The sequence below is a fragment of the Ixodes scapularis genome, unplaced genomic scaffold, assembly GCF_016920785.2.
Source record: "Ixodes scapularis isolate PalLabHiFi unplaced genomic scaffold, ASM1692078v2 PGA_scaffold0__279_contigs__length_252992795, whole genome shotgun sequence".
Lineage (NCBI taxonomy): Eukaryota > Metazoa > Arthropoda > Arachnida > Ixodida > Ixodidae > Ixodes > Ixodes scapularis.
The window spans coordinates 40,298,708-40,442,475 of record NW_024609835.1 but is presented as its reverse complement, the minus strand read 5'-3'; the positions used below and the strand labels follow the sequence as shown (position 1 = coordinate 40,442,475).

The 143,768-nt window shown below is 46.3% G+C and overlaps 3 protein-coding genes across 5 annotated transcripts; 1 reads left to right on the top strand and 2 right to left on the bottom strand.

The window, feature by feature from the left end:
- Positions 1-32,297: 32,297 nt before the first annotated feature.
- Positions 32,298-42,307, bottom strand: LOC8024030 (coatomer subunit zeta-1). Its single transcript, XM_040208875.2, has 7 exons — positions 42,261-42,307; positions 41,587-41,655; positions 41,152-41,233; positions 40,471-40,562; positions 34,896-35,029; positions 33,373-33,463; positions 32,298-32,410 (listed from the first exon to the last, which is right to left on the bottom strand). Exons 1-7 carry the CDS (start codon positions 42,276-42,278, stop codon positions 32,363-32,365), a joined length of 534 nt encoding a protein of 177 aa, XP_040064809.1. The 5' UTR covers positions 42,279-42,307; the 3' UTR covers positions 32,298-32,362.
- Positions 42,308-42,664: 357 nt separating this feature from the next.
- On the top strand, positions 42,665-92,133 carry LOC120838809 (SWI/SNF complex subunit SMARCC2). Of its 3 annotated transcripts, none has more exons than XM_040208878.3 (25): positions 42,665-42,798; positions 43,424-43,543; positions 44,956-45,041; positions 47,794-47,917; positions 49,061-49,184; positions 50,888-50,957; positions 51,055-51,130; positions 54,679-54,762; positions 54,847-54,888; positions 55,528-55,622; positions 59,457-59,584; positions 62,295-62,386; positions 62,693-62,835; positions 62,955-63,026; positions 63,187-63,300; positions 63,640-63,796; positions 66,097-66,457; positions 69,232-69,354; positions 70,211-70,369; positions 71,073-71,191; positions 73,712-73,936; positions 75,626-75,760; positions 80,010-80,475; positions 87,936-88,103; positions 91,527-92,133. In XM_040208878.3, the coding sequence occupies exons 1-25, from the start codon at positions 42,682-42,684 to the stop codon at positions 91,625-91,627; spliced, it is 3,501 nt and encodes a 1,166-aa protein (XP_040064812.1). In that variant the 5' UTR covers positions 42,665-42,681; the 3' UTR covers positions 91,628-92,133. The 3 variants fall into 3 exon arrangements, with proteins under 3 accessions (XP_040064812.1, XP_040356389.1, XP_040064813.1); XM_040208879.3 differs by having other exon boundaries at positions 42,671-42,798; positions 87,939-88,103; XM_040500455.1 differs by lacking the exons at positions 87,936-88,103; positions 91,527-92,133 and adding an exon at positions 84,449-85,461.
- Positions 92,134-116,038: 23,905 nt separating this feature from the next.
- LOC115315261 lies at positions 116,039-120,968 on the bottom strand. Its single transcript, XM_029974495.4, has 5 exons — positions 120,706-120,968; positions 120,380-120,591; positions 119,292-119,451; positions 118,740-118,867; positions 116,039-116,434 (listed from the first exon to the last, which is right to left on the bottom strand). The coding sequence occupies exons 1-5, from the start codon at positions 120,779-120,781 to the stop codon at positions 116,414-116,416; spliced, it is 597 nt and encodes a 198-aa protein (XP_029830355.2). The 5' UTR covers positions 120,782-120,968; the 3' UTR covers positions 116,039-116,413.
- Between the last annotated feature and the right edge of the window lie 22,800 nt (positions 120,969-143,768).

Sequence of the window (143,768 nt, the reverse complement as noted above, 5' to 3'; positions counted from 1 at the left end):
GGAAGCTATGAACACGCCACGAGACCGGCGAAACTTGCTTTCGACGAGTTGTGCCTTTTTCCTGCGGCACTGCACTTTCGTAAAAATTTCTACGTGTTCTCAAAGGCAAGTATCACGGCTCACACAGGATCTAAAAGAACGTTTTCGGCGAATGACGACGAACGAGTAAGAAACTTGTCTGCACGCCACCGCCAGCCTCAGCAACGTTCGCATAAACGCGATTTTTCTGCATGCAAGATGGCCGTCCGGTGGCCGCACTCGCGCTGCAGCGACCAAGCGGGGATGCGCGATCCAGCAAATTGTCATAGCGATCAGGGCCTTTGGCATGCAGCGCCGAAGTCAAGCGGTGAGATGGAGCAGGTTCTTCGGCGCTCCACTAGATGGTGCTGGGCATTTCGCATATGGTCTCATCTTTCGGCCAAAGCTATGCCTGAATCTCAAACAAAACGAAGGAGCAGTTTCTTGTAGAACTGGCGACGCCCAAAACTGGGGACACAAAGAGACAGCTTCCGTAATCCCTCACTGACTCACCGCCAACTGATTCGTTCACAGCGCGACACGTCTAGCACGCACAAGCAGCGATTGGAATTTTTTCCTTTGTTTAACAGAGAATTGAAAAGCGCTTAACAAATCCGTTTTTAAAAACACAATTTTAATACGCAAAATGCTCATTCGCGGGGTGCCCCGGTGTTTTCACGTCACGTTAACCCGCCATTTTGTTCTTATACGCCAGCATCGACGTTGGTCAGCATGACAGCTAAAAACAAATGCTTCGATCCGAGGATACGCTTTTTTAGTGCACTTCGCAGTTGAGGGTGTCACGTACATCCTTGTAATGCTCGCATTCGGCGCACTCCAGACAGCGCATAAAATCAGAGTGGTGGACGAAATTACGTCCCTGTAGCCATCCCATATCCTATATTAGCAAAATGCGAACAAGGACTGACTGCCGCCGTGTTTGTGGGGGCGCGTCATCCAGGGGAAGTCTATCCGAGTGCCGAGAGCGGGCGCATGAGCGGATCGGGCCGACGCGTATTTCACTCCCGTGACTGCGCCAACTGGCGAACCGGAGTTCGGGCCGCAGCTGGTTGCATCTGGGCTACGCAGTTACCCTGCGCAGCTCTATGACGCGCGTCTGAGTTTCCAGACACGCTTACAGTAAAAGCAACAAACAAAAACAAGAAAGAAGAGAAAACTAAATACACAACAAAGAAAGTAAGAAAAGAGAGAAAAAAAAAAAGAATAAGGCAAAATTGGGATAATTAGTGAGCCCTGAAGTGTTGCGCATGACCCGCGAGAACTGTTTTATTGGCCAATTAGAGGTTTCCGCTTGAAGAACAGTGCGCTTCGTTGTGCCTGTCTGAGGCTGACCTGCTGGGTAGTTTCCTTGCGGTCGTGTCGATAGCTCTACGAGAGATGCGTGAAGCCGCGAGAAATTTCAATCGAGCTTTTAGGTGTTGGTGAACACCTACTTCTCGTAAAACGTCTCTCTGTCTGTGCGCAATTGTTCGCGATTTCACGATGCTCTTCTAGCGCTAGAGGTCTTATTTTCGTTCTTCCCATAACTTTTTTTTTAGAGCGCAGCTCTTAGGCGCCCGTTTCCGGCTTCAGCGGCGTCTGCGTCGCCGTCGGCGTCGCCGTCGGCGTAACCGCGCGGTGCATTATGGGTAAATTTCCCCGCTAAATCTAGCGGAAACATTATCCCGCTACTAGCGGAAAATTTCCCCGCTAAATCTAGCGGAAAAATTTCCCCCTACATCTAGCGGAAAAAATTTCCCCGCTAAATCTAGCGGAAAAATTTCCCCCCTAAATCTAGCGGAAAAATTTCTCCACTAAATATAGCGGAAAATTTCCCCGCTAAATTTAGCGAAAAAATTTCCCCGCTAAATCTAGCGGAAATATTTGTCTGGGGGTCACGTGACCCCCACGTGATTTTGGGGAGGGGGTCACGTGACCTCAGGGGCGGTCACGTGACCTTTGTGGCCTTGGCTCCTCCTCCTCAAGAGCTGCGCTCTAATTCGGCGTTACAGGGAGTTGTAAACGGCTTTCATTTTTTTGATTTCTTACCTTTTTCAATTTTCTGTTTTATTTCGTTGTTGTTGCTATAATACTGTTGGTCTCTTACGGGACAGTAACAGCCGTGGCACGGAGGGCGTACCGGCCGCGCTAGTCCGGAAAAAAAACAAAGAAAATCTAGAAAAATAAGTATACGAAAGAGTCAGACCAAGAGGACGGACAGTCTGACTCTTTCGTATATTTTTGAATTTATTACCAACGTGCTCAATCCAAGTTTAGAAAAATACTGCAGCTTTCCCATCGTCATGAGGCGAGCTATTCTAACCAACAACTGTTCCGAGGAAAGAGAGAGAACTTGAATGCACCATTTTGGTAACTAAATGTTCCTGCGAGAAATGGTACAAAAACGTAATATAATTATTTCAATCTATTGAGAGCTCTGCAATAAGATTACATAAGAGAGCGATTTATTTTTTTTCTTTGTAAGGTGTATTTTATGCCTGCACAAATAAAATGTTTTGTTAGGGGCACATCCTATACCCATGGACTTGTACGGGACTATCTGCGACTAATCAAATTACTTGTAATCGACAACATATTAGGGTAATTTTGTAATCCTTTGATTACATTTATTAGAAATTCATCATAAGAGCAGTCTTATTAATCTTGGAAATACTCAAATTAATTTTAACCATCACTAAGTTTTTCTCCCTTTCTAATGGCGCCCTTCGTTTGTACAGGTTTCCTATCAAGGTCTCTTCGAGGGTGATTTCAGATAAGATCGACCAAAGGGTGGCTGGTCGACATTTTTAAATCAACTGATGTTTTTATATGACATTGTCTAGTGTCTGGTATAAACGAATCCACACTTAGTTTTGACCAGAAAAAAAATTTTGAGACAAGAAAAATCGTAAGGCAGGGAGAGGTGGACAGTTGCAATAACGTGCACTGATGGAGGGGGCAAGTTTGAAAGTGAATAATTAAAACAATAAAATTAGGAGAATTTTAAAACTTTTTACAAACAAACTATGGGTACAATTTGCTTCTAATATAAAGTAATAATATTTATTAAAAATTTATTTAGTTTTCTAAAAATTGCCAAACATGCCTGCTCGAACGACAAATGGCAAACTTTGGAAATCTGTATCTCATGAAATAATTTAATCATTATTACATAACTTGCAGACATTATTTTACTAATATATGGCTATTATTGAAAAAATAAATAAGGTATCTGAGTGACACAATAGTTACAATATATTTAGGCAATCATGGGAAAAAAATCAAACAAAGTAAAATTCCAATGCGAATAAACAAAAAACACCACCTTCGATTTTTTTAAAATTTGGGTACCCTGTTATACTCTATTTCGGCATTCATTTCTATTAAAAACATGTTGCATCATTGCACTGTAAAGAAGAAACAACTCCCCAAAGTAGGGTCCTTTTTTCAAAGCCTACACTTAGCAGTGTCCTATACAAGAAGTGACTCTGAGTTCCAGTTTCATGAAACTTGCACAAATCTTCTATATACATTTATTCAGATGAGGTCATTGATAAAAAGAGCGATCGGTCACACAGTAAAAAGGAGGAGAAACTATATACAGCATTTTACATAAGCGTACAAAATGGTATCATATTAGAGACTAATGATTTGAGAAAAGATGATGCAGTGTGAAGTTGTACCTTCCGGTATATTTTACATCTAGAGTAAAATAAATAACTTTACTTCCACACACAAAAACAAAGATATAATAGTAAGATATTTAGGTTGGCTGTGTATTTACGATTACAAACAATTTCAGGTGACGGATGCCATAGTGCCTAACTGGAGCAGCTTCGATGCTCTCGGTGTATGAATGAATCGTGGCAAGCCGATATATTTTATCCTGCTCGAGGATAACATTTTGGGATTTTTTTTATTGTGATCAGATAAAAATTATTAGTAACCACCAACAAAAACAGTAGGTTAAATACCCCGTGAAGAAAAATGTGATAAATAAGATGTCCCTGCATTCAAAATGAGCAGTCCTTGGGAAATCAAATTCGGCACTTTACGCTAAGGTTTTCCTCGCTGTACCCATTTAATAAAGTTGCTTCCAAGCAGATCCGACTGTCCGTGCTACATATACGTCACAGGTCCCTTCTGTTGATGACTTGCTGAGCCGCCACGCGTGCCAAGACTGAATGCCAGGGAAGGCGCGCACCGTCAGCCACTCTTCTTTTTTTTGTTCACGATACCGAACAACCTTATTTTCGTCCAGTTTCTTTGATAGAACGCTCACCATTGTCCTGGCCGTCTGAATTGCGCTTACTGAACGTTCTCTCAGGTTGTTCAGCGTGGCCTGGTGCTTCACGAGTCCGCCAACTCCGTCACATGCATTTTTCCCATGTCCAGATGCAGAAAATAACCACTGGGCTTGTGGGCAATCGTCCTTTGCAAATTGGTGAAGCTGGTAGCGATTCTTGAAATGACTGGCGGCGCCGTCACTTACGTACGTCACGTACGAGTATACCGCAACGTTGTCTTCAACCCACTCCTTCACTTTTTCTAGAGCCAAGCAAGCGTGAGCGGCGTCGTGACACAGGTCCTCACTGATGATGGCAAAGCTGTTTGTAGATTTTCTTGTCGTCACTACACATGTAAACATCGAAACTTGTTTTTTTTCCCAGTGATATTGCCGCGCGCAAGGCTGAGAAAGCAACGCTCGGTCACGGCCCTCCAGAAAGTTCCCGTTTATTCATGTACCGCACGTAACTTCTCTCATTTATCCCTGCTTTTGTTTTCTAGAAAGTGCGTGTTCATTCTCGCCCCGATCACGCGACGCTCGAACCGCTTTCGCCGAATCTTCGAGATAGCGGCGCACTCTAGATAAGAGGCCGCCCGCGACCTTGTCGAGTCAGTCTCGCCCTAGCGCTCGATTCCGCTGACACGCCGACTTCGACGCCCGCGACGCTCTGCTTTCTTCTGTTTCCTTCTTTATTTGTTTGGCACAAGTTCGCCACATTAAACGTTTATTTCTTTCTGTTTATTTCCTGTTTTTTTGTTTGGTCACCACCCGTGACATTTTGGTGGAGGTGCGGGGTACCGCATGCCCCTGCCGCGTACCCCTCCGAAGGCCCGCAGTGCAAGTCCGACGCCTAGCCCTCGAAGAACCGACGAAAGCACTTCCGAGATCCAGTTCAGTCGTCGCACCCAAGGTCTACACCCGGAATTCGGACCTCTACCGCCCAAGACTAACCAGCCAACGAGGCCAACAATGGACAGCCAGTCGTCCCAGAACCCGTCCACCGCCAGCGTCGTATACCTGCCCGTCGCCCCACGCAACCCGACGCCGTTCCATGGTGAGGCCCATGAGGATGTGGAGGATTGGCTACAGCATTACGAACAAGTGGCCCGCCATAACCAGTGGACACCAGAGCAGTGCCTTCAGAACGTCTACTTCGCTCTGGAAGGCACGGCGCGCACCTGGTTCGAGAACCACGAAGCGTCGATTTCTACGTGGGAAGAGCTCCAGGCCGAGCTGCGACGCACCTTTGCCAACCAGCAGCGACGACAGCGTGCCGAAGAACTCCTCCAAGCAAGACATCAAGGGCCAAACGAGAGCGTCACAAGCTTCGTCGAAGACGTTCTCCGCCTCATGAACCGCGCCGACCCAAACGCTCCCGAAGAGAAAACGTTGCGGGTCCTAATGCGCGGTGTCAAAGAAAACATCTTCGGGGGCCTCGTGCGGAGCCCGCCTACGACTGTCCAGGGTTTCATTACTGAGGCCACCAACATCGAACGTGCCCTTCACGCACGGGCCTCACACTACCAGAGACTTCCCGGCTTCGCTGCCCTCTCGCCGTCCAGCTGCAGCATCCCGGACATCCGCGACATCATCCGCGACGTCGTCCGGGAAGAACTCAGGAAGTTGCTGCCTGCTGCCAACCAGCCGGCTTCGCTGTCGATAGCCGAAGTGGTGCGCGAAGAAGTTCAGCGCGCAATTCAACCGGAGACTCCTGCCAGCGTGGCCGCAGCCGATGAGCCGACGCTGAGCTACGCCGCCATGGCCCGACGACCGCCGCAAGCTTCCCGCCAAGCCACGGCGCCAGCCCGAAGAGACGCCCCAACGCCGCAGTACCCCCGACGGCCGGAAGATCAGGCGCACGTTCCCCCAGAGCGACCTGCGCCGAGGAAGACAGACGTCTGGAGGACGGCCGACCGACGCCCGCTGTGTTACCACTGCGGGGAAGCTGACCATGTGTACCGCCGATGCCCATACCGACGACTCGGGCTGCGCGGATTCCATCCAAGCGACCCGCGCCCCCGGTATGGTGAACGCCCTCGGGAGATCGACGAGTACCTGCGACGACCCCAGTCCCCCGAGCCTGCGTCACGCCGAGAGTTCCGGTCGCCGTCACCACGACGTCCAGCTTCGCCGATGCACCGACCCCGACGTGAAAGCCTGTCACCCCTCGCTCCACGCCGGGGAAACTAGGCGCGGCAACCCCTGGAGGTGGAGTTGCCGAAGACGACCGACGCCAAGATCCTCCACGAACGTCGGAGGGCCCCCACTCGAACGCTACCGGAGACCGAAACGACGCTCCTGAAACGGTGTCCAACAACCTAAACGTCATCATCGACGGCCACGACGCATCGGCACTCGTGGACACCGGAGCAGACTACTCAGTTTTGAGTGGGAGGCTCTCCCGCCGCCTTCGAAAAGTCACGACGCCGTGGGATGGACCTCAAATACGAACCGCCGGTGGGCACCTCATCACACCAGTCGGGCGATGCACCGCTCGCGTCGAGATCCACGGTGAGACGTGCCCTGTAAAGTTCGTCGTTCTGCAAGACTGTTCGAGGGACGTCATCCTCGGAATGGACTTCCTCTGCGAGTATGGCGCCGTCATCGACCTCGGAGCAAACCGGTTGACGCTGCGAAAGCCTGTTTCACCACCGGAGGAACCCAAAGCGACGTCATCTGCGGTCCGAGTCCTCGCCAGCCACGTGAACTTACCGCCGCGGTCGAGTGTTTTCGTACCCGTCGGGATCACCGAAGATTTCTGCGGCGAAGTTCTGCTCGAAGGAAGCCTCCAGTTGCTTCTGGGAAGAGGAATAGGCGTCGCAAGAGGAGTTGCTGAACTTCAGGATGGCCGCACTGTGGTCCTCGTCACGAACTTCCGAAATGAAGCGCAACACCTCACAAAAGGTGCAGCCGTGGGCCAGGTCGAGGAACTCCAAAACTCCGCCGCTGTCGCCGCCATTACTGACGAATTCTCGCCACCTCAGCAAGACAGTGCGTCGCCAGCGCAGCTCGACATTGACCCTAAACTCCCGGGCCCGAAACGACGACAGTTGATTAACCTTCTCGCCGAATACCGCGACTGCTTTGCCACGTCGTCGAAGGTGCGCCAAACCACCGTTGCGAAGCACCGCATCGTTACCGAGGACGACGCGCGCCCGGTGCATCGATCGCCATACAGAGTCTCCGTTAAAGAAAGGCAGGCGATCCAGGAGCAAGTTCAAGAAATGCTGAACGACGACATAATTCAACCTTCAAGCAGTCCTTGGGCCTCTCCAGTCGTACTGGTTAAGAAGAAAGACGGGACGCTTAGGTTCTGTGTAGACTACCGGCAGCTGAACACGGTGACGAAGAAAGACGTCTACCCACTCCCCCGCATCGACGACACTCTAGACCGGCTGCGCCACTCTCGATATTTCTCATCGATGGACCTGAAGAGCGGCTACTGGCAGATCGAAGTCGACGAAAGGGACCGAGAAAAGACAGCCTTCGTCACGCCGGATGGACTGTACGAGTTCAAAGTGATGCCCTTCGGACTGTGCACGGCGCCAGCAACTTTCCAACGTGTCATGGACACCGTACTGGCAGGACTAAAGTGGCAGAGCTGTCTCGTCTACCTCGACGACGTCGTCGTGTTTTCCAGCGACTTCGACGAGCACTTGCGACGACTCCGAGCAGTTCTCCAAGCCATACGGACCGCCGGACTCACCCTGAAGCCGTCAAAGTGTCGGTTCGCTTATGACGAACTGAAGTTCCTCGGCCACGTGGTTAGTAACGAAGGTGTCCGCCCAGACCCCGAGAAGACTCGTGCCGTCGCAGCATTTCCAGCGCCAAGAGACAAGAAGGCCGTCCGAAGGTTCCTTGGGCTATGTGCCTACTATCGGCGCTTCGTTCGAGATTTCGCAAGAATTTCCGCACCGCTCGCACACCTCACGAAGGACGCCGAGAAGTTCGAATGGGCCGATGAACAGCAGCAGGCATTTGACGAGCTGAAGCGACGACTACAGACTCCTCCTGTTCTTGGACATTTCGACCAGGATGCGGAAACCGAGATTCACACGGACGCAAGTAACGCAGGGCTTGGCGCGGTTTTGGTTCAAGTACAAGAAGGCACCGAGCGAGTCATCGCCTACGCAAGTCGGACATTGACCAAGGCGGAGAGAAATTACTCCACGACTGAGAAAGAATGCCTTGCGGTCGTCTGGGCAATCACGAAGTTTCGTCCGTACTTATACGGGAGCCCGTTCCGGGTAGTCACGGACCACCACTCGCTCTGCTGGCTTGCGAACCTCAAGGACCCGTCAGGACGCCTCGCGCGGTGGAGTCTCCGACTACAAGAGTTCAACATGACCGTCGTCTACAAGTCAGGCCGCAAGCACAGCGACGCCGACTGCCTGTCCAGAGCTCCCGTCGCAACACCTTCCGGCAGCAGCGACGACGATGACGACGAGTGTTTTCTGGGCGCAGTGAACATCGACGACATGGCCCGGCGTCAACGAGACGATCCTGAGCTGCGCGCACTAATAGAGCACCTGGAAGGGCGCGGGAGTGCGATGCCACGTGTTTTTTCACGAGCGCTGCCGACCTTCGCCATTAGACAAGGTGTACTCTACAAAGAGAACTTCGGGAACAACAACTCGCCATGGCTGCTGGTAATCCCGACCGACCTTCGGGAGGAGATCTTTCAAGCCTGCCACGACGACCCGACGTCCGGACACCTTGGTTACAGCCGGACCCTGGCACGTATTCGTGAAAAGTATTACTGGCCCAAGCTCCCCAAAACCGTCCACCTGTACACGCGATCATGTCATGAATGCCAGCGACGTAAGAAACCTCCGACGAGGCCGGCCGGACTCTTGCAGTCAATTCCTCCGCCAACAGCACCCTTCCAGCAGATCGGAATGGATCTACTTGGCCCTTTTCCGCCGTCGACGTCGGGAAATCGCTGGATCATCGTCGCCACAGATTATCTCACGCGGTATGCCGAAACGAAAGCCCTTCCTTCCGGAACTGCTGTGGAAGTTGCCAAGTTTTTCATTGAATCCATCGTCCTCCGGCACGGCGCTCCCGAAGTCCTGATCTCAGACCGTGGATCATCATTCATGGCCCAGCTGACGCAAGAAGTCCTTCGTCTCAGCCACACCAGCCATCGCCGCACCACTGCGTACCACCCGCAGACCAACGGGCTGACGGAGCGACTCAACAAGACAATCGCCGATATGATCTCTATGTACGTCGACGTAGAGCACAAGACGTGGGACGAGGTGCTGCCCTACGTCACGTTCGCCTACAATACGGCGGTTCAAGAGACCACTGGATTCACCCCTTTCCAGCTGGTACATGGTCGGAAGGTAACGACCATGCTGGACGCCATGCTGCCCCATGAGCCATCTGACAACGAGAGCGACGACGCCCAGGCGGTTGCTCAACGCGCCGAAGAAGTTCGCCAGCTCGCCCGACTCCTGATTCAAGACCAGCAACGCGTCGACGCCGGCCGCTACAACCTTCGTCGCAGGGACGTCCACTTCCAGCCCGGAGATAGGGTATGGGTATGGACGCCCATCCGTCGCCGCGGCCTCAGTGAGAAACTGCTGAAACGGTACTTTGGACCATACAAGGTACTTCGTCGCCTCGGCGAACTGAACTACGAGGTGATGCCCGACGGAACACGAACATCGTCACGCCGCCCACCACGACCTGAGGTCGTCCACGTCGTGCGCCTGAAGCCGTACTACGCTCGATAGGACTGTGGACCTTTTGTGCTCCAAAAGACTCTTTAGTTTATCGTTCTTTTTTATTTTGATTTGTTTTACACTGCATCGGGGCGATGCACTTTTAAAGGGGGGAGTAATGCCGCGCGCAAGGCTGAGAAAGCAACGCTCGGTCACGGCCCTCCAGAAAGTTCCCGTTTATTCATGTACCGCACGTAACTTCTCTCATTTATCCCTGCTTTTGTTTTCTAGAAAGTGCGTGTTCATTCTCGCCCCGATCACGCGACGCTCGAACCGCTTTCGCCGAATCTTCGAGATAGCGGCGCACTCTAGATAAGAGGCCGCCCGCGACCTTGTCGAGTCAGTCTCGCCCTAGCGCTCGATTCCGCTGACACGCCGACTTCGACGCCCGCGACGCTCTGCTTTCTTCTGTTTCCTTCTTTATTTGTTTGGCACAAGTTCGCCACATTAAACGTTTATTTCTTTCTGTTTATTTCCTGTTTTTTTGTTTGGTCACCACCCGTGACAATATGCTTGCACTTCGTCAGGAAGCACGATGGTCCAGTTTTCAGCAAAGTCAAAATGAAAGACAATGCTCCCGCGTTGCATGCACTGTTTTTCATCGTAGATCGCTTTACCTTGCGTTTGCCGGATATGGTTGTGAAGTACCCAAATTCCAACCGTCACTTGGATGACTTTTAGGAAAGTCTCAGGTTCCAAAGTTTTTTTCACAAGGTCGCCGGACTCCCATGTTGCAAGCACAATCTCTTCATCCTCCGGGATATCAAGTTCCTGGAGTGTAAGAAACTGGCCTTTTGGGCAGTGATCACAGTCTCCTTGAAGGCACAGTTCTGTTGCTGGGTCGCACAGAAATGCCGAGTTCATTTCACCAGTGTTGAATGTTGAGCCTGTAACGTTCACTAGAGCGGCAATACAAAGATAATAATTGGCGCAGCGCACACAAACGCACACTTCCTGGTGTGGAATACATTGGACCCATCTAGGGCGCAACGAATAAAATTTCGTTAGCCCAACGCCGGAATCGGGATGCTTGTCTTTGTATATACGGAAGGCCTCTCGTATTGAGCGTGTCATGAAGCGCTTTGGCACGAACGTTTTCTCTCCGTTGAGCATGACAGAGATGACGTCCTTCTGGTTGGGACTTTGGCGCGAACATTGTAGCTCGTCTTTCGTGAAGTACTCTAGGGCAGCAGAGAGGTTCTCAGGGCTCACCTTGCACCTCGTGTAAGGATCCGGCTCATACCACACGCCATGCTTTTCCTTGAGTTTTCGGGATTTACTGATGAGGTACATTGAGGCCTGTGGAATCATCTTTTTAACCTCATTCTTCGTCAGTGTTGACGGCAGCAGTGTAAGCAGTTGACAACGTTCCCGGAGAGAGGTGGCGGTTTCAAAGGCCTGCCGAAAGTTGTCCACCCACTCAGTGCATGTGGAGCATGTTGGTTCGGACGACCCCGATGATGCGTCCCTGTCGTACGCAATACGTAGCCTTGAGCGTATATTCTTGACAGAAACCTGCTCCAGTTCTGTCTGCTTTCTCTTGACATAGGCAGGCCTGTCCCGACTTCTTACGACGCTTGGTTGTCTCAGCGGCGACACATCTGTAGGTAGTATGCTGCGATTTAGATCTTCAATTGCTTCTTCAGCTGGCACAAGTATGTCAGGGCACTGCTCTGAGCTTCGCATCGAGATCTCCTTAGTGATGTGCATGAAGCAATGGTAGCACAGGTAGTCCGTCGCACTCACTTTGGTGGAACAGTCAGGCGGAAGAATTTGCTTCAACGAGTTTAGGTCCAACTCGCCAACACTTCGAAAATTCCGCTGCTTTGGTATAGTCTTTTTGTGTTTGCAAAAGTAATCTGCACAAAACACTCGTTCGGAGCTCCAGGACGTCTTCATAATGTATACATAAATAATAGAAATTAAACCCCAACTGATGGCATATAATTGCCAAGTGAAAGAACTACGGGGTGCACAAGTGACAAGTCCGAGGCTGAGGAGCTCACTCACTGCAAACGTACATTTGAAAAGAGAGGTCACAACTGAGGCTGTCGGCAAAGCTTGATCCACGTCAAAGGAAGAAAGAGGGAAAGTCTCCAGACAAAAAATTGTGGTCAGCAGCCTTCGAAAAAGACTTTCCGGAATCGCACTGTCGTCCCTCCACGCGCTGATATGAAAGCACCCGAGCTTCTACCACGTGGTTCATGACACAGCCTGAGCCATGTCGGCGACCGGTTCGCGAGGGGTTGGCGGTGGGGTTACGTTGATGGTCACTCGGATTAGCCCTTGCTGTACTGAGCTACCGCCTGCAGTGCCTTATCGCCGGCTGGTGTCAACAACGAGAACACACACACCCTGTCTACACCAAAACTACAAGCGTTCACCGCACACGCGTCGCCGCCGCTTTTAAGCTTTTGTGAAATTGCTTTCTTTTGCCGCGGAGAACCGCCTTATCTTAACTACGCGCCTGAAATCCTTCCAGGCGGGCGTACACAATATCAAGCGTTTCGAGAAATGCCCGTGGAGTAGAACTATGGGAAAATTCGGAGCCCGCGATGTCGATATCGTCGCCGTTGTGTTAGTACGCCGTCGCGTACTGCAGTCCCCGTTGGGGGAGGGGGGGGGGGGGGGGGGCGGTCTTACTACGATAACATGGCGACAGCGTTTACACTCTATGTATTTACGCGAGGCTCGGGTATTTGGGGATAATGCTGCCGGTTGGTGTGCCCCTTTGTGCCTGATATTATCGCCCGTGACGCCAGCGAGTGAGATGGCGACAGGCATGACTGCTCAGTAAACAGGCGTCGGCGGCCATGTTTTGCTGGTTGAAGCGAACCCCCTTGTCCTTGACAGCGAGTGGGGAAATGCGAAAAAAAGGTTGTATCGGCCGTTTTGCCAGAACTAGCGACGAGTGTCGTCTGCGGTTTCCGGCAACTATTTTGCCATAATCGTGAGCTTAGCGAGGAAATGATTTTTGCTAGCCACAGAACACTACCACGCAGAAAGGGAATGCTTGAACATGTTTTTGTTCTGGATATACGTCAGGGATATATATGAGAGAGAGAGAGAGAAAGATGAAGGTAGAGCGGAAGAGGGAATAGCATATAGTGTCGCAGGGGAATAAAGTAAACAAAGTTCCTGGTGGCCGATGGCTGCATGATCTTTTCTCGGATCACTAGTCCGTAATATGATACCTCTTTGTACACAGTAGTTTCTCCTTAATTTAAGTGTGTGAACGATTTCTTTAGTTATCATTGGCCTCATCTGAATAAAAATATATAAAAGATGTGTGTTGGTTTCATGAAACTGGAACTCCGAGTCAGTTCTTGTATAAAACACTGCTAAGTGTAGGCTTTGAAAAAGGACCCTACTTTGGGGAGTTGTATCTTCTTTCTCAATAAAATGATGCAGCATGTTTTAATGGAAATGAATGCCGAAATAGAGTATAACAGGTTACCTAAATTTAAAAAAAATCGAGGGTGGTGTTTTTTTTTTTTATTCGCATCGGAATTTTTCTTTGTTTGATTTTTTTTTTTCATGTTTGACTAAATATATCCTAACTATTATATCACACAGATACCTTAGTTATTTTTTAAATATTAGCTATATATTAGTAGAATAATATCTGCAAATTATATCATAATGATTAAATTATTTCATGAGATACAGACCTCCAAAGTTTGCCATTTGTCGTTCGAGCAGGCATGTTTGTCAATTTTTAGAAAAATAAATAAATTTTAAATAAATATGATTACTTTATATTACAAGCAAGCTATACCCATAGTTTGCGCCTAAAACGTATTAGAGTTCTCCTAATGTTATCGCTTTAGTTATTCACTCTCAAACGGGCCCCCTCCATCAGTGCGCGTTAATGCAACTGTCCACCACCTCATGCCTTACGATTTTTCCTGTCCCCAAGTATTTTTTCTAGTCAAAACTAAGTTTGGATTCGTTCATACCAGACACTAGACAATAACATATAAAAACATCAGTTGATTTGAAAATGTCGACTAGCCATCCTTTGGTCGATCTTATCTGAAATCACCCTCGAACAAACGTCTCCGACAAGAAAATGGTTTATCGAAACCGGTGGATTGAGACGATAAATAGTTTGAGATTCCGCGATTCTGATTCAATAACGGACAGTACGAAAGACCTTTCTTTTCAAACCGGCAGAAACATCTGTCGTTTTCAAAATCTGAACTATTGGAAAAAGTAACGGTTACTTTTCTGTTGTTGTTGTTTTCAAGTAATTAACGGTCAATCATTTTCCTTCTCGAGTAACGAAGTGATCTAACTAAATACTTTTTGACCAAAAGTAATTGCAAATGTAATCGATTACTTTTTCGAGTAATAAACTTTACAACTGCTTTGCTCGTTATTTGACGGTCCATTCCACTCTATGTCAGATATTATAGTCACCCCTATAGAGCCACAGCTATACTTTTACAACATCGCCCCTCCACTTCCCGATTTCCTTGCGGGTGCCGCCATTTCGGTGTATATATGCGTGTGCGACTTCGTGAGCTTAACTCAACCCGCTGACGTCACGCCCCTGCGGTGGCGCTGCTGTTAGCACTGCGCATGCGCAGATGCTTCGCCTCGGGCGAATCTGGTTTCTGCGCAAGTGTCCACACCCGGTGTAGGCAAACGCGGGTTCGTTTATAAACAGTTCGCGTTTGTCGATACGGTGTCAGAAATGAGCTCAGTCCAATTATTGCTTGGCCCTGTTGCGGACTGGTAACGTTTCTGGACGACAGAAGACCGCTCCCTGCACCTTTTCTTCGTTGCTATCCATCCCGAGTTTGCACGGAGCCACGCATAATACTGCCAATAGCACGTGCGGCGCGGCTCCACACCGTTTTCGTTGGGAACGAGAGTGCCCGTGACGTCAGAGTATGAATAAGATTTCCATTGGAAATTTAGTATATGTAGTTTGGAGACGTACTTTGTGGGCAACCTGGCGAATCCAAGCGGTTGGCCCAGGCTGTCCCTCCGACAATCATAAGTGGTCATCTTGACCACGAGGGGGCCGAGGGCAACTGGCCACGCGAGCGGCGCTCCGCCGCTGATAAAAGGCCGTCGCAGCGGATGCGCGGGGGCTGCTGGGATCGCCGCGCAGGCGATAGCGCTCATTAAATGTTTACGTGTTGTTGAACCGGCGTGCTGTGTCATTCTCCGAGACGGGTAGCAGCAAGGGAAATCCCACAACTTGCACCGCGTTTCGGCTACGCATTTGTTGAGTTGCGGAAACGGTTACGACAGCCGCTGTACGTCCTTCACCCCTAAGATGACTGTGCGGTGGGAGCAGCGCGCTTGTCGGATCAATCAGTTGCCTCCTTTTTGTCACATGATTCCCCCTTCTGCGTTTGGGTATCACAGATGTCTATTGCAGTAGGCTGGATCGCGAATCGAGGCTTGTTTTGCTAAGGTCAAGTGGCACCACTGGTGGCCATTGCTTGATACCAGCCAATGCACTGAATCCTATGGGAAAAACGTGAAAAAGTGAGATCTCTCATTTGTATTAGATTTTGGACGACCAAACTTCAACGCAGTTTTCTTGGAATGGTGGACGGACCCCACGAGCGGCCAGTGGGAGCCACGCCGCCAGGCAAGTAGCCAGAAAGGTGTGCTTGGAGCCTTGGATGCCATGCTTATTTCTATATTTTACAGCGATAGCTCTTAGTGCACAGATTTCGCGGTATCGCGCCGTCGATGGGGCTCCATATCGACACGGGTCATTTTCGGCAGGCACTCCGCCAAAACATTCCACGGTCCGCTGATAACAAGCAAGTAAGATAACATGTGTGGTCATGCATGCTGGCATGATAACATGCGTGGTCAGTAAAGGGATCCGGACATTTGGGTGTAGGACGTTTCGGTGTAGGGCGTTTCGGTGCGGTCTTTTCTGTGCACGGACTTTTTGGAGCACGGACATTTCGGGGCACGGACTTTCTGGTGCGCGGACATTTCGGTGCACGGACATTTCGGTGCACGGGCATTTCGGTGCACGGACATTTCGGTGCACGGATACTTCGGTGCACGATCAATCAAAGTCGCGAGTTTTTTTTTGTTTTTTTTTTTCCTCTCTATTTTACCCAATTTTTTTTTTTCACTTTCTAATTGTGTACATTTGGTCATCCATTTACGGTCACGTACTGATATACGACCTAAGTAACTTTGTTTGGCGCAGCACCAACCTGCGGGAGGACTGGAGACGTTTGACGCTATAGCGTCAAACGTCTATATGTTTCGTTTGCCGTTGTCTCTTTTCCAACGTATACGCACCGGAGACATCCCATCCTGTTTACACGTCGGATCGATGCAGGCGTTCTCGGAGTCCCCTGTAAAGGTATTGGCTTTTTTATCGGTAATTTGTGTGGGAAAGGCCTCAACAGCAAAAATCTTGAGGATGTCCAAAATTACCCAAAACGCTAATAAAAAAAAAAAAAAAAAAAAAAAAAAAAAAAAAAAAAAAAACATGATTTTGATTGGCCGTCTATCGTAAAGTCCGTGCACCGAATAGTCACCGACACGTCCGTGCACCGAAAAGTCCGTGCACCGAAAAGTCCGCGCATCGAAAAGTCCGCACCGAAACGTCTTACACCGAAAAGTCCTAGACCCGTCAGTAAAACAGTCCCCGCTGGGTAACTTCGCAGTGTACTGGGATAAGTGCCCATGTGACCCAGAATTACCAGCGACAACAATTCTTGGGAGATACGCAGTAAAACTGCCTTCAAATTTTAAGATGAATTATGTATTAGAATGCAAAGGGAAAGCAAGCGCGTTAGTGCCTCGTCAAAGCACCTGACAGATGCAGAGTTTTATTTTCTAAACAAATAGCTAGAAGGATGGTGATAATAGTGTGTGTTTGTTTCAATAAACCTTCATTTGAGAGTGCACTTCGTCTTGTATACTTTCTTGATCGTGTTTATTCAGTGCCTTTTGTTTAGCAGGCGTGACTATTTGCACCAAAATTACGTACGAAAACAAGCTTCCCCCTTACGCAGACAGCTGAAATGCGCACGTTCACCGTTCATTTAGTCCATCTGCTCCGAAATGACATATTAGCCGCTCTAACGTCACACCTCAGCTGTCGCTGTGTTTCACCTTACGCGTTGCGTGAGTGTTCACAATTGATTTTCTGGTAGAGGGTCGCAGATTGCGTTTCAAGCGTAATTTTTGTTTGCAAATCAAAACACATGATGTATCTACTGATGCTCGCTAAAGTAACTTTTCTTCTTAAAACATTCTCCTAAGAGACAGCGTTCGAGTTGCCAGTTATTTTAAGCATAAACGGGTGTTTTGAAGAAAGGACGACAACAAAGATTCGGAAGAGTCGAGCAGACGAATTGCGCCGATGGCAGCAGACGACAGAGATTATTACGCTGTCTGTGTATATTAGTAACCTTCTCAACAGTTACTGAAGTTTGCAAATTCCGTTTTACTAATTGTGCGAAATCTCATAAAGGTTTATTTACAAGACACTTTACACAAGCTTCAAGAAGTTCGTTTTTATTCCTTCCTCTCATAGATTTGCATGTATTGCCTGGTGTCATGCAATGGCCGCCGGTGGTGCCACCGTCCGGCGCCCGATCCACGATCCAGCCTACTACAGTAGATATCATTAGCGGGTATGGACGGGAAAGCGTGATCACGTGACGAAAGATAAAGGTATGACTGGGCTGGCGAATGAATGAATGAATTTGGGAGTTTGTGGCGAAGCAGCAACATGGGCCATAGTGCGCCAAACACAAGATAGGTGATAATCCTTTGAGTATGAGGTTAAAATCAGAATTAATCAAGAATCTCTTCAATAAATTTACTGTCTTTAGGTGGTGTAAAACATCTATGCGCTCTAGAAACTTAAAAACATGTCCGTAAGGGCCAAGAGGTTTGTCGCTGAGTAAAAGTGCTATACGGAATGGCATATGTTCATTAAAAGATATGGGGAGATGGGTGCGGCGTTGTTCATGAAACTTCGAACATACTAAAAGAATATGAACTACTGTTAGATGTTCCGAGCAGTGGTCGCATATCGGTTCGTCCTCTCTCCTTAGGAGATAGCCATCGAGGTGCGTGTGACCAATTCGCAGTCTACACAAGACAATTTCCTAAAATAGTTCTCGATCGGTGCCTAACGCTGCACCATTCACTCAGTGTGGGTTTAACGAAATGGAGCTTGCTATAAGGATCAGAGTCCTATTCTGCTTGTCGTGTATGTTTTATTATTTCTGTAGAACTGTACCGTGACTAGGATGCTGTCGAAGTCCACTGCTTCTTGTATGCAGGCGCTTGCAGCCTGGTCAGTTTCTTCGTTATCACTTATTCCAATGTGGCTAGGGACCCAACAGAACTCAATAACGAGCTTACATTTTAGAGCATTAACTACCTTCTTTCGTAGTCGAGAAACAAGAGAGTGCTTTTGCTACGTCACGGAGTAAAGGGCAAGAAGCGAACTGAGCGAGTCAGAAAAAATAATAGATTATTTATAGTTACGCTTGTAAGTTTGTTCACAGTCATTATCAACCCAAAAAGCTCAGCTGTAAATATAGACGCATTAGAGTTTGTTCGTCTTACGGATTTGAAGGTCTGCGCTACTGCCGCACAACCAACATACCCGGTGTCCTTTGTTCCGTCTGTAAATATTTCCTGTAGGTTTCATGGCAGCTCACAAGCTCCCTAAATTCCTGCTGTATAACGCTGAGGGTAACCATTTTTGTGTTATCCTTTGTCAGCGAGAGCTTGAATGATATGACTGCGTCATCCCAGGAGCAATTCCAAGCTTGTTTATAATGACTGGTAAGAAGACATCGATGACGTAATCTTGCGCAGTGCTTTTTACGCGGAGTGTAAAAGAAGAGTGACTGATATGGCTTATTTATGAAGGTGCGCTCGTACCTTATGTTATGAATCAAAGAACAAATACACCAACACAGTGATTACAAACAAGCCCGCTTTGTCCAAAACAGGTGGGGGCAATGCGCGTGCGAGTGAAGCGTTTGCTCATGCGCAGTACCGACAGCAGCGCCACCGCAGTGATGTGATGTCAGTGAGATGAGTTGTTCTATTAGCGGCGAGATGTTTTGATGGCGCCCTCCTATGATCCCCCTTTGTGACGTCATTACCTTGCAAACAACAAGTTCGATGGTGTCGGTAAATAGCATGGTGGAAGCTCGAAATCATTGCGCTCTCAAAGGAACACTGCCAACACCGTCGAAATTAATGTTCTTTAATTCCTCTTATTTCGTCAATGATAAATCCCCTTTCCGACGTCATAGTCAGCGTTCGGCCAATCGTGGAAGGCCGACCACAGCGACACTTTCGGTCGCGCACGTCGCCAATAGGATGTGCGGGAGGGTACGGATTAAAAAGTACTGTGCTCTAGGATAAAACCTCCACTTGTCAAGTGACCCCCATTGATGGCACTCTGGTTACAAACCAGACACACGGGAAGTTCGGAAGGCTCGTGTTGCTAATCGAATCTCCTGGTTATGAACTGGGTCCGACGTCTTGAGAGGACTTTGCGGATCCGTGATCAAAACAGCCATAGGCCAAAATGGAGCGCACGCATGCCTTGTATGCTCGCAAAAAACAAGCCTGATCGGGACCTAGGGATCGATGCAAGACAACTTTAAGAATATCATCTTTCCCTGTGTCTTCCCTTTTAGCGACTTTATATGGGGACAAAATGTAAACGTGCTGTCCAACGTCAAACCTAGAAACTTCTGTTCTTTTTTTGACAGGGATTTGTGTAGCATTAATATGCAGTAATGGATCAAAAGTCACTCCTCGTTTTTTTTAATAAAGCATAAAACCGCAGTCTTATCAGCAGAAAACTTGAAACCATTCTCATCAATCCATCGGCTCATCTTGTTGATGGTCAGTTGCAATTGGCGCTCACAGCTAGCTAAGTTACTCGAGGAAAAGGAGATATGAACATTGCCAACATAGATGGAGTGAAAAAGCGAGGGTGGAATAACGGAAGGTTTGGAGTTGATTTTTACAATGATCGGAGTGACACTCACCACACATCCCTGTGGAACACCATTATCCTGGGGAAAATGTCAGATGGGGTTGTTCCCAGCCGTACCTAAATAGTGCGATCCTTGAGGAAGTCCATGACGCAATTGAACAACCTCCAACCGATGTCCACGTTTATGATGTCTCGAAGGATGCCATACCACCAAGGCGTGTCACAAGCTTCTTTAAGGTTAAAGAGCACGGAAAGACAGAACTGCCTATTTACGAATGCCTCACGGACAGCTGTTTCAAAACGTACAAAATAGACTACGGTAGATCTAGACGCGCGGAAACCACATTAAAAGTTACTTAAAAAATTCCTTTTCTCTAAGATGTAGATTAATTTATTATTCCCCAGCCGTTCAAACGTCTTGCCCAATCAAATGGTCAGAGCAGTGGGCCTGCAGCTCGTGGCTTCATTTATGTCTTTTCCCTGTTTCAGGGTCGGAATCACCCCCTCGTTTTTCCAGCAAAAGAAAATTTCCAAGTAAAAAAAAAAAAAAAAAAAAAAACTCTGAAGGAGAATGAGAAGAAATGAACTAGGCAAGTGAGAGCATAATGAACGTTGTCTGCTCGAGGAGATGTATACTAAGGCAAGGGCATGAAGTAACTCTTCAACAGAAAAGGGACTGTTATAATCCTCATTCCCGCCAGTCGACCTACCGGGGAATTTTTCCGCCTTCGATTTAAACTTTAAAAAATCCTCAGTGTAATTTTGAGAGCTCGAAACTTGAGCAAAGTGCCTACCGAATGGCCTGTTCGTGCAACAATAAAAAAAAAAAATCATTCTTCAGAAAGCAACAAGGGAATAGAAAACGGTCGATAATCGCTGTCCATTCGTCTTACTCTCTCCCACACAACATTAGCTGGTGTAAAACTATTTATAGATAATGCATAAAAGCAGAAGTATATATTTTTTCTTGTTTTCTTATATAACGGGCTTTTGCACAAAGCTGTTTAAACGCCAGGTGGTTTGTTGAAGTGAAATACTTTCTATTTTAACCTTCCTCAAGAACAGTTTTGACGCTTTCGAGATTCCCGACACTCATCATCCCACCACGGCTTTGGCTGTCTCGGCAGGTTGTCGGTTGTCCGTGGGATGGACAGACGGGCTGCCTCAAGAATTGTGGATGTTATAAGCGCATTCGCATCATCCACAGAAACTGCTTGCGAAAGATCCAAGGAAGAAGGAATGTTCGACTGGAAAAGGTCTCAATCAGCTGAAGAAAACATGAAAGCCTAGGTAGGACTTCTATCGGAATAAGGTACACTGGCAAGTAGTCGCTCCTATAGGGGTTATCTGTATACATTCTAAGTAAAATATGTAAAATGTGCTGAGGAACAAATGGCAAGGTCAATGTCATGGCAAGAGAAAGAGCGATTAGGAGAACTGAAATATGTTGGCGCTCTTGTATTTAGGACACGCACTTCTCTAAGAGACAAAACTTGTGCCACAACAGAACCCCGGGTGTCAACCCGTTCACGGCTCCAGTGTGGGTTATGTGCATTAAATTCACCCATTAACATAAAAGGCTCAGGCAGTTGGTAAACTAAGGTCTCAGGCTGGGAAGGTTCCATGGAAGATGAGGGAGGGATGTAATTAGAGCAAATAGTAATAAGGTGAACTTGTAGCAACCTCACTGCGACAGCCACCAGAGAGGTATCTAGGGAGACCTCGCAGGCAGGTGTGCACGGTCTACGATGACAGCAACTCCCCCAGAAGCACCAGACATCGTTACGCAATCCTTCCTATAAATATTGTACGACTTAAGAAACTTGCTATTGTATGTTTTAGACATGTCTCCTGCAAGCAGATTGCGGAAGGTTCATGTGTTTGCAACAAGAACCTCACATCGTCAAAATTACAAAAAGGACCTCCACAGTTCCACTGCATAATGCAGGTAATAATTTAGGAAACAGTAGAGTGAAAAGCTAACAACGCGAAAATACAAGAAAATCAACAAACAAAAACAAATCAAGAAAATATATTTAGGTTTTAAAATCAATGTTCTTCTTTTCTTAGCAAGCTCATTTTGCTGACCGTTGAATCCACCAGTGGCGGGAAGGGAGCACTCAGACCCTGACGTAGGCCCTTCCTCATCGAACTTGGGCCAACTCTGGTCCATGGGGCTTCTCCGTGGTTATCGCCGACGGCTGACCCTTAGGTGCAGCTGGCTGAGATGGCAGGCCAGGGTTTCTCTGGGTAGCAGGGGGCGGGGTGCCACACCCTGTCCCCTGGGTGCAGGGCGGTAGGAGAAGCAAGGGCTGCCAAACCTTGCTCCTTACTAGATATGGGCACGACCATATATTCTTCATAGCGCTGAAAAACGGTGCCTGGTGCACCGCTCCTGGGGTGAAGGGGGACTTTGACGGGTGACGCAGGTCATTCGCAGGTGCGTGCGTCCTCGTGGACACCATCGACCGCGCGGGTCCCTTGTGCACGGCCTCTGCATACGAACCAGGGACGGCGCCAGGATCTTCATAATGGGGGGGGGCAGTGGGGAGGCAAACCAAATTGGGGGGAGGGGGAGGGGCGGTTGCTTTGAGGTGCTGTCACCCACGGGCTTATGCAAGATAGCTTATGCGGTGTGCTCATTGAAAAGGGAAATGCGGAGACACGAGGAGAAAGACGGGGGGGGGGGGGGGGGGGGGGGGTATCACAGCAGGGACCTCTGCCCCCTGTGCTCAGCCTCACAACCAGGTTTTGCTTCCCTTTCTGAGACAGTGCGGAATTCCCCATGACCTCGACTTTTGCTAAGCTCCCCTTCGTTCACGTCTCCGGTCTCCGCTGAAGATAAGCACCACAGAGCGGAATACGGAGAAAAGCCAGCAGGCATCACAAAGGGAAGCTGCTTTTTCTAAAGCGCTTGATAGCTTACTCGCCCGCGGTTAGGGAGACATGAAGGCACCCTACCCGCGGTACGACTTCCAGTGGCTGGAAGTTAATAGAAAAAAATAAATAAATAAAACGCATGAACGGCTCTAAAGTCTGGACACTCGCTGCACTGGGTCTTCAAGCCGACGTCGTAGGCAATTATTTGTGTACAAAGCTGCTTCATCTTGGGGTGGCAGAAGAAATTTTAGGGGAGGCGCCCGCCACCCCTCGCATCCCCTTGGCGCCGTCCCTGATACGAACCACATGATGGAAACAAGATGCACTAGCTTTGCCTCGTGATACGGAATGCTCTGTTAGACCGTCAGTGTAAGAGTTTATTTTTTTCTGTTTCCAAAGAGAGCAGGATTGAGACTAGTAAACTTGAGGAAAAAAAACGAGAAAGGACGGACGAACAGCGTGTTTCCCTTCGTAGTTAGCGCACTTTAGCTCGCTCTTACAGCCACCTGTGACATGATCTTGGCTGTAGCATTTCGCGCACGTGTCAGATCCGCGACAGCTCCGTGAGCCGTCGCCGAACCGCTGGCACTTGAAGCAGCGCAGCGGCTTCGGCACGTACGGGCGAACGTGGCAAAGCAGGTATCCTGCCTCGGCAGCTTGTGAAAGGGTGGTGGTAGCAAAAGTCAGTACAATATACTTGATTTTGTGTTCCACACCCTCATGGCGAAGTGTGATGCGCCGTGCGGCGACCACACCCTTGCTGGAGCGGCCCTTTACGATTTGCGTCTCTGGAGTTTCCAACAAGCCATCTTCGGGGATAACGCCTTGCACCGTACTCAGTGTACGATGGGGTGTTACACTCCCTTTGTAGTCAGACACTGTGTTTAAAGCAAAAAGAGCATCACTCTAGGTCTTTGTGTGAACCTCCACGAAAAGATCACCTGGCGTCATCTTCTTTGCTTGAAAGGTCTTCCCTACTTCACCCTCTAGCGTTTCTACGACAAGAAAAAGGGACAATTTACTTAGTGGCTTTTCAGTTTCGGAGTGCATCCCCAAGAACTCGGGGAACTGGAAAGCAACCCAATGGTGTCACATTAAGTGTAAGTGCTTCGGTGCGGCCTCTTTTCAGATGTCAATCGAGAAAGCTTTTTTGTTTAGTTCCCAAACAGATGGGAAGGAAACTCGGCGCCCTGGTGAACTGCCCACCACGGAGCCTAACAACGGGGTAGGTAATAGGCCTTTGCAAGAAGGACTTGGCTGACACAATTACTCTCCAGCGCTGCCCGGGCACGATTCACAAATGTGTCGGCTGGGACAGAACCTGTGACCACTCAAACTTGGCCTAAGAAGGTGAAAAACAAAGAAGGAATGAATAGAGTGTATAGACCTTTTCTGCAAGTGCGCCGCCATCTTGAATTGACGTCACTTCCAGTATGGTCGACAACATTGTTTTGCCTTTGCCACGTCAATAGAAGGCATTTAGGACATAAGCGTAACCGTCACACTTTGTCGTTTTGCTTCCCCTTAATTTTTTTTACCATTTGCAGGTTGAAACATTGGATTATTTTTTCGTCGCCCATACCGGATACGCCTATTAGGTGGCTGGAGACGAGAGTACACAGAAAAGGTCTATAAGAAAAGAGAAAGAGGTGGAAGGAAAAGTGAAAGAATAAAGAAGAGGGTAGAAGAGGCCACTAACTGAATTATCCCGGTCGGGTCAAGTCAGGACACCCGTCTACGAGAAGGAGGGGCCAAAGTGGTATATTGCCCCGCCCGGGGAACCCTGAAGGGTCTAAACGTACACCGGACTCAGCTTAGCCACCAGGATCCCCTGTTCCTCGGACACGAATTGATAAAGCACTAACACGTAAAAAAAAAAAAAAAAAAAAAAAAAAGCCTGGACATTACCTTAAATATTCGAAACTTGGGAATTCAATATTTGTAAGGTAATAAAAAAAACAATTTCCAAATACCGAATTTGACGTTCCCGCGCGATCCGCGCCAGCGCAGTGACGTCAAATATTGCACCGTCCTGCGAGCCGAGTTTCTCTGATGCCTCCGAACCTGTCGTGTTCGCCTGCGTCCCGCAAACAAACCCCGGACAAAAGCTCACCGGACGAAAGCTCACCGGACAAAAGCTCACCCATTTTTTTCACATACCCGGACAAAAGCTCACCAGGAAAATATTTCATTTTGGTCTTAACACGAGTGCGAACAACTTAGGTGCATGCATGCGACACTAAAATGCAACGATAAATTAAATCTGACAGGTGCATGGTTTGTTGATTAGAGTAGAAACAAGTTTATTTATCGATTGGTAAGTTAGAAGCGAATGCAGTCCCCCACTAGCTCCAGCAGTCTTGGCAGATCTCGGTGTACGTGGAACCCCTTGCAAAATTTTTTTCAGACGATTCTGGAGGCGCGAAGTGGTTTTTCGCACCGCTTCACTGGGGGCTCATTTCTCCGGGCTTGCGTCAATGCCGTGGCAACGAGCGCCTGATTTTACTGCAGGCATTCAATCAGCCTCCAGCCGCTTGGATGGGCGTGGCCGACAAGCGTCTGGAACCCAGTATTCCATCTTCGTAGGTGTTGTTCGTCCGGTCTTTATCTTGAAGAGTGGCGTCGTACTCATTCCACCGTTCTGGGGAAAACTCCGGTCGTCGTCGGCGCACAGTCAGGCAAAGGGAAGAATTCGCTCTGGGTTCCGCCACAGAAGGAGCAGAAGACAACGGAAGGGGCCGCTGGCATACGTCCAATCAAAGTAGCTCAGCAGGTCGCCGACGTCACCGGTAGACTTTTCCCTGATGTAGGTTAGTCCTTCGGGCACAAGCTGTGGTGGAAGGAACGCCAGCCCATCCAAAATCCCACACAGCTTTCTGAATTGGTCATCTGTCTTGCACTTATCCAAAAAAACCAAACTCCCGTTCCTTCAACATATTTTAAAATTCGCAACTCAATGTTTTTTTTTTTTTTATATATTATAGTTTTGCTTCAGTTTCCCTTTCACATCACTCTGAGATAATCCTTGATTTGAAACACATTTACGACGCTCAATGACGGAAAGAATATAATTTTCCTAGCCATTTACTTCAAATATTACCTGAACCCCAAGGAAACCAATGCATTATCAATGAAGAGACATAGTGACTAACCCTCATGTACGCGTTTAGCGTAATATAAGCACAATGAAAAGGCGACGTCACCGAAGGGTTACTTCGCTTCTTTTAAAACGTCAGTTCACGAAGTTTTCGAAGTTCAAAAACTTCGGTTCAGAAAGCTTCTTGGGCGTGGCACAATGGTGCTCCGGCATACCTTGAGTCAAGCAAGCTTGATCTTATCAGCTTCACTCAGTTTTGGTCACCTAAATTTTGCTCCCAAGCTTCTCTGCCTGTAACGGCTTATCTGTCAACACTTTCGCATGGGGTGGGGTATCAGTTCTCCTAAAAATGGTGCAATGTCAAACGCGTGCGTTTGCACTTTATTCCAGCCCGTGTTTCGCCTGGGTAGCAAAAAAAAAAAAACAAAAAAAGGTGAGCTTTTGTCCGGGTTTGTGAAAGAACGAGTGAGCTTTTGTCCGGTGAGCTTCTGTCCGGTGAGCTTTTTTCCGGTGAGCTTTTGTCCAATTAGCCCGCGCAAACAACCGGCTGCGAGCAGACGACGCTTGACTTTCGAGTTTGAAGTTGTTTTATGGCCCTTTTAGCGATCTCAAATTCTCTAAAACGTTGTGAGGTCGAAGAGAACGCACAGTAGATTTTTGTGAGCAACGTGAGGGGCCACGTCGCGCCGGTACTGCGTGAAAGGCTGCCCCGACGGAGTTACAACCGAAACTAAGGTACAGACACCAAACCCAGTTGTTCTGACCGTTTGACGATTTCCTTTTCGAAGTATGAGAGGTGACGGGTCGTCGGGGTACCACCTAAAAAATACCACTCCGTCCGATTCCTCTACTCACCAATCATCCTGTCACCTGTACGCTACATGCGTCAAACGCCGCCACGTTTTCCGAGGGAGGATACAAAGCGAGGAGGCGACATCCCACCGGACTCCGATTTTCGGTATTTCAAAAAGGGCCGTAGTGCGTTCGCAATCGCGTCATAAAAGACATTGTTTACGAATGCCGTTATTAAATGCTATAAAAGTGTAACCTACAAAGCTTCTAAATTTCATGATAGTTGATGTCACAAGTCAAACGAAGCGAGGAGGTGAAGATTGGGAGAGAAGAACGCCAAAAAGAAAAAAACGCGCGCGCGTGGGGAATTTTTTTTTTTTTTTTTTGCGTTGTGGTATTTTGTCGCGTGTCTGTGACTACAATTTGCATCGTTTCAGACAACAACAAAAAAATACGACTTTTGGGGTGTCAGCGCACAGCCAGGCGTGGGTGGGTGAACCCACATGGTTCGGGGTTCGTGGTGACGTTACTCACCAGACACCTACTAAAGCAAGTGCCCCCCTGCATGTGGGTATGGAAGCCCACGTGTCTGGGGTCCGTTTTGACGCCACTCACCAAGTACCCAGCACCTAAGGTGTTGGCGCCTCCTGCGGGAACTGGGCCAGCGGGCGCCTAGCTTCCACCGCACTGTCAGCTTGGAGGTGAACGAAGTATAGCCACACTCTTATCGATTATACTTTCTGCTTCCGAATATAGCACGCAACTCTGTGAAGTTGCAGCAAATTGTTTTCCCCCTCCAGATATGCTCATGTAATTCACCTTGGTACATAGCTCCGCATTAAAGGCGCCTTATGATATCAATGCCGTTCGTTAGTTAAAGGTTTGAGGAAAACTAAGTTTTCCAGACGCAGGAGGCAAACATAGGCTGCCCTTCCGATTTACCTTGACAAAGATTTGAAGACGTTCTTTCCTATGCCGAACACCATTAAACATATCGAGTTTCTGGATGTCGGGCCTCTTGAACGCAGACCATATCGGAAGCAGGCTCCTCGTTTTTTAAAACGTGTTTTGCTTCCACGAACACTCGTGTAGAGGGAGCACCTATCAAATCTCACCACTCGCGCTTCCACCACCTCGGTAGCGGGTGGTCTGCGCTCCGACGTGCGCCGGGAATACCGCTTCTCCGCCGTGTACCCTCGTCGAGGAAGAAGCACAAAAAAAGTGATGTAAATTCATCCTACGTCATATCAGCGGAAATTGTAGCGGCTTTGCAGCTGTCCGCCTACCTTCTGCAGTATGCATTTCGCTGCACCGAATTTGTTTCTCTCAAGAGCCAATAGGAGTGACCGCCATGCACAGTGCGATGACGTACGCGCAAGCCATGTATGCTCCGTTTCACACTAATGCGGAGCGCAAGTTTCGTAAGTTTCTTGCACAGGAGTTGCGATTACGTCAGAACGCCGAGCTCTTATTGGCCGATTGAAAAAAAAAAGTGGATAGACCTCGAGACATCTAGCATTGAGGTATATCCACTATCCTTTCAATCAAAGCCAACCAAAGCTCGGCATCGTTCTGACGTAACCGCAACTACTACGCAAGAAGCAGACGACTTGCTCTCCACACACCCCAGTAGTTATACGGGCACCCTCAATCCACATTCCGAATTGCAGTTACGCTGAAGTATGGTTAGCAGTTAGTGCAGATTATAACACTGTTCGCTGACGTAATAAAAGAAGACTCGCGAGCAATCCGAGCAATCTTCAACAGTACCGCTCGTACACAAGCGTGCACTTTTGTTATGGTGCCTGGAACGCGCCTCCGACGGGTGCGTTCCAGGCACCCGCGTTCAAAGAAGTGGTCGCTTGATTTCCACCTGATGAAGTCACAGAAGGGTCATACTGCCGACGATCACGATCCGCTCCCCACTGATCTCGTGGGCAGGACTTGTGGCATTGCAGGCCCTCTTGACCGTAGGTTTCGGGAGGGGTTCCCGTGCTTCTTCGAAGAACCTTGAGTGTCTCGTTCCGAGTACGAAGCTGCTCCGAAAAACCAGTCTGGTTGCCGCCGTTGCTCGTAGATGGGAGCAACCTTTCCAGCTCTCATAGAATAATAGATAGTTGGGCGCATTGGTGGGAATTCATCGTAAGAAACAGCGCGAAAAAGAGACGACAAAGAAGAAGCACACATAACGAGCGCAGCGCTCGTCACGTGTGCTTTTTCGTCCTCGTCTGTTTTGCGTGCTGTTTTCTACGCTCTTATCAGTTTCGGTTTGGACTCAGGATAGGTCGGCCGCGCGCCTTTTCGAAGAAAGAAGACTGGCTGCGGAAGGAGCGGCGACCGTACGCAGCAGCGCGAATGGGTCCGCAACCGCCGCAAAGCCGCTGTCGCCTCGACTTCCACTGCATCGAGTGCTTCAGATTACCTTGCCAAAGAAGAGCACATCGCTCGCCTGGAAAGCCTCCGCCGAGAACAGAACCAGCAATGCAAATAATGTTTAATAATGTTTTATTTGCTCAGGAGAGCCGCGGCACCGCAGAAAGGCAAAAGCCCGCACCAAGGAGGCCCGCGGTGCCGTGTCTAGTGATGGTGATTATGTGATGTAATGTAATGTACAGATGAAAGTGATGGTGATTATGATATGGTGTGTTAGGCCTAGCAGCAATCTTCGTGGTGCTGCCATGGGCTGCTGCTTACTTCTGGCAGGCCGGTCTCAAGCGCCTGGAGAGGGCCTCTTCGCGTGCCATACTTGCATACGAGCCGGCCGAATTACCGGCGGCGCAGGGAGTCCAGCACCCCCGCAGGGGTTGGCGCCGGTGTTGGCCAGGCGGCGGTCTTTACGAAAGCGGGCCTTGGGGTGTCCCAGCTTGCGGTCCAGCTTGTAACTGGGCAGCGTGAGAACCCCCTGTCGATCGAAGACATGGTCTGTAAAGGACGCCGGCGGGTCAACGCCATGGACGACGATCGTGCCACGGAGGCCAATTCGCAAGCGCAAGGCCCGGCGACGACTGCACTCCACGCCGGCTGAACAGTTCCCGGGTGCGACGGCGAGGTTCCAGAGGGAGTTCGTGGATTATGCCTTTGGCGCATGGAGGATAGAAGGGTAGGAGAGGGCATGACGTCGACCGCGTAGCCTCCACAAGCCATGCTCCCTTGACGCCTCGCCTCTTTCTCATTTTCATCCTTACTCTCCTCACTTACCATGCCAACGTGACCACATCACGTGACCGTAGCTAGACTTCGTCTTGCTGTGGGGTACTAGAATACACCACAGGACTTCACAGGCACAGGACTTTTATCAGGACTTCGACCTGATAAAACCTACCGGACGGAGCGCGCGCAAGCCTACAAGGTAGTAGTAGTAACAAATTTATTCCGAAAAAGGGTGGCACTTGGCCTGTAAAGCCTACAAGGAGTCCTTCTACAGTCAACCATCCATCTCACACGTGACATGTCACACGCACCAATCGCCAAAGAAATCTGCGGTCACGCTGGGCACAAAATCGTTTAAACTTTTTATGACTAGGCTTCACCAATATTGCAACGTGCCCCCTCCTAGTACTTCTAACCTCCTTGCTTTGGCGTCACGTGCGCCATGTGCGACCGACTCTGGTTCGCCGGAGACGTATCCACGATTGGCGGCGTGTCGGACGATAAGAAACGGAAAACGGCCGCGTTGCGGCAGTGTACCGAGTACACCTCCGCTGGTCTTCCTTCTTCCCGAGAGTGGAAAGGCTGAACGCTTTTTTTTTCAGAGAGTATAAAGAATATTAATAAAAACGATTTTCAAAATAATGCATTTTTAGTTAAATGCCCGTGTGAGCAGTTCTTGTAAATTTCTCCCGCTTACCAGGACAACATTTCACAACACACTGGCAAAATTTGAAGACCTTTGCTTTTATAGATACGGAGAACGATATTCTTTAATCCAGAGCATTATTGCGCAGTGTGCACCGTTTTTTTTACTCAAAATAACTACCATATAATACTCGGTGATTAATAATTTTTGTCAATTCTGCCTATGCCTGATTTGTCAGTGAATATTTCTAGACCCGTAGCCAGAACAAATTTTTGGGGGAAGGCGCCCGAAATGTCAACATCGCGCGATACGCAAAACGCGCACGTGACTGAGAGGGTGCTAGAACTCTTTTTCGCAAAGACAAAAACTTGTTTTCCGCAAACAAGGATTGGTTTTATTCTTCAAGGCATAAAGCCAGCAAAATAATTTTTCTTTTCATCAAAATTAAAAATGGTCACCGGACACGGTTGTTCAATCGTATCTGAAAACGCACTGCATAGCCCCAGAAATCTGTGCTCAAGTTTAGTTTCATCTTGCATTGGCCATAAGATGTTTCTGCGACACCCTCTTATGGTGCCTATCCATGACGTCCCCACCAGAACTACATTTCCTAACGACAAGTTTGATAGGATGTGTCAAAAGCGCTTGGAGGCTTACAATCATCACATTATTAAGCCAACGCCATCAAAGTTGACAGTTTGACATTACTCTTAATTCTGCTGCGAACAGCAGAATCTACGCTACTCAAGAGGTCACAAAGATTGTTTGGCCAATCGTGAAAGGCCGACCACAGCGGCGCTTTTGGTGGCACAGGTCGCCAATAGTTTGGAGTTTATAATTGTTTTCTGGTGCCTCGCGCGGTGCGCACATGGTGAGCGCGCATCAAGCTTCATCCGCTTTGCACCGGCGTGCTAGGATAGGAGCAGCGGCTGACGCGAGGCAGCATCTGGGTTAGCAAAATCGGCTCAAAAATATGTTCACTATTACAGGTCGTCATTTTTCACTTACAATTATAGATCGACCCTATAGTTCCAAAGAACACCTGCGAACAAAGCTTCAGCCGGTACTTGAATACGTATGATAAATTTTCACAGCCGTGGGACCATTTGAAATATATGCCACATCAGTGGGTTAATTCGTGTCTCATCTATGGGCGCTGTTTACAAACAAGTCAAAATTTACCCGCACTGGGCGTGGGCACTGCACGTGCGCAGAAACCAGATTCGTGCAAAGCGCCTGCGCCGTGCCGACAGCAGCGCCACTGAAGTGGTGCTGCCGTTGGCACAGCGCACGCGTAGATGCCTTACGACATGCATATGTGGTTTCATGCGCAGTGCTCTCGCTTGGTTTGGGCAAATGCGAACTTCTGTGTAAACATTGCATTGGTCCATATATTAACTCAGACCTTTGTTGTCCTTCTACGGCCGTGGCGCTTTCTCAACGTTTTACATGCAAATTGTGGGAACTTAGTACGTGCCTGTCACTTTTAAGTGCAGCAAAAGCTACAGAGTGATCTATGCCCTTCAAAGGGGCCTGCCGACCATGTGCAATCGTCCAGTGCAAGAGTAACTCAGGGCAGCATGCTGGTGCTTGTAGGTTGGACTTAGCTTGCACTTATGGTAAAACAAGATTATAGCATTCAGCATATGTGCAGTGCCCAGAGTTTTCACTTGACTATGCAAAACAAATGAAAGGCTGTTGAAAGAGTGCTGTAGGACTTCGTTTTTGTAGGCAATTTATTGTACAGTCTTTAGATATCATACAATACTTCCCAACAATTGTGCGGTTACTTCAGTAGGGACCACTTGAGTTGCTCCTTTGCCGATTGGAAAACCTGAAACCCCCCCAAAGAACCAAAACTTACCAACCAATAGACCGTAGACTTTCCGGTTTTAACCGAAAAGAAAACAAACAATAAACATCGGCCGGTGCTGAAATATCAAATCAGTTGACACCAGAAAACAGCGATTTCTAGAAATCTGGGCTCTAAACGAGGACTACTTTTGTCAAGACCTTCTCCTCTTTAGTTTTCGTCGCGTGCATTACCTAAAAGCCAGCACGCTGCCAGTACTGAATCAGTGGAATTATTTACTTTAGAGGTCAGTGACACGAGAGTTAGGCTAGTCAGTCAGTCACTCATAATTGTCATAACATCTTTGTTCTATTTGGGTCAGAACTGTACGACATTGTTAAACACTACACTGGTAGTATTTATTGGTGAGTATTGCAAAAGATACAACAGCAACTTGCCTTCCTCATGGCAGGAACATTTTAGTTGAGAAAACTCCAGTTTTTGCAATCACACATAGCAAGAGGGTAGCAGGATAAATAGAAAATGAAAAGCTCCGAATGATTACGTTAAAGAGTGCTCAGACAATGACCCATGTTTGGACTTGTTAATCGACGTTTGTGAGCACTGTCACATTATGATAAGCATGAAGCATTGTAAATTAAAAAGCATAAGCATGTACAAATTGTAAATTAAATTTCAAGTTGTGGTTTCTTACGAATGTTTTCTTCTTCTGTCTATTGTCATCTCTTTTACCAATAATTATCGTTTTTAACGCCCTTACAAAACAATTCGTCAAAATACCTAAATTAAAAAAAAATATATATATATATATAAACAACAAATAATGTTATCAGATTTTTCGTATAAGCACTGGAAAATATGCAGCCTACTTATCAGTGAACTTTCTAGATGTCTTGCACATGGTCATAAAATCGGGTGGGCATTATGAAGGAACACAAACTCGAAATGGAGTCCTTCGTGAAACTGCCTTGGGCACTACTCACCTGCGCTACAGTCTGCTCTCCCAGCGGAATGTCGTCTGTCCTCAATGCAACTTTTTGAACGATGGCGGCAGGGTCTGCCTCCAGGATGATGCTGCAATGTACATAACAAGTTTGACTTTACATATAGCGTAAAAATTAAAAAAATAAAAGCTAGCCCCATGCAACTGTATTTGTGAAAATATGTAAATTTCTCACACTTCATGATGCAGCAACATACATAACAAGTTTGACTTTACATACACTGCAAAAATTTAAAAAAAGCCTAATGCAATTAATTGTATTTGTGGAAATATATCAATTCCTCACACTTCAACGAGCCTCGTGATTCACATATCAAAAATCGGTTAAATCGAAAGGGGACCTGCGGCGGTGTGGCGAGCTACCTGAACTATGTTTCTCTAATACCCGTTCTTTACTTTTCCCGGCATGCTATTTATTATCTTTAAATTCATAATGGTTATTGAGAAAACGGCAAATGAATGTGATGGCAAAACCCATGTTCAAATTTCCCTGCGCTTTGCAGGGGCATGACGTCTCAGTGGAAAGACTTTTAGGTCGAGCGGGCAGTCTGATAAATAGAGTATGTATGCCATACATTTTTTTCATACTGCTTGAGTGAGCTTCCATTGCATTAGTTTGACATCAACAAACTTCTTGTAACATGATGGGAACAGGTTGTACTGCCGAAATTACAACATCTGTTGTCACTACCGTAGTGTGGCCAGCAGAGCCTTGAAGTTTGAAAAAGCGACGAGGAACAAATTAAAATTTGTTTAAAACGGCACAAATTTTTTTTTTATTGGGCAGCAGATGGAAATGTAGGGGGCACTCTGATTTGTTTGTTGTCCCCACACCTCAATGTTTACTCAACACGAGGCCTGTGCACATGCCCACAGGCCTTGTGGGCATGTCCTAGTCATCTTTTTCAATAGAGCGCGGCACAGTGTAATGTAAAAATACTAACAACAAACGAAGTGATGTTAAGTACCGGATCTCTCTCGAAAGCAGTCGTCAGAGAATGCGAGCTTGACCCACTTGGGCTTCTGTGCTGAGCTGGGCACCGTGCATGCTGCATTGTTAATTCAGGCCGGAACGGTAACAAAAGAGGCCCTCCTCCCCCTCACCGGAAAACACAAACTCCAGCCGAACACTGACGCCGCGTTTGGTTATGTCAGCCGAGCGCTGAGTCATTGTATTTGTTGCCCCCATCTGTGTAGTTCAACAGGTAACCGCTAAGAGCCCCCTAATCTGATGTCCTCCTTAATAGTTTGGGCTACAAATTCGGCTGTGTCTAATCGACGACCATCGAAATTCCGACAAAACTCCTCCTTAAAACAACAGATCCTCAACCTGGGCCACCTGAAGCACCCGCCAAGAACATCCAAGTGTGATGACTCTTACTAACATATGAAAGAACCAATCTAAAAGAAATGAACATCACAAGCCTGGTGGAAAACTTTGAAAAATCTGTTGCAATGAAAGATAAGTGTTTGAAATGAGTCGGACTTGGCCCTGGCACCCACCCTCCGTCGCAGATCTCGTCGAGGGCCAGCATGATGATGTCGAGGTTGTCCAGAAGGACCTTCTTCTCTACGTTCTTCCTCAGGATCTGGTTGATGGAGTCATACAGGCAGTTCAGGACACTGCACAAGATGAGCTGCAACATAGAAAGAGGAAGAAAGGTTATGGGCACAGGTACTGGAAGCTCTTGCCGGAACAACGTCCCACGAAAGAAAATTCCTAAATACCGTAAAATGCCAAGTGAGCTCCGATGTCACAATAAGCACTCACCCCAGAAAACTTTTGAGACATTTAAAATATAGGCAGTGGACATATCAAGCGCCCTCCCCAGCGAACTTTTGAGCCCATTGAGCTGACCGAGGCACTCCTTCGCGTCAACAGCTTCTTCGAGAAGCCGGTGCAAACGAGTGAAGCTTTACGCGCATGGAGGGTGATAACACTTGATGTGAGGATGCCGGTGAGGAGCAGGCTTGACAAGAGTGATGCAACTGCTTTAAAAATTTGCAGTTCCGTCAGACCCTTGTACAGCTCCTCTAAAGGTGTATCCACACGACGGACCGGGCCGCAAACCGATTGATCACGTGATGTGCGGCCCGCAGGCCGCCCAGCTGCAATGAGCATCCACACGGCGGACCAAAAGAGCAGACGACAGAGCGAACGGGCCGGTCTAACCCTCAACCTCACAGCTCCGCAAAACGCATGCAGCGAGCTGCTTTGAGGCTATTTGTAAGGAGCCAAGATGGAGGTTGAACGAAAGTCGCGTTCGGCCGTGGTAGCCCTGGCGTTGACTATTGAGGACGAGGAGGACTTTAGTGAACCCAAAAAGGGCATGCAACTATTGTCCCACAAAGCGTGAATTGCTCCACGCGCGTGATGAAGTAAAAAGTTGCATTGTCGCACCTTGCCGTCATCGTCGCACAAAAGAAGGTTCCTCTTCTTCGTCTTCAACAGTTGGCGCCAAAAGAAAACGACTTTGGATTGGAATTCCTATCCAAACAACAAAAGTCTGCTTGTTGCCAGACTTAGCGCTTCAATTATACTAAAAACACCGCGGTCCGCCGCCAAGGTCCGGGCGAGAAAAGTCGCTTCGCATTTCTCAGAAGCGTGGGCCACGGACCGCCGGCGGACCTCAAAAACCGGTGACGTAAGATCACGTGATGCGCGGCCCGCGGACCGAAGCAGCAATTTGGTTTGTCGTGTGGATACACCTTAACATTCCTTCGGATCAAACAAGGACCTGCACTACCATGTGCCCCTTCTGCTTTTCTGCTCTCAGACCTAACAAGTGCCAATCCTCAGTTTTCGGGGGATCCTCTCAAACTTTTTCATGGACGCTTGCTTGTTACTTTATAGTAGATATCTCAAGGCAGATCTATACGAGAGAAAAAAAAAAGTGTGCATTCATTCTAAAAGGCAGAATTCCACCAGTAAAGCTGCTACATGTGATAACCAGACAGAATAAAAACATTCATTCTCCTTTGGACTCAACGTTTCTTGGCAAACTACTTTATAAAGACACAGAGTAATATCATATTTACTCGTAAATGGGACAATGTTTTACTAAAAAAAAAATGTGCTCATTTAGATTCCTACAGAGCATGTAGGGACCCCAAAATCCCGATCAACAAAAGAGGGTTTCAAAAGCCCCTTGCGACAAGATTCTGAGGTAATGATTGTTATGCTTAGCATAACAATTCAGGTTGCTTTTTTGGGTACATTGTTATCTTTGCTGTGCTATTTGTTGGGGTACCCTCAGAGGTCGCATGGCTGGCTTTCCATGATCTGTGGGAGAGCCAACCGTTGTGAAGAGGCTAGTAGATCTAAAGTGGACAGCTAAGAATCTAAGACTATTCAGTCATTACAGTGCTCAAGACACTGAGGCATTAAGAATTCAGTAAATTAAACTTTTCTCTGGTTCCACACTGCACAAAGGGCAGTGTGGAACCGCGTGGAGCTGCGTGTGGAAACCAGAGAAAAGTTTAATCTTCTGAATTCTTAATGCCTCAGTGTCTTGAGCACTGTAATGACTTATGTGCTTTGAGCTTCAACGACGTTTGCCATTTTTTCCAGTCGTCTGCGTGATTGCCACCTCACAGGTTATTTTTAATTCAAAACTAGACTTCTGAGCTGCGTGAAGCTTGAAAATTAATAGGTGTTTTTATTAAGCATGCATATTATCTTAAAATGCTGTACATTCTCCAGTAAGCAAGGACAATGCGATTTCATTTCATTCTCCATGATTCAGCACGCAGAGCTGGAGCATCTGAGGCATTTCCTGCTAGTTCTGAGAGGTGGCACCCAAGTTTGCATCTGCATTTTGTGTGCCAATCTGTTACCATGCTCTCTTCAGGAGCACATACAGTGGCTCTAAACAGAAGCAGACTCCATGCATGTCAAAACCACATGTCGTATTGTCCAATTTTGCCCTGGCATATGAAACACAGAGTGTTTCATATGCCAGGTCGTTGAGCGGTCGGCTTCCGTGAGCAATCGGTCACGTGATCCATCTGAGTGGCACGCGCTGCGGAGCAAATCGAGCGTAACGCTCCCAGCGTCACCGCTTCCAGAGCGTCTGCTCTCGCTTTTGAACAGTTGCGGTTCCCATTGCTATCTTGCTGAAAGCATGAAGTTCTGATCGGAAGTTTATGCTTTGACAAAAAATTTATTGTTTACTACTTGATTAACGATAACCCCAACATTAAGACACAATTTATTTTCCTTTACAGTTATATAATCCCAATGAAGACAACTAGAAGTACTCAACTAGAAGTACTTGTACGAGCCTTAGGATGCTATTAAGCAGTACCAAACACGTATGCTGTAAAGCGATCGTCATCTCCGAAGGCGACTTCCATCTGCGGAGTATTTGGCGTGTTGTCTTCTAATTATTACAATTACATTACAGAGACCACAAAACGAACAAACGACATACCTAGCTCTTCATCCGAATAGGCGCGCACACCGCCTTCAACGCAACGCGGTATCTTGGGCCTCTTCTCTGGCCAGCCAAACGACTCGGAAACCACTTCGTCGAGAACGGCTGCCTCATCGTCAATCGAGCTGGAGCTAAGCTGGTATCTTCGTCGCTGTCACTGCGTTTTATTAGACCTCCTGAAATTAACTGCAACGATGTCATCGCTGCAGTATGCTCAAGCGAGTCGGCCATGACGAGGGTAACGAAAACAAGCACGCCAAGAGAGCCTACACAGCAATCGAAACAAAGAAGCCGCGAAACTCCTTCACTCCCCTGCGGGAATGTCGATAACGAAACTGAAACGTTGCGAGAGACGACTACAGATCGTACTCCTCTGAAAAAGGCTGCGCAAAGAACTACTCCGGACCGCTCGACGCGCTCCGCCACTTTTCCACGGAGCGGTTGGAGTCGCTCGGCGAAAGCCCCACTGGCTCCAGATCTACAAGCGGCGCACGGAGAGATCGCTTTCATCTCGCGAGGGAAACGAATCCGCTCGGCGAGCGCTCGCTATTTGCCAGGGGAAGGGGCTATTTTTCTCAACTACTCATACTCCCTTTCTTGGAAAGCTAGTTTACTCAGTCTCATCACCTTTTAGTCTGTGCAGGTATTTAAATCTCAACTTTTAGCTTCAGTTCATCTATTTTGTGTTCAAACTTTCATACGTCAGTACTTAAACACTTTGCCTTCCAACCACATATCCCTTACCTTGATTAGTCTGACAAAAATTGAATTTGATGGTTGCCTCACTGCCTTCAGAAGTTTGTCTGCAGTCCTTCATTTGGCAGCCCATTGCAGTCCTTCATTTGGCCTGTTCTAATGTGTCCCTTGCAACAATCTGCCCACTCTCCTATCTTTGATCTCAAAACCTCGAGGAATATCTGACCTTGTGGAGAGGACTACATTACCAAAAGACAGTCCTGGCACGTTGTCTCCATTTTAATATGCCCAGTACCCCTAACAGTTCCATTTTTCTTGTAGTTCCACAAAAGGTTTTCATGGGTGGAACTCATGAAATATACTTGAGAGCAGCCCCGGGAGCAGCTTAAACAGCAGCTTTGGAGCAGATTGGGAGCAGCTAAAACTACATTCTGGAGCAGGCTAGGAGCAGCTCAGATCAGTTTTCATTGCACTTCAGCTTGTGTCTTAGACAAGCACGGGAGCAATTTCAATTCTGCTTAGCAGTGCAGGTGAACATGACTGGTTAGGGACCTGGGCAGATGGGATAACAACAGTGTAACAGATGTAAAAACTTGAAACTTTGGGAGCCTCAATGAGAATCAAAAAGCAAGTACCATATGTCTCTGAAGATAGTGTCCTTGATATTTTAGAGCGCAGCTCTTAGGTGCCCGTTCCCGGCTTGAGCGGCGTCGCCGTCGGCGCAACCGCGCGGTGCATTATGAGAAACATCCCATAATGCACCTAGCGGGGAGGAGGGGCAAGGAGGGGGACGACGGATGAGGAGGAGGAGAGGAGGGAGGGGGAGGAGGAGGGGAGGAGCTTGAAGGATGAGGGAAGGAGGAGGAGGAGGGGAGGAGGAGTAGGAAGAGGAGGGAGGAAGAGTAGCAGGTAGGATGAGGACGTGAGGAGGAGGGAGAAGGGGTATGCCCTCCCCTCAGTATTTTTGGAGTGGCTTTCAGGTGCTCAAAATGCAAACCAGCACTGCTTATTGCACAACTCACACGTGCTCGACATAGTAATTATATGTGCGAACCACGTAATTTGCATAAGCAATGGACGTGCAGTTGCGCGGAGGAACAGGGCAACAAACTTCGAGTTTATCCTATTGTGCAACTCAATATTGAAGCAGCAGATTATAATTAACAGAGTTATTGTATTCAAAACAATAAGCAGGAGCAAGGTTAAAGTACTCTGAGTAGATCTACAGCTCGCGTCAGAGCTGCTTGCCGGCAAGGTTTCGGATCGGACCGCGTTTCAGTTCAACCAAAACCTGATTTACCTTGCGGGAATGCGGTTCCAACTTCTAACGATGAAGTACTAAAAGGAATATTTTGCTCATTTGTTTTCAACTGGCTGACGTCCAGATCCACGGCCGCAGAGCCTCAGGCAACCTAACGATTAAGGGCTCGACCTCACCTCGGCCGATTTGCTTAACCGCTTATGGTTGAAGAATAACAATCCAGTCACAGGTGGTGTAACGCTTGAAATCTGACACCCCCCCCCCCCCCCCCCCCCCCTCCGAGTTTTTTCGTTCGCTTTCGACTCGGGATGCACAGGGAGAATAAACAGAACAAAGGATTGCCATGCCAATCAAGCTAAACGTGCTCATTGTTTCCAATCGAGTCGATAGAAACTGGAACCAAGACAAAATGCAATTTTTTTGGGGGCACGTTTTGCGATTTGGTGCATAATGACGCGAGGTATTGGCTGTGGCGCAGTTTCCGCAACATGGCGCAGGATGGCACAGACAAATGTGTCTGGCGCAAAATGGCGCAGCCGTTCCACCCCTGCGTTTTGAGTCACACAAGCTTAGGGTTGGTTGCCAACCCTAACCAGTTGTCAGATGCAAAGTTTGTCACTAAAGACAGGGCATTTTCTCTTAGTATTGCTCCTCCCTCTCAAATGCAGATGGATCCACAAGTTACCTCATTCTCGTGGTTGCTGCCCATCACGTAGAAAAAGAGGTCCACGTTGCTCCGGTAGACGCACGTCAAACCGTCCAGCATGATTATTTCGGCTGAAAGGTGTCACATAACCACAGCATCAGATGCCAGTACAATAATTTTTTGTGCATGTGTTGTTTGTGCAGCGTGCAACTTTGCCTGCTCCATGCACATCTCATACACTCGTTTACCCAGCAAAGGCGCCCCCATGCCTTTGTTTCCCCCGACCTCAACCAATGACGATGCGCGTTTGACTGCCTTGTCATTGCGCATTCCGTTTCCCTTTGATTGGCATACCCCTCCTTGCCTTCTGATGTGCCAAAGACACATCTTGGAACGCTTGCTTGCTGCATCACTTTAAGCGAGTTTTAAGCTGCACAATGAATGATCCCCAGGTGATCTAAATTAATCCTCAGTCCTTTACAGGGGCATGCCAGATGTTGTTCCTTGGTCTGGCACATTAAAAAAATCAAATCTGACTTTCAAGTTTGTTGTGTTCTTTCTTGTTTGTTTGTTTTTGTGCATGTAGTGGCAAGCTCACCTGCACTCTGCATGAGAATAACCACCTCTCTCCCAAGCCCCACACATCATTACATGTACATACTCAATGTAAAATTAATTATTACACTATTATTATGACGATTATTATTATCAAATACTTACCATTTGCACGGTGTGTTTTGTTGAAAAGATTCTTCTCAAATGCCTTTTGCTCTTTTACCGATGGGAAGGTGTTATCATAGTACTGAAATAAAATGGCATTACTCACTTTTCAGCGACAACTCTTAAAAACGCTTCGTAAGCAGTAATTCAACGAAAGCAAAACTATATATCTCAGGACTTCAGAGCATGTTTTTGCACCAAAAATATGCCATAAGTGACATGGTGCAAAGTCATATGGCAAACAGTAAAAGCCAACAAAACCACTACCAGCAATGTAATCGAGGTGACACAATTCTACGCATTGCATTCAACACTACTGCATACGAAGGAGATTGGACTCGCCGCTTACGCACAGTAAGTATGTGTATTTTTGCGAGTGAATAATGGAGGTAATCGAAAGCTTCTAAACCAAGCGCACGTTCAAGAACTAAATACCTTGGCAAGGATCCTGTTGCCATCGTTGTCCAGGATAGCAATCGCTTTCACAGTGTAGAGCGTAGGTTCCTGAAAAGTACAGAACGGCATGATGTCCCAGCGACGCACAGAAATGTCAAGGTATGTTTTCACGAATGCCCACCCCTTGTGCAAGGTTGTGTTGCGCCTAAGTTTAGATGGAGGGAAGCTGTCAGCCCCAGTAGGCGTTTAATTTCTCCGCTGAAGATGAGATTTAGCCAGTGCGGTATCACTGGTGGCCTGGGGTCTTCAACGTGTACTTTTATTACACGAACACACGCCGGTACGATGCTCATCCAGGTCTAAACGGACAGGTGTGGGGATTGACCCCATGATCCCTGGATCCTGCAGAGCGAGATTTCGCTCCCTGTGCTTCGAGCTGCGATTCGCTTAGACACTCGGCCACCGATTCCCCAACGATTGTAAAAGGTTTAACAAATTTTAAAAGTGACGACCGGTGCTGGGCGAGCATGAATGTGGCGAAACAAACGCGGTAGCTAATCCCAGTTTCATTGGGTACTGGAGAAAATGTAGAACCAAATGGCTATCAATTACGCGTGTACAGACTTCTAGGGGACCAGAAGCTTCGTTTTAGCTCAGAAAATGTCATAAACTAAACAGCAAATCGCGTAACATGCAGACTTTCGTTTACTTACGAACAACATTGACTCCATCTTGAGTGACGTGTAAACAAAATCGAAACAGCCATTTGCAGTTGCAGGACGGAAATAAAAGGTTCTTCGTAAAACGATAAACTTTGTTAAGCACGAAAAGTGAAATTTATTTTATTAGTATTAAATAAATTTGTCAAATCAAAACCGCTTCCTTAATATATTCGTTGTTTCCTTTAAAACAAATTACTGAAAAAAATTTTTCTAAAGTTTTTGCATAGTTATAACTTTAAATATTGACATTTAAAAATATAAGAGTAGTGATATTACTAGTTTGTTATAAATCTTAGTAAACACATGAATGTATTAGCTTAAATTACTACTAGCGCCACTTGTTTCACTTGCGTGTAAAATGTTTTTAGCCGTTGCTTAGTGTGCGAAGCGGAAAACGCGATTGTTGTTAAACATGGCGGTCGTTCAAAGAAAAAGGGACGGTGGGCCAAACTTGAAATTTTACGAATCGGCAGAAACAATCACGCAGTTTGACGGCGTGAAGCAATGGCTCCACAAGAACTGCAAAAAGGTTCGTGATTTACCTTTCTGGTTATTTTAGTCGTGGATCGGGAGTACGTTTTTTCCGTTTTCCGAAGCGATGGCAAGGCCGGCGTCGCTATCGCATTTGATTGACGGCGTCTTTGCGTCTTGACAGCCCAGCCAAACGCGTGGTACCGCCGCGCGCCTTCGGAAGCTGCATACAAACTCGTAGAGACCGCACGATCGATTTGAACGATGAGGTTACCTGAAGTTTCAATGAAAGTTTTATTCATTTATACTAAGCCTAAGGCGTTCAATCCGGCATACGTTGGGTGCGAGTGGTGTTCGGTGCGGATTTCTCACTTCCACGGACTCTTCTCAGGCGTTGCTTCGTTTACGTGCATTTTTGCAGAAACTTTAAGCTTGAATTGCGGACGCAGATTTCCGTCCAAAAACACTAATTCATATTGTATGTGTGTCCAACTTGCATGTTGCCGGGCGCTGTTAAAGAACAACAAATATTCAAGATGTTCTCTGCATCCTAGCATCTAAAACTCGGAACGGTTGACTGTATTGTTTTGGTCTTCGAATTTTGTGGTAGCAGAAGAATGTGCGGTACAGTGAGAGAATTATGTTCTCGTTGAAAGTGACTGAGTGTAACCTCCGTCTTGCAGTACACTCAGGCAGAACCGCCAACGAACAAGGGACTGGCGAGCTTGGCGATTCAGCTCATCCAGTTTCAAGAAGATGCATTTGGCAAAAGCGTGAGCAAGCCGCCGCTGACACGACTTCCAGTGAGTACGCCGACAATCCCTTGGGGTTTTGTGTTTTTTCGAATGGGTGCCACGAGACCAAATCTAAGTAACCATACTAGAAAGACCAGACTTTTAGGACGCGTGCGAACATGTACAGATCTGTACATCTAAAATCTCTCTACGTTGGGTCCTGCCCCGAATTGTGTCTTTTTTTTTTTTTTTTTTCTACTCTAATATTATGCTGACCAACATCATGCTGTCTGAGTCTACCATAGTTATTCCATACCAGGAATATCCTCATCGCCAGCCATTTCATTCCATGAACATGATTTATACCATAGGGATGATGAAGTCTCCCAGAGCGTGAGAGGAAACACCGAGGTGGTGTCCAGGCGGCACTGGCGTCACGTATAAGTAAAGATGAACGTTGTCTCCTCATGTTTACAGTATTGCATCTTTTCTGTCCGTGGCTATACTTAATCCTTAATGCATTGTTGTTGGCAGGTCTAATTGACTGCTTTTTGCATGTTCACCCTAGTATTGTGGGCGACTGCTCCCTGCTGAAGTAGAAAAAGTTAGTGGAATTGACCGATATGTAAGAAATTGTGAAAGTTCCTCTCACATGTTAGCCAGTACTCGGTGTAATGTCATGTGTTTGCATAGATTTTCGAAAGCGAAAGTAGACATCAAATGGCATTAAAAAAAAAGGACTTGAAATGCCTCTATGTGAATAGCTGCCTGTGGGTAGCGTCTGGGTATGAAGTGTGTCAGCACAAGATATCTTTGGTTTGTCTCACCTGAAGTGTTCCATTAGAAACTGTGATGGGAGGGAGTAACCTGGCAATGTGTTGAAATCGACCCCCATTTGAAGGCTTTGAGCAAGAACATTTCGGCCGTGTAGAGTTAAGATGCTGATGTCGTCTCCGACGAGTGATGGTCTTGGGGACGAATCACAGAAGCCTCATCAAAGTGATTTAAATCCAGTTTATGTAGCAGAGGATGGACTTCACAGACAACACAGGACACTCAAGACAGAAATGCAATAATCTTTTGATGGTTTTAAACACTCCACACAACTCTTTGTACTCACTTCACTGATCTCAATTCTTAATATCGCAGCTCTCTGCCTCAATTTTCTTTCATCTCAATTATCCCCGATATCACAGCTCTCTCTCGCCCACTCTTCACAGCACCTAATTATCGCCTCCAAATGGCCCAGAGTCATTCCCCGCTGTACTGTCTCTTGTTCATCGAAGTCGTAAAGGCACCTTCGCCCATCCGAACCCAGCCGACTGCGCCCCTCTTTCTCCTTCGGGAGGTCTCTCCATTCGAACCTGGGTCCGCGTTTGTCCAGCGGTTTTCCCGATGCCACTGTTCTATGACAGGCCGTCTTTTCTTTGTTAATTGTAACAATTCCAAGTTCAATCGACATACTTGCATTTTGCTTTCAGATGAAATGTTTTATGGACTTTAAGCCTGGAGGTGCACTTTGCCACATCTTTGCTGCTGTCTACAAGTTCAAGAGCGAGCAGGGATGGTAAGTGGGTCAGCTTTTGATCCTTTCCTGTCCAAACAATTTATCGAAGTCTCTTGGAGTGGAAATAATATTAGGGGCGAAGCTTCTTAGGGTCTAGCCTTGTCCGTCAGGCGTCTGTGCTCCCATCGATTGCACTGCCTCCGGGATCTGCCCACTTTAAAAAAAAAAAAATAACTTATGCCCGCACTGGGGTTCGAACTCAGGATTGCTTGCTTACGAGGCAGACGTCTTAACCACTACACTACACTCCAGCGTTGCATGTAGCCGCTCAACGTCTATACAAGAGAGGGCGCTGCGGTCAAATGCGTATATAATCACATTAAACCTTGCATGCATTGGCTCAGCATTTATAGACGAGAGGGCGCTGCGGTCAAATGCTCAACTGCGTATATCACCACGATCCATACCACACATTCTCTTTCTGACGTGGACCGTTGACTTAAACGGTGGAGATGTGTTCCCACGGCTTCTAGCGGATCAAAGCTGATCCGCTAGAAGAACCACTGGCTCTGCATTTCACCGACCATAAAGCAGTAATAATGAAGTTGAAACGCAACTTGGAACTTAGCACTACCTAGGACCAACAAAATAAAATCAGCACCATCAGCACTACCTATGAACAATAAAATCAGTATCATCAGCACCACCAGAGCTTCGCCCCAATCAACGTCATTCACCACGTGGAGATGCGGCCTCTTTTTTGTTAAGCTCACCCCAGCTGTAAGTTTGTGCCATGTTGCTCTTCTGATATGTTCTTCTTTCACTAATGGCTATATTTTGTTTCACCTTATGATGAATCGCTTTGGACGCCGCGAGTCACCCTAACCAGTCCACTACGTTAAACATATCACATAACTATGTGTCTGCACGTTGCTGCCCCCCCCCCCCCCCCCCCCCCCCCTGCCACTCCTCGAAGGTCACGGGACACTCGCACGGCATTGGATTGTCTCTGACGGCTCGTCTGTTGTCAGGTGAAGCGGAGTATAGTGTAAATGCACCACACTTAAGGGGAGACACTACCCAAAAGAGTCAACTCTTGAACCTTTGCCTTAATATGAATGGAATTTACAGTATATAATGGCAGTAATGAGGCAGAATGCAGTGCATAGTTTCATCTGTGTATATGAATTGTAAAATAAATTATAGTTGTTTTTATCAGGAATACACTGACTGTTTAGGAAAACTATCGTTAGAAAACTAATGTAATACACAACGTTTTTCTTCACTAGATCTGCAGCACATTGTCTGCAGAGTGCAACTGTGAAAAAAAAATTCCAAAAAGTAATTTATTTTATGCTAACATCGCAGCGAAAAAAAAAAAAAAAATTTTGCTTTTTATGTTGGCAACAAAATCTTAACATCATTTATAAAAGACATCCATGAAGTCAAAAAACAATTCCACAGTTATGTTGCCCATCAAATTCCAGTTAAAAAAAACACCATTAAGTGAATCTTTCCTTTTGTCCTATTACCAAACGATAGTTTTCCTTAAGTGAAATTTATATGCCAAAAAGTGGGAACGGGAAAAAAATGTTTTCAAAGTATTTTAGTCTCTACCTTTTCTTTAGCATCGGTGGACCGATAATAATTTACAAAGAAATAACTATGCAGCGTAAACTAATGCAACTTTCTGGAAATACACTCTAGATGTTGGTGGATGTAAATTTAGCATTTTCTAAGATAAACTTTTTATGCAGATATCTCTTTTTCTGGGCAGTGTCCCCCCTTAAAGGACCCCTGAAAAGAAAAAAAAAAAATTTAGAGCAATATTGACAGTGCGAGACGTGATTTAGTTGGCAGTCATCTCCTTTCCCCTTGTTTCTCTCGTGGCATTTCGGGCGCATGGAGGAGAGGTGAATCGGCTTCGCCTTCTCGACCGAGATGGTCATTCCGGAATGACTCGTGACGTCGCGGACTTCGCGCAGAATTCCAAATAAATTCTTCGTCGTCAATTTTTCTCCAAAATATTTTTTTTTTGTGTCAAATCAATTTTTTTACACTCGTGTCCCAACCAAACTGTTCAAACAAAATTTTTTTTTAGGGGCCCTTTAATATAGATATAGCCAAAAAAAACTTGGCTATGCATCATTAATCGCTCAGTATTTGCCACAATGTAGCTCCAGCAGTTGGGACCACGTGCCAATGTTTCCCAACTTATCTGCCTAGAAAGTTATAAATGACTTTCAGGAACTTCTAGTCCCCAAACCTGTAGTTGGTACGAAGAGCTTTTGTCAAGATTGTGCCGGCGCATCTGCCGGAGCCATTCATGACACCGGCGAACTGATTTCTCAAGCATCACCTTGTCCTTGTTCCTAATAATTGCCAGAATTATAAAAAAAAAAAAAAAACTGCTGGCCATCGCTCCATTTTGTTGGCGACTTTTACCGCTGGAACAGTCAACCACTGTGCAACTGACCATTTTAAACCTTGTGTGAGTGGACAGACTACAGTGCAAACACGGCCCAAAGCGCACAAAACATAGCATAACAGCGACGAATGCCTCCAACATGGATTTCGGCGAGATTTCCAAACTGGAAGTAGCGCTTCATCATGGTCTCGTGCAAGAACCCTATAAGCATTGTTCACTCCACAGTTTATTCTTGTGGGCAGAAAAGCCACAGTTCTTTTCTCTCCCTAACACCCGGTACTGTGTGCAACAGTTTAGGACACGTTACCTTCTGCCGTTGGGCGCCTTCGTGTTCCCTCATTGACGTCGACGTTCAGCCGAGCGTTTTGTGCCTCTCCGTTCCAGGCGCAGGTTTGACTTCCAGTCTCCCTCCCGCATGGACCGCAACGTGGAGATGTTTATGACCGTCGAGAAGACTCTGGTGCAGAACAAGTGCTTGTCTCTTCCCCACATCTACATCTCCCCCGAGGTGGGAATCTCTCTACCCGTAGTCCTGAGCAGCCGTAGACACAATCCAATGGGTGTAATCATTCGTCCATTGGACATATAGATTTGTTTCAAAGGGTCATCCCTGCCCTTTGTTTTGGGAATTTGTGAAAGCAATTGATCGGGGTTGGAAACTGGGTTTGCGAAACTGATCCTCAAACTGCTGAAGGCGATGCATGGAAGCTAGCCTTTATCTGCTTAAGGGGACACACCACACCCGTGGAAGGGTCAACTTTTGAACCCTTGGCTTAAAATTAATGAAATTTAGAGGGTAGGCTGGTGGCCATGCAAAAGGGTGCATTACAAAATTTCAGGTCTGTTGGTTAAATGGGAAGGAAATTAGAGCAGCTTCTATCAGCAACACGCCTACATTGTTTAGTTAATCGATCGTTGGAAAACTGTCACTATATTGAAGACTTTTATTCACTAGATATGTAGGAGAATGGCTAGAAAGTGCAGCTGTGAAAAGTTTTTTTTCTTTTAAAGTTGTTTATTTTTATGAAATATTCTTTTCTGAAAAATTTGTCAACTTTTTTGTCTTCTGTGTCTTGGACACAATGTCAACATTTTTTATAAATGACATCCATAAAGTGACGACAAAATTCCATAGCCGCACTCCTTATTAAATGCCAGTCAGGAAAAGTGAAGAACGAGCCTTCTCTGTATTGCCATTATCAAACGATAGATTGAATAAAATGGAATTTACACCAAAAAGTGGAGCAGGGAAAAATGCATTCAAAGTGCTCCAAACCCTACCTTTTTTTCAGCTCCGGTGGACAACAAATAATTTATAAAAAATTAATCATGCAGTGTAAACTAATTAAACTTTCTGGGAAGGCTCTCTAGATGTTGGTAAATGTAATATGTCATTTTTCAAAATCAAATATTTTTGCAGAAATCTTTTTTTTTCTGAGTAGTGTCTTCCCTTAACCAAAACAAAAGACTCTAATTGACAGGATGTATCCTTTGTGAATCCTGCACACTTGTCGGCAGTGTCGAGACTTGAGTTTGAGAGGTTGTGTGCACACAAATACATAAAGAAAAGCGTGACAAACGCTTGTGTTGTGTTTGCCTGCCCGACTCGAAATTGGTCAAGAGTTTTGGGTGACACTCTGCGTGTCTGCAGGTGGAGAAGCAGCTCATCTCTCGGCTGAAGGACATCATCAAGAGGCACCAGGGCACCATTGCAGAAACTCAAGACGATGCCAGTCACATCGTCTACCCTCCCGCGCCCGTGACAGACACCTCTGGTGAGAGGAGCCATGACTGGCTAGTCTGCGTTTTATTAGCTGCCTTGGTGACTTCGAGGCAAAGGGCTGGGCTTCGGATCCCCAGGTGGCGGGTTTGAATCCAGGCCAAAATGCCTGCGGTCTGACGGAGGCTTATTGCAGTGGAGACGCCATGTAACAAGAGATTTCGATTGCACGTCAAATGTGGTGGTCGAAATTAATCTTCCGTGCTCCACTGGAGCATGCCAGATGCCTTTTGTTGGTTTGGCACGTAAACCCCTAAATTTGACTTTCTGCACTCTGTTGGCTATTTTTGGGAGCCACTATTGACTACTTTTGGTTTGAATTTCAACTTGCTGCTGTCGATCTGTTGGCAGTAATACATGCCATCGGAATACTCCAAGCGGGACTCCATGCTATTCCATATGAAGTAGGATAAGGCTTCCCGTACATTTTTAGAGCGGAGCTGTTAAGAGCTAGTTTCCCCAGGACCGTGTCCGGTACCAAACAAATGTCGACAGAACACTCTGGTTGCCGCCGTCGCTCATAGATGGCGGTAGGTGTCCAGAGTGTCGTGTTTGCCAGTTGTCTGCTTGCCGCCGTCGCTCATAGATGGCGGCAACATTTCTTCGGAGGAAGAGCAGGAACGGAACAAGTGGCGATGTGCCCAGCAGCGCGAATGGCTCTCCAACCGCCGCGAGGCCGCTATCGCCTAAAGTTCCACTGCGTCGAGCGCTTCAGATTCCCTTGCGAAAGAAGAGCAGATCGCTCGCCTGGAAAGCCACCATCGAGAACAGAAGCTTCAGCTCCGCTGCTCTTCCTGCTTCACCAGAATAAAAAGGCTGAAAGTTTCTTTTTATTTGCCTTACCCATTTTAATTTCGCTTGTATGTAGTGCATTTCCTTACAGGGATCTCAAGTCTGTCATCCTATGCCGGGCGCAAGTTTGTCTGCTTCTTTTGCGCGGGTTGTCATGACGTCAGAACGCCGAGCTGTGATTGGTTCTGAATGAAGGCTAGTGGGTATACCTCAAGACAGCTTGCTTCAAGGTCTACGCACTGTCCTTCAATCGGAGCCAATCGGAGCTCGGCGTCTTTCTGACATCACCGCAACTCCTGTGCAGGAAGCAGACGTCTTGCTCTCGGCATTGCCTCTTCTAGAGTAAATGATACAAACATTCACATTCAAGTTAAAGAATTTCCTGTGGGTCCTAGGGGCACTGAACTAACAACTTGGCTATTAATTTTATTTGATAAAAAACAACTATCTCAGTTAGATGTCAAGTATCCAGTTCAAAAGCCATGCTGCATATTCTAACTTGATTATTTTCCTTCATGCATGCTACAATATGTCTAGCAATTATATGTTTGAGTAGTTGACACCTAATACACATAAAGAAAATGGGGTGATAGTTCACTGCTTTCTGAGGGTCACCAGATTTATGCGCTGGTGCGATGATTGCAAGCTTCCATTCGACGGGTATCCTTGGGGTTGCCAGTGATGTTTTGAAAATAACGCACAAATATTTTTAGTACTCTTCTGCATAGCTTTTGGGAGAATTCAGCGAGAAATCTACAGTAGGTGGTCAAACAAAGCTGGTGAATTGTTTTGAAATCAAACGAAGGTGGATATCGTGGTTGAACTGCAAAACTGCCGAACCCATTGAAGCGTCGGGTTGCCAAAGGCACGGGGCTAAGCCTGAAATCTTTTCTCCCTGTTGTGCAGAAGAATACGTGCGCTTGGTGATGAAACGAGACCGGAGTGCTCTCATCCACTGGTGGTATTTTCCCGACAGGTGAGACGAAATGGCGTCCTAACTGCTCCTTCCACCCTTCGTTTCTTCGCTTCCAAGTAACTGCTTTCACCTTGCTTGTCTCGCTTCCATTCTTCAGTTTCGACACCTGGGTGGCCGGCCTTGACATCGACATGGAGCCAGACTCCCCTCAGACCCATACTGGGCCTCACGAGGTACGTGCATTGTTGATCTGTGGCCGAGTCTTTAAACCTTTGAGTGCCGGTTTGGTTTTTAGAGCGCAGCTTTTAGGCGCTTGCTTCCGGCTTGAAGGGTGTAACCGCGCGGTGCATTATGGGTATTGCTCCGTGTTTTCGAAGTTTATTTTTTGTAAAATTCAGAGGGTGTTTTTCTGAGTTTATTTTTTAGCGAAAATTCGGCGTTTATCGGAGTTTATTTTTCATAAATCCCCAATTCTCCAAAATTCGGAGATTATTTTCGCAGTGTTTCCTATTAAAAATAATAAATAATAACCGGATGCAAATGTATGCCAGATAAAAAATAAAACGCGCTTGTATCAATTAAGATTTCTTCAGTTGAATTTGACGTCGGTGTCATTGGCAATACTAATTTGTCCCATGACAAAAGTTGCACACAAATGTGGCTTCGATAAACGTCAATACCTTAAAATAAAAAAAAAAAAAAAAAAAAATTGGGTTGTGTGTGTGTTTGTACAGCCTAGAACTTGGTCTGCCTCACAGGGGCGACGAGTCTCCCAGCTGTAGATGAGAAATTTAGTCAGTGCGGTACAGCCGCTAGCCTGGGGTCTTTAACGTGCATCACACAGTAGTGATACACGACCGCACGCCGGTACGACGCTCATCCAGATCGAAACGGGCAGGGGTGGGGCCCTTAAAATCAATAAACTGCCGGAGACAGTTTATTGATTTTATTGATGGGATGACTACAGCAAGGAAGCTCGTAGTCATCCCATCAATCTATCCCGCTGCCGCGCGAGGTGGACGTAATAGAGAAGTTTCAACTGCCCCTCTTCCCTATTTTATACAATCTCTATGGTCCATAGCTTTCACTGTTACCCCCAGAAACATACCCTCTCCTTTCTCTAAATCCCAAATCCCATGGCCCAAACTGAAAACCAAAAGAGTGGCTTTTGTCGTGACACGAACGGTACGATGACCTGCTTCCCTGAACCAACCTTGACGAGACAAGCCGTAAGACCCCCTTTCGACAACGGTCCGAGGCTTGAAAGATAATTATGGTGTCATTTTCCCAGGACCATTGAGCCTGTGCTGCCAAAAATGTAAAAAAAAAAAAAAAAAAAAAAAAACCTTTTTTTTTTATTTTTTGGGGGGCACATAACAATTCGGAGTTTATCGGATAAATCCGAATTGCCAAGAATTTTACCGGCGGGTGTTTTTCAGAGTTCTTCTGATTTATCCGAAAACACGGAGCCCTAATTATGGGAAATGTCCCATAATGCATTGCGTGGGACTCTTGTGACGTCACGTGTGACGTTACAAGGGTCCCGTGCAGTGCATTATGGGATATTTCCCGTGATGCAACGTGTGGGGGGGAGGAGGAGGAGGAGGAGGAGGAGGAGGAGGAGGAGGAGGAGGAGGAGGAGGAGGAGGAGGAGGAGGGGGAGGGGGGAAGTGGGAAGGAGGAGGGATGAGGCGGACGAGAGCAGGGGTGGAGCTTAAAGGATGAGGGGAGGAGGAAGTGGACGAGGAAAAGAATGGAGAATGGGAGGAGGAGTAGCAGGGAGGATGAGGAGGAGGGAGAGGGTATACCCTCCCCTCAGTACCCTTCCCTCTTCCTCCTCAAGAGCTGCGCTTTAATTCGGCGTTACAGGGTGTTGTGTTGTAAACGTCTTTAATTTTTTTTTTCTCCCTCACTTCGGACAGAAATTTTGGCCCCATGCAGAAAAACTGCAGCGTGCTTTATCAAGTATATTTACCTATTTATCGAAGACACACTGATCTATGGGCTCGGAGTTAATTGATGCGTGCATGCCTCCAACCTAGGATATTTTTTCTTGAATTATACCTTTGAAGACGCGGTATTATGCAAAGTGGTATCTGGGCCTTGCACCCTGGGACCACTCTCTCGTGTGGCCCTAACCGTCATTTTTTTATTCGTAAGGGGGACTTCCTTATTTAGTTTATAGACCAATTGCTGTATTACCCAAGCATCAAGGAGAATGCAGGGATCGGTTTTCCACGCGTCGCACGTGCTCTGCTGGCATCAGCAGTAGTAACTTTTCTAAAGCAAATACCTGAAAAAATAGGTATCTTGCACGCGCGTTCGTCAACGCTTTGTTTTGGTTATATTACTTCGAATCTTTTATACGGGAAAGGCGTGTGGCGCGTGGAACACCAATCCCTGCATTCTACTTGATGCTTGGGTAATATAGCAATAGGTCTATTTTTAATTTCTAGATCTCAGTGTTCGCCATAAAGCATGAGGTTGAACGACATGGATCCGCCGTACTGGAACAATGTGGGAGCAAACCGAGACGCATGCCGTCAACAGGTGTTATTATAGGACAAAACATTGCTCTACGCGTAAAAATAAAATTGACAGCCTAGTTGGGAGAGGTAGGGAGCAAATCGAAACTGAGACCTGCATGGTAGCCTGCCCAAGTACACTGGGGCGTGGCACTAAGATGGGCTAAAGAACAGAGGCCAGATTCATAAAAAAACCTCTTACCTATGACAACTTAGCTACGATGTTCGTAAAGTTACGATCATCAAAAGATGAGGCGAGAACGGTATTCACAAACGCGTTATTAAGTGAGAGGAGGAAAGTTACGACCTCTTACGGAGAAACGACGACTTCCGGTGCTGTTGCTATGGCGACGTTGTCTTCGGCAACATGAACAACCAATCGGAGAGCTTGGCATAGTTCGGAGCACGTGAATTTTTAATAACAAACACAGGCTAACTACTCATTAAAAGTCAGCTCTGTGTACGTCCTGTCCTCTCTGTGTGTAAATGTTTAGTGTTCAAGCTGTTTCTCATCAACACAGGCGGCCTTTCCACCACCGTTTCGCGTTTGTGTCTGTGCAGTGATATATCGACGCTAACACGATTTAAACGCTTCGTTGACTGCTACGAACTCGATCGCTACAAAGTCAACACAGCTGTCATCGTTGGTAAAAGCCCCGTGCCAGTTGTTTGCAAAGCGACGAAGATAGAAACAAACCGCTGCGGCGTTTTTCTCGGCCTCGGAAATGCAGGAGCGAGCCGACATTAAGAAAGATACGTTTGAACTACGAGAGTGTCAGCAAGAGCCACGCAAATACCTGTTCACACTCGGAGCAGACGCGCATGTTTGATCGAAGTGCTGGATTTGCTCTGTTAGACCGCGTCTCGGTAAGCGCTTCGGGACCGATCATTTACGATTGGTGGGGGGGTGGGGGGGGAATGGGCAAGCACGAAGAAGGCTGAGGAAGGGAAGAGAAACCTCGTCTCCTGTCTCTAGCATTACTAGTGCTCCCTCTTTCTCCTCTTGCCCTTCATTGCCCTCCTTTCCTGTCCCGCCCCCCTAGTGCTCATGCTTTCTCTCTTTGCCTGGCGTTGCCTTCACCTGCACTGCACACAACTAGTGACACGGAGTATAGTCAAGTAGATGGGCACCTTTAAAAAGTATTGCTATGTTTGTTTGATATTGAAATGAATATACTCGTAGTTGTGTGTACCAGTTGAGTTTGTTGCTCAAGTGTTACTCACTGTGGATGTCCTTCGCCCAATACAACTTTCAGGTTAATGCAAAGTGGCTCATTGACCTGGATGAGTACAACGAATGGATGAATGAGGAGGACTATGAGGTCGAAACAGATGCCATGGTAAGCTGCCTTTCTGTCGACCTTGCTTGTGCTTTACTGCCTTCGCTGTTCCTTACTTACGGTTCTGTTTGACATGCATTTTAGGGCCGAAGGAGGTCTCCCAGGGGAAAGTACACTTTGGATGAGGTGAGTGTTTTTTTTTTTTTTTTTGATCGTGCTTTACCAGTTGGTTACACCCTTTAGAGTGAGTCTTTTATTCTCTGAAAGAAATTGGATTTTTATTAGTTTACTTTAATAAGACTGAAAGGGTTATATAATGATTGCAACTCTTTGTCTAAATTACCTTTCCATTGTATACATTTTACTTATCTGGGAATCAGCTCTGTGACCTTTGTACTTCAGTAGGCCCTAAGTCCTTGTCAGCGCTATACTCGTTAAAAAAGGTTAACTTTAACTGTTGCACTGCACTGACCACATTTCCTTTGTGCATGAGGAAAACTATACTCCAAATTAAAAAAAACAAAAAAAACGATTAATTAACCTTGTGCCATATAAACATCAGCCCCCAAAAATACTTGGACGTCATTCATGGAAAAGTGGTGACAGCTATAAAAAAAATTTTGAGAACTGATCACAAAGTTACAAAATATGGCCGCATGGCTGCTGTTTTGGGTCATCTAACACAGTCCATAAGAAGCAAAAATGAGACACTTGTCAAAGAATAGAGAACAAGCCACTGCTTAGTGTTGATTTTCGGGGAATTGCCAAGCCATCGTTGCATTCCAGTTATGCTCTAATGGTTGGGTCCTGACTGGTCTCCCACAGCTGCTCTCTGGTGAAGGCGAGCGGCGCGACAGGAAAGGCATCAAGAAACGCAAGAGGTCTCCGTCTCCCCCTTTGGACAAGCGGAAGCGCAAGGGGTGAGTCCCTCTCTGCCCCTTCTCTCTCGGACTCTGGTCTTGCGCTCGTGCACACTAACCAAGGAGCTCGTCGCGAGGCTGGTCTGACACACACAGCATTTGGCACGAAAGGACCATGGGACCTACTGGGTGACTTTTACTTGGTTTGGTCACACCTGACAAAAGATTTGTGTGTAAAATTCGTTGTAATGTTGGTAACTTTGGTGCAGTTATACTTATACCAGGGGCGAAGCAGTTTTTCCAGCGGAGTGGGGGGGGCGAGGGAGGGAATTAGCATATTAGATGTTTGAGAAAACAGCCCCCCCCCCCCCCCCCCTCCACCCCCCTTCCCTGTCCTAAATTTGTACATGTGAAGGGGGGGGGTTCAGGACATGCTGACCTCCCTTTAAATCCGTCACTGCATACCACTCCACACAACGTTACCACGTCACGTGATGTCCACATTTTTTTTTTGTCAGTTCCACATTTCTTTTTTGTCTTTTCCTGTATGATGTACCTCTGATGTATTGTGTGTAGATACATAATGACCATGAGGGTGCAGTGTACTCTGACCTGAAAGTGACTCACCGATTAGCCTCTGTGATCTGTATCGAGACAATCAAAAATCGGATAAATCTTGCTGGAACTGGTGGGTGGTGGTGAAAACAGCCTTAATTTTTTACAGCGAAGCTGTTTATAGCTAGGGTTCCGTGGATTTTTTGTGTGCAGTGATAAAACTATGCTCGCATCGCCGTACGTGCATGCCTTCCCCGTATAAAAGATTCAAAGTAAATACCGTATTTACCCGCATAACGAAGACACTTTTTTTACCGAAACATTCACACATATTTGGGGGGCGAGTTCATTACGCGGGGTAAAATTTTTGCTTGTACACACTTTGTGCGAATGTCATTTTAGGTGCCAATAGGACATGGCACGTCTCCACTGACAGAGGTGCACCCATGGCTGGTTGTGGGGGCACCACAGTAACTATGCTCTATAAATTGTGAACCTTTTTTAGGGTGCTTTTGGCGTGCCTTTTGCCGAAGAAAAAGCGCCCTATGAAGCTTGCTCAGCACGTAGAGCGACACGACCATTCTTAGGCCTAACCACTTTTACGATATCACTGTCCGAAAGCGGATCACAGACGACGGCGTGTTTGTTGACATCAATGCATCAGATGGACGAAGCACGTCTGGGGATGGGCAATTCCTCGACCCCAGCTTCGTTAGGCATGCGCGCCGCTCGGTTTCACGGTTGATCCCTTCTGCAACCGCGCAATTGCAGCCATTACGAGAGCGGCTTGGCTTGACTTGGCCTGGCCGCTGGGTGACAAAAAAAAAATTGATTTCAAGACTCGCGGAGTTGAAAATTAAAAGTGCTTTCATTATGCGAGATGAAGAAAAAAAGTAAAAATATTGATGCCCGTTGTGGGGGGTGCATTCATTATGCGAATAAATATGGTAACTAAAATAAAGCGTTGACGAACGTGCATGAAAGATGCTATTTGTTTTAGGCTTTTGCTTTAGAACAGTTAACTGCTGCAGATGCCGGTAAGCGCGGCGCGTGGAACACCATGCCCTGCATTCTCCTTGATGCTTGGGTAATTTAGCAATAGGTCTATTCAGTAGATTAATTATCAATAGGCACCATTTTCAAGATCAGTAGACTCAAAGGTAGATAATAAAGGTTTCTCAAAGATTTGCCGCTGTGCGACCCACGTCGGCCATGTCTACGCTCGCACTGCCCTCTCTTGTCGCCGTTCCAAGCATTTGCATGCCTAGTTTCCTTTCCTTCCAGTCTTTCGAGGTGGCAGCCCCGTCGCGTGTGTTATCTTTCCGTCGGGTAGCGGTCGCGCGTGTCTAGTTTCCTCCGGCTCCTCGGGGCGGGTCTGTGTCATATGCTAAACAGCTTCGCTGCTCATCCACCTTCACAGAGTGGAATGGCGCATGATTTCTTTGAATAACTTTATTGTGCTTCCTCATTTTATTGAAGTGGTGAGCCGTACCTTTCGCAGTGCTTTTTCTCTCCCCCCGTGTCTGGTTGTTGAAGAAATCCCATTTTCATTGTCGTCCGCACGCTCTGTGCTTGACCAGTCTCCATGCTGGCAATTTCTCGTAAGGTATAAGACGTTGTGATGTGGTATAACGCTCCAAATAAACCGAAAGTGTGAGCTCGTAGTTCCATTCATTGGGAAGCTTTCTGGGCCGATCATGCACGCACGTCTGCAATCCACTTAAGGGGGGACACTACCCAGAAAAAACAATTTCTGCAAAAAAAAGTTGATTTTGAAAAATGTCATATTTACATCCACCAACATCTAGAGAGTATTCCCAGAAAGTTTCACTAGTTTACACTGCATAGTTAATTTTCTATAAATTATTTTCGTTCCACCGATGCTAAAGAAAAGGTAGAGGTTGGAGCACTTTGAACACATTTTTCTCCATTCCACTTTTTGGCATAAATTTCACCTTAGGAAAACTAATTAATCCAAGTTGCTATTATGCAACTTGGATTAATTTTTGTGAGTTTTTCTGGGGTGAAATTTTAAGGGGAAGATGACTATGAGCTTATATTTTATTTTTGTAATTTTTCATGCTCAACAACTAAAAGTTTGGACAAAGGATGGAAATCTAAAAAACTGTATTTGTGTTTATGTGGCTTTTTTGTCATGAAAGATGGTATAACATAGAAATATAGCTCCATAGTTATCTGCTCTGAACTGTCCTAATGCAATGTAACACATGAAAACGACAAATTTATAAGTAATTTCAAAACGATAGTTTTCCTAAGCAGACAAGCCCACTTTCGTCTTTGAACGTTTGCAATTTTTTTTGTACTTCCCCCAGGTTAACAAAAATTAACAGAAATGTTCTCAACATCAACAGAAACAGGCCCTGTAAATATAATTTAAATCAGACAAGTGGTTCAAAAATTTACTTTTTTGGGTAGTGTCCCCCCTTAAAGGGATACTACAACGAAATTTCGGCACTTATTTTTTGGTCTATATGTGTACAAAGGAGCAGTATCACATCGAACATACCAATATCTTGTTAAAAAAGACTCGAAAAGGAATTTTAAAACAAATTTAACGATTAGCAAAGAGCACCTGGTGGATGTCGCTCACGCCTCGTTTGTAATGCTCGTCTAGGAACCTTGACAGCTAGTGACGGAGGTTGTCTCGCCTCCAGCCACAACGAAAGAAGAGGGGAAGGAGGAACTCCCCTCTTCCCCGAGAATGCCTTTTGTGTGTCGCAGAAGTCGCTATCGTCCCCTTACAGGATTATAAAAGATTAACCCGTCACCCAAAATTCGTACAAAAGCAGCCGCTTCGGTGGCTGGAACGACTAGGCCATCCTCTCGACGTCAGCCTCGCCCTAGCTTTGCTCGTCCTGAGACGAGCTACGTCACGATTGTGTTGGATGTCATGTGGTCTCCGCTGGGCCTTCACCGAGCGCTTGCCAGAGTGGGCCGTTTATAACGAAAAATGCAGCCACCAGGCTCAAAATACAAACGTGCGATTTTCTTTTACGGATATTGTGGATCATATTCAACCTATTTTTGAACACGACGGGAATATTTCAAATTTCGTTGAAGTATCCCTTTAAGGCTTAATACATGAGCCTTCCAGAGTACCACACAAATGCCTATGCTCCGTTTCACCTTCCAATGGCCTGGAGCAGATGCTATGAAGTGTTTTAAATGTGTTGCGTGACTATGTGCCCCTCTCGAAGGTCACATGACACTTGTGTGGCATGGGATAGCTTTTGATAGTGTCCTCTGTGCTGCATCGTAAGGTGATACAAAGTATAGTGACAAGTGAGGATTAATCTGTCTGCTTTTTCCAATGTACAGGGGAGGGCGCAGCCCAGCCATGGGCAAGAAACGATCTTTCCGCGACGACGAATCAGACGACTTGACCAAGGACATGGAAGAGCCCTCTCCTGAGCCCAGTGTTCAGGAAGTCTCGATTCCCAAAAGCAGTGAGTGTAGCTCCTTTTGTAGTGCCATTTCCCTGGGTCATTGCGAAACGCTGCGACAACCTGAAAACAAACAAGAGTTTTACCCTGTCCTCCAATAGCTCATCCTCGTTACAGTGGGCAGTTTCAGTCCTGCATTTTGAATTTCGTTAAGGGGGGGACACTGGCTAGAGATAGAACTTCTGAACTAATCTAGTGATTGGAATGAAATTTGCAGGGGAGATTTAATGTCAAGTGTATGTGTACGGTTCAAACTTTCAGCTCTCTAGGACAACTTTACATACTTGCATAAGATGTGTCACTCATCATTAAGAAATCTATGATATGCAAATAAAGTGATTAAGTACCATTTTGACTGCCTGAATATAAAGTGGGGGTTTTGAGACTTCGGGCTATCTAGTTTTCATAACTCAAATGGAAATATTTCAGGAAGAGTTATTACTTCAAAATATAGGATGCATGATCTGTCCTATGTCAATTTTCGAAAACATAGTTTTTCCTCAATGAGGAGTTCAACTTAAAACAAAATAAAGTAGATAGCCCGATTCCCCAGCAAATATCAGTTCAGAAACATCCTGACTGTGGTGTCAGAATACTTTTACCTTCGAACAAGAGATTCCTTCGTATGAAATTAGCAGCAAAAAGTGGAACCGAGAAAAATGCATTCAAACATTGAACTCCTTTACTTTGTTACTGCCTCACAATGTGTTGAAAATTTTTTATATCAATGTAACTACTTAGCATATGGTTACCAAATTTAGTGTTAGGTGTATATATTTATTTTCTAAAACCGAAAACCGAAAAATTTAAAAATGAATTTAAAAAAAATTTTAATTTACTGTAAACTTCCGATAGAATGCTGACCCAAAATGAAGAGATAAATGGCGAAAAACGGGTTGGGCTATCTCTGGGGACGCCACAGCAAAACTTTATGAAAAATCGGCTACAAACCACATGATGTGGGAACTGATACCGCAGGTTGCAGACACAACAGATTCGCGTTTCACGGTGCTAAAGACCCGCGGAAATCTGCCGAGAACTCGCATCTCACGGGAATGAATACCGCGAATCGCGGATGCAGCAGATGCAAGTTTTACGGTGCAATAAACATGTGGGAACCCGCTACAAACTTGTCTGTCACGGGAACCGATATCGCGCATGCGGATCGCGGACAAAACGGCAGGAATCCGCTACAAACTCGTATGTTACGGGAACAAATACCGCAGATCGCGAACGCAGCAGAATCGTATCTCACGATGCAATACACACGCGGGACCAACTCGCATGGAATCGAGATAGCGCACGCAGATCGCGGACAAAAACGCGGGAATCCGCTAAAAACTTTATGTCACGGGAACGGATGCCACAGATTGCGGACGCAGCAGATTCGCATTTCACAGTGCAACATGCATGTGGGAACAACTCGCGTGTTACAGGAGCCAATATCGCGTGCACAGATCTTGGACAAAAACGCGCTTGTCAGACGTGCCGGTACAGCAAATTGCGCTGCTGATGCGATTCCCGTCGCACATTGCGTGACGTCCGACAGAAGTGGGGGGTGGGCGATGTTTCGGAATTTTTATGTTAAAAGATATTTAGCCAGAAAAACGGGATGGGCGATCTCTCGGGGACGAGCGTCCTTGCGGAACTTTACGGTAGGCTAATGTCCCCCCTTTAATAAGAAGTAAGATCGACATTTGTATGCCTTTCTTAATGCTTGGTGTACAGACCATGGTGCAGTTATGCTGAACACACGCAGAACACATTGTGGAATGTTTGCTTGTGTGGCACCAATCTGGGCAGTACGGTAGGACAAAGCGTACACAATGTGTTTGGTCAAAGACAGTCTCCGTGCTTTGAACGTAAGCACAGTGCATACATATGTTTATTCCCATCAGGAATGGAGAAATTCAGTGCATTTTGGGGGCTGCTTACTTCGACCTTTGTTATGGAGTATTAACAACTAAAGATGCCTAGGTTTAGAAACTTTGATTCGTTTTGAAATTGAAGCAGATTGCAATTTACAAAAACAGGATGCCCTGACCTCGATTGATCAAGCAGCTCCATTCCTCCACTTCCCGACGCCTTCATTTCTTAAACCCAGCGTCCAGCAATGTTCCTTTCAATCGCAGAACTTCCATATACAGCACACAAGCAGTTGTCAATGTTCCCCACAGTTTCTTTTTCGCCACTAAAAATTCATTTACAGTTTGTTGTTTGAGATGCGTGTCAGGTGCAAATGCTATTTTCATGAATTACTACAGCAGCACCCACTACGTCACAACCTTGAAATTACACACCCGTATGCAGGAAAGCTGAAGGTTGCAATCTGTGGAGTCATACATTATTGAAATTGCACACCTGTATGCAGAAAACCTGAAGGTTGCAATTTGTAAAGTCTTGCGTTATTATCTTTAACATATGACGAGAAAAACAAAAATGGGGGGAATAACTTTTTGAGCAACCCTCTTAGTTTCAATAGTAATTTTATCTACCCTCTTGGCAAGCACTATATATGTTAAGAGCACTAGACACTCAGAAAAGCTTGGGACGCTGTGACTAGTAAAACTCTAGACAAAATGATGGTATGATTATTAACAGGATTAGTTTCTTTACCCGTCACAAGCTTGTATGGAGAAATGCTGTGAACCTTGATTAACTGGACTGACATTGCCCTCACCACCTCAACTTGCTTGTGTGCTTTCTGTGACAGACCCAAACCAGCGGAGCAGCAAAGACAGCGAACTGCAGCCTGTCAAGGGGGGCACCCTAATGGATCTGGATGGAGCAGATCTGGACGAGAAAGTGAGGAACTGTTTTCTGAAGCTGCAATGAGTTTGTGCTATGCCATTTTACTAAGCAATGAAATAATATTGCAGGGCCACAAAATAGACCAGTGCATGGGCTGAATTACGAAGGCCCAACCCAGACCAAGAAATAGCTTAGCACCGGCCAGCTTGATGTGGATGTTTTCACTACTAGCTGAGCTAATTGTGCATTTTTTTGTTTGAATTTTAGGCTCAAAAACATTTTGCATTACCTGGCGGCGAAACTGGGAGAGAGGATCGGACATAGAATTGAACTGATGTTTGTGGTTTCCTTTCTCTGAAGGGTGACAGAGACAAGGGATCGAGGCCGGGCAGCCCCAACGGAGCTGGAAAGAGCGAGAAGGCAGACGCGCATGATGACAATGTGACGGAACAGGCAAACCACATCATCATCCCCAGCTATGCTGCATGGTTCGACTATAACAGGTGAGACTACTGGCGCTTGCCTTCCATTGCCTAAATGGTTCGCGGTTTTCCTAACCAAGAAGAGACAGGGCATTGCACTGAAGCGTTGGCTGATTTGTTACTTCCATTTTTCTGCGCAGCATTCATGCCATCGAGCGACGGGCCTTGCCAGAGTTCTTCAATGCCAAGAACAAGTCAAAGACACCAGAAGTGTAAGCTCTTGTCTCACCTACTTTTGCGTGTTGTCTCGGCCTATATCTTGTGGTGATTTGTGCTACAATGGCTTTGTTGGCGTTTGATGGCTTTTTGTCAACCGGTAGTGGTTTCTTTGCATTCTCTTCCCTGGTGTGAGAATGTGGTTCTCCATTTCAGGTACATTGCGTATCGCAACTTTATGATCGACACATATCGGTTGAACCCCACCGAGTACCTCACTGTGACTGCTTGCCGGAGGAATTTGGCTGGCGACGTGTGTGCCATTATGAGGTGAGTGCGCTCAAGCTTTAGGGGGCAGTGTTGTAATGGGGCTTATCAGCCTTTTTTGCCATAGTGTCTTAGAATCGCCAAAAATAACATAGAAAACAAATTTGGTAAAGATCAAATGTTTACACCGTCAAACACCTCTCAACATACATCATTGTCGAATTCGGTTGGGAAATATTCATTTTATGAATTCTGGAATCAGCACTCAAGTATGGTGGAAGCATGCTGCAACTACTAAGGTCGTACTGGAACCAGGAAATCCCAGGCTTTGTGGTCGTGTTGCCCATTTTCGACGTCTGGGCTGTCCTGAGGGAGGGCGGTGGTGTGGTGGATCCTGTGCAGGGTACATGCGTTCCTGGAGCAGTGGGGGCTGGTGAACTACCAGGTGGATGCGGACAGCCGACCGACTCCTATGGGGCCCCCCTCCACCTCCCACTTCCACGTGCTGGCTGACACCCCCTCTGGACTGCAGCCCCTCAACCCTCCCAGGACTCAGCAGGTGAGTAGGCACTGTGGCAACCCTGTCACTCATGCTTGCCCCTTTCTTTACCGAGGTGTAGTGTGGCTGTTGAGGCTTTTTCTTTGGAAATGGGCTGTTTCGAAGTGGGGAATTTTTGTGAGTTAAAATATGCCTATTATTGGAGGTTAGTACCCCTAAAGCCATGTCTTGTCTTTTTTTTAGGGCTTGTTGCTAAATCTTTAGCCTTGCCACTTTCCTTATTGAGTTTCATATGCATTCATGGAATTGATATCTGCTGAAGTCATTGTTCCTTTAACAAATGGGCTACTACAGTGTAGACCGCATATAACGTATGTCGCGGGAGTCGCGAAAATCCGCACTGTAAGCGGTACCGCGCTATAACCAAAACATAAATTTTTCAGGCCAAAATGCATGCCATCAGACAACTTACATTTGGAAAAGAATTTATTTTATGTTAGATGAAAAATAAAGCTTAGTTTGAGGAAAGTCTTTATTTCACCAGACTAGTACACTTCTCTCTCAAGTTTTTCACACATTTTGAAAGAAATTAGCGACTTTTGCCTGGCGCAGCCTTTTAACAGCGTCGCGGGTTGCGGACAGACGTTGCGAGCGTTCAGGATTGCTAACCCTAATCACTTTTCTCCGGCGATGAAAACGCGTGAAAATTCACATCCTTTATATGGTACGCGCCAGTAATACCTTCAACTTTAGCACAGGCGTGAAATGTTCCAAATAAGAAATCCAAGCGATGTTCGAAAACACAAATGCTTAGAAAGCACCACTGCAGTCGAAGTAAACAAACACGACGACACGGGCGTTTCTGCAGTGTTGAGAGCGCCGCCAGGACATCGCCGCACAAGTAGGTGGATCTTCCCTTCTAGTACACACAACGAAAATTCACAGTCAAAGATAGCGCTTTTACGCGGAACGATGAGCTTCTACCATGCTGTCTACATCGACTATCAAAACCGACGCCATGTTTGCGAATAAAAGCAGCCGGCCGGCCGGCCCGCGACCGGCATGCAACGCGCGCGAACACTTCACCTCGACCTGCGATTGGTCTGTCGTTGCGGTTGTTTCCAACGTTTCCAACGCAGCAGAGGGACGCACGCACGTGAACGACACGTGCGTGCATCCCTTCGTCGCTATGGCAACTGAAGCCTCTCTTCGCTTCTCCCTGCTTCTTCAAGCAACCTCCTTACCCCGCGAGTGCCGCTTGCGGCTCGCGCCATTATCTAGTGTCGCACAGGGAAGCGTGCTCTCTGCGTCGGTCAGTTGGCGCGGTCGCCGGGTTCTTCCGAAAACCGCACTATAACCGGTATTTCCCTTCGCGCGCCTGCATTTTAAGCGGTATGTAATTACATGGAGTTCTATGGAAGGCGAACCGGTGGTTTAAAAAAGCCGCGTTATACCCGGTCCTGCACTATAAGCGGTTACGTTGTAAGTGGTCTATACTGTATCAGTCTTGTCATGTAGAGTCACTTTCCACAGCACATCAACCTTGACCCCTTTTACTTTGTATTTCCAAATACAAAAAAATATCTCAGGATTTTTCTTTTTTTTTTTTGCATTTTAGGAAATGAGCTTTGCTCTTATGCGAAATTTGTCTATGTGGTCAAGGGGTATTTTGAAACAGTATCATTGCCCATTTTAATTAACTGATGACTCGGATGAAAGTGGCACCCCCAGTAAAGCAACCAAAACTGTAGAGTTGTAGGCGGACAAGGTTTTGTTCCTGGCGCGGCGAGACGCGACAACCTGGCTGTTGTGCCCATGTGCCATCACAGCACCCGTTGTAGGCCTCCAGACGGACAATGCCACACTGCCCGCGTTTCTTTGATGTGTGACTCCTCACTTATCACATATCTTTTAGAAGTGGAGGATATATACAGTCCTTGTGGTATGGAGTTTTGCTGTCTGTCACAAGACTTTTATGCTTTTTCGCACGATCAAGCTCTGGAGTGCCACCATGCCGATAGCCGCCAGCGCTATGTGCAGCTACCTCTCGGCTTAGTGGAATTGATGCCTTCAGGACTTGTTTTGCATATTTTTGCAGTTGTCTACACTTTTGATAACTTCAGCTTTATGCCGACGTTATTTTCCGGCAACTTATTGTAGCCGTCAAGCACCATTTCTCACAGTTGGGAATTAGAAGAATGGAACGGAACGATCCAGTCGTTCCAAGAGTGTGAATGGGCGCAGTGTTTCCACTCCTAGGAGTTTAAAAGGAACGGAATTATTTGAATATCCAAATCCCTGGAGAGGAGTTGGAATGGAATTGGGGTCGCTCACTCCCCATTGCCGGCGCGCACGTGCAGCCTTCAGCAGCGCAGCAGATGCTGAACCTGGATAAGGCCAAGGAGGTGGGGACGGACGGAAAGCCGGAGGAGGGTGGGGCGGCCAAGCCGGCCATCGGGGACATGCTGGGCCTAAAGATGGACCAGTACGCCAAGAAGAACGCCTACCTGAAGCACCGGGCGGCGGCCACGGTGTCCCGGGAGTGGACGGAGCAGGAGACGCTGCTGCTCCTCGAGGCCCTGGAGATGTACAAGGACGACTGGAACAAGGTGTGCGAGCATGTGGGCAGCCGCACTCAGGACGAGTGCATCCTGCACTTTTTGCGCCTGCCCATCGAGGACCCCTACCTTGACGACCCGGCCGCCGGGGGTGGAGCCCTGGGTGAGCATACCTTCGCAGCTTGCACTTGGACGATCGCGATGTGTTTGCCGGACTTCGAGCGACGTGTGCTACACTTTGTTCACTCCGTTTCAAGAGTGAATGCTACGGCCCTTTCGAGTCATTGGGCGTGCTGGAGGGAGACAAGACTATACTCTTTCGCTAGTTTGGGTGGTGCTGTCCATGACACAGGCGGATGGGAGGGGAAGGCTGCTTTTGTATGAATTTTGAGTGACGGACTTATCTTCTAGTGAGACACAGAAAAGAGGGTTTGGGTCAAAAAGGGAAATTCATTGATGTGATTGCTGCGCCAATTGCGCCAAACTGCGCCATTGGGCTAACCCTGCTACATCCTGCTACATTTCGCCAAATATGGGTAATCTGCGCCAAGCCTGCACCAGAGAACCAATTTTGGTCGCCTTTGAAAACCGAAACTAAACTGAGTACCGTAATTGAGCACACATGAGCTAGGTGGTGCAAGCAGCTGTCCGATACAAGGTACCCTGCATCAATCGTTCATCCGGTCTTGCATGGCTTTTCCCTCCGTCTCTCCTCTCGCATCTTTAATGAAAAACAAAAAACATTTCAATGATAGCCGTGAACGAGTGCGGACGCTCTGACGCTAGCGTGCTGGGTACCAGCCGTGCCGTCATGCTGTGAAACGAAACCATGTTCTTGCGCAGGGGGGTTACTTTATGGGCTGAAGCACTCGCTCCTAAAAGCAACGGCTGTGGCCAAGCTATATTTGGTCTATGCCTGCCAGTCACCATAATCGCGCGACGTCTGAAGTTGCCGTACCCACGTCACTGCATTTATGGCACTTTCTAAACTAAAATGTAAGGACTGCCACATGTTCATCAACAATCCTGTTCTTGTTTAATATGCTACTACAAACATCCCTTTAGCTCAAAGACTGCTGTGTCGAAGTATTGATTACCTAGGTTTCTCTCGGTGGGCTTTCTTTCGAGATGTACTCCGGTACGTGAAAAATCGGCCGTGAAAGATGTTGGTGAAGAGAAGTGAGCTGAAGCAAAGAAGGCAATGTCCGCATGCTGAACCCACACAGCGTGCTTATTTGTCTCGAGTTCTGTCGTTGCACAAAGTGCTCCAAGAACTTTTCGATCCTGGCTCGCAATGTCTTGCATCGATGCGCTCAGGTTCTTTTTCTTTCTGTGTTTAGCTTGCTCCTCGCCTGCAGTCCTGGCAAGCACGTGCCGCTGGACTGTTTTTTTTTTTTTTGTCGTATGTTGGACAGCTACATTTTGCATACAATTTTGTGAATTAGTTGGAGACGGAGTGGAGTGGCATGGTTTTGATTGAACAGCCATCTCGGCCGACGCAACAATTTCGCATTGCACGGCAGTAGTAATGTGTTTTCAACAGTTGGAGACTTCTTCCATTTATTATATTACTAGTCAACCTAATGATGTGATATTTACTACTAAGCTGGTTATTTTCAAATGAATTTTAATACATGCATTTTGGTCCACTATATTTGTATCATTTAACTGAAGCATTGCAAAACTGTCATGTCATTGGCATTTCAGTTACATGTTGAAAGACTCCCAGGTTGTCTATCTTAACAATAATTAGTTGATTGCGGCGAGCAATGTGTCCTTCGTTTGTACACCACTTGAAATGAATATCTTTTTTTTTTTCTAAGAATATCTGCTCCAAAAGCAACTTTCGCTGCTCCGAAACACTGTTTTAGCTGCTCCAAAAGCCAGTTTTGCTGCTCCAAAACTTTCTTTTGGCTGCTCCAGAAGGTGCTCCAAAACGGCTTAGGCCAACACATCACTGGGAATTCCTCCGTCCACTCTTCATCAACTGCTGGGGTTACGCTCTCGTACCTGTATTTTTGGTGAGGGCTGTCATGAGCTTTGCCTCCATGGGTCGGATTGGCTCGAGAGGGCCATAGCATTCGCTCCTTGCTGAGTTACTGTAAAATGAAGTTCAGAAAGTAACCCTTCACATCTTGTTTACCTTTGAACGGATATCCGTGCTCGCGCTGGTGCCCGAGAAAAATATTAGTGAGGCTCGAATCTTTCCTTCCTCCTTGACTAGTTTTCTTGCCTGAGGAATCGACGGTCTTACGTAGGTAATGCGTCGCATGCCCTTTATTACTAAGAGAATTCTCTTGCGATGTGCATGCTCTATATTGAGGTGATTGTTTGCATCAAATTTGAGTAGTGGTAAATACTGAAGGTAAAGGCCAGAGATGATATCCGAAACTGTTTTAATTTGGTTTCTGCCCGGTCTTCGTCTGACCCACGCACACGATGCACTAGCACTCGATGCATCGGCCTTGCCGGTGGCTACAAGCTGATGGTACAGATCGGCCGCTCAGTATGTAGCAATCAGAACTTAAAAGTTATTTGCATATGCCTCGAAAAAAAGAAAACCCAGTGTTGCAGGCGATAGTGACCTGCGGCACTGGACGGGTTGTCGGAAAGGCAGTCATGACGACATCAGTATGGTGTTATCTCATGATAGAGAAACAAGTATTGCTCGATTTCCCGCCATCGGCCTTTGTTTTGTGGTTCCTTGGCCTGTCTCTCCGATTTCGCAGTCTTTGTTTTTACTGGGGCGATGCACAGGCTCCCGGAACTGCAGCACGTTTTCTGTGGTGTGCCTTTGAGTGGACCATTAAGTTCTTTTACTATTTATTATTACAAGAAACCAATACCTTTGACCAGATCGTTTAATCAAGCTAGCATACTGTTTTGTGGGTCACGAAGCTGTCAGCGGGCTACAATTGGTGGATCACTCCCTTCCAGGACCCCTGGCGTTTCAGCCCATTCCGTTTTCCAAGGCTGGCAACCCGATCATGTCTACCGTGGCTTTCCTGGCCTCAGTGGTGGACCCCAGGGTCGCTTCGTCTGCAGCCAAGGCTGCCATGGGTGAGACCGGCTACTTGCATTCTTTCTGGGGTGCCTTTGCTGCGTCGTGGTGGGACAAACTTGTGCCTACCGCTTTATTCCTGCAGGCTCTCTGTAGGTTAATACGTGTTAGGTCAGAAGGGGAGTAGAATTATACTAGGTTACTTTCCGCGCTTCATGCAGCCTGAGGAGAGACTAGTCAGAGAGCTGCCACTTGGCACCATAAAATGATTGTTGCCCTTGGATTAGAGAACTATTCAGTGTGCTTCTGGTACTCCCAGTCGTTTCTCTTGGGAACGAACATTGTCTTTGTTTATGTAGTCAATCTGGTCAAGACAACTGAAGTGAGGAGGGAATCCCCATCGACGAGCCTAGTTGTTTATGCAGCCATCGTTTTTGAGTGTGTGGTGTCAGCAAACTGTCGCCCTTTGTTTTCCGCTGCTAGAGATGTGGCAAGTCTATGTAGCCTGTGAATTTGTGGGCTCTTGTGTAGGCGGAACAGCTTATGTGCTGTCTCATTCTGGAATCTGGTAGGATGGTGCTGAATAGTTAGACTGTGGCTGTTATTCTTGACCCCTTGATGCACGAAATTGTTCTACTCTGGGAGGGGGGGTCTGCATATGTATAGTTGTTCTATCGAGGAGGGATCTACATATTTTAGTGGAAGTTCTCTATACACTTCTCCGCGAGCAACATAAAAGAAAAAGAAAATGAAGCTTGCGATTCCTATGTGCTTTTGGGGGCCTAGTATGAGATGAGAAGGAACTTCTGCACAGCTAGCCATTTCTTGCGGTGACTTGGCGTGCCCAAAGTTGGCACTCGACACTTCGGTGCCTCCCGCGTTGCTGACGGCGCGTTGTTGCCTTTTCGGCTGCAGAGGAGTTTGCCAAGATCAAGGACGAAGTGCCGTCGGCCCTCTTGGACGCCCATATCAAGAACGTGGAAACTGCGGCGGCCGAGGGCAACGTGAATCCCAAGGCGGGCCTGGGCATGACCGGCATTGCCGGCACGGCCGACAAGGAACCCACCGAAGGAGGTGCGTGCTCTCCCTCTCCGCACCCCCCGTTGACGGTCGTGCGGCCAACGTTGCAACAAGACGCGCGTGAAATTGCACCCTTCCTACAGTCTGCTGCACGTTAAGAAAAGCAGGACCCACTCGCACAAAGCCTGCTGCATGCCCTGATTGGCAGTTTCCTCCTGTCCACTGGTCCCCTTTCCCCTCCCCTCTAGCATTCCTTCCGCTAAAATGAAAAGGGTGGACGGCTTTCTGGGAGGAGCTTGTCCCACTTTCCTTTACCCGCAATAGGTTGCAGGTGATGTATCTAGCTGCGAGGGAGACGAAAGTATGTTTGCGACCTGACAGGATGTGGGGGGGGGCTAGACATGTCGCGCTAACAGTAAGCCGAGCGTACGTATCTGGTTGTTGCACGTGACTACTGAAATAATATATTTCGATCAATTAGAGGGACGAACTAGTAGATTGCATTCAGTTACTTGGTCATGGACTGGGGGAGATTTTTTTAGGGTCGTCAAGGGTTGGAGGTTCCTTTTTGGAGTGTTGGATGCTGGAGGTTTTTCGGCAAAGCGGTGCTTACATCTGTTGAGGTACGGCCAGTGTGCAGTTCTACGGTTTCCTCGAAATTGCTGAGTTCAACTCCACTTGTTTGTTTTCGTAGCTTTTTAGTTTTGTACAAACATTCGAATTCTCTAATTTTGTGCCGTTGATCTTTTCTTGACAGCGACGGCAGCAGCAGTAGCAACGACGGGAGAGGAGTCTGAAAAGGCGGAAGAAGGCAAGGAGGGCACAGAGCCTTCTCTCTCGGCGGAGGTCAAGGTGGAGAAGCCGAGCAGTTCTGAGGTGAGTCGAGTCTCCAAGATGCTCGCCGAATTGCCGACAATCTCAGCAAGTCTACCATAAGCCGTATGCAAGCTGCAAGGCAATTGCGGTGACAGGAGCTGTCGCAGGACTATGCTGTTGCCGTTTACAGTCACGAAACCAGACTTTCTTATCAACGACTCATACTTTGGGGGAGGCATGAAGTGGGGAGACGGAGTTTTTATAGGGCGCACAGCTTGAAGGGAGTCATTATGGGAAAAGAAAGAGCCATCGACCACCATCATTGTGGTTAAAGTTGCGATTTTGGGCAAGTGTTGTACATGGTTAGCTGTGCTGCAATTTATTCAAAAGCAAGGGAACAATAGGGATAACTTGTGTAAATGATGAAATAAGCATTTATGTTACAACTAAATGTCATAATGGTCAGCGCTAATGGATGCTGTGCATCCATCAGTGCTGATCGACACTTATAGACATAAAGTTACAAAGTGAAGTGTCTCTGATAGGTAGCTTGTGCGCTACCCTCATGGCTCGACTTTTATGGTAAATAACTCACGAATATACTATCGGAAGGAGAGGAAGATGCCTAAATTTCAAAATGTAGACAGATTTAAAATTGCAGTGCGTTTCATGGAACCCCCTCGTTTCTTGGGTTAGATACTACCGTAAAATCCCGTAAGGGCGCCCTCCCCCAAAAGATTGCCCATCTCGTTTCTCTGTCTAAATATCTGTAACATAAAAATTCCGAAACATCGCCCACCCCCCGATTCCTGTTGGACAACAAGCAATGTCCGACGGGAATCGAGCATCAACGGCGCGATCGGCGGTACCGGTGTGTCCGAGAAGCGAGTTCATAGCGGGTCCCCGCATTTTTGTCTGCGATCTGCGGGTGATATCGGCCCGCGTAACACGCTAGTTGTTCCCGCTTGTATAATGCATCGTGAAATGTGAATCTGCTGCGTTCACGATTTGCGGTATCCGTTCCCGAGTTCTTAGCAGATTCCTCTGTGTCTGTCCACGATCTGTGCACGCGATATTGATTTTTAGCTGTAAGTAACACGTGCGAGTTGTTCCCGTGTGTATATTGCATCGTGAAATGCGATTCTGTTGCGTCCGCGATATGTGGGATTTGTTTCTGTGACATGCGAGTTTGTAGCACATTCCCGTGTTTTGTGGGCGACCTGCGCGCGCGATATCGGTTTCCGTGACAGGGAAGATTGTAGTGGGTTCCTGCGTCTTTACTGCTCCATGAAATTTGAATCTGCTGCGTCCACGATCTGCGGTATCCGTTCCCGTGAGATGCGAGTTCTCGGCGGGTTTCCGCGAGTCCTTCGCACCGTAAAACGCGAATCTGCTGCGCCGGCCACTTACGGTATCCTTTCCCGTGACACAGGAGTTGTAATAAATTCCCGCATGTTTATCGCATCGTCAAACGCAAATTTGCCGTGTCTGCGACCTGCGGTATCAGTTCCCGCGTCACGTGGTTTGTAGCGGGTGCCCCGGCGCTTATCATTAATTTTTTAGAAACTTTTGCTGTGGTATCCCCAAAGATAGCGTTTTTCACTATTTATCTCTTCATTTTTAGTGGGCGTCCTTACGGGATTTTACGGTAGGTTGAAAATTTGGTGAGCCAAATGTTTAGATATATTTCACTATCTGTAGTGTGGATACGTTTGCCGCTACCCTCATTTATTGGAGAAGTTACCCAAGTTGATATTTTATATAATCAACCAAATTATTAAATATCTTTCATTGCATTCATACCATATACTGCCTCATATACACCTTTTCCACAAGGGTTCAGCCATCTTGAATGTTGTCTTTCTGGTGTGCGTTAAAACATTGTTTTCATCTCCTTGCTGCTGGAAGGTGTTCACAAAAAATACATGATTGTCACACATTTTGCTTTACCTATATTTTCTTGCTTATTCCAAGCAGAAATGTCTTACTATTTTTTCGGCCTGCATACCAGATATGGAACCCACGTGACTGAAAACGAAAGGAAATGAAAAACATCTATTGTTTGATTTTGAATATAGGCCTAAACCCCCCTCCACATCTGACCAAAAAACTTCTCTTTTTTGTAATTTTTTTTTGTATATTTTTTTATATATTTTAATTTGAGATACTTATATCTGAAAAGGTTGACTTTTATGCGGCAATATACGTTACGTGAATGCAATCTTGGTGGTCAGTGTGCAGTTTTGCAGCTCTTTATAAATTTTAGCGTGATAAGACACTTACCTCTGTTTTCTAGTTTTGCACATGCTCTCAAGGCGTCAATCGTGCTGACAACGAGGCCTGCGGTGAATGCCACTGTGCCTCTATGTCCTCAAGGTCACTCGAAAAGGCGTGCAAAGCCTCCTCTCACGTGACCAGGACCAGCCAATTTGACACTTGCCTTCCTCACGAAGGGCGTGTTGTTTGCCACACTTGTCTAATTCCCCCCCAAGCTCTTCAAGAGTGGAGTCTCCGCCAGACATTTTAAGCGAGGTCTGCTTTCTGAGAAAAGGGTCCCCCCTTTCCTTGGCGGGGGCGCAGGAGAACTCTGCGGCGTCCGTCGAGGGAGTGGCCTCGGGCGGAGAGGCAGCTGCGGAGGAGAAGGGCAAGGCGGCCCCGGAGGAAGCCCCCAAGGAGGGCGACCCCGAGGCCATGGACACGGAGGAGCCCAGGGCTCCCGAAACCGAGAGGGACCGCCTGGTGAAGGACGCGCAACTGTCCACCGCGGCCGCCGCCGCCCTGGGTGCGGCAGCCGTCAAGGCCAAGGTGGGGAGCTGCCGCCCTCTTGAGCAGGGATTCCCAAGCTTTCCCATCTCTCGACCTCTCCTGGTTTTGGCCTTAATGTGATAAAGTGGCGCAAAGGCTCGTGGACCCTGTAAACAATAATGCACACACTAGTGAGTTCGCACATTGTTACGCATCGCTGGATGGCTCAGGTTTTATAAAATAGTGCTTAAACTTGAAGAACATTTTACACAAGGGCAGGGGCAGGGATGGCTGAAGAAATTTGTGAGCTTGGGGTAGCCCTAAAGGTACCCCAGGGGGGGTACCGTGATTCCCAACCTTCCCTGCCCCTAGCCTGCCCCTAAGTAAAGTGTCTTGCCAGCTTAAGCACCATCTTAAATAATCTAAGACAACTATCAATACGTAACCATGAGCCAAACACTCCCTGGTATAATTGTTTTGCAAGCTCTGTAGGCTCCTGAACCACTTTAATGTATCAATGCCATGATTGGGAGATTTTTTTTTTTTGGCTAATTATTGAGGGAGATGGGTCTTCATTTTGCTCATTTTCTCTCCCGCGTCCCTGCTTCCTAGAAGTTTAAACGGCATGGCTACCTTCTGGGTGCCTGCGGAGTCAACAAGTCCTAGATAGCAAGGCCGTAGCTGTCGATTTTCTGCGTTGCCTGCGGGGGCCAACACGGGGAACGGTTTAGACACGAGTGCTGCATCGGCGTTTGTCCGGGACTCGCATTCTCACCGATCAAACGCTTGTCCCACCCGAACGCTGACACAAAACTCGACTGCCGGCTGTTCTTAGCATTACAACCTTATTACGGTGGAGACATTGGTGGAGCCGTAGACACCTCCTGGTTTTCTTCTTTTCCTCCTTCTCCCCACATTCGCAGTTTGGTGATGGAAAAAAATAGAGGATTGTCTGTCTTGCAGGAGGTCTTTGTTATATGTGGGTCTGTTTTGACGAGCACATGAGTGTGTAACGGAAGATTGTTCTGTGGTCCTGGGGTGACTTGGTCGGGTAACAACTGGAGAGTCCCGCCAGATTGTTAGCTCTTAATTCCAACGGGCTCGTTGGCTTTGGAGTAGAGTTCTTACCTATAGTCTGAGAAGGGCTTATTCTGGTGTATTGTATCTCTGATGTAATTGTGATTTTGGTGTAACATCAAAGGTCTTTGGGGTCTATGTTACTCCTCAGTTCTTCACTGAGATTCCAGATGTTTATTGTTGGTTCGGTGGTGAACACGCCAAATTTCACTTCATCCTTAGGATTGCCTCAAATCCCCATTTCATGTTTGGGGTGATTTTTTTACGAACTCTGATTTGTAATCTTGCCATTAACACACCTGCAGGTATAGCAGCAGCAGCAATTGTTTGTCAGTATTTTCACTTTTTTTTTTGTTGGAAAATTGTGTTCAAAAGGAACTCAGATTTGTGTCTGGTGTCCCATTGAAGGACATTTCTAAAATATTTTGGAATGCTAAAGCTAAAATGCAATTAGTGGAAAGGAGGAAGCAGGTTGATCTGCAAATTGTTGGAAGGTTGGTAAAGAGACGAAGAACGGATGTGAAACTAGGGAAGGTGGTCACAGGGCCCGCAAGTTTGAATTTGTGGTGGAAATTTCCGTGGCATGGTGATGGTTGACTGACTGCCTTACTGTGCTTGTTGAGCATTGCTCTTCTTGCACTGGCTGAGCAAGCGCACCTGTTATGATTGCAGCACCTGGCAGCGGTGGAAGAGCGCAAGATCAAGTCACTGGTGGCTTTGCTGGTGGAGACCCAGATGAAGAAGCTGGAGATCAAACTGCGCCACTTTGAGGAGCTCGAGGCCATCATGGACAGGGAGAGGGAGACGGTGGGTCCCTCATTGTTTGCTGGGATGCTTGGCTCTGCTCTTCTCGTGCCTTTTGTTTGTATTTGCTTTGTTGTCTGGCTCCTTTCGGAACCCGTCGTTTTAGCTACTTTTTGTCATCTGCATTACCAGATCACAAACCATTGTCGTCTGGCAGTGCAGATATTTACTCTTTTACCATTGTCGATTACAATGGAAAACATGTGAATGAAGACAGCTAAATGCATGTAAACTAACTTTAAAACTCTGAAACAGAGAACTCATGCAGATAGCGTTTTTCTCCGAGATCTGCATGTGCGATATCGGCTGACGTCACACGTGAGTTGTTCCCGCATGTATATTGCATCGTGAAATGCAAATCTGCTGCGTCCGCGATCTGCAGTATTTGTTCCCATGACATGGAAGTTCGTAGCGGATTCTCGCGTTTTTGTTTGCGATCTACAGGCACGATACCGGTTTCCACAACAGGCAAGATTGTAGCGAATCCCCGCATGTTTATTGAACCATAAAACTTGAATCTGCTGCGTCCACGATCTGCAGTATCCGTTCCATTGAGTTGTGAATCTGCTGCATCTGCAACCTTCAGTATTATTTCTCATGACATAGGAATTCATAGCGAATTCCCGTGTGTTTATCGCATCGTGAAACGCAAACTTGTTGTGTTTGCGATCTGAAGTATCAGTTCCCGCGTCACGCGGTTTGTAGCGGGAATCCCGGTTTGCAATGGCATTTGCATTTGGTTAAATTCATGGACCTCCTTCGGTTTTTATGTAATTTTTTTTGCACCCACTCCTCTCAAGTTTACCACTCTACCGCTAGTTCCTGTAACGTGTCTTCGACCAGCGTGTTTGCCATTCTATAAGCTTCTTGCACCTGACGTCACTTCCGGCCAGCCTCAAAATCGAAGCCAACATTGTCGTCTCTGCCATCAGTGCCTTTGCGCCACATTGCAGGCAGGCAGTCGGTGTTTTATTGCAGCGGCAGTAGCGCCGTAGAGCTCTGGTATTTGCCTCGCTTGCATTTGATGATAAAACAGATTGGTGGCGAGCAGCTGATGGAATGCAGGTCAGAATAAGCGTGACTTGTGTTTTACATTCTCGCACGGCACTTTAATGTGCATGTAAAGCACTGTCGCTCGGCACTTGAACGTGCACGTAAAGCACCGTCGCTTGGCACTTTAGTGTATGCAGGCGTGCTGTCGGACGGCAAAAGATGCGTCGTCCACTAATTATTCGCGGCGACCGATGAGAAAATTAGTTAAGCCACCTATATGTGAAATCATTGGGGGGATATTCCGCAGAACTTGTCAGCACTGTAGCCTGTCCTCCAACTTTTGACTAGCTACACAGATGAATGGAGCTGCTGCGCAAGTAATTTCGTCCACTTTATTCGTCTTTGTCGATTGCAAGGAGGTTCCTCAACCGACACAAAGCGCAGTCCACAAACCCTTTGTTGGTAGGAAGCTCTTCCGTTGAGATGGTGCTGGCGTCGGAGCCCTTTGCGACACCGGCGAACCAATTGCTCGAGCGTCGCCTCATCCCGGCTTCTAATGATTGCCAGAATCCTAGAAAAGTAAAGCAGTACTGCCGGTCGTAGCTCCGTTTTGTCGCCGACTTTTACGGCTGGAGCAATTAATTATGGCGCAACCGACCGTTTTAACTCTCAAGCGAGCGGACAAATTACGACGTGAACACGGCCCCAAAATGCAAAAGGCGTAGCGTAACTGCGACGTATGCCTCCAACACCAATTCCGGTGATGTTTCCGAACCGGAAGTAGCGTCGCATTGCGGTCTCGTGCAAGAACCCTATCCTGCCCACGCATTCGAAGTGGTTCCAAAGTGGCAACATATTGCGTTGCAGAAGCCGGTGCGTCGTGTCGTTGAGCGTCGTGATCCCGACGGTTGGGCGTAGAGTCATTGGCGTAAAAAAATTGTGAGTCATTCCACTCTATGAAGGTGAATGACCAGCGAAGCTCTTTTTAGCACTTGACACAGACCTGCCCAAAGAGCCAAAGGAAACTAGACACTTGCGACGGGACCACCACCCCGGGAGTGCGAAAGGACAGGAAACTAGGCACGCAAGCGTTTGGAACGACGACAAAGAGAGGGCGGTGCGAGCGTATACATAGCCGACGCGGGTTCACATCGGCAAATCTTTGAGAAATATAGCCGACGCGGGTTCACATCGGCAAATCTTTGAGAAACCTTTTTTATCTACTGAGAGTCACCGATCTTGAAAATGGTGCCTATTGATAACTTCTGTATTTACTCGCAAAAAGAAACAGACTTTTTTGTCTCGAAAAATTGACACAAATTTGGGTTCATTACGCGGGGTAAAATTTTTCCATTTCTACACTTCGTGCAAATGTCATATTAGGGGCCGTTATGACATGGCACGGTAGCGTGGCACATCTTTACTGATGGAGGCACACCCCCGCCTGGTTGGGGTGCGCAGCAGTAACTATGCTTTATAAATTGCAAACCTTTTTAGGGCGTTTCCGGCGTGCCTTTTGCCGAAGAAAAAGCGCCCTACGAAGCTCACTCAGCACGGAGAGCGATGTGACCATTCTTAGGCCTAACCACTTTCACGATTTCACTGTGCGAAAGTGGACCACAGACGACGGCGTGTTTGTTCACATCAGTGCATCCGATGGACGAAGAACGTTCGCGGCTGGGCAATTCCTCGACCCAAGCTTCTTTAAGTGTGCGTGCCACTCGGTTTCATAGTTGATCACTTCCGCAACTATACATTTGCAAGCATTACGAGAGTGGCTTGGCTTGATTTTGCCTGACCGCTTGGCGGCAAAAGAAAATCGGTCTGATGATTTGGACGCAGTTGGAGACTCGAGGAGTTAAAGGAGTCATGAAACGCTTTTTCAACTTTTGTTCTGCTTAGCTTTCCTCCTCAACTCATAAATCGCGCATTGCAAGAAGTCGGAAAGGGAGGAGTCCCCTCTTGCTCGGAATCTCGCTTGTGTAGCCGGACACAGCCATTGTCCCCCTAGAAGATTAGTCCGTCGCTCAAAATTCTGACTAGTTGCTTTCCCCACCCCGTTCACCCCGAAGCTGACAGTGCTGTGGAAGCTACGTGCTCGTTGGGCCAGCCACACATTTTCCATGTGATCACGCTCTCTCGCGCGTACCGACCCGCAGAGAATGAGGTCAGGTGATGAAAGGGAGGCGGCTGATTGGTCCGGCAAGCGCGTAGCTTCCACCGCAATGTCAGCTTAGGGGTAAAGGGATTAGGTGAGGTCCGGTGTCGTGCGACTTGCACTTGGGTCCTGGTGATGCGCTGCGGGGGCGGTTATGGTGGCTAGTAGCCCGGTGACGCGCTGTGGGGTCCGTGGATGTATCACAGTGGAAAGGCGGAGAGTTTACGAAGGGAAGGAGGTACGAAATAGTCCGCTATGTTTTGCACATTTTCGTAGTGAAGGTCAGGCTTCTGACTTTCTACCTTTGTTCTTTTGGCCCACTGAACGATGTGCTATTAGTAAAATCCCAATATAAATTGATTTACTCCAGCCCAAAATTCATTTCATGGGTCCTTTAAGGATTGGAGGTGTGTTTAGTATGGGAGGGGGGAAAAAAAAAGTCAAAACATTGGTGTCCGTTGTGGGGGGTGCGTTCATTGTGCGAGTGTGTTCATTATGTGAGTAAATACGGTAATCTACTGATTAGACCTATTTTTATATTACCCAAGCATCAAGGAGAATGCAGAAATGGTGTTCCATGCGCTGCATGTGCCGGCGTCTGCAGCAGTAACTGTTCTAAAGTAAAGGCCTAAAACAAATGGCAGCTTGCACGCGCATTCAACAACGCTTTATTTAGGTTATTTACTTTGAATCTTATATGGGGAAGGCGTGCGCATGCGGCGGTACGAGGGTAGAGTTTTTAGTCACTGCACATGAAAAATCCACGCAAGCCTAGCCATAAACAGCTTCGCTGTAAAAGGTGAGCGGATGTGAAGGTCGCCGTCGTCGGGGCGTCCCATCTCGCGTCTGCTTCGTTTCTTGTCGACTATTCAGCTGTAGAGCAACCTTCGGCGGAATGGGCGTCTGCCACACATACCATCACTGTGCCAGGGTCGCGACGGGCAACGGCGTGTCACTTCCACGACGTCGTCGGGCGGAAATCGAGGGTCCCCTTTTGAGGGGGCGGTGAATGCGCCGGTCAGAGATGCGCTCTAGGCACTGCACTCTAAGCAAACGGACTTGCGACTAACCGAGGTGCCCCTTGCCCCATTTTGACGGCAGCTGGAGTACCAGCGCCAGCAGCTGATCCAAGAGCGGCAGCAGTTCCACCTGGAGCAGCTGAGGGCGGCCGAGTTCCGCGCCCGGCAGCAGGCGCACGCCATGATGATGGCCCAGCAGGGGGCGGCGGCCGCTGCGGCCGCCGCCGCCGCACCGCCCGGCTCAGGGGGCCTGCCGCCCCAAGGGGGCGCCGGCGGTGGAGGAGGCCCCAACCCCGAGGACCCAGGTCAGCACCCCCGCGGCCCCTCCTCCCAGCAGCCGCCCTCGCACCGCACGCCGTACAGCTACGGGCCCTCGTACGGGGCCGCGATCCCCTCTGGCATGGGGCCTCAGGGCAGGCCCGTGGGGCAGTTCCCCGGCCCCGGGGAAGGGTTCAGGGTCCCCCATGGGGGCGGGGGCAACCCCGGGGCCTCCCCAGGCATGCCTCTCTCTTCGTCCTCTGTCGGATCGCCGGGCATGCACCCCTCGGGTGAGTTTTTTTGTAGTCTGCTTTTTCTTTTTAAAAGGATGGGAGTGGGTGCGAAAGTTTTTGATGTCGGAGGTGTAATAAGACCCCTTTCAAAAGTCGAAGCCATCTAGCGGCTGTCACGGAAGCACCACTGTTTCCGCACGAATGGCGGTGATAGGAAAAGATAGGTGAACTCGAAGCACCCTCAACTTTGCGAATCGAAGGCGACATACGAGGACGATGTGTTAGGAACAATTTCCGGCTTTCTGCTCCATGCTCTTCAAGGTGTTTACTTTTTCCGTTGTAGAGAATCCGAGTAGTGTTGCCATCAGGGCGTCGGGTTCGGCTCTGAATGAAGTGGGTAAACTGACTTTTGGAAAGTGTCTATTTGCAGTTGTTTCTTTATATGGTGAGGAGGAGGGATATATGGAGTGTTATACTAAGGCTCACTGTAAAATTGGCTAAAAAATGTGGCTCGAAAAGTCGGCAAAGGGTGTCATGTAGCCATCTAAAGTTTTCATTGGAGGCTTATTTTACTGGTGGATTCTAGCTCGTGAAATTTCGAGGTGTAGCTCCATTCATGCGAAGAAATGAGGCCAACACCCTTGGCATGGTCATTGGCGTCATTTGCTCGCTGCGTCTATCGGGAGATAGCTCTGCAAACAGAACCCTCGATTAAACTTCTAAAATCTTCTTTGGTGTCTGTCATTGACAGTGTCGAGGGTGTCGGTCTAATTTTTTCTCTGGAATGGAGCTTTGCCATGAAATTCTACGAGGTAAAACTCGCCAGTAAAATACACCTCGGATGAGAATTTGAGACCACAACATGAAGGTTCCAAATTTTCCGGACGATTTTGTAGCGATTGCCAGGTAACATCCTACATGTATGTGACTCTGGGACATACTTGTAATACACCATTTGCAATATTCCCAAGCACCCCAGCCTGCCTTGAGAGATCATGGGAACAGTGTTCCTTCAGCTCCCTAGTGATCGCTACTTTTGACCAATTCCATGGTTACACACTTTTAGAGCGTCATTCAGAGTCACCATGAACAAGCGCCTGATATACCCCAAGGACCTGTCATAACACTTTTAAAATTTCTTATCAATGTCAGCATTTTTTATACTGTGCATGCGATCCACCTTTCAACCTGGATGCTGCAGAAATCTCTTACAATATTATCATTCTTGTGATTGTTGTTTTAGCAGGAATTGCTTAAAAAGCCGAGAATTCACAACAACAAAAACCAGGATTTGGTTGGAGTCTGCAGGGCTGTTTATAGTATTTTAGTGTTTCTAACTTAATATCAGCGTCTTTGAAGCTGTACGAGAACGATAAGAATGTAAGAGATTTCTGCAGCCCCTCCAGTTTGAAAGGTGGACAGCATGCACAGTATCAAGAACGCTGACATTGAGGAGAAATTTTGAAAGCAATATGAAAGGTCCTTGGGGTAGTATATCAGGAGCTTGTTCAGGGTGACTCCGAATTAAGCTCCAAGGCTGTGTAACCAAGGATAGGGTTGAAATTACCGATCACTAAGGAGCTGAAGGAACACCTTTCCCATGATACTTTTAGCGCGGGCTTGGGGCATATAGCAAATGGTCTATTGCATAATGTTACGATATCACTAACGTTGCTTTTGCATTTAGCCTCAATCTATGAAAAATACCAGAAAAAGTGAGGCTGTCTTTCGAGCAGGTCTGGCGTCCCTTTATTGTGCCACTCGGCAATGGCCAATTAGTGTTGCGGAAACATGGCTTTTCGTCCGAAATGAGGGGATGCAGGGCCGTACCCAGAAAAAAATTTCGGGGGGGGGGGGGGTTTTGGTGACAACGGCGGCCATTTTGAAAGTGTCTATTGTCTTATTTTCGCCTATGAATCATGTGCATCGGTGGCATATAATGGAGAGTTACAGCAAACCGGAGAACCGGTCCCGGTTTGGTACCCGGTAGCCGACCGGCGCCACTGCGCGTGCACAGAGGTGGAGATTAAAATCGGCTGGCTGCCAGTGCACCGACCAGGGCCGTACCCAGAAAAAAATTTCGGGGGGGGGGGGGGGGGGGGGGGGTCAGAACTTCCTAACCCCTCCCCTGGTTACGGCCCTGAGGGGATGTAATACCTCTGTCAGACAGGCACCTAAAAGGATTTTTACGCCTAAGGCCTTTAAGATTTTCAAATGACCTTTCCATTCTGCCATGGTAGACAATGCAAGTAAATGTCATTTAGATGATGTTTACAGTGATTGAAGTCTCATAGCCCGATTCAAACGCATAAATCATGTTCATGCCAGAAAAGTAATATTCTGGCGATATAAATAATTTTTTAAGTTTTTCTGAAGCAAACAATATATTAAAAAAGGCAAAATGACGAGTTTAGTCGAGGGATTACAACAAAGTCCACCTTAAGCCCAAGCAAAGTGTTTTTTTGGCGATTAGCGGCAACCCTGGGCGTCTCCCGCTTCAGTTCTAACGTTGCTTCGTGCTCCCGGTCCTTTCCGTGTTTCTGCTATGCTTTTGCCCTGTTCGGTTCGGTGTTGTGCTCACGCTCCAGGTTCATCGCACGTGTCGGAGGTCCTCCAGACCACCCTCCTAAAGTCGTATCAGCGCCCAGGTCGCCTTAACGCTCCGAAGGAAGCGCAGCAACCCCTTCCTACCCGTAGACGCTCCTCCGTCGTTCGACGTATCGCACGACACAAGAGTGATACAGAAATATATACCTACAAAAAAGTATAAAATATATACAGTACGGATGGTAATATAAATAGAGAAATAAAAGCTAGATAAATATGGTTGTAAGTAAAATCGAAAGGAGGATAACCGAAGTACTGTAGTAGACAACGCGAGCAGGCGACGACGAGGCCTACTAGATAGCTGGGGCCGTGAGTACAGAAAACTATTAGTAGAGCGAGGTTTGAACGAAATATACGTGAAACATATTCTTTTTCAATAATAAAAATGCAAACGCATTGATTTTAGATATCGGTACAATCTTTTATTTCAATTTGCTTCTAGACCGCTGCTGACGAGAGTAGGCCTTTAGCAGCCGTAAAGGAGTTGCGGGAACTCAGGTTCGCGAAAAGGACCTTTACGCTAAATGCCATTTGAGTTGCCGTGTGGCACCACCTAAAAGAAAGCGTAAAGGTCCTTTTAGGTGCCCGTCCGACAGGGGTATTACAATCTTTGAAGAGGTGCTGCACCTTAGGGCAAAGCTGGGTATTAGAGGGATTTCAGAAAAAAAGTTAGTGCGGTGCATGGCACCAAGGGCTTTAGAAAATAACTGGGAAAGAACTGGAACTGTTTAAGTTATAAAATAGAAGATTGCGAAGCCATGAACCGCAGGCAGTGGGAGGTGGCCTGCTGTAATTTTGGGGTATGCGAATGGAGCTTGTCTCTCTGTTCTTTTAAATGTTAGAGGTGACACAATCACTTCCTGTCGGCTAGTTACCTACTAACTGTTAGTACTCATAACTCTTTAGAGTGATGGTATTGTGGTTTGCTTAGAACTTTTTGTTTGTTAGTTTGAGCTTTCAGTAATTGGAATTCATATTTTGCAGCTTTCTGCCTTAAACATGATACTACTAAGAACATTTTATCACTGATAGTAGATTTCCGTATCAGAGATGTGCATGCCAAGCCTGAAGTGAGATTTTAGTGCTAAGGTGTTTGATGAAAATTGCTTGGTGCTCACTGCTTCGAATTCTTGCTAACAAGTGTCTTGCCCAGCCGAGCTACTAACTGCATAATACTGATGTGCTTTGTTAGGGCCAGTGATCTTGGTTTACTTTATGAAGTTGAATATTTAAAAATTTGTTTTGAAGCATGCCTAAGAAATCAAGTGTACTACATTTTCAATTAAAAAAAATAATGCAAAAGCAAATAAGGACAAAAGATGTTAAGCGTGTAATATTGTTTAAGTTGCTCTACACATCTAAGTTTGGGACGTTTGATTAGCAGTCAGTTGAAGTGGTCTCAATTGTTTTCGTTTTCTGGCAGGCGCCTATCGGCAACATTCTTTTGGGATGGGACACCCATACTAAACGATGCTGTAAGAACGGATCTATGCACCGTGGAGCCTTTCGTTTGGTTCACAAATGGACAATCTGGCCACCAGAAAGATTCAGCATTCTGCTTTGTGCCCAAGAGCTGCTCTAGTCTCGTTTCATCAGATTAACAGTGAAGAGAAGCCACCACAAAAGAAGTGACCCCTTTCAATTGTGTGCATTTCGTGTTCTACTCGGTGTTGCGTACAACCTACGAGTTCTTCCAGAACCCTAATTCACTTTATTGTGTTCTGTGTGCTTGTTTGGACATGAGAAACAGGACTGTTCCTTTTTCTTTTTTTTTCTTGTGCCTTGAAATTTTTTTTTAGTCGCTTCAATGATGCACAAAACTATGCTCGGCTCCTCCGAGGTTTTGAAGTAATTGAACCGAGGTCTGCCAAATAGGCACATTCTTGGACAAGATTTGCCAAGTTTGCATAATGATGGTTGAGTAGTCATACTGGCACCGTGTATTGTACAAAGACACCCCCATTTAGCTTGTTCATGTCATGCTCTCCCAGCTGTTGCACAAACTCTCAGTGGGTGTCCGGTGTTAACACCTACCGAGAGTATACAAATAACTTGTTTGTAAACTTGCCCTCGTAGATCTGAAAAAGTCTAATCTGAGATTTATCGTTCGCTGTTCTAGGTGCCTAGGTTTAGCCACTCTTCAATTTGCATGGAATTGAACTTTCGCTGAGTGCATCTATGAAAAGATATAAAAAGAAAAAAGATATATTTCCTTTTTTCGTTTTTCGTTTTTTTTTTTTTAAAGACCGTTTGAAAAATTTAGTTAGTTATAATGTATTGTTTGAGGGAAGATTGCCGGCTGAAGCTCTTTACATTCGTTTTGTAAATGTTGTATAGCCCTCATAATGTAATGCGAGCTGCATGCTACAGCATAAGAATGCTCATCATATTTCCCCAAAAAAGAAAGCATATTGAATAAAGTCGACTCTATTCTTCTATTTGACAGACTTTCTTGTCAGTGTTTCCTTCTGACTGGAACCATCGCACCTATTAGGACACAGTATTAAATCATTAGCTTGGATTACATTTTGTAGTTTATGTAGCTTTTATATGCATACAGGTAATGTAAAGCTTTTAGCTTCAGCTGATATCATGAAAGCTTTTAGTGTATTTGTTTCCACATTTTTTAGTGTATCCTATGCACCTTTATGGCATGTCACTGTGGGGAGTAAAAACAGCAAGTAAAATTTGTCAGTTAAATTATAGATTTTATTTCTTTGGCACAATTTTTTTTAAAGATGCGCAATACAATTGGTTAAGTTTGTAATCCATAGTCATGCCTTGGGACAGTAAACTTGTATGCTTATAATAAGGGGAAGGACAAAAGGAGTGGCACATTGGAAATGCAGCTCCACCAAGGTCTTAAGTCTTTTTCACTAACAGCTTTGTTTCTTTTTCTCTTTGCACTGCTGACCCACAAGATTGAGGTGGTAGTAAGACACGGATGCCCTTTCACTTACCACTTTTTGCTTGGCTGCATTGTGTTGAGCTGCATGACTGCTGGTGCTGCATGCTTCAGAAAGCCTGCCTCGCTTCTCTAGTTTGGAAGGATTGCATGGCTTTCGCTGCAGGCGGACTTGGAGCACAGCACGTTCAGCTCTACCGCCGTTGCTCCTGAGTAATGTGTCGGAATGGGGAAGCTAAGGTGTATGCAGTTGACTCTTTTATGTCACGTGCTAGCAGCCTCAAGTCAAGGATTGGGAGGAAGAGTGTTCGTTTTGAAAGTAAATGTGAGCTTTGTTTCTTTAGCAACTCGTCTGGAATGTTAGGACCATTCTTAGTGACAATATTTGGCACGCTGAATTGAGTTTCTACCAGGTAAAATGGGTGGAAAACATAAAATCCTGTGGTCACCGACAAAGTGGGAACAGCGGGACATCTTTTTCGTACGCCCAGCCTCCACCACGCGTTCGTAGCCTTCGGCGTGCTTTGGCAGCGCATGCTTGCTCAAAGCTCACGAGACGACAAAGCGTTGTTGAAGGTGGGGAGTGCAAGCTAGAGGCAGAACAACTGAAACTTCCTTGTCATTCCAACCCTGTCGGTGACCACAGAAAAAAAAGTAGGAGAGAGTTGCCATCTTGACCCCACACCCCACCCTTTGTACCTGCATGCCCGTGTGCTGCTTGCTGTTGCATCTGTCAAAGTTACGTGTCGGAAAGAAGGCGGCCTCTTTGCTGCCTCCTCTGCTGGGCGCGTATGCCGGCTCTTGGTCTTTGTTTTGACAGTTGTCTTCATGTGGTGCTCGTCGTCATAGTCCATTACATTTTCAACCTGTAAATATGACTGTTGAACATAAAAAAGTTTAATGTTGTAGCGTGGTAAAATGGCTAATTGGCCAGCTTGGCTCCCTACTCTTTTTGAGCTTTGAATCATCTCCACTTGCATAAGCTGAGTGATATTCCCCTTATGTGCTATGAAATAATTTAATGGGTGGGAATGGGTTTGCCCAAATCTAAAAGAACTAATTGGTTAAGCTTTACTTCTACTTCATGTCATAAATGCCTGGAAACTGCGAAAAATTCTAGTTCATTTTGTTTGAGCATAACAGCAGTCACAACTTTTTATTAATCTGTAGCAACATTGATGATGTTGCTTTGACTGCATATGAACATTGCCAGCATTGTCGTAATGCCCATGCAAGATAAGTCTTTAGTCACTGTGAGTTCTGCAGCAGTGTACTGGAATGTGCATCTCCAGATAATAGCTTCCTCGTGAAAGAGAGCATTTTGCACCTGGTGTAGTATCTTAATTTTAATGACATTGGCATTGCAAAGTGGTCGGATAGAGAGGATGATGCTTTCTGAGGCTGGTCAGATAGTGGGAGCACCAAGTTAGCAATGTTCACATTCACATAATTGTCCATTGCAGTGAGAGGCATTCGTTTAGGTTGACTCAAGCAATGTTCACATTCACATAATTGTCCATCACAGTGAGAGGCAGTGTTTTAGGTCGACTCAAGAAGTCTCCCGTATCTCAAACTTCTCTGAGGGACCACAATGTTCACGTTCTTCACAGCTTCTTCGAATTTCCATCCTGCATCCCTATTTTCAATGTCAAGGACAGTATGACCTACAACAGTCCTTCATTCTTTTTTTCTTCATAACTGTTGGCTTCTAAAATAGTTTTTGCGCAAACTGTCGTATTTAAAGCATAGCTTAGGTCCTATTCTTTGAACTCTATGACAGATAGGGAGATAATGGAAGACACGGAAAAAGGTCGGATTGGGTGTTGCAGCTCATATTGTCCACGGGGGTTCTTTCTCCGTGTTTTCAAAACGTGGTCTCGTGTACCCTTTCTCTGTCGTGATCTCCGCATACCGTCCCATTTCCTTTCTTTTCCCTTGTGTGTGTGTGTGTGTGTGTACGTGAATGTGCCCCTGTCCTCCTACCCCCCTCCCCCGACCCCCGGAGCAGCCGGAGCGGCAGCCGCAGCCGTGGTGGCACCCGTGCCCGCCATGAATGGGGGGCCTCCGATGGCCCCTTCCACACCGGCCAGCACAGCCCCGATGGAGCAGCAGCCCCAGCCGCCGCCGCCACCGCCCCACGTCCCGTGTCCCCCCAATGTGGCGCCCAGCCCAGGTCAAACCTCTTTGTCTGCTTCCAGCCGTGTAGCGTCCAGGGAAACAAGTGGGGTTTAGAGGGAGGCATCCTTTTCGCGACTAAATTCTGCATCATTTCCCGCCTGCATCGTTAATAGTTTCCTGTTGGTTATGTGGCAGAATATCTTTCAGAATAATGTGAAGGCTTGCTGTCCTGCAGGCATTTAAACTCAACTGCAGCCACTTCAAAGTCATGTAAGTTAACAGAGTCACACTAGTCATTTGGAAACTATTCCAACCTTGGCCAACTGTTTTCAGCCTCTCTGACTCCAGCAAAAAATGTCTTACTTTAAATGAAAATGAGGGTTGGCAACACTGTCAATCTCTAAGATTGCTAGGGGGGACACTACCTTGAATTGCACCTTTTTTTTCCAAAAAATGCATATTCAGAACTGCAGAGTTTTGGCCTGTATGGATAACAAGGAACACCCTCGCAAAGTCTTGTCAATGTGCACTGACAAACAATGTAAAAAATAATTATTATTTATATGTTGGTGAGGTGTGCTGCACTGCGAAGCACTGGTCATCCACAAGTGAAAATAGCTGAAAGCAATGTCAGTATATCAGAAGAAGTTTGAAGAAGACATCGCCTACACTGCTGGAAAAAATTTCTAACATTTACAATGCAAAAAAAAAAAAAAATTTTAAATGTCATTTTGAAATTTTTAAGTGCATTTATCTCAGCTTCACTTTTTGGCAGCAAATCCCACCTAATAAAACTATTGTTTCAGTATGAAACTATTGAGAGACTTTATATTTGCAGATTATATGCCGAAATTTTATTGAGCCGGTTAATATGGAACTTAGATTTTGCATTTTCATGTTCCTTTATTTTAAATAATTGTAATTTGCAAAACTTGGGAAATTTACAATATATATATATATTTCATAACTTTTTTTACCTGAAAAATGCATATTTTTTTAAATTTCTTTTCATAGTAACCGGCAACAAGTATTCCAGTATGCATTCCACCAGAAAAATATGTGGTGATCAACACCATTTCTCAGTGATAGATTCATTGAGCAGATTTCATGCAAAGCTATGCTTTACTTCATTTGGGGGGCGGGGGGGGGGGGGTTAGAACCTTATAAAATCGCCTCACAGGGCTGAAACTTTGCATGCCCTCCTTTTATATGGCTACAAACACCACCTGCAAATATCACGCCGATTGAGTGAGCGGTTCAAGAGTAGACATGCTCAGGTATTGTCCCCCCTTAAGAGCAACCTTAGCACGTTGCGATGTACCATTTCTCTGCGACGTCACTCTTAAGGTTGTCGCACGGTGCATGCCAGCCACAGTCATGTCCACATGTGTCATGTGGTGCCATGACGTCATCTGAGTGATGTCACTTGAAGTTTCGCACACACACAGCATGCATATGCCTCATTTGCGACACATACTCTGTGTCTCCAAGCTTATCAGATGTGACTAAAAAGTGCTTACATTGTTATCTTGTAGAAGGTGTCCACAAGAATCGTACAATGCTTCCAAAGCTAGATGACATGGCTCTTAGCCAGCGAACAAGATTGACAAATTTATCATTGGGGAAAAGTTGGAAGTTTGGCAGATCTGGTACAGTCAGGGAATGCGAGAGAGTGCTGACTGCAGCAATGAATGAGAGAGGTGCTTTCAGATGTTAATTTGAAGGTGTTTCCCTAGACCATCAAGCGGGAAACTTGAAACTATGGAGGTTTGACACAACATGGTGTTTCTGAACAACGCTGCTTGCATTCGTGTTTTTTATCAAACTAATCGCTCGATATCAAGAATGTCCTAGAGTAGGCACTGGCTGCATTTCTTTAAGTCACTAACATCGAAAATGTGTCACTTTGTGGTCTGTCCAGCTAAGTGGTCGTCATCGTTGGCAGCCAAACTTTGCATTGCTTCTGTGTAGAGTGGCCCTTTTTGCTTGATACACTTTCTTGCTGCTCTTTCTTATTTCTTTATTGAAATGGGGCTTTGAATTAGTGAGACAGAAGTATCTATTTGTCGAGCAGGCAACCTGAGAGTGAGTTTTGTTAGTGACATGCAACCAAGGCATCTTGCGCTATGATCGAGTACCCGAATCCTCTTCATACTAACTTCAAGCATTGGAGGAAATGCCTCCGATGGATAGTACTTCCTGGTTACGGCCTCCAAGGGTCGCACATAGCAAGACTCTGAGCTGTCACTTTCGTAATTCCTTCCCACTACCTAGAGCCACCGAATAGGCTATGCCTGGAATACCGGCACTCCGTTCCCCTATTTTCTTGTGGGAACTGCCATTTTGGTGTTCAGTGCAGGGTGGACACAATTGGCGATCGTTACGACTAGAAAATATGACGTGCCGATCTTTGGACACGGGGCGGGGAACCTCGGGCGATGTCGTTTCAGTCCGTCGCCGACAGTTTTGACGTTCATAAAGGAAGGAGAACCATTAACTGAGTTTGCGGGTAAAGCTTCAGACAACCGGCAACTATGATTTTTAGGAACCAAGGACAACTGGCGGGGGGTGCTGGGTTTTGCTGGCAGTGATAAAAGAGTTGAGGAGGAAAGGGTTACAGTCGCAAAGAGAAGGTTAGAAGGTTGGTTTAAATTATCCAGGGAAAATTGAATGAAGTAAGACTTAACTAGTACGGCTGGGCACAGGGGAAAATTGGGACTCCCTCCTGCACGGCTCCGGCTTAAAGTCTCAACCCTGTCCCCCAGAGGGCCCAGTGTTGGGGTAACTCTAGACAAACCTGAAGTAGTTTCACCCTAGGTTTTACCAGAGCAAAATTGGCAACTTCTTCGCCGGACATGGGAAGGCGGGTGTTGATGTTTTTAGTTTTTTTGTCCAATCCCCCAAAGGTCATCCTGGTGATATCCCCCACTGCCTGGTGATAGTTACAAAAATGCAGAGGGGAAGCAAATCGGCTTAGAAGGGTGAGGGGAGGATCAAACTTTTGGGTGATTTTTTTTTTTTTTTTTGGTTTCTAGGTTTTTCCCTTTTTTCCCCCTCTCCCCTCTCCCTTCCCAACCTTTAAATCCACCTGGAACTTTGAACTTGTGATTCCTTTTTAATACCCTATCCCACTTTTAATCCCTCATCCCTTTGTTCATGCGAGTCTTTTCCCCTATTAGGGTGAAAAATAGTATGCATGGACATTTACCCCCTTTTCCCGTATCTCAACACTTCCCCCCCCCAGGCTAGGTGGCACGATCTACCACACATTATAAAGGGTAGTGCCATTAGCATCCAACCATCCATCCAGGTAGCTGAAGTGTCATTACTCTGAAGCATAGCTTATTTAGTGGCTGTACCTTCGGAGCCTTGCTCTCGTCCTGAACTAGTAGTACCGTATGTTGGCATCCTTAGGAGAGTGAGAGTGTGAAAGTGGGTCCCGGAGCAAACGTGTGGTTTCTTGGGCCGTCCCCTGCAGCCGAATGCGAGCCTCCCCCACCCCCGGCCGCGAGCGGAGACCACGCGCAAGGAGCCGGTCCCCCCGCCCACACGAGCGCCCCCACGCCCCCCGGAATCTGAAGAACGCGGCTGGGCCCCTTACTCCCCTGCAGCGGGCTCGCCGGAAGACTTCCTTCGTGCTATCTCGCCAACATTGTGTCATCCTCATTGTTTGTTGTACATTTTTCAACATTTCCCGTATCTGTCCCCTAGCGTAAGCTCCATTTCTCCGCGCGTCATTTTCTTAGCTTGCGGCGATGAGACTCTGTTCCAACTGTTGTCGGGCCGAGCTGGGCCAGTGTTTGTCTCGTGATCGAAGAACGTTCGGCAGCCTCTCAGGCATGTCACGTGCTGATCTGGCCGACCCCGGCACGAGTCGCTCGCTGGCGACGAAGGGTCGTAGTTGGGGGCGCGAAAAGTGCCGACGCGACGGGTTAGGTATTACTTATGCGTGTGGAAGATTCATATGGTGATTCTTTTCATTTGAGCTGCTAAAGAAATGCTCAAGCTTGAAAGTCAAGCAGTTTGATTATTTTCAGAGGGAACCATTTCATAGAATCAGACACAATAAAAACATTTTCCCCCCAGCATTGTGTTCTGCACTTCTTTTTTTTTTATATAGACAACAAAACTGTTATAGTACAGGTCAGAATCCTTATGTTCTGGGACTGGGTTCATGGTCTTGAAATTTAAAGTTGCATAGCTAAAATACATTCTCTTTCAAATTGAGCCTCCCCTCGCAACGACACGCTTCTACCACCTAGTGTTGAACTTGTCGAGACAGTTCTAAAACCTATTTTCAAACTCTAGCTTCACTATTGTTTTTTGATCAAACTTTGACGAAGTCGACATGCCGGCGAAGGCAAGAAGAGGGAGTCGCACGAGGTTAGTATGGTGGGTGTGGGAAGGCTGTTCACGTCGTGAGAAAGTTGTCAACCAGGAGTGACCTGTGGTGAGCTGTCTTTGGATGCTTACTACGTTCGTCGTCGTCTTACCTTCTCCCTGCCTTCTTTCAACCATCCGTGCTATTCGGAGGCTTTTGAGCATGATGGAGTAGGTTTACCGTAGACCTGCTTCAGCATGTTGTAGGTCTCTGTTGAACTTTTACCCAAACAAATGCAAAACTTGTTAACGTGCTGCTAAATAAACTTTAATACTTTGCTTAGACTAGATGTACCGCAGCAACCTTATGACTTCCATGGGCAAAACCGCTGTTCCGGGGATGGGGTTATGCCATAATGCAATCGAAGCATCACCATAGGTCTGGTCTACACATACACTGCCTTATAAACCCAGTCCCGGAAATTGTGGATTTCACCTCGTATAATAAATCGCCTCCTGGACAATCTTTTTTTTCCTGTCTTTCGTGAGCTGCAGGAACCAAGTGAGACATCAGTTCTCTTTAATGTCTTTGCTGTACATAATTTAGGCCAGTTGTAGGTCTGTTGGATCATGTGTAGCATGAGTCACAATTACTCGTTCATTGAGGCATTAGTTGGAATTTCGTTGTTTCCATGCTGTTAAAGATCAACATCAACAACCTCGGAGCAAGAAGTTGTATTTTATAGCCCCTTTTACCGGCAAATGGCGAGCGCTCGGCGCGCGCTCGCCGAGCGGATTCTTGTTTCCCTCGCGAGATGAGAGCGATCTCTCAGTGTGCCGCTTGTAGATTCGCCGAGCGGCTCCAACCGCTCCGTAGAAAAGTGGCGGAGCGCGTCGAGCGGTCCGGAGTAGTTGTCCGCGCAGTCTTTTTCGGAGGAGTACGATCTGTAGTCGTCGTCTCGCAACGTTTAAGTTTCATCTTGGGATACAGCGCGAACAACAGACGTGGACGAAGAAGAAACGTACGGGAAGAGCGCTGACTATCAACTGAATTATTTTAATAGGAAAACACATGAAAACGACCATTCATATTTTGCCGTTCACCTCCCGTCTGCGTATTGCGAGACACTTTCGTAGCGGCGTGATGGCACGTGTTGCCATCCCAAATTGAGAGAGAGAGAGAGAGAGAAGTTGTGAAAGGAAAGGAAGCCTCCCGAATTGAAAAACGCCACCTCACTGTCCAGCAGTGCCAAAGACGGTTGGCTGACGCACGAGGTTGCCGCCCTTTTTATTTTATTCTTCGCCCACGTCGGTTGTTCGCGCTGTGTCCCAAGATGAATTCCCACCAACTCGCCCAACTATCCATTCTTCTAAGTGTAATTTCAGTTTCGTTATCGACATTCGCGCGGGGGAGGGAAGGAGTTTCGCGGCTTTTTTGTTTCGATTGCTGGGTGGGCTCTCTTGGTGTGCTTGTTTTCGTTCCCCTCGTCATGACCGACTCGCCCGAGCAAACTGCGGCGATGACATCGTTGCTGTTCATTTCAGGAGGTATAATAGAACGCAGTGACAGCGACGAAGATACAGTTTAGCTCCAGCTCGAGTGACGACGAGGCAGCCGTTCTCGGCGAAGTGTTTGCCGAGTCGTTTGGCTGGCCAGCGAAGAGGCCCAAGATACCGCGTTACGTCGAAGGCGTTGTGCGCGCCTATTCGGATGAAGAGCTAGGTATGTCGTTTGTTCGTTTTGTGGTCTCTGTAATTGGAATAATTAGAAGACAACACGCCAAATACTCCGCAGATGGAAGTCGCCTTCGGAGATGACGATCGCTTTACGGCATGCGTGTTTGGTATTGCTTACTAGCATCCTACGGCTCGTACAAGTACTTGTTGTTTTCATCGGGCTTATATAACTGTAAGGAAAAATAAATTGTGTCTTAACGTCGGGGTCGCCGTTAATCAAGTAGTAAACAATCAATTTTTTTGTGAAAGCATAAAGTTCCGATCAGAACTTCATGCTTTCAGCAAGATAGCAATGGGAACCGCAACTGTTCAAAAGCGAGAGCAGACGCTCTGGAAGCGGTGGCGCTGGGATCGTTACGCTCGATTTGCTGCGCAGCGCGTGCCACTGGGAGGGATCACGTGACCGACCGCTCGACGACCGCTAGCGCGGAGCGCTCGGCATTTGCCAGGGGAAGGGGCTATCGGTAATGTGATGGCTGCACAAAAGTGCTTAACATGCTGTATTTCATCCAGACTTGTACACGTTTCTAAAAAAAAGTAACTAATTACACTTACTTCACTGTAAAATGTAACCGATTACAATTATAGCCTCAAAAAAGTAATAGAAAAATTACTCCAAAGTAATCTATTACATCTGCAAGCGCCCGCCATCCATCGGCGCTTGCAGAAGGTGTTTCCTAGCCAGTTTCCACAGCTAGTGCAACTGTGGCACCACCCCGTGGCGACGTTGCAAACTTTGGTTACTTCAAACAAGCCCAAGGCCATGAACCAAAGTACTAATATTCATTAAAAAAAATGGTTACACTAAAACTACATAGCCTTAACGGCAAAAGAGTTAAACCTGTGAATAATGTAAATGAATTCAGCTGGAGTTTTAAGAAGGCATATTTATCACCTATGTGGTGACTTTACATCATCATGAATCCACTTGCAAAGTACCATTGATGTTCATAGTTAACGAGAAATAAAATTTGGGGGTTTTACTTGACAAACCAACGACGAGCACCTGGCACACCCCAGCGAAGGACTGAAGATTAATTTCAACCATTTGGGGACATTTTGACGTACAACTGAATGCTCGTTTACCTTTTCTGCAGTAGGCCTCCGTCAGATTGGGAGCACCTCGGTCGGGATTAATATATAGTCAACGTGAAGGTTTTGTTTTCTACCCTTTTAATTGGATACTATTTTCTTTGCCTTTCGATTTCATGCCTAGAATTGCCATTCGCAGAAGTTCAGGCTTTCATGCTGTTTCATTCACCATGTGTTCCAAAAGTAGCTGTTGAAGTGGGGCTTTTTAGACAAGAATCGTTCTTGTCACAAGATTCTTGTGGTCGTGTAGGTGCCCTGTGAGAATTAAACTTTGCTGTACAACCCTTGCTACTTAGTAGTTGCGTGGGAGTGGCACAGGAAAAAAGGCAGCTTTTTAGTTGGACAGGTCAACAAATTCTAGGTTGGTATCCGCAGTGATACATGAGTGTGTACTCCAAAGTTTTTTTTAACATGAAACATTTATAGGTTTTTCTTTTTCAGATTAAGACTGAAAGCGAAACTGCGAATTTCCCTCTAAATTTAGCGGGGAAAATGACGTCGTGTGACAGTCACGACCTATGCGCAAATTTTATTGCCCCGCTAGATTTAGTGTGAAAATTGATGTCACGCGACCACAACACCAATTCGGTCTCCCCGCTTGAAGAAAATGATGTCGCATGACCATGTCATGTGACATATACACAAATTCTGTTTCCCCGCTAAATTTAGTGAAAAAATTGACATCACGTGACATAACGTCAAGTTACTTATAAATCCAGTTTTCCAGCTAGATTTATCGGCAAAATTGACGCCACGTGACCTACACACACTCAGTTTACCCGCTACATTTAGCGGAAAAATTGACGTGAAAAAGTGAAGTTAGCACCACTAACCTTAACTAACAATACGTGCCTTGCACCCGATGTAACCCCGTCAGCTGTCTGCCAACCACGAGAAGAGGGGAAAGAAGAACTCTGTTCTTACTGGGACTCTCCTTTGTGTGTCGAAGACTTGCCCAGAATTCGCTATTGTCCCTCTTGGAGGCAATAGAGGATTAACCCATCGCTCAAAATTCGTACAAAAGCAGCTTCTCCCTCTCTCTTCAGTAGGGATGCGAAATGGATGATGTGACGTCAGTGCAAGGCAAGTATAACAACACGTACTCCACTTGGTTTAGCTACAGTGGCCTAGAGAGTTGTAGTGGGCTCACGGGACAGCTCGGCCTGATGTGTTTGATGTCGACGCGGCGGTGACGCTGTAAGCGTTTCCTCTTGAAACTTTCCCGCGCGCATTGGCCAGACCAGGTCGGCTATGATGAAAATAATCCCTGGAGAAGGGGAACAAGGGGGACAAAGGACAAACATAAATCTCCAAACACAGCTAGGTGACTGGTGCGCGACCGAAAAAATCCGCCTGGTCCGGGTATTGAACCCGGGACCTCTCCATTACAAGTGGAGCGCTCTACCAACTGAACTAACCAGGGGTTAGACGTTAGTAGAGCAAACGGGTTTTATCAGCTGCCACCAGTCGTACACCAACAAGGGTGAAGCTTGCAATTTAATGTTATGATTATAATGCAATTAAATGCGAAGGTGCAAGCGAGCTGGACAAGAATGATGAAAATAATCCCTGGAGAAGGGGAACAAGGGGGACAAAGGACAAACATAAATCTCCAAACACAGCTAGGTGACTGGTGCGCGACCGAAAAAATCCGCCTGGTCCGGGTATTGAACCCGGGACCTCTCCATTACAAGTGGAGCGCTCTACCAACTGAGCTAACCAGGGGTTAGACGTTAGTAGAGCAAGCGGGTTTTATCAGCTGCCACCAGTCGTACACCAACAAGGGTGAAGCTTGCAATTTAATGTTATGATTATAATGCAATTAAATGCGAAGGTGCAAGCGAGCTGGACAAGAATGATGAAAATAATCCCTGGAGAAGAACAAGGGGGACAAAGGACAAACATAAATCTCCAAACACAGCTAGGTGACTGGTGCGCGACCGAAAAAATCCGCCTGGTCCGGGTATTGAACCCGGGACCTCTCCATTACAAGTGGAGCGCTCTACCAACTGAACTAACCAGGGGTTAGACGTTAGTAGAGCAAACGGGTTTTATCAGCTGCCACCAGTCGTACACCAACAAGGGTGAAGCTTGCAATTTAATGTTATGATTATAATGCAATTAAATGCGAAGGTGCAAGCGAGCTGGACAAGAATGATGAAAATAATCCCTGGAGAAGGGGGACAAAGGACAAACATAAATCTCCAAACACAGCTAGGTGACTGGTGCGCGACCGAAAAAATCCGCCTGGTCCGGGTATTGAACCCGGGACCTCTCCATTACAAGTGGAGCGCTCTACCAACTGAACTAACCAGGGGTTAGACGTTAGTAGAGCAAACGGGTTTTATCAGCTGCCACCAGTCGTACACCAACAAGGGTGAAGCTTGCAATTTAATGTTATGATTATAATGCAATTAAATGCGAAGGTGCAAGCGAGCTGGACAAGAATGACGAAAATAATCCCTGGAGAAGGGGGACAAAGGACAAACATAAATCTCCAAACACAGCTCTGGTGCGCGACCGGTAGAGCGCTCCACTTGTAATGGAGAGGTCCCGGGTTCAATACCCGGACCAGGCGGATTTTTTCGGTCGCGCACCAGTCACCTAGCTGTGTTTGGAGATTTATGTTTGTCCTTTGTCCCCCTTGTTCCCCTTCTCCAGGGATTATTTTCATCATTCTTGTCCAGCTCGCTTGCACCTTCGCATTTAATTGCATTATAAACAGGTCGGCTAGGCTGCTCTTGTCAATCGCGGGCAGCGGATGGACCAATCGCGGGCGGGAGAAGTTTCAGGAGCTCGGGTGTTTTCAACATTGGCCGCTTCAGCGCAATGCACGGGGGAGATAGAGCGGTGAGCCTACTTAGACAGTGATGGAAGTGCTGCGCCATTTGCGCCAAATTGCGCCGTGAACGAAAGTCTGCTACATAGTGATGGAAGTGCTGCGCCAATTGCGCCAAATTGCGCCAAGGACGCAATCCTGCTACATGTAGCGCCAAATTGTCATTTTACCGAAGAACTGCGCCATGCCTGCGCCGAGATGAGATGTAGCAATAAAAAATAAAAATTGAAGTCTTATCAGAGCGCGTGGCGGTACCGCGGTATTTTCCGCGCCGCAACTGTTACGCAAACCGAAACTGCGAGGGTGCATTATCATCATCATCATTGAAAGGAACAACGTTAGCAACATCTAAGACCAAAGCCGCAGAGGCTAAGCGAAGAACCATCCCACTGAGCAGCCTATTAAAAAAAAAAAGAAGAAAAAAAAAATGCCGAGCTTGTGGATGTTTTCATTGTTGGCCCGCCCCGTTCCCGTGTGCTACCCTACCAGCGAAGTCAAAGCTAGTGCGAGCCCAATGCTCTGTGCATTCCTGACTCGCCCGTGGGCTTGTGTAGTGTGGGCACCGTTGCAGGCTCCATGTGCGCGCTTGTAGCTTTGGCTGCGCTCGCACCGAAGCTGAAACGAAGTATAGTTGAGTTGCACCAAACTCTGGATGTAGCGCTGGTAAAGCCTCGCCGTCCTTTTCGGAGCACAAAGCACTGCGCGACTCGCGCGAGTGCGGTGTCTGCTCCGCGGGTGCCGCTTCTCTGCAGCGCGTCGGTGCATGCCAAGGAGCGCACTCAACAGGTTAACTCGCCGTGATCCGATCGTGACTTCGCCAGCACATCGAAAATGAATCGGAATTTTTCAAGCGAATATCAGATACCGCAATATTTGAAGCTGCTGCCCGAAAGACAACTCTAATCTGAACTAAAACATTTCACAACAGTGAGGGTCGTTAAATGCTGCTGCAAATGCCTTAAAAGAAATGCAAGCTCATAAAACAAAATATCGGGTACCATCAGAACTCAGTGTGACATATTTAATTGTATTTTTTTTTAATCTGAGGAGCAGATAAACTTTATTTAAAAAATGTTTTTTTTTGTGTGTTTACTTTGTTCAATTTTATATATCCTGTCTTAAAAAGGCGACAGGCGTTGTGTTCCAATAATAGAGATGGGCTTTATATAGCAATGCAGCATTATTTCATTTTCAAGTAATATGCCAACATATGCCGGACCCTGCTCCAAAAGGGCCACTACCTGCTCCAAAACAACATTTTGCCTGCTAGAAGGCCTGCTCCAAAAGGTCAAATGGCACTTCCATCACTGCATCTTGCACCAAAATGTCATTTTTCCTAAGAATTGCGTCACACCTGCGCCAAGATAAATAAAAAAAAAAAGTTTTATTATTGGTCGGCTCTAACTTCAAAAGAAGTAGAAGGGTAGAAAAATTGAACAAATATAAATTTCGCAGCGTCTATACTCACCGTATAGTTTGTTTTGTTTTAGGTGAGAGCACAGTCAAAGCAAATACCGTTGAGAATAATACAGGAAACTCCGGGCTAGAATGGGAGACGGAAGTAGAAAGCGATCCTGGCGGTGTGGAGTGGACAACTCGCCACTTTCCCCGGAAATGAATCAAGTGGGTCTGACTCACTAGAGAAATTGATAGTCTATGAAATATTCCCATTTTTTGATGGAGCATAGGCAGCATAAGCTCGTGATATTGGACCTCTTGGTATTTTGATGTCAAAATGCAGTGTGTTGTATGGACCAGTCAGGATTTGTATAGCCGATTTCGTACAATCTAAATAATAATTAACCTTATCTGAGCTTGTTGATTTATTTGTTTTACTCCTACCGAAACATGTCTTATCAGATGCCCTTGGCTCCAAGTGACCATAATTGACAATAGGCATCAATTTTTTATGAGACCGACTTGAAATGGCTCCAAGTGACTAGAAGGGATTGTTATTGATAATTATGTGATTCTTTTGTGTGCTTACTCTTATGAACGGCTTCAAGCAGCTTTTGTCGGCTATTAGCATCTTCTTTGACCAGATTGACCTTAAATGGCTGCCAATAGCTATTGATGAGATAATTGACAATTACCCATTTCGGCGTTGGTGAATGCACATGGTTTCAACTGGCTATTATTGGCTATCAGCCTCCACTTTTATATATATTTGATAGATATGGCTACAAATATTAATGAGTAATGAAAGCTGAGCTATTTCTGTTTATAAACTGGGATGACTTCAGGTGGCTATTGTTGGCGATTAGAATATATTTCTGACCAGATTGGCTCAATGGCTACTAATGGCTGTTAGTCAGTATAATAGCAATTATCTGCTGTCTGGGCGTTTATGAATGAGAATGGCTTCAAGTGGCTATTATTGGCTATAAGCACCTATTTTCGAATAGATTGGCTGCAAATGGCTACAAACCGCTATTGGTAGATAACTATTGCTTGAGCTATTTTTTATATTTACGAAATGGAATGGGGCTTCAAGTGGATAATGTTGGCTATTTGTAATTATTTTTGACCAGATTGAATTGAAATGACTGCCGATGGGTATTGATTAGATCATTAAACAATTATGTGCTATTTCGGTACTTAAAATGAGTATGGCTTCAAGCGGCTTAATTATTGGTTTATGCATCAAATTTTAGATAAATTTGATTGAGATGGCTACAAATGGCTATTAGTGACTAGTGTTGATATTTATTGGTGTTTTAGTGTTTGCTAACTGGAATGACTTTAAGGGGCTATTGTTGGCTATTAGCATATATTTCTGACCAGATTGGCTTCAAATGGCTAGCAGTGGCTATTTGCAAGTATAATTGACAATTATGGACTATTTCAGTGTTTATGGATGAAAATTGCCACAAGTGGCTATTACTGGCTATAAACATTTATTTTTGTTGCAATGACTTAATTTGGCTACAAATGGCTATTAATGATTACTGTTGATAGTTATGAGTGATTTTTGTGTTCACCAACTGGACTGGCTTTAAGTGGCTATTGTTGGCTTTTATCATCTATTTCTGACCAGATTGGCTTCAAATGGCTAGCAATGGCTATTAGTGAGTATAATTGACAATTATGTGCTATTTCAGTATTTTTGGATGAAACTGGCTACTAGTGGCTATTACTGGCTATAAGCATTTAGATTGGCTTAAAATTGCTACAAATGGCTAGCAGTGACTAGTGATATTTATCAGCAGGTTTTATGCTTACTAACTGGAATGGCTTTTAGTGGCTATTGTTGGCTATTAGCATCCATTTCTGGCCAGATTTGCCTCAAATGGCTTGCAATGGCTATTAGTGAGTATAATTGAAAATTATGTGCTATTTCAGTGTTTTTGAATGAAACTGGCTACAAGTGGCTATTACTGGCTATAAGCATTTAGATTGGCTTAAAACTGCTACAAATGGCTTGTAGTGACTAGTGTTGATATTTTAAGCAGGTTTCACATTTACTAACTGGAATGGCTTTTATTGGCTATTGTTGGCTATTAGCATCTATTTCTGACCAGATTTGCCTCGAATGGCTTGCAATGGCTATTAGTGAGTAGAATTGAAAATTATGTGCTATTTCAGTGTTTTTGGATGAAACTGGCTACAAGTGCCTATTACTGGCTATAAGCATTTAGATTGGCTTAAAATTGCTACAAATGGCTAGTAGTGACTAGTGTTTATATTTATAAGCAGGTTTTATGTTTACTAACTGGAATGGCTTTTAGTGGCTATTGTTGGCTATTAGCATCTATTTCTGGCCAGATTTGCCTCAAATGGCTTGCAATGGCTATTAGTAAGTATAATTGACAATTATGTGTTATTTCAGTGTTTTTGAATGAAACTGGCTACAAGTGGCTATTACTGGCTATAAGCATTTAGATTGGCTTAAAACTGCTAGAAATGGCTTGTAGTGACTAGTGTTGATATTTATAAGCAGGTTTTATGTTTACTAACTAGAATGGCTTTTAGTGGCTATTGTTGGCTATTAGCATCTATTTCTGGCCAGATTCGCCTCAAATGGCTTGCAATGGCTATTAGTGAGTATAATTGACAATTATGTGCTATTTCAGTAGTTTTGGATGAAACTGGCTACAAGTGGCTGTTATTGACTATAAGCATTTATTCTTTATCGAATTGGCTTGAAATAGCTACAAATAGCTATTAGTGGCTAGTCTTGATAGTTATGAGCAATTTTAGTGTTTACTAACCGGACTTGCTTTTAGTAGCTGTTGTTGTCTATTATCATTCATTTTTAACCAGATTGGCTTCAATTGGCTAGCAATGGCTATAGCAAGTATAATTGTGGATATTCATGAATAGCTATTCATAGCCATTCAATGGATATTCATAAATAGCCCTGCATAGCCATTCAATAGATATTCACGAATAGCCATTCATAGCCAGTTGAAGCCATTCTGGTAAAAAATAGATGGTAATAGCCGAAACTAGCCACATGAAGCCATTTCAGTTTGTAGACAAAGAAATAGCTGCTAATTATAAATACTCGTCACTTTAAGCCATTTGTAGCCAATTCAAGCCACCGAGGTCAGGAACAGATGATTATAGCTAATAATAGCCAATCCAAGCAACCAAGTCAAGAATAGATGCATATAGCCAATAATATCCAGTCGAAGTCACTCAAACCTATACACACTCCAATTGCATAAATTGTAATAGTTGCTGATAGCCATGTATAGCCATTTCAAGCCAATCTAGTAAAAATAGATACTAATAGCCAATAATAGCCATTTGAAGTAATTTTCCATCATAATCACCGAAATAGCAAGAATTGTCAACTATATTCATGAATAGCCATTTGTAGCCATTTGAAGCCAGTCTGGTAAAAAATAGATGGTAATAGCCAAAACTAGCCGCATGAAGCCATTTCAGTTCGTAGACAAAGAAATAGTTGCTAATTATAAATACTAGTCACTTTAAGCCATTTGTAGCCAATTCAAGCCGCCCAGGTTAGGAACAGATGATTTTAGCCAATAATAGCCAATCCAAGCCAACCAAGTCAAGAATAGATGCCTATAGCCAATAATATCCAGTTGAAGTCATTCGAATCTAGATAGACTCCAATTGCATAAGTTGTAAATAATAGTTGCTGATAGCCATGTATAGCCATTTTAAGCCGATCTAACAAAAATGCATGCTAATTGCCAATAATAGTCATTTGAAGTCATTTTCAGTCATAATCACTGAAATAGCATAGAATTGTCAACTATATCCACGGATAGCCATTCATAGCCATTTGAAGCCAGTCTGGTAAAAAAATATATGGTAATAGCCAAAACTAGCCACATGAAGCCATTTCAGTTTGTAGACAAAGAAATAGCTGCTAATTATAAATACTAGTAACTTTAAGCCGTATGTAGCCAATTCAAGCCACCCAAGTCAAGAACAGATGAATATAGCCAATAATAGCCAATCCAAGCCAACCAAGTCAAGAATAGGTGCTTACAGCCAATACTATCCAGTTGAAGTCATTCAAATCTAGACACACTCCAATTGCATAAATTGTAAACAATAGTTGCTGATAGCCATGTATAGCCATTTTAAGCCAATCTAACAAAAATACATGCTAATAGCCAATAATAGCCATTTGAAGTCATTTTCAGTCATAATCACTGAAATAGCATAGAATTGTCAACTATGTCCACGAATAGCCATTCATAGCCATTTGAGGCCAGTCCGGTAAAAAAATATATGGTAATAGCCAAAACTAGCCACATGAAGCCATTTCAGTTTGTAGACAAAGAAATAGCTGCTAATTATAAATACTAGTCACTTTAAGCCATTTGTAGCCAATTCAAGCCACCCAAGTCAGGAACAGATTAATATGGCCAATAATAGCCAATCCAAGCCAACCAAGTCAAGAATAGATGCCTATAGCCAATACTATCCAGTTGAAGTCATTCAAATCTAGACACACTCCAACTGCATAAATTGCCAATAATAGTCACTGATTGACATGTATGGCCATTTCAAGCCGATTTGGCCAAGAACTGCCCATAGCCAATAATAGTAGACATTTGAATCCATTCATATTAAAAAAAAACATGATTACTATGTCACTAATGTGACTAATGTTCATTCTGAAGCAATTTAAGGTGATATTGCTAAGATGATGTGCAATTGCTAACAATAGCCACTTGAAGCCATTTTCATTAATGAGTAGAGAATAGCAGAATATTGCGACCAATAAGCACTAATAGCCATTTTTTGGCAATTCGAGCCAACCAGGTCAATAACAGATGCCTATAGCCACTAATAGCCATTGGAAGCCAACTCAGCCTGCATACAATCAAATAAGTCGAAATAGTGACTGATCATCATTGATAGTCACTAGAAGTCATTTGGACCCCAAATCCGCCATATAATTTATAAACATGATAATATAGCCAATAATAGCCATGTGAAGCTAAATCAGTCTGCTCACAACCAGGTAAGTCAAAATAGTGACTAATAGCCATTGAAAGTCTCTAGAAGTCATTTGGACCCCGAATCTGCTGTATAAATAAAAAATATGATTGTATAGCCAACAGTAGCCATTGAAAGCCAACTAACCTGCATAAAATCAATTAAGTCGAATTAGTGACTGATAGTGATTGATAGTCACTAGAAGTCATTTGGACCCCAAGCCCACCTTATAATTTATAAACATAATCATACAGCAATAATAGCCGTATTAGGCCAACTCAGTCTGCACACAATCAGGTAAGTAGAAATAGTAACTAATAGCAATTGATAGTCACTAGAAGTTATTTGAACCACGAAGCTGCCATATAAATAAAAAAAATATTATTGTATAGCCAATAATAGCCATTGGAAGCTAACTCAGCCCGCACACAATTAAATAACTCAAAATTGTGACCAATAGTCATTAATAGTCAGTATAAGTCATTTGAACTCCGAATCTGCCATATAATTTATAAATATAATCATATAGTCAATAATAGCCATATGAAGCCAACTCAGTATTCACACAATCAAATAATTCTAAATAGGGACTGATAATCATGGACAATCACTAGAAGTCTTTTGGACTCTAAATCTGCCATATAATTATAAATATGAATGTATAGCCAATAGTAGCCACTGGAAGCCAACTCAGTCTGCACACAACAAATAACTTGAAAAAGTGAACGATAGTGATTGATAGTCACGGAAGTAATTTGGACCCTAAATCTGCCATATAATTTATAAACATGGTCACGTAGCCAATAATAGCCATATGAAGCCAGCTCAGTCTGCACCACAATCAAATAACTCAAAATAGTGGCCAAAAGTCGTTAAAAGTAACTAGAAGTCATTTGAACTACATATCTATCATGTCAAATTTTGATCAAAAAGCCAAAATCAACCATTGAAAGCCTACTCAGCCTGCATAAAATCAAATAACTCAAAATAGTTACAAATATTCATTGATTGTCATTAGAAGTCATTTGGAACCGAAATCCATCATATAATTAGGAAATAAAATCAAACATTAAATAATTGTCATTCAAATCCAATCTCAGACATAACATTACAAATATCACGATGGTCACCAATGGTCATTAAAGTCTATCACAAATGGAACTACCTAATAAACAGCTGCTTGGTCTATATGCCCCGAAATAGCTTAGGATATTGGCCCAGAGCCATTAATAGCCCTTGGAAGGCAATCTAGTTTATACTCGTTCAAATAACTCAGAAATATAATCCAATAGTAATTGCAGTCATTAGAGGCTAACCAGGCCCCCAAAACGACAGGTAAAACTGAACCGGACACTATTTCTACTTCCTTATATATACTGACTCTTCCTTAAACAGGCAGTGTAGCATTTACTGGCTGTAATAACTACGTCGTGTAGCATTTCCAGACTCATTAGAAGTGAATCTCATACAATTTAAAATAATGACCCATGGAGCAATTACATATTTGAATTGTTGTGCTTTATTTCTAACTGCAAAGAGCCAGTCACTGCAGCTCCATAAACTGTCAATTTACTAGAAAGTCACTAATTGCCGGTAGGTCATTTGTACCAGCTGTAATACATAGGTCTATATAATCTAAATACTTAGTGCCAATATGAAGCGCACCTCATTATCAGAAATACCGTGTATCAGCTCTTCCTCAATTGAAATCGGCACATCGATTTGCCATATATTCACAATTCCTGATAGTGTGAAGAGAAGAAATAGTGTAGTGAATGACTGTTTTCCTTTTAATTTTGAGCTCATAGTTTACCATCCCACACCGAGAGATGGCAGCACTTCTGTGTCTCCCGACAACCCCATGTATTTTGGCTCGAGTTTCCAGTATTGGTAGTCAATGGTATTTGGTCAAAGGCTCGAACACATGCAACCGCAAGCACGCATACTAAAAGCGCAAGTCACGGGACATTCGCTATACTTGATTGGTTGAGCCGATGAAAGAACACGTCCAAGGAGATTACGAATGCCACGATGTCGCGCTTTGATGTTGCGAATCAACTGGCCAGAGCCGTTGATGCTGGGCATCAACCGCTCTGGCTGGTTGATCGCTGGCATCGTCTAAATTTCCAAACGATGTCGTCGATCTTAGAAACTAGGGGCCCCAAGAAAACTTTGCAAAATAGTAGGATTGCCGATTACGGCTACTGTGATAAAACAAAACCAGGGTCTTGTATTCCCGATAAGATCACTCGATTATCAGGTCTGCCGCATAACTTCGTTCTGTGACTGCGGAGTACCGTGGCACTTGCGCCGCTCGTGTCAACCTTCACCGCCTCTCACCAGCGCGCGCGCGTCGAGCTTCATTCATGTGCACTGGAGTGCTAGGAGCAGCGAGTGACCGGGGGAGCGTTTGGCTTAACGCAAGAGGCACGCAAACTATGCTTGGGATTGAGGGTTATTAGAGGTCCAGCTTCTTTGTCCTAATTGTAAGTTAGTCTCTAGTAATAATAATAATAATAAAACAGCAGAGAAAGAGAGAGAGAAGAAAACAAGGGGTCTAGTATACATATATTTAAATAAATACGGTGGTCACGGTAGTTCCCGTGCAGCGAACTGACGTAACTCTGGTTCCTACGCCACTAAAGAGCAGTGTCACATTTATAGGACAGTCGTTGACTTTTATAATACTTTTGGGTGTTTTGTTCTGCAGTTTATGTATGATATTAGTGTCTTGAGTTTAGTAGGTGAGTGTAAAATGGAGTGTGGAGAGAGGATTTGTCCCAACGAAGTGTTGTGCTATGATTCATTATCAACAATGTTTTAATACCCATTATAAATGAGAGACTAGAGCCTTATTTAAGAAGACCATGTTCCTTTTACGCCCATCACGAATGGGTGGAGGAGGAATAAACTTTATTATAACTTGAGCAGACGAAAGCTTGTGGGTCGTCCCGAGGTGGGTGGCTGCCTCAGTCCAGGATGCCATGGTCCCGCGCTGCCAGTCTGGCCCTGTTCACCAGTCGGGACTGGTCCTCAGGTTTTGAGCTGGTCAGCTGGTCCTCCCACTGCTCCGCGGTTGGTCGGGAAATGGGGGGTATGGAAGTGTTGTGCTTGCACTCCCATACCATATGGTAGAGAGTGTTAGGCACTCGACAGTTTTTACAGTCGTAGTCATATTGAGTTGGGTACATAGCGTGAAATAATGTGCCGTGCGGGAAAGTGTTAGTTTGTAGCTGTCTAAGTGTCACGGCGTCCTCTCTGGATATTGTTGGGTGTGGGGGAGGGCAGGCTCTCCTCCCTAGTCTGTAATGCGCTAGAATGTCGGTGTATCTTTTTGGAACGCCCTCGTCTGTATCCGCTGGAGCACGGTCGCCCAGCGAAATATCCCGGAGAGAGTGTTCTCGGGCAGCGGCACGCGCCGCTAGATTACCCGCTAGGGTTTCGTATCCTGGGGTCCAGACTATGACTATTTCGGGGGGATCTTTGATTTTTTTTAACGTTTCGAGGGCCAATCGTGATATTCGGCCTAGTTGGTAATTTCTGCAGGCGGCTTGTGAGTCTGTTATTACTGTGAGGAGTTCCTTGCCTGTCGTCGCCGCAAGAGCGATTGCCGTCTCCTCTGCTGAGTCCGTGTCCGGGGTCCTCGCGGAGGCCGCCGCGATTTCTTTTCCCTTGTGGTTTACCACGCTAATCGCGTGTGCTTTCTTTCCCTTGTATTTCGCTGCGTCTGTGTACCGCACGCGGTCATCGTCTCTCTCGTATGTCTTTCTCAGTGCTCTCACTCTTGCCATTCGTCGTTTTTTGTTGTGTCCTGGATGCATGTTGCGAGGAATGGATGCAACTGTGATATTGTCTCTTAGTTGAAATGGAATCCTTTGTTTACTTCTTGACTCGTCTTCGATTGCGTAGCCCAGTCTTCTTAAGGTGTCCCTGCCCGTCCTGGTGAGCTTAAGTCTTTCAACCTGGCTCACCTTGTGTGCTTCTGCCAGCTCTTCCCATGTGTTATGCATACCCAATCGGAGTAGTTTCTCTGTGGAGGTTGTTGGGGAAAGCCCCAAGGCCAGTTTGTATGTCTTGCGAATGAGTGTGTTAATCTTCTCGCGCTCGCTGTTTTTGAGCCCCAGATACGGAGTCCCGTACGGTATTCTGCTGATGACGAGTGCTTGAATGATTCTCAAAGTGTCTTGCTCCTTGAGGTTGTGGTTTCTGTTTGTTACCCGTCTTACTAGGTGCGTAACTTGTGTGACTGTTTCTTGGAGTTGCTGCACTGTGGCGATCTCTGCACCATCCTTCTGAAATACTAGTCCCAGGACACGGAGCACGTCGACTTGTGGGATGTTATCTTCATGTAGAGTCAGTACGGGGTCTGGTGTTTCCAGTGGAGGACGACCTCTCGCCCTCTTTCTTAGCACCAAAAGTTGCGATTTATCCGGGGCGCACGAGAGACCACAATCGTTCAGATATCTCTCGGTCCTGTTCACCGCTTCTTGCAGAGCGTCTTGCTGCATTCCTGCCGATCCCAATGTCGTCCATATGGTAAGGTCGTCCGCGTAGATTGCATGGCTGAGACCTTTAATGTCTTTTAGAAGGAGCGGTAGACCCCTCATTACAATATTGAAGAGCAACGGTGAAATCACCGATCCCTGAGGGGTTTCCTTTTGTGGTGCCTTGATCTGTTCGGTTCTTAGGTTTCCCAGACCTATGGGCGCTGTCCGGTCTGTGAGAAAGTCACGGACGAATTATAAGTCTTTTGGCCGCAGTTTGTCCTTTGTAAGCTGTCTAGCACCGCTCTGTGGGAGATGTAGTCAAACGCCCCTTTGACGTCCAGTGCTAGAATTGCGCTCTTTTGCTGCGTGCTGAGGTCGTCTATTACATCCTCTTTGAGTTGAAGAAGGATGTCTTGGGTCGATAGAAGAGGTCTGAATCCAAACATCGCGTTAGGGAGGAATTCGTTCTCCTCGAGATACGGGGATAGTCTGTTGTGTACCATGTGCTCGAATAGCTTCCCCACACACGATGTGAGGGATATTGGTCTCAGGTTCTGCACAGTGATCGGTTTGCCCGGTTTTGGGATCATTGTCACATCCGCGTGTTTGCAGCATGCCGGTATCTTCCCGGTCTCCCAGCTCTCCTTGATGTGCTTAAGGAGACACTCCGTGGCTCTGTCGTCCAGGTTACGGAGTGTCTTGTTTTTAACTCTGTCCCGTTCTGGGGTCGTGTTTCTCGTCAAGTTTCTGAGCGCCGCCAGTATCTCTGCCCTGCTGAAGGGTTAATCCAATTCTGGGTTGGATTTGCCCTCGTGCTCCAGGTGAGTGATCGTCGTCGTCTGTTAATTGTTGTCGTTGGTTGCCAATGTATTTTTCAGTGATGGCTTCGACCACCTCTTCCTCTGAACCCTGATAGTTGTGGATGAGGCGTTGAATATGTTGGCACGTGACGTTCTTTGACTCCGTCTTTGCCAGCAGCGACTTAAGTATTGCCCATGTTTTGCGATTGCTCAGGGTACCCTGTAGCCGGTCGCATAGCTGATTCCAGTTTTGTATTCCGAGTTTTTCTGCGTACTACTCAGCTTGCCTGGTCAACAGGGCAATGCGGACCTTGACCTTGCGGTTTCTCTTTTGTTTCTTCCATCTTTATAGGAGGCCCTGTCGGGCCTCCCAGAGGCGGAGTAAGTGCGGGTCAGCTTCGGGGTTGTCCGAAGTGAGTTGTATCGTCTTGGTGTGCTTGGTTACCTCTTCCATCACCTGCCTGGTCCATTCTTCAATATCGTCCATGTCCGCTGGGTGTTCAACCTTTCGGAACGTGGTCCAGTCCGTGATCTTCGCTTGTCCCGTTCTCAATGGAGTCTTGTTGTGTCGGAGTTCGGTTTGAATTATATAGTGATCGCTTCCCAGGGTTTCTTCCAGCCTCATCCATTCGATTTGCCGTATGCCCTTCGAGAAAGTTAAGTCGGGGCTTGTGCCCCTGGAGATGCTGTTTCCAATCCTGGTTGGACACTGAGGGTCGTTCCACAGCGTCAGTTGGTGGTGCTGAGCCGCGTTGTGCACATCCGTGCCTTTCTTGTTGGTTTTGTGGTATCCCCACGCTACATGCGGTGCGTTGAAGTCCCCAACTACGAGTATCTTCTGCCCTTTGGTAACTTTCTTTACCTCCCGCAGGAACTTATCGAAGTCCCTTAGGTTGTCCGAGGGCGGGCTGTAAACATTCAGGATAAATAGACTCTGTACTGTCTTTTTTTGCGGTATCATCTCTATCAAAGTGTGCTCAATTCTGTGGCTGATTTGGTGTTGTTGTGTTGTGTGGTGTTTCTTGGTGAGGATGGCTGTCCGGTTTCTTCCTTCGGCTATGTGTGTCTCGTACAGGGTGTAAGATAGACAGGTGGGGAAACGGCCCATAGAAGCCTACCTCAGCGCCGTGACCGGATTGTGTACTCGTCTGCTTGCGGGTAGCCCCGATCTGCGACAGATGGCGCTGCGGCGAGAGGAAAAAAAATTCGAATCGGATTTGCATGGAACTCTATGGGAGAGTGCGCAAAATAAACCGAGAGCACGACAGTTCTCCATTGAAATTCCACGAGAAATTATCTCCGTCAGTTTAACTGGTCGCCACCGGTCGCCCACCCGGAGTGAGAGTTCGCGGTGCTCCACATAGATGGCGCCACAGAAAAAGGAGAAGACCGAGTGGGACACAGTCCGGTCGCTCATTTGGCTCCCGTTTCCCCACCTGTCTATCGTACACCTTGGTCTCGTAGCCCCGTATCTTTATGGTGTCTGTTTCTGTTTCTTGTAGCGCAATGATATCCGGTTGATGAAGGTTGATAAATTGTAGTAGATTTTGTCTTTTCCGGTTGATCGATCGGCAATTCCACCGCCAGATTTTGAGGATTTCGGTCGCGTCTTTTCTTTCCCGTCTCTTTACTCTCCATTGTGGGTTCTGATAGTTTCTTCTGTCAGCGCATCCCCTCCTGGCGACTTTTTCGGCTTCTTTCGGGCTTGAATTCCCTTTCCTTCTCAAGGTCGGAAATACGTTGGTTGAGCTCATCACCCATCTTGCCCATCTGAGCATTGAGGGTCTCCCCCATTCGATCCATCTTGGCGTTGAGGGTCGTACTCATTTGGATGATGGTTGGATTAACGTTTTCAAACACCTTATTCACGGTTTCCATCATTTTGTTCATTTTATTTTCAACTGCTTCTGTCATCTGGCTCATTGTCTGATCAATCTTCTGATCGATCCTCTCATCTAATTTGTTCATGTGATATTCCATTTTTTGTTCGAGGTCCTCCGGCAGAGGTGTCTTAGCTTGCGGCGGTGTTTGCGACAGTTGTTGCTGCTGTTTCTGCATCTGCTCTATAAACTGTTACAGTTTCTGCTCTAGGGCCTGTTCCCTCGCCTTAGCTTTTTTTTTTCGTTGTTTTCTAAGCGCCAGATTAGCTCCGCGTTCTGTTTCTTAAGTGTGTCTATGGTCTGCTCGAAATGTACGTTACTTGAATCCTGCTGCGTGACCGTCAGTGGGGGAAACGGGTCTGGAGCAGTGGGAGAATGGGACCCCAGCTGGGGTCAGCTCACCACTCTGTCCTGCGGCAATGACGTCCGTTGCTGCTGCTCGAAAGGGCGGTCATTTGCAACTCCCGTCCAAGCGGCTTGTTTACTTTGCGATTTGCTTCTTTCCCTCACGTGTAGCGGTGGGGGACTTGGTTTGAGTCGTTTCTGGCATTCCTTGCTTGCCGTTTCGTGGGGTTGGTAGCACAGCTTGCACTTAGGCTGGCACTCGTGATTGTCTTGAGGATTTTCCGCTCCGCATCGGTTGCACCTGTTTGTGTCCGGGTTGGGGCAGACGTCCTGTCTGTGGCCGACATTCCCGCAGGCCCTGCAGTACTGCACGGATCTGCGGTGGGGCCGGCATCGGGTGAACACGCTACCCGCTTTCACGTAGAATGGCACGTGCGGTCCCTCGAACGTGAGTAGCGCCGAGCTGGATTTTCCGAGCATTCTTGCGTGCAGAATGCTGTAGCCGTTGACTGAGATAAGTTCTTTAACCCTAGTAGCACCGAATGTTGCCACAATGTTACTGGAATGTGGTCCGCCAACGTTGTGTATACGTGGCTAATGTCCGCAAAATGTCATGTCGCTGGAACGTTATGTGAAAACATTCCCGTAACATCACAGTAAACATTTGTGCTATGTTATGCCCTCAACATTTGTGCTATGTTATGCCCTCAACATTTGTGCTATGTTATGCCCTCAACATTTGTGCTATGTTATGCTCTCAACATTTGTGCTATGTTATGCCCTCAACATTTGTGCTATGTTATGCCCTCAACATTTGTGCTATGTTATGCCCTCAACATTTGTGGTATGTTATGCCCTCAACATTTGTGGTATGTTATGCCCTCAACATTAGTGGAACATAATTTATTAACATTGTTTATATATTTCCAATGACCACACAGCAAACATTTGTGGTATGTTTGGTCCTCAACATTCGTGTAACATTAACCTGGTGTCTCAAGTAGCAGCAAGGCTCTTTAAATCAACCGCAAAATTTGGTTTCTTAACCTATTGCGCTAGGAGTTTTTGCAGCGTTGCCCACAGGCGGTGCATTTTTTTAATAAAAATTGCAAAGAGCGAACTTACCTGAGGAAAAAGTAAAGAAAGAAAAAGGGTTAACTCCTTTGGAAACCCAGCGAAGGCACCGGTCTTCAAACAATAGGGCGCCCTATTTTTGAAGACCGTTGGCTTCGCTGCATTTCCATAGCAGTTAAGCCTTTTTCTTTCTTTATTTTTTCCTCAGTGAGTTCACTCTTTGCAATTTTTATAGAAAAAATACACCACCTGTGGGCAACGCTGCACAAAATCCTAGCGCGATAGGTTAAGAAACCGAATTTTGTGGTCGATTTAAAGAGACTGGTTACTATTTGAGACACCCAATATATTGCCAATTGACCACTACTTTTCAACATGAGCTACATTATGAAAAAATCAATTTACCCACAACAAGGACAGCTAAAAACGGACGAGCACACACATAGCCGCAGTGTGCTAGCCCCGTTTCTATCTTTCCTCGTCTCGGGCAAATTAGTCGCAGACTAGCTCCCTCAGCGATTTCACCCCACCTTCGCCTGTGTGAAAGTCGTCCATCAAATAGCACTGCTGCTGAACCGCTCTTAGAAGTTATTCACTTCACTTGAGAAAACGTGAGTACTCTTTTTTGTAATCTGCTTTCAATCATGTCGATCTATCCCAGTTTTATTTCGAGGTAATAGCTTTTATAAAAAGCTCAACTTTTTTTTAAACGTTTTTCAGCCAATCAGAATGTTTAACTTTTAGATGTTTGTCGCTCCAAAGTTCTTGCACAAAAATTTTCTGAGCAGAGAAGACACTAAAAAAGACATTTTGCCTAATTGTGAAGTAAACTTTGCGAGGGAAAAAAAATCTTTCTCAAGTGACAGAGAGATAAAGAACTTCTGATGATCTTAAAGGACAAACATTGATTTGAATTCCCAAAATAATTAGCACTTATAACCAACAAAGGCTAGACACATTTAGCTAATGAATGGGTATATTGAAGATAAAATGTTTGTCCCAAGTTGCTTTAATACCCAAGTTGACACCTTAGTAACTGTTGAGCACTGCACTTATTGACGACATGTCGGTTACCAGAAATGTAACCTGTAATATATATGCCTCACGGAACTCCAAAGCCAAATTTAGCAGCTATACTCCGCTTCCCCTTCTGTTGAAGCGCAGCATACACTACGAGCCATCCCAGTCAATTTAGCGTCAAGTCTGATGCGGCCTTGAGCTCTGCCTCCCGTTCCACACAACTGGAAGGTCATGTGATACTCTTCCGGCGCTGGATCAGCTGGGATGGCCCATACCATTCACTATGCTTTAACTTAAAGTGAAACGGAGCATAGTGGAGACAGCACTGTAAGTATTCAGACTCAATATTTCGAAATTATTTAGTGTTGATTTTCATTTCTTTTATATTAAACTTTCACAACCAACAAAAGTAAAAGGTTTCATGGATTACCAGTATCCCCAACCATTGGGCAATTGATTTGCATGATAACTTTTCTAAAAGTTTTTCTCCAATTGCAAGATTTTGAATTATTTTGGAGTGGATTATCTATTCTCTACAGCAGAAGACTGACTAATAGAACATGCATATCACAAGATGCATCCCCCCCCCCCCCCCCAGACAATATAATTTCAGCAATATTTTCACTTTGTGACACAATTTAAAGCAGTCCTCCACTCTACTTTTCTCTCTCGCATCTGCTCATGGCAAGCAGAGAAGGAAGCAGGGCCTGCTGGGAAAAGTATGCACATCCGTCTCCATCACTTCCTTCCAACCAATACGTGGCTTGCACATGACGTCATTTCCGATGCCCTCCAGAGAAAAGGGGAAGAAGGAGCTCCCCTCTTATCAGGGTCCCCCTTTGTGCCTCCCGGATTTGCACAGGCTTTGCTATTCTCCTCCCAGAAGATTATAGAAGATTAACCTGTCACTCAAAATTCTTAAAAAAGCAGCTTCCCTCTCCTCCTTTTACATAGTGTTCAAAAGTATGCGATGTGACATCAGCGCAAGGAGCCTATAGGAAGTTACAAAAGGAAGCTATCTCCTTGAAATAGCAACCACCTTTCAGGCAACCATGTAAAATCAGTCTTGCCAAAATGAGTCTTGCGCCCTAAATAGTTATACTTTATTTTTTTTTTTCAATGAAAATGCATTTTATGACATGGGTGTCCTATCCATGTCATTCTAACTTGTTCTAACTTTTTTAGTGGCCCTCTAAGAGGCACCTGTCACTGACCATAAAGAAGGACACTTAGAGGAATCCAAAAGATTTGTTGAGATAGGGTTTATTTTCATAAATCTTCCAAGTTTTACATTGCACTCAGTAGAAGCTGTAAGCTCAGCCAACTTGAGTAAAATAAACTGCGAGAAAACATCACGAAAAAGGTTACAGCAACAGGACCAGACATATACTGCGGAAACATTTGCAGATTCACTAAGAAACATACTCAACTTCTCAAAAAGTATGAGTGGTAACAACCAAGCTTAAGTTAGCAGAAGAAACATGCAGTTTGAAAGTAACTTTGAACTAAATAAAATTGACTAGATATAAGCAAAAGTGTGTAACAAACGGATCATTCTTGCATCCGTAGGGCAACTGCAAGAGGGAAAAAAAAGTAATTACACAGACGAAAATTATAACAAAAATGTTTAGCTCCTATTCATAGGCAGTATCGACGTTTACCAGGAATAGGTGTGACAGCTACTCGCTTAGTTCTATATACACAGATATTAGATTGTGAAAATAGTGGTAAATAAGTTCAATAAAAAAAAACCACTAGAGTAACCTGCCACTGATGTTACCATATCTGTTGCTGCTCAAAGTTATCATAAAACAAACATATGTCATATTAATGAATAGAGAAGGAAGAGGAACAGTTACATAAAACTAGAGGGCACACAGTCCCTTATCGCCATCTTGAGCGGAGTGTCACCCTTTCTCTACACCAAGTGTCTTTATTAGCTGTAGATTACTCCCAGAAGTCAAAAACTTATTTTCGGAAACCTCAATGAGACAGGCAAATGTCCTGCTTGTCCTCTGTCAATAACATAAACGTCATAATTATTGTGATCAATAAATTACATGGGTCCCCACCCCCTAGCCACCTAAAAAAAGCTGTGCACATGGCAGGCTTCATGTTACTTGGTAATGACATTAACGAGATAAACACTCACTTTTCTCAGTACTGTTTCTAAAGTGCAGTCAAGGTCAGAAAAACAAACTGACATATTAAGGAACATAATTTCCACATCAAAGGTCACTCAATGCCTGGAAAGTAGTTATAAAAGGGAAAGTCAGAGCGAAAGAAGCTGACTATAAACATAATATTGTAAAAAAAAGTGCTTGCCTCTTTCTACAATGTCACCTCTAGGCAGAGGCAGCGCCCTCCTGCAAAAAGCATATTAAAGAGTAAAGCTATACAGGGCGTTCCTTTAATTCTTTACAGAATTGAAAAAGAAAAAAAAAAAGCTGATAGCTACGTGGATTCGCCTTCAGTGTATGTTTGTGGGGCTTGGAGGGCATATGAGGGGATAAATGTCACAGTATGTTGGCTAACAAAAATCTGTTAATTAACTTTTTCATAAACGGTTTAATGGGCCACGTTGCAATTGCAGTTTTAAAGGGAGCCATTAAAAAAAAATTGGCTTGCTCTTTATGTTTATACAGCCTTGATGGAGATGCGCCTCAACGGGTAATCGGTCTCTTAGCTGTAGATGAGAAATTTGGCCAGTGCGGTACAACCGCTAACCTGGGATTTTTAACGTGCATCACGCAGTAGTGATCACACGAACGCGTGCCGGTACGAAACTCATCCAGATCGAAACGGGCGGGGGCGGCGGGGATCGAACCCAGGAGGTTCCCAGCGCAAGCTTTTGCTCCACGCTCCGAGCTGAGACGCGTTAGCCCACTCGGCCACTTCATCCCTGGGAGCCATTAGTAAAGGCTAACCCAATTTATACAGTTTGCAAAAAAAAAAAAAAAAAAAAAAAACATTAAGATATTTATTGTTAAAATTTTGCCTTTCTTCGCTTGATTAAAAACCGCGTGCTGAATGGCGCGCCTGGTTAGGATTCGTAGAATAGTGATGGATTTGTTTCGGGTTCATCGTCACTATCTCTACAGCGTGCCTTTGATAGACGTGTCGGCGTCACTCTTCTGAGATTGTGACAGAGGAACAGAAGTGGCTATGTCACTCTTCTACCAAGCATAATCAGGAGCGCGTTTTGAATCAAGCGAAGAATGGCAAAATTATAACGACGAGTATCACAAAGCTCATTGTCTTTTCGCAAATTACCTCCATTGGGATGGGCTTTATTGATTGCTTCTTTTAAAACTGCAATGGCAACATGGCCAATTAAGCCATCAAATAAAAGTTAATTATCAGTTTTTGTTAATTAGTGAACATACTTCGACTTTTATCTCCTCACCTAATGTACGCCGAGCCCCAGAAACATACAGTGAAGCGGCATTCACGTAGCTATCGGCTCTTTTTTTTTAAAGATTTTGTAAAAAATAAGAAAAAACATTCTGTATGCTCAAATGCTTGCAAAAAAAAAATGGGTTGTGGATATTTAGACAGCGTGATGTTGATCAGCCATTCAAATGATGCGCATACGTCTACGCTATAGATGAGATATTTAGCCAGTGCAGTACAACTGGTAGTCTGGGTCTTTAACATGTGTTACACAGAAGTGATAAACAAACGTGTGCCGGTATGATGATCATTCAAATCGAAATAGACAGGGGTGGGGTTTGAGCACATGATCCGTGGGTTCTGCAGCAAAGGTTTGTGAACAATCGTACTAGCTCTCTGCACAAGTCATAATTAGAAGCTGGGAATTTCATAACCTAAATTGTGTCAAAGTTAACTGAAATAATATGTGAGAGCATTTTAGATTTTATTTTAAATCATTATGTAAAAGTTTTCAAAATTCATAAAGTCTCAAATAAGTGTTATAGCTATACAAAAAACTTCAAAAGGAAATCGGTTGTATGAATATTTACACTGAAGTGTCAGTCACGGCTCCTTGATTCACAATTATAAGATACACTGAGGCCAGTGCAGGGTAAAAGGTAATCTGAAGTAGCTCAAAATGCATCACAGTTGTGATGTCAGGAACAAAAAGCATGCTGCTCGAACTCCTGATCAAATAAGGACACTGGAGCGAGGAACCTTTGGCTCCGAAGCAGGTTCAGCATTCATAAATGTAAATACTGAAATTTAAAAATATAAAGAGAAAACTTTAGCGTATCCAATAAATGAGGTGACATGCCTTTGACTGTGTAACGGGACCTGGAGGTCTTGCAAAACCGAAACATGGGCTTCTTCTCTTCCCCCTCACCTCTTGTGCACTGTCCCATCATACGTTCACGAGCACTTGTCAACTGCCTTCTGGCAGATTTCACAAGCACTCCGACTTGTACGGCTGTATAGCTCAATAAACTAGACGTTGGCTTCAACCAGAGGGACACAGGCTCGAACCCCAGCACTCCCACTCTTCCGGTGCTTTTTTATACTGCTGAGTGCACTTTTGTCATTACCATGGCACACCATTACCATGGCAATGTTGCACACATCCTGTTAAATGCAGTCATGGACACACATCGAGCACTCCAGTTGAAGGGCTGTATACAGCTGCCTCCATAAAAAAGTGGAATCAACTTATGCCAAAATAGAATCTGTAGCACTCACCGTTTTCTTAACGCGGGCCGCTGCATATCTCAGCCAATCAGCAATGGCTTTCAGCGTTGTGTTTTTCTGAACTACAATGGCTTCCTCACCATTTTTCTTCTTTTGCTCAAAACATCTGTGTACTGCCCCTGTTGCAGGCACAAACATGTGAACATGAAGATAGCAATTAATTTGCAATGGTGTTTTTCTTACATACATGTCTATAAAGACCATGTACTAGGTCTACTGGCATGCGATAATAGCAAAAGTAACATAATTTAGGTTCATTGAAGTGAAAACAAGTATGTTTGATTTTGAAGCTGGCACCTTATTGGAAGCAAAAGGATAACCAACAATCCCACAAAATATGTTGCAGTAACCTAGCAGGTATTGCTGTGATTTTCAAAAGGACACTGCCTACAACTTCAAGAGCTAATATTGGAATCTCTATTTTGCCAGGATGTTCATAATTGCAAAATCAAAAATAAGTCTTCAGAGAAGATTAAAAATGGCAGTCAATTGGAATTCTTATTGCTACAAAAACCTATAATGGTGTTATAAAGGCCCCATTACCTGTCACCACACAAACAAGCTGGAGGTGCTCCATACGTAGTTTCCCCTTTCTTCCAGTCATGCAGTAGTTCTTTGCAAGAGCATCTAGCATGCACCGTTTCATTACAGAGCGCGTGACATCTTGCACCGACGAACCTCCAATGAGCGCGAGGTGAGCAATCTGTAAAGAAACATACGCAGTCATGTATTGTTAATATGGACCCCGCTGATATGGACACCCAGCTATATGGACGAAATTCTCGGCCCCGGTTTTTCGCCGTGCACTTCTGCCTCTATAATATAGAAACCCGCAGCCCAGACTATGGCCGGCTGTTTTGGGGACGAAATGGGAAAATACAGGCATTTTTGTCTCACTATGTTATTATGGACACGGGTCCACGAAGCAAAATGAAAAAGAAAGAATATTAGTGACCTGCAGAGGTCCCGTGTGTACCCGGAATTCACTATTGTCGGCTGTTCCTTGCTCGTCTCGTTATTTTTACGGATGAAAAAGATTAGTGAACCGCTGAGGTCGCAGCGTGCATACCCGAAATTCACTATTGTCCGTTACTTGTCTTTTCATTTTGAATACGGGTCCACAAACGACCCCTCCCCCAAAGAAAAAAAAAAAAGATAAGTGAATCACAGAGGTCACAGTGTGCACCCTGAATTCCCTATGGTCTGCTGCCCATCTTGAGATAAAACCTGGGTACCTAAAGGTGGTGGAGTTTTTTCGGGCTTTAAAATTAAAAGGCATGTCATCCCCTTTCTACACTTATTGTGGTATGCAAATAGCATCACACAGTGCTACACAAAAGTTGAAACTTTACAGCCCACACTGTTACACAGAAGTTGAAACTTTGCCAAGTGTCTTCCACACATCAAGAAAAAGATGTTAAATGAACCTAACTGTTGTTTTAAGACTTTAGGGCTGGTACTGGATCAAGGATAGTATAAATCTCTGCAAGGTTCATCAGGTCAAGTGAAACCAGTACTGCATTTGCCTATGAGCTAACCAAACTGTCTTCATACAATGCGTTTTTGAGTATGTGTGGATGACCATGGACTGTCGATAGATTCTCGTTCGAGTGTGTGAAGTATTAACATACAAGGGCTTCTTTGTTCTCATCCTCCTGCAGAAGTGTCTCCAACTGTGCAACGTCCTCATGAGATGAGAGTGGCAGAAGGTGGAGGACCGCAGGGATCGTAGTTGGTTTCTTGGGCTCATGACGTTGTGCCTCCAGCTGTCTCAATATTTTAGCTTGGCTCTGGAGCTGCGCCGCAATGCCTCCAAGCAGTCGAAGCACCTCTGCCTGGAATCCTGATAATTTCAAGAATAGCTGTACTATAAATTCATAAGTATAGATTAGGGCTCTGATGAATAGGGAAGATATGACATTACAGTATTTGTATGCATGATATGAGCTGATCTTACCTGTTCGCTTACGTTTAGCTCCCGGAACATCCGCAGAACTGGACGAAGGGGGCTGCTGATTCTGAGGGACAGGCATTTTTGGAGGCGCAGGAGTCGGAATGAATGTAGAAATCGATGCTTGTGGGTTGCCATGTCCATGTTGCGCAACTGGTTCACTTTCTTGCTCATCCTCGGATGATGACAAGATGTGCCGAGGTGGTTTTCTCTTTCTTTTCTGCGACCCTTCTTCTTCTGTCGCAAGGTCGGATGTCTCCTCTGCTTTTTTTTCTTTACGCTTGGCATCTTCGTATGTTGCTGAGGGAAGAAAACTCAATACTGTAGCTTATGGCAAAGTTACGTCTAGATGTGAGCCTATGAGCACTTCATAGTAAATAAAGGCATTATTATCACCAATAGTTTACACCAAAAGCCTACCTCTGCTTATTTCAATCTGAATGAGCACAGTACCAGGACACATTTATATGCCATAATGAGCAATGTGTAACACATATTAAATATAGCAGACTAGCAATAATAGTGGACCGTAAGTTTCTCACCTAGAGCATGAACCAGCGCTGCCACACCTCAAAGACAGGCTGTTCTTTAAACAAATTTGCAGTCTTATTAAATGAGAAGCCCACAACATGTGTCTCAGAAAATACCCTTTCTCAAAAGGTGTATTTTTAGCCTAAATTGTCTCTTCAAGGCTAGTCCCAGCAAGCAGATCATAAGAAAAATGTACTGCATAATTCTGAATTGAGTAGGCATTTATCAGAACAGGTGGCATATCCTTTTTCCACCAAGGTGGGTGGTTAGAAAAATATGATAATGTGGAGCCTCGCAAGGTGCTGCAAACCGGTTCATTCAGATATTAATCAGGCTTCAAAGTTTGGAACATAATCAGTCAGCAGGTTCAATGAATTTGGATACCAACTCCACATATTTGTAACTGCGCGCACTGACTCAAGGAAGTAACAAAAACAGCAACCTTGCCAATTTGCCATTTGGCAGCTGCATCTCAAAACTGCCCGACAGTTTAAAAAGTTGCCTGCTAATTAGCTAGAAAAAAAAAGTGATGGTAACGATTGCTTCATGTTGCAACATGCCTGGCATATTTTTACAGGCACTTGTTTAGGCTTAATCTATTCCCTGTAATTGCTGTAAGGATTAGAATCTACACTTATGTTTTTCTTTAACTTCAACAATCTTTGATCACATTTTTAGTAGGAAAATAGGCTGTGCACAATTGTAATTTTGGGATTTTTGGAATGCTTACGGCCCATAGTGTGAGTTCTTACAAAAATAGATGACCTCAGAAACATATATAACGAGGTTTCTGAGATTGTCTACCTGCGGTGATAACTCAATCTACAGGCTGTGAGCTTCCTAAAAATCCAAAAATTACAATTATGCATTGCCTATTTAGTATTTTCCTATCAAAATAGGATCAAAGACCGTGACATACCCCTTTTTGAGCGGAAAAATCGTCCCGGGATGGGTGGTGTATTTTCCAGCAGCGGCACCAGCAGGGTGACAAGGGCGCTTGTCAGTCAATGGCGAGCGACGGCAACCCCGTATCTGGGTGCGGACTGCCTTTCAGACTTTTTTAGCTAGCTACTTAATCTCTCATCGTTGGAGTTAGGAATAGCATGGGAGCGAGAAAGAAAATGTCTCCCGCAAGTATTACTAGAACACGCTCCAAGAGGTAGACGAGAAGACATCATTCCCGCTGAGGAAGGCGAGGTGAAAACTATAGTTTGCATGTATTCCTATCGTCACAGGGTTAATAAGCGGTTTTGTCTGCTACACTATATAACAATATCAAGCATCTTCAAAAACCTCTTTAGTGTCCCTTTAGAGGCCAACATACACTACATGCTTTCCACTTTTTCGTACTTCCCTCTCTTCTATATCCTCCCCACATCTCTCCTTTCCACAACACGGCTCCCCCTCACAGTTTAGGAGAGGAGGTCGCTAATATGATTAGCTCCCCTGCAGAGGATAAAGGTCGAGTGTCGGTCTTTAAGGGAAAGGAACAGCTAAAATTTGTAAGAATCTTGATCCGGCAGTATTTTCATTACTTAATTATGTAACAGACACTTAAGAATATAACAAAGCCAATAAGCAGCTATGTGGACCAGCAGTTGATTTTTCCCCATAAGTGGCACAGAAGCATAATGACTTTTCAATATAAATTCAGACAAAATCTGGATCTTGTGCCCTAAAAACTCAAAAGTGTAGATGAGTAGATTTTTTTGGTTGAATATTACTTTCTGAATTATGAGTAAATAAGAAGAAACTTCCAGAAATAAAACTACCTGCACTGCATCACACATTCCATGCAAAAAACAAAAGCTTTCACCAGAAATAGAAGAAGGAATGTTCAATAGTGTAAAAAGAAATGCATGAAATGGATGAAGATTAATATAGGTACTACTTGCATTTATCAGTCTCTTTTCAGATACAACGTGAAAGGTAGAAACACTTGAAATACTTAGAATAAAATACTTAAAAACTCCAAAATAAGACATGTCACGATACATAAGGTAAAGCCTTGCAAGCAAATGACTGTTTGTGGGATTAGCATAGAAATTACAAAGTGCAGAAATAATATTTGATTTCTATTATTGGACTTACAAGATGATCCCATGGCTCTGCATGGGAGTAAAGCCCAGCCAGCGGAGGGCTTTTCACAATCTTTCACAGCCTTTCTCAGCCTGGTGCCTTTATAGGGTGCCCAAGCTGTGTTGTCGCCTTTTAACCAGTTTGATGGAACTACTGATACTGACTCCACATCATCATCATCCTCCATGAAGCTAACAACATGATACATTATCTGAAAAGAAGAAGTATACTATTTACTTTCTAAGCCATTTCTGAAAAATTTGCCACTCAGAAAACATACAGCCAGGGCCGTAACCAGGGGGGGGGATAGGGGGTTCTGACCCCCCCCGAAATTTTTTCCTGGGTACGGCCCTGGTCGGTGCACTGGCAGCCAGCCGATTTTAATCTCCACCTCTGCGCACGCGTAGTGGCGCCGGTCGGCTACCGGGTACCAAACCGGGACCGGTTCTCCGGTTTGCTGTAACTCTCCGTTATATGCCACCGATGCACATGATTCATAGGCAAAAATAAGACAACAGACACTTTCAAAATGGCCGCCGTTGTCCTTGAAAACCCCCCCCCCCGAAATTTTTTTCTGGGTACTGCCCTGCATACAGCAGAGCGATACTGTTACACATGCAAGTGAGTAAGGGGAAAAATAGCATATGTGCCCTGTCCATGTGGCAAGCAGACACATTTGCATTTGATGTCTTTCACGCTCCACAACGAGTACTCTGTTGAAAGACTTGACGCCTTGAAGATTCCAAGCTCACAGGAGGGCACTACACTGATGTACAGGTTATCAAGCACTCTGAAAAACTGGCCACAGATGCTGTGCTCCCCATTTTCTTGTAAGAAGTTCCTGATGAGGACCACATTTCCGTCCTTCAGCTGGACACAGTTGTCGGACGGCATGACAGAAAGCCGTGTGCCCTCCAAAGTGTGTTCAAAGTATTGGTTTCCCAGGAAGTTTAGAGGTGCTGGTCCATCACGGTGTTGCTTCAGCTTAGCTGGGCTTTGTTTTGCAGAACTCGGCGAGGAGGCGGAGACGAGCTCCGACTTCCGCTTGATCACTTGTTGTAGAGCCAAAGCAGGCCCCCTCACCAACTTCTTCAGCTTCCCAAGGACGTTTTCAAAAGGAAACGCTGAAAATGTGTCCACAGGGCCAAGCTGCCGGACATCCTGTGCTAGGTGAATCAAGGAGTGGATGTTGTATACATAGATTCCATTCCCGTACAGGGCGCCAGCCTCAGAGACAAACTGTCTTAACAGGGACTCTGCAAAATCGCAGTGTGTAACTGCAAACTTGGGGCTGGCTAGTATAGCCATGGCACAGCTGAGCTTCATGAAGTGCATGTAGAACTGCTTCTCCAGATGTTTTCGGAGAAGTGCTGGTCCAAAGTAGAGCAGAAAACTGCGGAACTCGGCTGCTTTCCAGTGCTCTCGCTCATTCAGCGAGCGTGGCTTGCGGTTGAACTCGCAAGGAGTGTGTGCCTGGAATGCTAGCAGTCGTTCCGAGATCTCAAGCTGGGATCTGATGGGCAGCTTACAAGCGGATGGTGTTGATGATGTCCAGTACTGAACGAGCAGTTTCTTCATGACACCTAGACAGACTAAGTGCATATAGTCAAGTGGAAACATGCTGATCAGACCAACACCCAGTGTCAAAAGTGGTGAAGTGCCACGGTGATGGTCGAGATTCACCCGATCTCTAAATTCTTCGTCGGTGCGCAGTGGGGCATCGACATCTGGGAACGTTATTCTCTTGCCATCATGCTTTCCTTTTTGAGTGCATTTCTCACATCCAAAGTATGCCATGTGTCCCTTGATGCTCTTGAGGTATGCCCTGGCCGGGGCATCGCAGACAAAGGCACGAAGCCTTACTTCATACACCTTGCTGCTCAGACGGATGCCCTGGGCCAACAATGTTGCCATCTCTTCTATGAAATCTTTCATGAAGATATCCACATCTTCAGGTTTGGAGTCTCCTTCATAGAGAGCAGCAAGAAAAGGGGTCTGTCCACCACTTTCCTTGACTGAAACAAGAATCGGCCAAAACTGCTTCCGCGAACTTCTAGAGATGGGAAGTCCATCCACATTGACGGAGAGAGAGAGTGTGGAGCACTCCGCAGGTAGGCACCCAGCTGAAACTTCAGCCATCAATCCAGGAGTTATACCAAAATAGTGGTAAAAACCACTCCCCATTCGGACAACCTCGGTGTTTCGTAAGGTCTTCAGGAGTGTCCGAGCATCACTGGGGAGGTCAGGGTGGTAGGGCCGAAGCAGCTTGAGCAATCGCGTCAAGTGCGATGCAGGTGTGTTCGCATTAAGTGCCCAGTCTGCCAGTTTGCTGGCCAAACTGGGCGAAACCTCGCCTTCCCCACCTTCATTCAGCAGCTGTTCTAAATCTTCCTCGTGTAACGAACCTTCCTCCTCATCGACATCTGATTCCCATTCCAGGTCGTCCAAGGGGTCATTCAAGGAAATGTCATCGTCTCCTTCGGAAGTAAATTTGGAGCTCCGTTGACTTTGGACTTCAATCAAACTTTCTGTTGCCTCGGCTTTTGCCGCCACCGGAAGAGCGCAAACATCTTCATCGGTGCTAGAGTCCACAGGATCTATCAGGGAAACGTCATCGTCTTCGTTTGAAGTAACTTCGGAGCCTTGTTGACTACTGACCTCAATCAAGCTTTCGGTTGCCTCACCTTCTGCCGTCACCGGAGGAGCGCAAACGTCTTCATCGGTGCTGGAGTCCACGGGATCTTCATTGCAGTACCTTTCTAGTTCCCTCTGAGCGTTTTGCGCGATTCTTCTTCTTTTCTGGCGATCGGACAACTCCGACAGCGAACGCTTAACGCGCTCCATTCTCCACAATAACAAGTAACAAAATACCACGTACCTTGTTTTGTGTTGTTTGCACGGCGAACGGCGATTGACCGTTAGGACGATGGTGCGGATAGCGCTTTCGAAAGCCTCGGCTTTGCGCGGGAACACTGCTGGCTGCGCAAACAAAAGAAAAGTGCGACTTCTGGCTATGGCTAGAGACGAAAGGCTTATAGCCCGATAGAGCCCCGTAGGCTTTCGATCACTTTATTAATGAACAAAATAAATAATTTTATTGTATATAGAACCAAATAACAAGTATAATTTTTGAATTATAAAATTGTTTTTAATCACTTTAGCACTTTAGTCGATGATAAAATTTGGTTGTGTTGGTGAACATTGGTCGACGTTGCTAGGTAACGCAAGCTACCGCTCGTTAGAAAGCCATCCAGGCAGCGTACACAAAATGGCAGCCGTGTTTTTCCCGTTCTTCCTAAGAGTTTTTCCAAGCGTTTTTCCGATGACACCGATTGAGAGCAGACGAAGTGATCCGCGTACAAGCTTTTCATCATCAGAAGTTTAAAAACTCCGGTTTACGAGTGCTACATCTGTGCATGCTCTTTGATAGGCGCTTCAGATGTGTGAGTAACGAATTCATATTGCGGGTGACGAAACTGTAGAACGGAAGCTCAGCGAACGCTCTACACGGCCCTCGTACTTCCCACTCTGGACTGGAGTATTGCTTGGCGACATGGTCCCCGCCCCAGCAGCACCTCTGGGAACGGCTCGAAAGTGTGCAGCGCCGTGCGACACGGATCATCTGTGGCACAGCGGACGGCTCGTACGATGCACGCCTGGTCTGGGTGCCCTTTGTCGGCGACCCCCCACGAGAGGCGACGGGCCTCACGGATGCGCGCACTGTGCTGGATGCTCGATGGACCGCTTTCCGGGATCTCGTTGTACTCCGCAGTGCGGACAAGCAAAAAAACTGGGCAGCCTGAGCCTCTCCGTGGAAGGACCACCCGCGACTGCAAATCGCGGCGGCCCGGTGGCCATTGGAGATTTCCTAACAATTCCTCCAGCCTCTCGAAGCCCCCTACCTGAATCGAGCGACGAGTCCAGGGAACTGTGCTAGCTCTTCTCTCGCCAACTGGCTTTGAACTCGTGACGACCAGTGACTTCCACCATTATTTTTCTTGTTGCTGTGTGTGCTTGTTTTGTTTTACCCTACTGAGTCCCCTTTCTCCCTGTCTCCTGCACTGTAGGGGGCGGCCTGCTAGCAGGCGCATATGCATAAGGGTTATCACCTTCTTGTCTAGCCTCGCACGTCGTCGCATACACATCAAATCCGTGTGCAAATATATTACAATCGCAGTTACAATTACAGAAACAAAAACAATGATGACAAGTATTCCTGCACAACTATACACTGCATTGACCCTTAAATAAGGTGCTGCGAAGGCTACAGCCACGAGACCGCAGCTTTGCAGCGTGAGACGGCCCTTTGGACATGAGTGAGCGAAAGGGCACGTGGTGCATGCATCCTGCTTCGTGGGCGCTTGCTCACTGGGGCCATTCGAAAGCTTTTGAACTTGCTCGTGCTGCATGCAGGTGTAGCTCTACCAAAACTGAAGCGGCAATTAGGGAGACTGTGCATTCCGTTTACTATTTCTGATTACTGGGAAACCATGCTTCGTCCATTTTATTTAATTATTCATTAGTTAATTCAGAAATTACTTCAGTAAAACCAAACTGCTACATCCATTCAATGCAGCCCTTTACACACAAAAGTACAATACTTTCCAGACCATAGTCTGCAAACTATAAATGCCTAAAAGTTAATATTTCACTCTGCAGACTATCTGCAGGTGCAAAGGATACATTACATTTTGTGTCTTTCGTTCTAGATATTTTACAATACAATATTTACAATATGTTTTGCTTTGCTTAAGTGAGAAACAGGTCATACTGTCAGTGTGTCGTCCAGGCCTTTGATGTCTTAGGGTTGACAGGCTGTTAGCTTAAGTGCCTCCAGGCAATCTTTGTTTGTCGAGCTTAATCCTCATGAGCTCTGTAACTCACCACGACAAGCGGGCGCAAAAGGACCTCTCCCCTTAATGTGGACCGTCTAAGGAAACAGATATTCAGCTTGAATTTGCCCCTGTGGACTATACACCGAGTGGAGACTGTACGCCGGGTGCGGACGAAGAAATATTGTAGCGGTTTATTTCCTTAGGGCATCGAGACATTACAGAGTGGAGTGGACAGAAATATTTAATTGCAAACAAACACATTAAAAACTAAATCAAAATATTGTTAACAAGACCCCAAATTCATTATCGCACTGCATCTTTAAATTCGGTGCAATCGGCTAAGCCAGCGATAAGAACGAGGAGACGATTCTTGCCCAGTGATGACATAGGCGGGAATGACTGACAAAAAGTGGAGGTGTGACAAAGGGGGATGCCATTGTGGTGGTGGATCTTATGAAATAAATACAGGCGAGATATGTTTCTGCAGACAGAAAGGTGTGTTGTCTTCTCAAGTTGCGGGATGTTTTTGTAACATTTTATAAGTTATCACAGATGCATCTCCTTAATGTTACCTTTGAAACATAGGCTCTTTGTTTCTGGATTATATTGCGCTAACATTTCTGCAGCAACATTTCAGTAACATACATAAAAGTGGTGTAACGTTGCATCTCACTTGTCTAACATTGTGTTGATGTTTCGAAATAATGTTTTTGCAATATGGTTTTAGTAATATTGTCGTTACATTGTTACACGTTGCATAACGTTGCACAACATTAGCCACATTGCAGTAACGTTCCTGCAACATCTCGTGCTACTAGGGAAGTTCCTCTTCTGTTGTTCCTGCTTCTATTCCGTGCACCACTCCTCGTACAGTGCCCGGGAGCGGTTTTAGGTAAGGCATGAGTTCATACAAGGCCGCGCCTAGCTGTATCTGGGTGATCATGCTCAGCTTCATGGCGTAGTCCTCGTCCGCGGTACTTGCGATGATCATGTTCTGAGCCCATTGCGTCTGGATCGTCACATTCGAATAGAAGTCTTTGAATGGAAAACCGCCTGCTGTGGCGATGCCTTGCGTGAAGCTTTTATCAGAACACGTAGAAAGCTTGAGGCCCGTTCTTGGTCTGTATACTACCTTGTATCCATCCTCTGGTAGTGGTGGCAACATGCGTTTCCTTGGTGGCGTGTTGTTGCCTCCGCGGGTTCTTCCGTCCTCGCGTCGCTGTTGCTGCAGTTGGTTGTTGGTCGGTTGCATCTTTGGGTTGGTCAGCCCACTCGTCTTTCCTTTTAGGTTCTGGGCGCTGTTCGCCTTGCTGTTTCCTTTTATGCGGTTCTCATCCGCTGTTTTGTAGCTTTTTCTTTCTTTGAGAACTTCGTACCACGGGCCAGGCTGGCTCAGCGTCCTGCCGCTGTTTTCATCGAACTCCATGTGCTCGTTCTGGTACTCCCACTTTTTTCCATGTCTATCTCGTTGTTCATTCCCTGCTTTGTTACTTGCGTATGTATCATGCTTGCGAGGCCCGAAGGCCCGCGCGCAAAGCGGGTTTCGGCGTTGGGTCTCGCTTATTTTTTTCCCTCGGCGGGTGCCTCGTGTTCGAGTATAGCCAACATGGCGACCGCCTGTATTCCTGGTGAGGCTTAGCTCTCCGCATACGAGGTAGATCTTTCCAAGGTGGAAATTTGGCCGAAAAATTCACTCACTTGCACAGCTGTTGTATCCCCCGGTGCCGCTTTTCTTGGTGAATTGAATGACACTGAAGATTATAAGGATATTTTGGTACTCCCGCGTTAACTGCCTAAAAAGGGCAGGAGCCCATGTGGAGCATTTCTGCTTCGCTCGGCACGCTGGTGTCTTTTTCTCACGAATGGTAATAAGTAATATACTTGAGCATCAGAGGGGAACCCTCGATCACTATCGTAAATGAACTCATTGAGATGCAATCACTTTTTCATTCTCAAGTGATGGGCGAACAGATTTCTGCATCTGCTCCAAAAGCATCAGCGGCTGCTCCAAATTAATATTTTGCCTGCTACAGAATTTGCTACAAAAGGTCAAAAGCCGCTTCCATCACTGCCACTACCCAACTTCTAGGGCACTGTAGTTTAGCACCACTCGCACTAAACCAAGAACGTTTTTATACTAAAGTGATAATTGCCGTCATGCTGTAAAACCGTCTTTTTCTAATGCGAAAGCATTAATTGTTTTATGGAACGTCATGAAGCCGCGATCTGATGGTTCCCATTTTTGAAGCCGCGCGAAAAGCCTAGCCAAACGGCACCTAGTTTCCCCTCTCCCAATGGAGCGCAGTAAAGCCAAAATCTGATGGATAGTTCCCATTGGCTGGCGCGCGTCAAAGTTCCAAGGCACAAGGCTCCCATTGGCCATTGCCCGTCAGTTTCAAGAACCGCCACCACATGGCGCTGCGTGTCCGCGCCGCCAGCGCGCCGGTAAAACGAAGCGTCTGGCCGCCGAGCCAGGCAGCGGCTCCGTAGCCGAGGTCAGCGCTGCGAGGAGAGCGCGCGTTCGGCCGTCCGCGCCAGTACGCCGCAGACGAGCGAAGGGAGCGGAAGAACGACAGGCATGCTTTCGCATTCACAACTCATAAGAAGTGTTTAGGTGTACCTCGAGCCTTTTTTAATTCTTTTGTTGGCATGTCTTTTTTTTTTTTTTTTTAATATTGCAGATTTTTTATTAGCCGGTCATTTTCGTGCATGAGATAAAAACCTGTTCCAAAAATTCCGTGTTCTGCGTCCCTGCTCCGGCGAAAGTATTATAGTCGCTAATTTGTCTGAAAATTGGTTCACCAAATTAGTAGGCAATATCTGAACTAGTAATCCAAATAGCAAGTCAATGTTTTTTTTTTTGTCAGAAAGTTATTGAAATATCTATTTTGGTCTGGGGTTGAGAGTCTCTACGGATGTGGGGTTCTGCCGGGTACTGTTATTATATTAGTAGGGATATGAAGGGAAATGGGGGGGAGAGCCAGAGGAAAGGAGGGGAACGACGTTTCGACTAAACGGTCTTCAGGTATAAGCGTCTTTCAGTATCTGCTTACCAGCAAAAAGCTATTAAAACGTTAAAAAAATACAGTGCACCTTAATTGGCGTTTCATCAAAACGCTAACTGTTGTTTCCTTTCGGCTTTTTTGTAATTCTTATTTTTATTTTGCATTTATTTTTCCCATCCAACGAGAGCGAGCGTGCTGAGGCACCGGGCATTTCCGAAGTGAAAAACGCGAGTGTGCTTTAAAGGGATACTTCAACGAAATTTGAAATATATCCGTCGTGCTCAAAAAAGGTTGAATATGATCCACAATATCCGTCTGCTCCGCCGAGTGGGCTGTACCTAGCATTCGGCTGGCGTGCGAACTCTGTTTAAAATCGCGTCATTTTGGAAATTTCAAGCGGAGATGCGCAGATATTGGTATGCCAGTTATCGTGTAATACTATGCTAGATAAAAAGACTAACAGGGTCCAATTGCGCTGTTACCTGCGTGCAAATAAAGAAAGAAATAGGGAAAGCTGTGTCAGATTGGCCGGTCTCTTTGGCGAAAAGTAAATCCGGTTGCTGTACCTTTTTTACTATACAAAGTTCGTACTGGTGTAGGCCTTTAGAGACCATGAGTGGAACTCTGAAATAATAAAAGAACGTGCTCTCCTGCCGCAATACACGCAGTAGTTGAGGGTAGCACTGCCGACTGACCCAACTGCTATTTAAGTAACGGAAAAAAGATATGCTAGTTGATCATTTAGCAAAATAGAACAACAGAGAGCTATAGGCTGATTTTGGAGTAGTCACAACTATTCTAAGAACGCGAAACACTTCACAACGGCAGCCACGAGCGAGAGTTCGATGTTCCGTACAGCCCGCCGGTACAGCCCAAAGATGGAGAATGGCAACCTCCAGTTTTGTAGTCTGCTAGCGGAGCCGGGCGCGTGCCCTCTCTCTCGTTTTACCCCGCCGAACCCGCTGAACTTGCCGGATGTGTGGAGAGGGCGCTGCGGTCGAACAAAATGGTGCCGCCCAGAGAGCGCTAAATGGAATTGTCTATAGAAACGCAGCGAAGCCATCGGCCTTCAAGCAATAGGGCGCCCTACAGTTTGAAGACCGGTGACTTCGCTGTGTTTCCATAGCAGTTAAGCCTTTTTATTCTTTTCTTTTTTACTTTTTCTTCAGGTAAGTTTGCTCTTTGCAAATTTCATAGAAAACTTTCAGCCTTTTTACTCTGGTGAAGAAGGAAGACCAGCGGAGCTGTACAATGGAAAGTAATGGCCGGCCGCAAGTCGGCAAGCCAGAGTGGAAAGGCTGCCGCCATCTATGAGCGACGGCGGCAACCATTTACGTGGCTTGCCGCCGTCGCTCATAGATGGCGGTAGGTGTCCAGAGTTCGGTGTCTTCATTTCTTTTCGGGGGACACGATCCTGGGGAAACTAGCCCTTAACAGCTCCGCTGTAAAAAATGCACCACCTGTGGGCAACACTGCACAAAATCGTAGCGCCATAGGTTAAGAAACTGATTTTTGCGGTTGATTTAAAGAGCCTGGCAGCTATTTGAGACACCGTACATGTAAGCGAGTGCCATTGTGTTTTGGCTCTTTTATTTTATTTTGCCGGGCGCATTCCCGAAGCCGCCTACGGAGTTCGGATGCACGAAGGTCGTGTTCTCGGAAGTTCGTGTTTACACTGACTCCTCGGCATCAAGGGTCTCACACGTGAATTCCCACGCCATTAAGACGCGACTGGCTGGGCGTCAGACCGGAGGCGGCATCTGGTTACAGCCAGATGAGACCAAGCAGCGCGAGAGAAGAACTATATGGCAGTTTACCTGCGAGACTCGGAGCGAGAGCGCTGTGCAATGGTGGTACGCGACCGCCATAGTTTCCATCATGTAGCACACAGTGGGTAACAATGTCGCCATGTTCTGGCAGACTAAATTCGTGCTGTATAGACAACTAACGACTAATTTGTTTGTTTGAGACGATGAGTGTATGATGTTAAGACCGTAACAACGCGCAGTGCCTCAACGCCGCGCGCCTTCCATTCACTTTCGTAACCGATGCAGCGAGCTATCCGAGCAGAGTGAACCTTCAGTCCAGCTTGCTTTCGGCCCATATCACATGAGCCAATGACATTTTAGCGAAGAGCGACATTCGAGGGAATCGATGTTTTGGCGAATAAGGGGGCGCGTGTTAACGGGGTTATGACACGCCAAAAATAAAATATGAGATAACAATACTGCTAGGATCGACTCCTTGTATGTTCCTATAATCTTGCTAAATTTGTTTTGAAAATGGCCCGACAGTTTCGTGGATAAATCGATTTATATGCGGGCCCCCCGGAGGGGCGGAGCGGGAGGCTGGTGATATAGCCAGCCTCCCGCGCGGTGTCCCCTTGCACGCATCCACAGACTTGGCTCTCTTGGCGTCTCGAGCTTCAGCTTCCTCGTTTACCTTCCGCGTTACGAGCATGCGGTCCGTGACGATTAAGTCTACGCCATCGCTCGCCTTGTCAAAGTGTTCGACATTAATCGCAGCAGCGATGAGAGTGATTGCTTTCGAGAGATGTTGGAAGCTGTTCATTTTGACTGCGACCCGCTGGCGACCAGCTCCAGCGACGGCGAGTTGCGGACAAACTCGCCGTGGTCACCGTCGTCCGGAAATTTCTCGCAGGCGCATGCAGGCTGGAAGGTCAACGGGCCGGGGGCGAGAGCGAGAATAGCGTTCGGGTTGCCGAGTTTCGTGAGCGGTTTTGATCGTACCGTGGCGAGGAGAGCTTGGGCGATCATGGGGGCGTTTAGAATGAGAGAGCGTTCATTATCACGTGGATTATGGACACCATGGTGTGACTGACTTGGGCTTGATAGTCGCAACCATCCAGGGCCGTACCCAGAAAAAAATTTCGGGGGGGGGGGGGGGGGGGGTTTCGGGGACAACGGCGGCCATTTTGAAAATGTCGATTGTCTTATTTTCGCCTATGAATCATGTGCATCGGTGGCATATAATGGAGAGTTATAGCAAACCGGAGAACCGGTCCCGGTTTGGTACCCGGTAGCCGACCGGCGCCACTGCGCGTGCGCAGAGGTGGAGATTAAAATCAGCTGGCTGCAAGTGCACCGACCAGGGCCGTACCCATAAAAAAATTTCGGGGGGGGGGTCAGAACCCCCAAACCCCCCCCCCCCCCCTTGTTACGGCCCTGCAACCATCAGTCGGTTAATTAAGTAAAATTTGTTAATTAACTTTTAATTAGTGCAGATAGACATAGTTCCAATTAGAAACTTACTGAACATCATCGAAACCACTAAACTCTTTTTAGATGGTGTTGTGAAAACGGAAAAGCCCCGGACCAGACCCTCCCTATCTAATCCGTCCGGCAACGGTGAACTCATTGAGTAGCATCGCCACATGGCTCCGGTCGGCTTGCCCGGAAACGAGGCGACAGGCGACTAGGGGGTGCCGTGGGACCACCGTGTTGGCGTCGCCCCACCTAGGCGCGGAGCTAAGCCGGACCCTTCTTTCTGGCTGCGTTGACGCTGGTCCGAAACGGGGTCAGCCGACTCAAGAACCGGGAGGATTACCGGGCCAGGATTCCGGGTAACGACGCGCCAGCTGCGGGACCTCCGTGAGGGTGGGATTATCCCCGGACGCCACCTGCGGATGATCCGGCCAAGCCCTTTCCCGTGCCTCAACGCTGTGTGATGGAGGGGTCAGCACTACCACGGCCAACGTCGTCACCCGGGCAAACACTGGACCCCTTGCTGTCGCCTCCTCGGCGCAGCTTTCGAGGGCAAGGGTGCCTCGGCGCCGGAGTGTAAAGTCCGGCCGCAGCTGCAGTGTGTGCATGTGGTTGTGCGCGTGCTCAGGGGATGAGTGGAGGCGGGGCCTGAACATGATTTGTTGGCAGCTCGGCCACCATTGGCTGCCAGCCGCGAGAGTACCGAAGAGCGACCCTATAAAAGGGGCAAACAGAATGTCGCATCTGTGCTCTCGGACGTTGTAAATACTTTGTACATATGTATTAAACAAAGTTTCGTTGCGAGAGACCCTCCCGTCTCGTCATGTTCCTGGACGGGAGTCTGCCCGCTGCTCCTTTCCTGGCCTGGCCCTGCGTGACGCTACCCGGAGAACCCCCTCGGTCCCAACAACTGGATGGCAGCGGCGGGATCGACTTCGCCGGACCATGACTTCTTGTGTGGGTGAGTGCCCGGCCCTCTCTTTCTCAATCTGCCAGACCCATTGGCTCTAAGTTTTGCCTGTGGGGTTGGAGATAGTCGTTGTTAGAAGGACTGTGTGACCGTTCTGACGCGAGAATTTTGTGAGAAAGAGAGCCAACACAAGCTAGATCATGAGTCTCGAGGCATTCCGTTGGCACGAGTTAGTGCAGGTTTGTACCGAATTGGGAATCGATTTAGGGCAGACCAAACGCAAACCGCATATTATAAAACTCCTTCAGGCCGAAGACGTCAGCATTGAAGAGTTCACGGAGGCTCTGGAGGAAGTTCGCGAAAGGGAGCGGGAGGAACGCAGAAAGCGGGCCGACGAGGAGGCTCGCGAGAGGGCTAGAAAAGAACTCGAGTGGGCTCTCGAGTGTAAGAGATGGGAACTCGAGAAACGCGAGTACAAGCGCGAAATGGAGAGGCTCGACTACGAGTTCGAGCAGCTCGAGCTCGCGAAGAAAGCGCGGGAGTTGGAGGCTCTTTCTCGGGCTGCAACAGGCGTTGAAGGGGTGACACGAAAGGCGTGTCAGGGAAAGGAGACAGTGGGAGCTGGGGACACAGAGATGACCGAAAACCAGCGTCTTTCTCCCGACACGACCGTCACCGAGCTTCGCAAGACCGACCCATACCCCGAGCGGCGGGACGGCGAAAGTGACGTGGAGGCAGCGACAGAATTGGTGTGTGGGGAAGATAAGAAAACTGGAGCTGGGGACACCGAGGTGACCGGAAACCAGCGGGTTTCTTCCGACGCGACCGACGCTGTACCACGCGAGACCGACGCCGTTCCGCGCAAGACCTGCCGAACGCCCGAGCGGCAAGAAAAGGAAGAGAAGGCTCTTCGGGCGTCCGGCTGCGACTTCCCGGAGTACGAAGGCGATGCCAAGACAGAAGCGACGCCGGGGGAGTCCAGCCAGCTCATGGAGAGCGGCGCCGAGATGCAACAAACAGCGGTTCAGCAAACAAGCCAGGATCCTGACCGCTCTGATCGGCACCCGTGCGGCTTTGAGGACAAGCCCACGGCGCCGTCGCAGGAGTCCACGCGGCTGACCAGGAGGGAGGGGATTGGGATTTCCTTCGACAAGGTCAACCACACCTGCCTGGTACGGCTGCGGAGCCCGGACTCCAGACCATTCACGGAGTCGAGGTGCAAGGAGGACGTCGACGAGTACGCGTCCCGCAGCGAGTCGTCGAGGTTGGAGGACGGGATACCCCAAACCGGCCATCCCAGGGGACCTGCAACCGGAGGCGGCTGCTCGAGCAAGGGATCCACCGGGGACACGATGGAGCCCGGGCGGGACAGCGCAGACCCGTCGCAGGTGCATCTAAGGACGTCGTCGTGCTCGCGGCATGGGAGATCCGAGACCGAGAACCTGGATGCCGTCAGGAGCAAGCGACCGAGGCCGAAGAAGAAGAGGCGGCGCCGAATTAGCGTTGTACGTTCTGGCAGCAACGCTTCCTGCAGAGAACGTCGAGGCAAGCGCGACGAGCGCCACTTCAAAAGGAGGAAGCGGTTCTCGAGGCTGGGAGGGGGAAAACTCCAGGACCCCCACCCCAACGAGCCACGGACCCACAGCTCTAGTACGAGCAAGAATCCTGGAGAAGGCAACAACGAGCCTGGAACGACTCGGCGAAGTTCCAGACGGAGTCACAGCTCATCGCCTGTGGTTCAGCCTGGCGTCACGTCGGACGCGGAGACTAAGGGAGATCTCCGAGACTGCAACTTCGGGCCTGTACGCAAGTCCAAGGCGAAAAGCTTGAACAGTTCGAGTGAAGCCAAGGACAAACTGGGCGTAGGTTAGATGCAGAGAGGGACTTTTGAGGGGAAAAGGGAGGGCTAAACGTGTTTTTTTAGTGTAATTGAGTCGATTAGGTTATTCGGCAAGGTTATTAGCTTTTCTTTTTTCGGGAGTCCGAGTTTTGCGTTTCTTTCGACTTTAGCTTGTTGTGTTAGCGTTGTTCCTTTAAAGCGGTTTTCTCCTCAGTAATGTTTGGGTTCTGAAGGACGTGCTCGAATTTGATAGGGATATGCCCTATGTGAGTTACGTTGCGGTTTGTAATTGGTTTTTTTACGGGAGTCCGTTTTATTTTGGGTTGAGCGTTAGAGGGCTTTTATTGGTCTACACAAGTTTCTTTCGCTAAAGCAACCTGTCGTAGGAAATAAGTTTCTGTGTGTCTTTCGTTGATAGAATAGCACGGAACTTTCAAGTGGCATTTTTTATTGTTGTTTGAGAGTGGTCTGGCGGATTGAAGGTATGGAGGGCTGGGCGCTCTGCTGCGCGGAGTCTGGTTCGGTGTTCTGGGTTGCGTTACTGTCACTTCCCAGAGTTGACTCCAGCCTGGACCTCAGTCGCCAGCCTTGCCGTGAGACCGCGTCTTTCAAGGGACCAGTGTGGACTGCTCCCCTTCAAGACACTCTTCCCAGCGGCGGAGGAGCTGTTGTGAAAACGGAAAAGCCCCGGACCAGACCCTCCCTATCTAATTCGTCCGGCAACGGTGAACTCATTGAGTAGCATCGCCACATGGCTCCGGTCGGCTTGCCCGGAAACGAGGCGAGAGGCGACTAGGGGGTGCCGTGGGACCACCGTGTTGGCGTCGCCCCACCTAGGCGCGGAGCTAAGCCGGACCCTTCTTTCTGGCTGCGTTGACGCTGGTCCGAAACGGGGTCAGCCGACTCAAGAACCGGGAGGATTACCGGGCCAGGATTCCGGGTAACGACGCGCCAGCTGCGGGACCTCCGTGAGGGTGAGATTATCCCCGGACGCCACCTGCGGATGATCCGGCCAAGCCCTTTCCCGTGCCTCAACGCTGTGTGATGGAGGGGTCAGCACTACCACGGCCAACGTCGTCACCCGGGCAAACACTGGACCCCTTGCTGTCGCCTCCTCGGCGCAGCTTTCGAGGGCAAGGGTGCCTCGGCGCCGGAGTGTAAAGTCCGGCCACAGCTGCAGTGTGTGCATGTGGGTGTGCGCGTGCTCAGGGGATGAGTGGAGGCGGGGCCTGAACATGATTTGTTGGCAGCTCGGCCACCATTGGCTGCCGGCCGCGAGAGTACCGAAGAGCGACCCTATAAAAGGGGCAAACAGAATGTCGCATCTGTGCTCTCGGACGTTGTAAATACTTTGTACATATGTATTAAACAAAGTTTCGTTGCGAGAGACCCTCCCGTCTCGTCATGTTCCTGGACGGGAGTCTGCCCGCTGCTCCTTTCCTGGCCTGGCCCTGCGTGACGCTACCCGGAGAACCCCCTCGGTCCCAACAATGGGCGTAACGCTGGGGCAGTATTTTACGGCGCTTTGTAAAAATGCTCCATTCGGACGCGTTTTTAGATTTGGGTTTCTTATCGGAGTGCATTTCTGCGCCCGCGGTCCTGCTCCCCAGTGGCTGAGACGCGCAACAGACGTCAGACTTGTACGCGTTACTTAAAAATAGTAAGGAATTACATTTACAATTACTCGAGGCTAAATTGTAATTTATTACAATTACAATTACCCGCCCATAAAAGTAAGTGACCGTTACCCCGAAAAGTAATCCGTTACTTTCGTGGCGTTACTTTCAGCATTATTATCTTCAATTAAGAAACAAAGGGAAAAGGGTTATTCAAGTTCTTATTGTTGCAACCTGCTCCATTTAATGACCTTGAGTATTTTGAGCAACAGCCGACTCTCGAAACTCGTCAGACATTTTGCGTTATTTCTTTCTCAATATGTCGACGCTACGCTGAACACCCTTTGAACTGAGGCACTTGATGGGGGTGGCATATTGTGCCTCACGAATGTTTCATGCTCTGCATTGATCTTTTTCAGCGAAGCAATGGAAGTACTATACCTCGAAAATAGAGCAAAACTTTCTGGTTGCAGCCGTTGTCTGATATTCAAGAGTTTTAGAAGATCGTTTCGATACCTCCGATGCCCCCGATAACGATATGATGAATGCGCAAAAGCGGCGGTGGAGTATCGGGTATCGTTATCAGAGTCATCGGACCGATCTACTATAATTCTCCATTGTCAAAATCGCGAAGCTGTACAAGTCATCATACGTGTAGCCAAAACTAGAATACAAATTGATTTGTGTCCATCTTATTATACCGGCATATACTGCCAGACAATAGCAAAACATAGTTGTAACAGTAATGTGATAATTAAATAATAAATAAGGTTTGCCTCGATATTCTTCTTTATTTGGTTCTGAACAGGTCGAGCCTCGGATGAGACGTTGGTGAATAAAAAAAAAAGTTCCTAGTATATAGATTTAAGTAATCGAAAAAAAGGACATTTATAACAACAATTAATTAGAACGTTGGTTAAAACAGGGAAATGTAAACACGCGTTTGCCGTGTATACCTTTCTTGGTGCCGTTCAAAAACACACGGAGCACGAACCGACCGCAGTTTACTCCGGTGTTCTCCAGATAGACGTCCGCTGATGCCACGTGCACAGAAGGACAGAGTACTAAGTAAGCTGCGCTATGGCCCCACTCACAAATTTCACTCTCCCCTTAAGCCCAGAATATGACGTCTACGTCAGCCACCATCATGTTTATTTGTAAAAGTATCTCCTTGAGATAGGGTGCGTCCTGCTGGGGTGAAAACAGGAAGAAGAAGAAAGTAAGACTATTACCATTTTCGAAGTGCTCCAAAAAAGCTGACTCACAAAAAGGGTGACTCAGAGGCAGATAACCTGGCTGGAATTCACAAATAAATTGGGCCAACCCTAGAAGTTGGACTACAAAAAAGTAAGTAGCTTTTAAAACAGGGTCAAATGAGGCGAAAGAAATAGGAAAAAATACATCCGGCTTTCTAAGAGAAGATGATAAGTGTGCAGTAACGAAAGAGGATGCTTGTGACAATAACACCTTCACATATTATCACATCTCTTTTAGTGGTTTTTAGGGTAGACGGAGTGTTGTCTCGTGTTGCGACATTATAAAAACGGTCGTAGTCACTATAACCGAGAAGGACATTGTTAATTCTTGTTTGTGCACTTACGGCCTCAAGCTTCTCGAAGAGGCACACAATCATTTGGTGTCCTCCTCTCCTCGTCTTCAATCGCAAAGAAAAACAAGGCACTAAAGAAAAAAAAAAAAAACGGAGATAACTTGCTCCCCCCCTTTATTGTTATTTTTTTTTTTGTAGAAATGCCAATTTGATTTTTTTTTACTCTTGTTACTGTCTAAAAAAATAGATTCCGGCGCTTGGTGGTACAAAAAAAGGCTATGCGGAACTGAAGAGTGCCAAGCCTCCCTTTCCGCTGGTCGATTCCCGTGACAGTATCACCGCGCTCGACTTTACAAAAAAAACAACAACAACAACAACCAAAACCACCCTTTCTTTAGAGGGGGGGGGGTTGGTCCCGAAAAAGAAAATGTAACGGATTACAATGAATCCGTTACGTCAAAAATGTAAGGAAATTACTTTAAAATTACTCTAGAAAATATGTAATTATTACGTTACTAAATTACTATTAAATGTAAGGGATTGCAAGTAATTTCGTTACTTGTAGCGGATTACGTACAAGTGTGACACACGTCCGCCCTACTTCCCTCCATTCTACGAGGGAGGCAAGGAGGGTTCCCGGACATTTCATCGAACGCCGTTTCGTCGAACGCCGTTTCATCGAAAAAATGGACGTTTCATCGAACGCCGTTTCATCGAACGCCGTATCATCGAACGCAGTATCATCGAATCGCTGACGGCCGTTTCATCGAAAGTCTTTTATATAAAAAGTGTGAAAGATGATCTTTTATGCACGGATCGAGTGCATTTTCCTGTCATTCACCCCATTTCATCGTCAGGGTTTTTACTGTCCAAACTTGTAGCTGTTACAATTTATTTTGATGCAAGTAACCCATGAGGATATTTGTACCGATTTTTATCTTAGTTTCGCACATTGTGCTTATCTGTTCACCCCCTCTGTATTACCCGATGGGCCTTGATGGTATTGTAACAAATAAATAAAACGTCACACTCCCGGTAGGAGCGCACACCAACTCATGGAGGCCAGAAGGCGACTTAGGTTTTGCACAGGCGCAACAACTTTAGCCATGTGAACCTCCTAGCCTCTCATGTCTTTCTATTGATACTTTTTTTACTGCCCGAAGCTTGCAGTAGCTTAAGCTGAGGTGCTATTTATGAAACTACAACGAAATATATATTTTTTTTTTTAGTTCTAAGACTCGATGAAGTCAACAATAAGTACGTCACTTCAAATTTTATTTCAAAACTTTCGGGGATTCATGTGTTCGTGCGACGCTTCTGGTCAAGAGATCCAACGAGTCAAAAGATCCAATGTGGGTCAAGAGGTCCAACGAGTCAAGAGATCCATCGAGTCAAAAGATCCACGGCGAGTCAAGAGGTCCAACGAGTCAAAAGGTCCAACGAGTCAAAAGATCCACGGCGAGTCAAGATGTCCAACGAGTCAAAAGGTTCAACGCGTCAGAAGGTCCAATAATGAATCTTTCGACGCATGTATCTCTTGACTCGGCTGACGCGAGTCAAAAGATCCAATGCGGGTCAAGAGGGCCAATTACTCGAGAACTGCCTCGTCCTATTCTCAAGGGTAACCGGACAAAAGCTCACCGGACAAAAGCTCACCCGTTTTTTGACAGACCCGGACAAAAGCTCACCCGCTTTTTAACAGACCCGGACAAAAGCTCACCTCGATTTCTTTATTTTTTTTTACTATCCGGGCGAAACACGGGCTGAAATAAAGTGCGGACGCAATGGACATTGGACCATTTTTAGGAGAACTTGTACCTCATCCACCATTGAGTTGAGAATTTTTTAAAAATACTTTGAAAGAACTGGAGTTCGGCGTTTTGGAAAAGTACAAGACAGATGACCAATTTAAAAAAATTGTGCGGGATTTTAGATAGGCTCGGGTTCCTTCCACCACAGCTTGTTCCACAAGAACTGACCACCAGGGAAAAGTCTACCGGTGACATCGCTACCTACTGGACTATTTTGATTGCACGTATTTCAACGGCCGCTTACGTTATGCTTCTGTTCCATCTGTGGCGGCACCCAGAGCGAATTCTTCCCTTCGCCTGACTCTGCGCCGACGGCGACCGGAGTTTCCCCCGGTACGGTGGAATATGTACGACACCACTCTTCAAGATAAAGATCGGATGAGCAACACCTGCGAAAGATAGAGTACCGGGTTCCAGAAGCTCGTCGGCCACGCCCATCCAAGCTTCTTGAGGCTGCATGATTGAATGCCTACAGCAAAATCAGGCGCTCGTTGCCACGGCATTGACAAAAGCCCGGAGAGGTGAGCCCACCGTAAAGCGGGTGCGAAAAATTACTCTGCACCTGCAGAATCGTCTTAGAAATATTGGCGAGGGCTTGCGTGTGCATCGAGATCTACCAAGACTGCTGGAGCTAGTGGGGCACTGCATTCGCTTCTAACCAATCGATAAATAAACTTGTTTCTACTCAAATCAACAAACCATGCGCCTGTCAGATTTAATTTATCGTTGCCTTTTTGTGTCGCACGCATGCACCTAAGTTGTCCGCACTCGTGTTAAGACCAACATGAAATTTTCTCGTGGTGAGCTTTTGTCCGGGTCTGCGAAAATATGGGTGAGCTTTTGTCCGGGTCTGTGAAAAAATGGGTGAGCTTTTGTCCGGTGAGCTTTTGTCCGGTGAGCTTCTGTCCGGTGAGCTTTTGTCCGGTGAGCTTTTGTCCGGGATTCATTTCAAGGGGGTCGCGAAAAGCTCCTCACCAGTTCTCCCCTAGTGCAAAGGGAGACGTTGAACATTAAAGATCAGAAAACATTTTTTTACTAAGTGCTGTAGTTTTTATCGAAAAAGAAAAACAAAAGTGAGACAGATTTAAGTTTGACGCGCCGCTCAACTCCGCACCGTTGATGAAAATAATCCCTGGAGAAGGGGAACAACATCATTATTGTCCGGCTCGCTTGCCCCTTTGCATTTAATTGCATTATAATTCCGCACCGTTTTCCGTTTTGGGGCCGGAAAACGGGCCTGAAGGGGTTACCCGGAGACAGGTTTTGTGTCCGCTGGCTTTTGTAAGTGGGGAGGCAGCGCTTTTCTTTGCTTCGGGTAGATGCGCCACTAAAACTTTTTGTGACAAAAGTTAAGAATATGAGTCTTTTGACGCGTCTGTTCACGTTTTCACGACAACATTAAAAAAAAAAAATGTATCCTCAAATTGAGCAGGTGCTATTGAACTTGCTAACTCTTTCACTCAGTTCACGTCACGCGCGTATTTTCTTGGCCGGCACGAGCGGCTGCAGGAGGAAAGGGGAATAGTCCCCTTCTTCGCGATTTCTCCGCGGCTAAGGGAGGGCCGGAGGGGACTCTCCTCATTTTGTTGCGGTGTCGCTGAACCTGACTTTTTCCGTAAAGCAATATTGTCCGCCAAGACGAAGCAGAACGAGCATACAACCGCGGCGA

What these genes read in the sequence shown, in the direction of transcription:
- LOC8024030 (XM_040208875.2), bottom strand. An exon ending in CAAAACACACCGTGCAAATG is followed by an intron (nt 40,563 to 41,151) that starts GTAAGTATTTGA and finishes GACACCTTTCAG; the next exon opens with CCGAAATAATCATGCTGGAC. An exon ending in GACGAGATCTGCGACGGAGG is followed by an intron (nt 33,464 to 34,895) that starts GTGGGTGCCAGG and finishes TGTACATTGCAG; the next exon opens with CATCATCCTGGAGGCAGACC.
- LOC120838809 (XM_040208878.3), top strand. Translation starts at nt 42,682, where the DNA reads ATGGCGGTCGTTCAAAGAAAAAGGGACGGTGGGCCAAACTTGAAATTT. An exon ending in ACCCTCCCAGGACTCAGCAG is followed by an intron (nt 63,797 to 66,096) that starts GTGAGTAGGCAC and finishes GCGCACGTGCAG; the next exon opens with CCTTCAGCAGCGCAGCAGAT. An exon ending in CGCCGGGGGTGGAGCCCTGG is followed by an intron (nt 66,458 to 69,231) that starts GTGAGCATACCT and finishes ACTCCCTTCCAG; the next exon opens with GACCCCTGGCGTTTCAGCCC.
- LOC115315261 (XM_029974495.4), bottom strand. Translation starts at nt 120,781, where the DNA reads ATGCCTGTCCCTCAGAATCAGCAGCCCCCTTCGTCCAGTTCTGCGGAT. An exon ending in GCTTGTTTGTGTGGTGACAG is followed by an intron (nt 118,868 to 119,291) that starts GTAATGGGGCCT and finishes TGCCTGCAACAG; the next exon opens with GGGCAGTACACAGATGTTTT. An exon ending in CGGCCCGCGTTAAGAAAACG is followed by an intron (nt 116,435 to 118,739) that starts GTGAGTGCTACA and finishes TGCTTTTTGCAG; the next exon opens with GAGGGCGCTGCCTCTGCCTA.